General features: G+C 40.4%; 5 protein-coding genes across 10 annotated transcripts; 3 read left to right on the forward strand and 2 right to left on the reverse strand.

The window, feature by feature from the left end:
- Window positions 1–12,818: 12,818 nt before the first annotated feature.
- On the reverse strand, window positions 12,819–17,270 carry LOC125705811 (titin homolog). 2 transcript variants are annotated; one of them, XM_048972088.1, is made up of 2 exons: window positions 17,119–17,270; window positions 12,819–14,716 (listed from the first exon to the last, which is right to left on the reverse strand). In XM_048972088.1, the coding sequence occupies exon 2, from the start codon at window positions 14,706–14,708 to the stop codon at window positions 13,206–13,208; it is 1,503 nt and encodes a 500-aa protein (XP_048828045.1). In that variant the 5' UTR covers window positions 14,709–14,716; window positions 17,119–17,270; the 3' UTR covers window positions 12,819–13,205. The 2 variants fall into 2 exon arrangements, with proteins under 2 accessions (XP_048828045.1, XP_048828046.1); XM_048972089.1 differs by having other exon boundaries at window positions 17,101–17,270.
- Window positions 17,271–19,797: 2,527 nt separating this feature from the next.
- LOC125705812 (cytoplasmic dynein 1 light intermediate chain 2-like) lies at window positions 19,798–32,197 on the forward strand. Of its 2 annotated transcripts, none has more exons than XM_048972090.1 (13): window positions 19,798–19,947; window positions 20,817–20,890; window positions 21,514–21,630; window positions 22,141–22,371; window positions 25,988–26,151; window positions 26,941–27,034; window positions 27,149–27,284; window positions 27,491–27,602; window positions 28,152–28,211; window positions 28,606–28,647; window positions 28,876–28,993; window positions 29,226–29,348; window positions 29,874–32,197. In XM_048972090.1, the coding sequence occupies exons 1-13, from the start codon at window positions 19,856–19,858 to the stop codon at window positions 29,975–29,977; spliced, it is 1,467 nt and encodes a 488-aa protein (XP_048828047.1). In that variant the 5' UTR covers window positions 19,798–19,855; the 3' UTR covers window positions 29,978–32,197. The 2 variants fall into 2 exon arrangements, with proteins under 2 accessions (XP_048828047.1, XP_048828049.1); XM_048972092.1 differs by having other exon boundaries at window positions 29,879–32,197.
- Window positions 32,198–34,647: 2,450 nt separating this feature from the next.
- On the forward strand, window positions 34,648–51,977 carry LOC125705824 (CKLF-like MARVEL transmembrane domain-containing protein 4). The gene is made up of 4 exons (XM_048972117.1): window positions 34,648–35,464; window positions 43,472–43,648; window positions 47,624–47,722; window positions 49,525–51,977. The coding sequence occupies exons 1-4, from the start codon at window positions 35,279–35,281 to the stop codon at window positions 49,678–49,680; spliced, it is 618 nt and encodes a 205-aa protein (XP_048828074.1). The 5' UTR covers window positions 34,648–35,278; the 3' UTR covers window positions 49,681–51,977.
- Window positions 51,978–53,457: 1,480 nt separating this feature from the next.
- LOC125705822 (protein BEAN1-like) lies at window positions 53,458–79,133 on the reverse strand. Of its 2 annotated transcripts, XM_048972114.1 has the most exons (6): window positions 77,063–79,133; window positions 76,704–76,825; window positions 76,174–76,212; window positions 65,619–65,819; window positions 64,927–65,068; window positions 53,458–58,451 (listed from the first exon to the last, which is right to left on the reverse strand). In XM_048972114.1, exons 2-6 carry the CDS (start codon window positions 76,804–76,806, stop codon window positions 58,106–58,108), a joined length of 831 nt encoding a protein of 276 aa, XP_048828071.1. In that variant the 5' UTR covers window positions 76,807–76,825; window positions 77,063–79,133; the 3' UTR covers window positions 53,458–58,105. The 2 variants fall into 2 exon arrangements, with proteins under 2 accessions (XP_048828071.1, XP_048828072.1); XM_048972115.1 differs by lacking the exon at window positions 76,174–76,212 and having other exon boundaries at window positions 78,676–79,133.
- A 6,195-nt stretch (window positions 79,134–85,328) lies between these two features.
- Window positions 85,329–94,798, forward strand: LOC125705809 (uncharacterized). Of its 3 annotated transcripts, XM_048972085.1 has the most exons (6): window positions 85,329–85,401; window positions 86,356–86,412; window positions 91,319–92,345; window positions 92,982–93,137; window positions 93,253–93,345; window positions 94,178–94,798. In XM_048972085.1, exons 3-6 carry the CDS (start codon window positions 91,326–91,328, stop codon window positions 94,499–94,501), a joined length of 1,593 nt encoding a protein of 530 aa, XP_048828042.1. In that variant the 5' UTR covers window positions 85,329–85,401; window positions 86,356–86,412; window positions 91,319–91,325; the 3' UTR covers window positions 94,502–94,798. The 3 variants fall into 3 exon arrangements, with proteins under 3 accessions (XP_048828042.1, XP_048828043.1, XP_048828044.1); XM_048972086.1 differs by lacking the exon at window positions 85,329–85,401 and having other exon boundaries at window positions 86,254–86,412; XM_048972087.1 differs by lacking the exons at window positions 85,329–85,401; window positions 86,356–86,412 and adding an exon at window positions 90,569–90,697.
- Window positions 94,799–144,179: the final 49,381 nt, after the last annotated feature.

The raw sequence follows: 144,179 nt of genomic DNA on the forward strand, positions 1-144,179 counted from the left end.
GTTATCGTTTGCAGTTTTAGAGGTGAGACATTTAGTAAATGAGCTGTCACGCTATTGCTTTATGGGTTCCGGTTTGTGTATTATATTACGGGATTATTTTATTGATATATTTTTGGCAGGATGAACACAGGCAGAAACTTTTTGGGAAACTCTACCAGCAACAAAAAAGCAGGCAGAGTCTATAGTGTTTGTCTCAGTAAACTAGGGGACTAACATTAACTCTTCATTAACTCTTCCCCCTAGGTTTAATTTCCAGGAATGTTCCAGAGAATGCAATCTTCCCCATTTCTCCGTTGATCATTCTGCATACAGTCATCAGTGCATTTTACAGATGACATTTGCCAATGACACATGCATTGTTCACAAGATGACTCACAAGCAGGGATCAGTGCACTGTTTTCTCTGGTCCTCTGATTCTACATACTTATTTTAATGTAAATGCTGAACTCCATCACAAAGGAACACACAGACAGACAGACACGCACACACACACACACACACACACATACACACACGCACATGTAGGGTATACCTATCCTTACGGGGCCCGCTCATTCACTTCTATGGGAAAAATGCAAACTCAAACTGAAAAATGCTAACTAATGACAACCTTAACCCCCACCCTGCCCTAACCATAACCATAAGTAACCAAGCAAAATACAAGAGTTTTTGCACTTTTTAGTTTTTTCATAGCAGTCACTGATTGTTATAAAATAGAGTTTTCCCATATGGGGACCAGGAAACCAGTCCCCATAAGGGAAAAAAATGGATATTTATCACGTTATGGGGACATTGTGTCCCCATAAGGATAGGTATACCCGCTCGTACACACACACACACACACACATGCATGGACAGCAATACCAAATGATCTATCCTTATAAAATGCATACCTGTTGCATTTAGTGCTATCAGGTGGTTGGTCAAAACGTACAGTAGAATTAAAAATAATTGGGTTTTTTTTTTCATTCAGATACAAGACTTAGCATTAGCTTTCCAATGACATTGCACAGTTTTTTTCATACCAGAATGCACACATATCCATCCATTCATCCATCCATCCATCCATCCATTCATCATTCATCTTTCCACTGCTTATCCAGGACAGGGTTGAAGGTAGACTTGAGTCTATCACAGGTAGCACAGAGTACAAAGCTGTGTATTCTTCTCACTATACAAGTCATTTATGTGGATTAGAGAGACTCTGCACGACGTTTATGCTCCTAGTTTTCATGTTTTGTTTTTTTTGTTTGTTTGTTTCTTTTCATCTGTTTTTCATATATCAAGCTTTCGTTTTGACCATGACATTTTACCCATGGATCGGGGACCACTTTGCACTCCAAGACAGGTTGAACGTGATAATGAAACCTCTCCATGAAGTATTCTAGTGGATCACAAGTCTGTAAATGCATTGAGCTGGGACCTGCAGGGTCCTGGATAATCTTCACGTTCGACAGCTGTGTGACTGGGAACAGACTGTGAAAACAACAGACTTTCTTTACCTAGAAACCGCGTAAACTCTTGTAGCCAAAGGCGCATGTCTGCGACAAGTCTGTGAATAAATAAAACATTTCAAATATATACACATGGGCAAGTGTTCCTGGTAACATACATAAGATCCTCAAAACAAGTGTGACGGATTTTTTTCCCGTTACTGGCTGTAGGCTATATAGTCTCCCTCGGTAAGAACATCAGCAAATTGTAAATTGTAAATATAAGGCAGATTTGCTCCTAGTCCCAGTCACCCACAGCGTCTTCTTGAGCAATAAACTATAGTTTGTTTTACGTCTGTGTTCCAGGTAAGCTGTGAACAACGTCAGACTAATTATTATTACGAAGTTTTCCTGTAAGACGCGCACTCCATTGAGCTGGTGGGCAGTAATTTCTGGTAATGCAAGATTTTATTTGGAATGATTTAAAATACAAAAATAGCCTGTCTATGTTGATCAATTCATTACAGAGCCTGTGCATGAAGTCACATTTCGAACTGTGATTTATACCACTGTTTACTACTTGATCAGTTATTTTTCCTCCCTTATATTTTCAAAGCTGAATTTCTCCTGCAAGCCTTATAGTTTATATTGGGATAGTAGTTTATATTGGGATGCTGCTCTAATGTGGACATTTCAATACAGGTATTTTACCAATGGCTTTATATTTTTAAAAAATCTCATCTTGTACCATTGTTATAATTATGGATATTTCCTCGTCATTTGATGTTGTAGGAGGTTTTCCAATTAAAAAAAATAAATAAATAAGAAATGAATCATCGCTGTCTCGCTATTGACGTTAGTGTGGTATCTAAAGTGCAGGTAGGACAACTGTGCCCCTTGGTGGCCAGATACGCAAATACTTTTCATCCACGCTGTCTCAGAATTCAGTTTAATAATTGCAGTCACAGCTTGTATAGAAAGAAATGTCCCCGAGGTCTTCAGTTATATTCGACAGCCTGAAAAGCCATGCATCAGTAACACACTCATCTGCAACTACCAGGGGATACAGTTTATTTCTAAATGATAATTGAATACGCAGTGTTCAGGAATACAAATGAATGAACAAAATGAATCTTACAGGCTGTTCTGCCCTCGATGCTTCTACTCTAATGACTTGGTTCTGTACACAAATCATTACTTAAGACTTTCATTTGGAACAATTTTGCAAATGTATCCAGCAACTATTTCCCCCCTCCCCCTATAAGTGATGTAAAGAATATGAAAATGAAAAGTCTTGCACATGATGAACAGTCAGCCAGTTACAGTAGCTTTTATAGTTTTTTTTCCAAACTTTGGGTGGTAACCATTTATCAAATATTGTGTAAGAATCTGTCACAGAATGCTTAAATTCAATGAGAACCGTTCTACTAGTCAGTCCAGTTAAATTTCCCATTCTTACTGTAATTATTCAGATTGTTACACTGATTTCATATAGAAACATTGATTGCGGGCCTCACCTAGACAGTGAGAACAAGTCAGGTCATTTGTTATCATATAGATCATATGGTGAAATGAATTACAGGTAAGATATAGACCTTAGGATGTGTTTTGTTGATCTGAGGGGGAACTTCTGTTGCATGCTGACTGAAAGTAAGACCTGGACAGAATGATTACAGCCAATATGTGGGCGCTTACAGAACAGCCCTTACCAAATACCCACTCTGGGACGAGTGTCGTTAAGGGGGGATCTGCGGGGGATATGGAAGAATCCAAGGGCCCCTGAGTGACACGGGCTCTAAAAATTTAATTTGGTCAGTGTTGCAGACCCAATGTGATATGCTTTCGTGTGGCTCAAGGTCTTTAGCAGTGCCCTTGCATCGAGTACAACATAAATTGCGCTTGGTATTAACACTATATGCTACATATATGATTATTATCAAGCCTATTTCCTTAAAAAAAGTTATAAAAAGCGCTTTTGTACTGATTCCACAGCAGGTGGCGCTGTGTCTCGTGTTTTCATGAGAACAATTGTTGTAGTTCTCACTGGTAAGATTTAAATAAAAGCTTACGAATTCTGTTTGTTGACAGGCTTTAAAGCTGACGCTTAACATCGAAGGGTAACTATGCTGAGGATGTCAAGCTGGAATATTGTACTTCTTTTTCCAAATGCAAGCATTTCAATAATTGCGAAATTGATTATAGCATTTAAAAATGGAAAGCAGTATACTATATCAACCAGTGTAAATATTTTTGTATTATTGCGAATTACACAATATTTTTTTTCTCTCTCTCTCTGTCACACACACACACACACACACACACAAAACATTTACATTTATAAGAAGAACTGAAAATTAACAAAAGGACATTGAGCTGCGTTGTAACTGAAAGCCTCCATTCCAGGTGTCTGGGACCACAGTATTCTAGCTGCAGTGACCCTCTGTTGTATTTAACTGCGATTCTTTTATACAGTTGCCATTTTACTTCAGGAGTTAATACGAAAGAAAAGATTAACAACAGGGTTCTTAAGGATACTTAGCAACAGGGTCCTGTATTCTGGGTCTCTAACAAAATCTGTCCATAACTGACACGTAGTGTTTTGAGTTCATGTTAACCAATCTTATAAAAGTGATACAATGAATCTTTTTTGCTCGTATGTATGTATTTGTTTATTTCTTCCCATGTTATGGTCACGTACAAACTTAATGAAAATTTAACCTAGTGTTCATTAGATCTAACAAATTATTAAATGTTACTTTAATAGGACATTTTGTTAATAGAAGTGACACATAATAATCATTAAAATCCTCGTTTCTTTCTCTCACTGGGCTCCGTCTTTTTCAGATAAGGGGCCGTATTACTGTCTTCCATGGGAAAAATTTAATTCCAGGCATCCAGTATGAGAAGGGAAATGATTCCCTGGCATGTGCTGCTAGGACCATCATGCCAGAGTGCTGCAACAAAATTGGAACCCTACTTCTTGGCCACCAAAATCTGGGAATATATTTTTTTTAAACAGTGGAATGGCATTTTAGAAAATAAATACGAACTTTGCTGGCTGAATGATTTATAGGCAGGGTAAAAATATCTTAAAGCGTTTAAAGATTTAAAGAGACATGCCACCCAAACATGATGATGTGATACGTCTCTCTGTCTTGAGTCAGATCATGTTCTTACTCTTAAATGAAGTCTGTAATAGGCAGCAGAAACACATTTTCCTAAAGTTCAAATCAGGCTGACATCAGCATTTTGACAGCAATGGTCAGTGTGCAAACTGGACAGATATATATACTTGAATCTTTATTACTATCTCTAAATTACTTAATACTTCTTCATACTATAAATACCAATAGTGCACATCAAACACACTACAGTTTGATTAGTTATACACGCATGTGCACACACACACAAACACATATATATATATGTACATATGTACATATATATTCATTATGTTCATTATGTATTATATATCTATAGATCTGACTTCTTTCTAATGTATTTCATTCTCATTTTTATTATTACTTTGCCACATTTCTAAGAATCCACTTGGGGGGGGGGGGGGGGGGGGGGGGGCAAGTATCACGAAGCTGTCTTCCTTTCATTCAGCCTTTATCTGAACCTCAGGAACTAGACAATGTACTGAATAAATGGCAAACCGACCAGGTTTGTGTGATCAAAACCACATAGTAAAATCAATCTATGAATGCAAACTTCCCCCTCAGCAGAATTTCACAGCAGGGAGTGAGTGCACTTGGCTGATATTTGATAAAGCATATCGCATGCATATGGACTGTATCTTTGCTGATGTTTGGGTATTTCCATTGTTTCCAGGGTAAAGCTTCATGGACATAAAGCTCTTCACCTTAATGGTTGCTATTATAGTGAGTCATGGAATTTTTAAATATCTTCTTTTTTTCTAAGTTTAAGTGCTGGGTGTCTTCTATTTTAGGTGTGGGTTTTCACATTACTGAAATTCGGTCAATGTTATTGTTTAGTTTCAGATCAGTCTTTCAAGGCTGGAGCAGCTATTAACATTCCATATCCTAGCTACTTGATTGAAGTACCTTATCCTGGAAGTAAGCCAGATCACTGAGACATCTAGATTTAATAAAGGTCCAAATGATGAATACCTTTGATAAAAGTGTGGCTCTAGGCTGCCAGCACATACTGTAGGCTGTAGTTTGGGCTCTTGTGCATGTGTTCCTGTTTTTCTGGAATGTTCCACCACAACAATCTACGAATGACAAGGATCATGTCTGACACAGGGCAGTTGATAGCTCATGCACTATTGTTCCCAATGTTGAATGTAAATATTTAATTTTGAAGATAATATTGTTTTAAACCCAGGATATAATTCTGTTTAGGTATATGGAGTTTCTACGAAGTCTTTTTATAATTAAAACAAAAAAATCAAGAATTTCCTAACAGAGACTGTTTAATGAAATGTGCAACCAGATAAAATCTTTATGTTCATTGTGGTCTTCCTGGAAACAATTTACATTATTGCTAGAAAATAGTATATCCAGTTAGAGTTAGCACAAACAGCCACAATAAAGGTGACACAATGATACAGTGTGTAGCTAACTATGCAAGTTACTGCAGACTGGATAATATTTTTCTTATGATGCACTTCTGATATTTTCAGTGCTAGGCAGTTGCAGTTAAATGTCACACTGTGTAAGGGGCAGTGAGGACCCGTAGAGTGCATTCGACTTGAAGGAAAGCACTGTGTATGGACCCAGTGTGCAAAGCGCCATTCAGAGGTCTTTTGATCATACTATTTGCATCAGCTTTTTTACAACAGTGAGACCATTCAAGAGAGTCATTCAAGGTGGGACATGTGCACTGCTTTCTCTCTACTTTACATACACACACAAACACGTTTGTATGCATATCTTTATGAGGACCATATATTCATTTCTATGGGAAAAACCCTATACTCAACAATGGCAACTTTAATCCCTACCCAGCCCAGAATCATAAGTAACTAAACAAAATACAAGTCTTTTGGCATTTTTAGTTCTTTGGTCTCAGTCACAGATTTTTATAAAATTGAGTTTCCTCTTGTTGGGACCAAAAAAAAATGACTCCCACAATGTCAGGATAACATATTTTAATCAAATTTATCACATGAACACGTTTTTATCCCCACAACGTAATCAATACATGCCCCCCCCATCCCCCCCCCCCCCCCACACACACAGCGCTTTTCTTGTTTTACTTCCACACCATATCCTTGTCACATTCCTGTTACTTACCTGTCACTTCTTAATAACTTCATGAATGTCATTGACAATAACTGTAATTATGTAGATAATGATATATTAATATTTTGATGGGTAAGTAAACTAATTAATTAGACTTCAGAACTACATTCGGGGGAAAGCAGATAAAGAGACATTGAAAGAAACTCGGGGCTGGACAAAAACAGGCTGTTCGACATCAAATCCGAGGAATTGCCATGGAAGTGTATATATTCTTGAAAGGGACTTATTCCCTAATAAGGTCATAGATTTTAGAAGGGAATGATATGTATTAGGAAAGGACATATTGTGATCCCAAAACTAACTTTTTGAATGAAATTCTGTTAAGAATTCCAGATGAAGAGTGGAACAAATGCTGCTTTTCTACTGGCATAGAGGAACCGAGAAGAGAGACTAGTTACTGTGTGGCTCCAGATCGTTTCAGTTTCAGTGCAAAGGGGTCTGCTTGGAAAAGGCGTCGCCAGGTTTGGAGAGCAACAATGACATAAAATCGAAGAGACACTTATTTGCTGTTCACACGGTGTACATCATGTTATACTATGTGCGATTATTAGGGGTCCAAACACAATTGTTTTTGTAACTGTGTGCTAATTTCCGTCTGTGAGAATCATTATGTTATGCAAGTATCAAATGCTAGCTGAATTAGTATTCACTTCTGTAAATTTGCATTACGAATCCATTACGTTCAGCTGTTCTATAGTATTTTTTTAAGTAGGATGTTAGATATTCCGATGTGCGATGCTACTTATAATGAATAATAGATAGAATATACCCTTTACCCTTCAGATAATATATGCACAGAACACCAGTATCTCTGCGTACTTCAACCAATCAGATGGCTGTGACACAACCAGCTCAGTCTGGTCATGCATATTTTGCAACGGAAAGGCACCAGTTTGCGGTATGGGTCAGGTACAGCTCGGTTCTTGGTCGCAGTGGACAAGCGCCAAAAGGCTACCATGCATAAATATGGATTGTGTTACCGCTGCCAGTTAGAGGTGTTTGAAAAGCAGACAAATGTTGATGATATTTAATATCACATTAAAATGAGTGTGAAAACTGGAAAAACACATTTTTGTTCTAAAAGATCCATTTCTCTCTACTAAAAATGCCTTGCATCTTGGCCTGTCTCCCCCAGTGATTTTAAATTTTCTCTTAAACGAATTAGGACTTTCCTGCTCTGAAGAGAATGGCACAGAGAGTGGCTGACCCAGATACCCTACAGGCACCCTAAATGTACCAGACTGTCGGTTCCCATCAATGTGATTGCTAGCTGGCCAACCAAGGACGAAGGAAGGATTGGAACATCCCTCTGCCTGCTCCAGCAGAAATATACGCTCTCAGTCCTCTCCCACAGTGCTGCACTGACTTTTAACCTACAGACACGCTGAACACACCATCATTATATCTCTGAGGCTCATCTTAAGTCTATATATAGCTGGCTATTTACACTGGACAATATGGTCTGTGTCTCATGAATCCTGGATGCCAGACTGTCCCTCTCCAATGCAGGTAACTGTTCATAATTAAAATGTCTCCTTATTTTAAGAGGCCTTAAGGCTTGGGACTAGGTCAGTCATGCGTAAGTTTGTATTGTATTTCCTCTGGAGCTGCAAGCGATGTTTGAAAAATGCGGGTGTCAAGTCTTGAGGCCATTAACACCACATACAAATGTGTGGGGAATTTTTAAAACAAGCTGCTTGTATAAGTCTTTGACCCTGGTGGAGAGCACCTACACTGAATACAGTTCCATCCATCCAAGAAGGACCTCGTAATCTCATTTTAAGATGAGGCCGTCTTGAGCAGAGAGAGAGAGACTTCCGAAACATTCATCCTTTTGATTTAGTCACATGGGAAATATATGTAAAGTTTACTGCTTGAATACATTAAAATGCACAAGGCTTACTTAACATTGCAAAGATTACTTTGCATTAGGCATTTATCTGACACACATCACGAACGCTGGAATATTGGTGACTCAGAGCGGCCGCATATGAAACATATGAAGGTGGGAAAAAAACGATAATGGCTGATGTGATTTGCTTATATATTTTATTTTACATTCAGCTGCCTCTTGTCTAATTTCTCCTTTAGCTAGGAGAATGGCGAGCAGACTGACAAGCAGCAAGAAGCTTGCCTACCTCTCCTGCCTCTGTCAGTGAAGAGCATGACAGATACACTGATCCAAAGGAGGTTACGAGCAATGATCAAGGCCACGGTAGTGGGGCGGGAGTCACAACTTTGGGCCTCTTGGTTCATCCAGCCAGTGGTCTTTGAAATTCTTATCCCCCCCCCCAACTCCCACATCTCCCTCAGCCATGCTTCTCTGGATGTCTCTCAGATCTGGCTTTGATGAGCAGCACAGCGCTGCCAGCTCCTCAGCTTGGCTCCTCCGCTCACGCTGAGGGCCCTGATTATTGGCACTGGCGTGGTTTAAGATCAACGTGCTAATCTGTGTTAACACAGTATCCTAGGGAGAGCTTCAAGCAGGAGTCATGGAGGCTGTTTTACAGCCAGCGGCTCCCTCGGATCGCCGGTTCCCTACAATCACAGCTAGTGCCACAATCTCTTCTTATACAAACAAGTCTTATGAAATAATAATATTGTGGTATTATAAGAAAAACAGAAGCATTGTTATCTGTAAGATGTACTTTGTGCCTTTGAGTTTATAAATATGCCTGAAATGTCCTGAATCTTGAATGAAATTGGAACAAGACAAAAAAATCTATGAAAGATTTTTAAATAATGCTGCATTCCTTTATTTTAGTTCTTAAACTATAGAATTTAATTAAACTTTTATGTGTGTGTATTTAAAAGGAAACGGAGTGATTATACTTTAACCTGGTGACATGACACTAACTTCAGCCAGAAATGTAAAAATAAAATTGGATTGCTGAATGCTTTTTCTTCTAAGCTATGTATTTAACATATACAGCCACAGGAAAAAATTAAGAGACCACAGCATCATTTCTGAATTTAAGGGTGTGAGTCTGTGAATAATGTAGTTTTATTTTTTGGAAACTGCAACCTGATTATTCTCTGTTGCTCATTAATGAAGAGCTTCTTCCTTGCTTTATGGGACTTCATTCCTGGTTCTAGGAGCCTGATACGCACTGTCCTAGCACTTAACCTGCACTTAATTTCCCATTCCTTTTGAAGGTCACTTAATGTCATCCTGCGATTCATGACAAATTCTGCGATAAGTTAACGGTCATCTCTGGCATTAGAAAGTCGCTTCCGCCCTTTAGCTGGCTGGTTTCGGGTCGTTCTCAGTGTCTACTGCTGCAACTTGCGTTTGTGTACTGCTGTCTTAGAAATTGTGAGTCTGGAAGCAACCTGCTGCTCGGAGCAGTATTCTGACAGCAGAATCATGATTTAACTGGGACTTAAAAATTTAGATTTGTTTAAAAATATAGAGTGGTCTCTTCATTTTTCCCATGGCTGTAGTTAATTTAGTTGATTAAAATTAGATAAATGGTAAATTTCTTTAATCTTCAAGGCTTCTGTTTTTTTGTGTTAATGTAGATTTTTCAAAATCTTGTTTTCTGCATGGTTGGCTGTTGTAATGAATGTTGTCAGTATGCCTGGTTGTAAAATCTGTAAGGACTGAAATTCTTTGAGAACTCAGTGAGGATACTTCAGCTGACTACCTCAGGGAAATTTTATAACATTCAGTATTGCTGAATGCATTCCTTTTGTGGACAGAGCCACATACAGAACATCCATCGTGTGAAAGGTCCTTTTGATCTGTTTGTAGACTTTTTATTATAACTCTGACACTTTAATCAGCATCAGAGGCATCCTGAAATAGCATACTCCTGAATAAATATTAGCTGTTAATAGAAAATGGTAGCTTTATAATTTTAGCTGTTGTATTGTGTTGTGTTGTGTTATATTGTAACTTTTTTTGTTGTTCTTTTCTGATGCTCTGGTATGAGGACAATTGGATCCATAAACATAGTTTTTTTAAACAAGATGGCAGTTGAAAACCTGATTTTTCCCCAAAGCCTTCTTTCTCTGCTTAAAAACGGCTTTTATGTTTCTGCAGTGAGAGCAAAGGTGAATTCCTTGATTATCACAAAGATTTGTCTGGGGCTCTATCATTGGAAAGCTGGCAACTGTTATTATATATATATATTATAACTCAAGATGAGGGACAGCTAAGCCATCATCTAGTGCATGATCCCACAACTGCCTGTATTTTTGCCTGCTGTGTTAGGACAGCTTCTGGCGTCTGTGTGACAGTCTGTGAATGGACTGTCGTACAGTACATTACCATCAAGCAACCTGGGGGGGGGGGGGGATCCACCCCAGAGGATAGCCTCTCATTCTCTCTGTCCCTCTACCTTTTATGTGATTTATAAATAATTCACCGCAACAGCTTCTCCGTACTTTTATGTAACCCCAAGCAGTGACATAGGTATGTGATCATGGCCATCTTGTAAGCCAAGGTCATCGCAGACAGAGTTAAATACCCACAAAGGGAGATTTGATTTTTGGAGTTTTCATTCTCTCCAGACTTGTAAATGGCCTCCAGCATCTGTTTCCATAATTAGGAAAGATCCATTTCATTTTCTGTCATGTATAAATGGCTTAAAAAGGCAACAATAACCATCACGACATATTAATTTCTTGGAAACATTGTACATTTTGGCATTCATTGGACATTTAAGTCACCACCGACTTTCGGGCAGTGCCAAGACTCCAAAAATCCGATTGTGAAGAATATATCTTCACTGATGCTTTATAATACCATTATTATCAGTGCTATGAAATTCTTCTTAATTTGGGCCACTCACGCCGTTTAGGTGTTGGGGGATAAGGGGGGAGGTGTTGAGCGATTTCCATAAGTGGGCATTTTTTTGGGTATCTTACGCATCCCAGAGTACAACTCCCACACCCAATTTATGAAAAAATATAGCAATCAGTCAAGGACAACTTATTTAAAATGTGTCTCTTCAATGCTGCAAATTTTAAGGAGCACATCTGTTGCTTGGCTGTTAAGCAAAGAAATCAATATGGTTTTACCATTAATTTTGGTCTAATAATCTGCAGTGTTTGCTAGTATTGCAGCTATTAAAATGTCTGACATGGATTATTAAGACTGCAGGCTTAATAAAATTTATTGTGTGCATAGATAATATATTCAAAACACATCCAAGGGAAAATAGTAAATTATACAGTGTTTTATTTAGGGGGAAAATTCATTTTAAACAGCTAAATAAGGAAAGGTATTACTTTTATCCATTCCTAATTAAATATTGAAGGCCCACCTATTTGTAGAACACAACAGGTACACAAGTAGGGAGCCAGGACAACAAGGGACAAGTGACACCGTGGGGCAGCAACGGGAACATTTTCAGTACAAACTGCACTCTACAGTCTGCGCATGAACATACATCTGTGTAGTGTACATTTAGGTGAACAAGCACACACTGTTGTCCTTTCGCCAGATAAAATTTTAAACGTTTCAATGTCATACTTATGATAAATGCTTTATCATGTGGTATCATTATTATGCTCTAGTGCTCTTTTCGTTTAGACATTGGCATCATTTAAGGACTGACACATTCCCCTGCATTGTCTGTCATTCAAGCGCTGTGCGTCAGTCTCTGTCTGTGTGGATGGGGAGCAGAAGATGACTCACTGGGACAGGGAGCACGGAATGGTAGCTATGCAGCATCCTTGACATCACTGGAAAACTGGGCCCCATGTTCTGGCCGGTTGCTGCGTTCTGGCAGGTTTCCGTGATCCGGCTAATCACTACCTCCAAATTTCTCATTGTAAGTATGTGCCCTGTGGTGGACTGGCATCCCATCTGATCTGTACCCCAACACATTTCTCATGTCATCGCAATGTTGGTAGTTGTCACACATGATAGCGGCTGATCAAAAATACAAAGTAGTCCACAGAAGCACTGCTTTTAGCCCTGAACGTTTTCCCTGTTGTGAATAGGCTGAGCGCATTCTTGTTAAAAGGTTACAATGTAGTTTAGAAATAGGGGTATTGCACTGTGTCCTCATGCTTTTTTAGGACTGAATGGTAGATGCTGGGTAACTTGATAATCATTCCAGTTACATACTTCATTGCATTTAAGAAGATAACCCAAGGAGTCAAATTTAAACTGTAGTAAAGCTTTATTTCAAAACAATGCCATTGTGATTTTGTTTTGTCTTGTTTATGGAAAGACACACAAAGTTTAAAGACCAGACTATTGTTACTACCATTACTATTAATGTTGTATGTGATGCTAAGCCAGTTTAAGCACACAAAGCACAAAACCTTTTCTTGAATATAAACTGTCCATCATCATCATTCTATTTCGACATTTCTGATTATGAATTACCGTGTAGGTAAAGGATACAGGAGCAAGTACTTATTTTCCAGCTGTTAATCCATGTTTTTCTTTAACATCTTTCTCTTGACTGAACCACTATAACAGACTTCTAAATTTTCTTAAGTCTGAATTAAAATTAGCAAATTATCAGGTGGATCTGCTACTCTTTTAAAAAAGCTCAAGGGCCTGAGAAGCATCGGCAACTCCCAGTGTCTCCCGCAGGAATTCACCATCCTCTGCCTCATTTGGGTTTTTGAGGGACTCGCTGATGCTGCCGACACACTCCTGCTGTATTTTGGTGGGTTTGTCTGCAGCTGGCTTGTCGGCCTGCTCCAGACACGGGCTGCTTAGCTCAGGTGTTGAGCATATGACGTCCTCTACCTCACCGTTCTCATGCTTCACCTTCTCACCCAGAGCAACGTCCTCAGAAGGACTAGCTGTGATTATGGCCTCTGTGCTAACCCCTTCTGAGCGGTCGTACAGGTGGTTTTCACCCGCTTCAGAGCTCCCCTCTGTAGGACTATTCACCACTTTTTCAAGCAAACCTATTTCCTCCATCTTTTCATCAACAGAGGTAAATGATTCAGAAACAGTGGTCTGAGGAATACCATTGGCTTCTGTCTCAGTGTCTTTAGTGCTTTCACTAGGACCTTCAGCCTTGTCAAGTGTTGGGCTGGCTTGGAAAATGGGAGCCTCCTGTATATTCTCTGCTTCCTCTGGTACTGGGTTTCCTTCAGCCTCTACCACCTCACTTACTTTGGAATCAACAGTAGCATCTTCGGGATCATGCAAAACTTGGGGAGTGCTTTCCAATTCTGGAACACAGGGTTTGTGGTGCACTGACGTATCCGTGACCATTGCTGAAATCTCGGAGGGATCGTCAAGGACAGATGAACAACATTCTCCCAGACTAATTTCTGGAGCTACAGCCAATGCAGTGGGATCTTTGCGTGATTCTAAATCTGGCTTGGAATTCAAGCTGATCGCAGTGCTGAATGTTCCAGGCTGTTCCAGTTCAGCAGAATCTCCTTGTACCTGATTAACAGACCCTGGGTCTGGGTCCTGTGCTGTTGTCTCAGTGAATGATAACTTTTTTTCTGTGGCTTTTGCAATAATTTCATTCTCAGAATCCTTGGATTCTTCGATTGTCACGTCCGTTGGTGATGTGACAGAGCCTTCTGCTGCCTCAGGTCTGCTTTGGACGTCTTGACTTTCTGGTGGAGATGACTTACTTGATTGTTGGGGTTCAGAAAAAACTTCTTTCTCTGTTGTCCCGGAGACCTCTGGTCCTGGATCCCTGACCTGAGAGCTCAGTTCAGGTGTTGCAGATGCTTCTGCAGCCTTCAGCTCTTCATTTGCCATGAGGGGTGCAGCTTCTCCTCCTGCTGAAGCTTCCTGTACTTCCTTTGGAGATGCTTCAGGAGCTGCCTCTTCTGGTGGATTTGTTTCCTGTGGTGTTCTGTTAGCCTCCACTGCAGCTTTCTCCACTGCTGTAGTATCCACAATGGTACTAGAAGCACCTGAAGCTTCAGACTCTGACTTTAGTTTAAATGTCATTGAAGTATCTTCCTCATTCTGCTTCCCGGCATGTCTCCCTGCAGCCTCCTCCTTCTGGTCTTTTGGGTCATTCACATTGTAGCCCTTCTTCCTCTTGGTTAGCTTACCTCCCATATTGCCTCCTAAATTAAATCACAGTTGATTAATTGCATGATATATATGCAGCAACCAATGCTAAGCATATACCTAATGAAAGCAACACCCTCGAATTTATTGTGTCATGTTGTAAAAGTTCATCTTTACACTGCTTATTTAATGTGCCCTGTGATCATAAATGCCATATTCCCAGTGTCCTCTGCCTCTTTCCTGCAACAGAGTTCAAACTGCACAAGAAGTTAGGGAAGATACATATTACTGAAGAAAATTCTGCTTAACTGCCAAAGGGAAGTATTACCACTGGAATCGTAATGTATGTTGTATGTGCAATATGAAAACATTGCAAAAACACTGTAGGTTCAGTGATAAGATAAAAAATACATTTAAGCAGAAAACTATGAAGCACTGTGACAGCAACATAATTAAATCACCATGTTGCTTTGCATTTGTGTAATGACATACTTAGCTAGACTTAAATGTATCAGTACATTTATAAAATGTCATACAGTTTAGAGTAAATGAGACTAATAGAAGGTCAAGAAAAAATGTTAAATCGACAAAGAATTAAATGAGATGTTGGTTGAATTTCGTTTTACACATCATATTTTACACTTTTAAACACGCCAACAAAAACACATTAAACCTCATACACAGAATACTCTATCTTACTTTTTTCTTGGCAAATGTCAACCCAGGATCCAATACTATTTTATTATTAATAATAATTAATAATAGCCTAATAATAATGAGTTGAACTTAAGAAAGAAGGCATCTAGTGTTTCTATGTTCAGTTTAGCTAGGTTAATAGGAACTTTTTAGATTAGGCAACGTGGATTTTAATATTTAGCATATTAATATTCAGTATTTTAATAAAATTATCCAGTCAATTAAATTAATGAGCCTATTTTCCCTTTAGGCAAATAGATCGCATAATTATTTTAGGCAAAATCATTAAACCTGCAATTCCCCGTAATTACCAAAGGAACTGTCCTTAGTACTGCAGTCAAGAGGAAGCGGTGAGCCGTTGTAACAGGATTACCTCAGACACTAGGTTTAAACTACCACGGTTCTTTTGGAAGCGATCAGCCACAGCGTTGCTTCATAGTCATAAATTATTTCTAATAAATGTTTGTAAAGTTTGAAAAATGAGATACATAACACGTGTTTAAAATGCATATATGAAGGGAATTTAAGAGAGTTCTAAAAAAGAATGTGGCATAAAGGTGCCAGGAGAGTAACTATAGGCCCACGTATTTGTGAAGAGAAATGCCAATCACGCCTAGGAAATGAACACGAAGTACATTCCTGCAAGGCTACTTTAATGTACTTAACTCTTACTACAACAGTAGGCTGCTAGTGCCTATAGGCTACCTGATAACAAAGAAAAGAGAATGAAATAGGTAGATCCGAATTATTTTTAACACTGTGGTAATACAAATTAAATAAATAAAATAATCGATTTCTTAAATCCAAACGGAAGCACGGGAAATTCCATCACGTTATATTTCGCCGCCTGCGGTAGGGCAGGTAGTTCAGAAAGTAAAGTCAGCGTGATATCTCAAACACATTTCAACAATAATTAACTCTTAAACTAGACCTCTGGATAATGAGGGTATGGTGTTGTGATCACTGATTTTAATTAAGCGCTAGATCTTAAGGTTGAAAATAATGAATACATTCACAGGTCCACAATAAGCTCCCTGTCACCATCCCGGCCCCTCCCCGCTCCATCCAAAACCGTCTTTAGAGCCACCTGCAAATGCTTTCCAAATTTGCAACTTTGTTTAAGATGTTGACGATCGAGTGAACAAACATACTGAACAGAAATATCAGGTATGAGCTCGTTGATAATAACAGACCCAAATTTAACGACGCTAATGGTTTACAAAAAAATGGCATGATGTCATTTAACGATAAATTACATTGAAATCCTCTTAAAATAACCTGCAGTGACCAGACTTTTTAGTTTAAAGCCTATAAATAAAGTCTATTAAAAGCCACTAAACAAAAAACATTTCCCATTTAACTTCTTTGTCGTTATTCCTCAATATATTCTGACTTCATGTTCTGTCAAAGAACCACACCTTCGGTTTGCTCCATCAAACAGACACCAGAAAGCTGATCTTTTTTTCAGATTTTTTTTCGCAGAAATGTCCGAGAGACACCCGTTATATTGTATAAACTTATTACTGAAGAGAACATTTGTGATGAATTCCTGGATGGTTACATTTGCACTTTTCTTTAAAAAAGAGCACATGTACAGCACGAGAACAAAGGAGCGATGCGATCCTCTCCTTTCATTATCTGATCATTTTTTTCTCTCTTTACTAGCACCGCTATCACACCACGCGGTGCAAAAAATTCTCAATATAGGCCTACTCCCCGATAAATGTAATCTGAAAAAGCACACCTTGTAAAGCAGACCAACCTGTTTTCCTTCTTAAGTGAGACTTTAAAATCCAGACTGGCACAGAAAAGTCGGCGGTCCTGTCTACCTCCCTGCAGGACTGAGCAAGGAGCAAGCTGGCGACTCACAGCTGCACTCATTCCTATTCACTCCCAGAGGTACACTCTTCCAGGGCTATGCGGATTTTGTTATAGGCAACTCCCACCCCTTGGCCCCTCCCTGGACAAATTCACCATTAGAAACCCATCAGTCATTATCCTTGTCCTCACCGATTCCATGCCTTTCTACAGCAAGCATTTTCCCTTTTTGAATTATTATCCAAATGCGCAACTTTATTCTGACTCCTTTACTCAAGAGTCTAGCCTATTGTAATATAATAGTTCTCATTCTATATCCAAGTTAGTGACTATTATCCAAAAATGTGTGGTAATTGTTCTAGAATGGTGGCAAAATTAAACGTACAAAGGGTCTAAAAACTTTAAAGTGACTGTTCGTAAATTATTCATCTAAACCATCCGGAGTGGTAAAATTAGTGGTGCTGCCATTGCAGTTGTGGCTTCACGATAAATTTTTTAGTGCCCGCTGCTTTGAACATTTCTCTCACAGACGTGTAAAACATGACCCAATTATAGACCATACTCAATGAATTTTATATTTATTGCTATTTATTGACAGCTGTCAGAGTGAGGTTAACTGACTCTACCTCAAATTACATGCTATTTAAATCAATAATATATCAATATAAATATAGACAGTCGGAGATATCAAGAACGTTGCGTGTGTAATTTAATATGGATAGAGTGGCCTCTAGTGTTAAAACTGTGAAACTGTGATTTTACAGAAGGTCGACCCTATAGGAGTGTCCTCTCCACAATACATACTGAAGCACTCAAAGTCTCTCTTTTTTAACAATACAGTTAGTTAATATCGCTTTTGATGCATATATATATATATATATATATATATATATATATATATATATATATATATATATATATATATATATATATATATATAGGGCTGGCCCCCCATCCTGGGTTCTTCCCACCTCCACACTGCACCACCATGCTGCCCCTGCAGAGTAAAATATGTTACATATTTTTAAAATATATTACTTGCTTATTATGTGAAATATTTTTGCAAGTACTTTTGTAGCTGACAAATTACTTCAATTTAATCAAACTGCCAAACACACAAATACTTTTTGATAATATATTAAATGTGCTACACAGTTAAAGGGGCAGGGCAGCTAGAATTCATTAGAAAATACCATTCTGATTCACATTTTGGAGCAAGAAACTCATCTAGGTATACATCTGAAAATCTAACCATAACACCATTTTCTGAAAGCTAGCTCAGAAAGTCTGTAGCTCTTTGTTTGCTGTATTGCTTGTGTTTCAGTGTAGCAAATAGCTTGCAGTGCTTATGAATAGATACTAACTCTATTGATAAATGAGGCCCATCGTGATACATTTCATAGCTAGAACTTAGTGGCCCTGTGGCTAAGTTGGTTTCACTTACATGTGATAGCTGCAGGGCTTTGAATTTGAGTTATGATTCAAAAACACATTAAACGTTGGGTTTTGCCTGACAAAGTCTGTTAATTACAGTATACCTCTGCACAATCGAACGGTGCGCCGTTGAGCTGAACTGCTGGAATCAGTGATGCGTTTGGTCTGTGAATGTGAAAAACATGACTAAACATTTAGATTGGATATATCATTTAGTTTTTTCTTAGCTACTGTTTAGTTACTGCCTGTTTAATAAATATAACATATGTAATTGTTTTGTATTGTATTTGATCTAAATTGATTGCTGAATTCCTTTTGCAAAGAACTATATTAGTGTTTTTATCATTTACTGTACTAAGACTGGGGTGGCATGGTAGTGCAGTGGTTAGCACTGTTGCTTCACACCTCTGAGACCCAGGTTTGAGTCTCCGCCTGGGTCACATGCGGAGTTTGTTGTCGTGGGGTTTCCTCCGGGTACTCCGGTTTCCCGCCACAGTCCAAAGACATGCTGAGGATAATTGGACTTGCTAAATTGCCCGTAGGAGTGAATGGTGTGTGAGTGTGCCCTGCGATGGGCTGTATCCCCATCCTGGGTTGTTCCCTGCCTTATGCCCATTGCTTCCAAGATAGGCTCCGGACCCCCCGCAACCCAGTAGGATAAGTGGTTTGGAAAATGGATGGATGTACTAAGACTTTTAGTATCAGTAGATTACATGCAATATCTTTACTGTTTTTAAAGCTGTCACACTTTTTCATAGAAACACAGGACAATAAACCCACTTTGTTTTATTTAATTTCTTTGTATTTGTTTACAAGTGTGTATTATTGTTATATATTTTAGTTTTTCATTATATCTGATATGGTAAATTATTGTGATAAAACAAAACTGAAACATTTAATGCGCTCAGCTGACACACTGACACTGATTTATTGCCAGGTTTGCCAATAAACTGGACCATAAATGATCTTTTAGTAGTTATACTGTCCTTTCAGAGTGATGACATCATTCTCGGTTATGCGATACAGGTAGGGCTGTCTAGTTTATTTCCTGATCAAAAAATGAAGTCTGAATTCAACGGTTGTATGCTTCGGTAGATTTTCCAAATCAGTGCAAGTGCAGACACGTTAGATATCAAGTCAGAATGTGATGCGGCGGCTGGGAGGAGCCTGACAGAAATGCTGAAGTGCACATTGCCGGGGTCCTTGGGCGCCCAGTTGCCGCCTCTCTTTGTGGATGCAGAAACAAGATGGCGCCCGTAATAACGAAGAAACCGCTCTGCACGTCTGGGGCTACAGATACGAAAGAAAATAACGAAGACGAGGAAGGGCAGAACCTATGGCACGTACAAGTCTGATTTACCGTTGTTCGTTTTATTGTTTGTGCATTATGTAATTTACCTTCTGTGCTTGTCCTGCTTTAAAATTCTGATGCATCTTGGCCGTGGGGCCGGCCGCACTCCCTTCAAAACAGTGTCTAATTCGGCTAGTTTATGTTAGTTGACTGGATTTAGCAACCCATGACCAACATGGTGTTCTGTTTTAATGTCTCAACACCAGTGTCTCCACAGCTTCATAAATGTACGTGATAGCTGACGGGCCCCATTTCGCAGCGTTCGCTGCCTGCGTGAGTCTGTTTTGGGCTGTAACCTGCTGTCAGTGCACCCTTCTATGTAAAGCGGCAGTTCAACCAAAAATTGTGGACACTTCCCACAGAAATAGATGGCAGAAGTGACTACAAAGGGGTTTTTAGCGCTTGTTAATAATCAGTGCGATCTCCTCTATGGGAATTTTAAAAGCATAATTCTGAGAATGGTTTACCGGCATGTGGTGATTCCTGGCCTGTCGATATCATGATGCTAACGCTATTGACAGTTAGCACGCTGAGCCAGAACAAAGCCTGTGTTGAATAGATGGACGATAGACAAGGATATAAATGTAGATGAAGAACTAGATGGAAAGAGAGACGTATAGATAGATAAACAGATATAACCTTTATTGATCGAGAGGGAAATTGGGGGCGTTACAGCAACAAATACATAGATCTCGGTCGAAATTGACACAATATAAAAAGATGCAAATAAGATATGTCATTTCGGTAGAACTGACTTCAGAGTTTGGTTTCTAAACGGAGGTAAATTATTTTAGCCTCTGTAGCTGATGCTTTTTTTTGTAGAAGGCTGTGTGACAATAACAGTGTTCCCGCTGTAGGCACTCCATTCTCAGCGACGTTTCTACCCGCTCCAGCTCGAAATTACCGTCTGGGAAAAATATTTTAGTTTTCGGTGAGTAACGCTGTAACACTGCATGTAAATTCGTGTACTGTGTCTACCTGTGCAGTGTTATTGCCAGTTTTTCTTGGAGCCCTACATTCACAGGAAATGTCATTGTAATATGTAGAAAAATGCATTGTTTTGCTATTGCCTCGATTAATATATTTGCCATATATTAATGAGACGTGATTCTGTAATTAGTAGTTTGCAGAGTTCTTAGTTGAGTGATATTAAATATTTTTTAAATTCCATAAATAATATTGGACAAAGGTAGGATAATATTATTGAAAACTACTGGTTATCAATCATGTGCCGAAACGGGACTCATTGGAGGTACCTGATCACCAAATTATTTTATGTGATTTTGTGCATAAGCTTTAACGGTACAGAGTGCCCCCCTTTTTAAACTTCTCAAAAAGTCTTTGCATGGCCATGTTGGTTATTTTATTATGTTACTGTTTGGCCTTTTTGTAAGGTTCTTAACCCCAAACACTGCTTGGGGGCCCATGCTGACTGCACAGTCTCCAAACTTCACTCTCACGCCAGTATGTGTCTTTCTCATAAGAAAGCAAGAAGCAGGTCATGAAAGCCTTTTCCAGTCTTAAAATTACTGGTGTTCTGTACTTGGTTTTCAGGAGAAGATGGTTCCGGAAAGACGACCCTTATGGCAAAGCTCCAGGGTGCTGAGCACAATAAAAAAGGAAGAGGGCTTGAGTACTTGTACCTGAATGTCCACGATGAAGATAGAGATGGTAGGTTTAAGCGTCTGCCTGCCTTGGGGGTGTGTGCTTTTACTGCCAGAATAGAATAATATGCAGGATGCTTTGACTTTGCAATGAGCATTTTACTTGTGGAAGCAATCTAATGTATTTATGATTTTTAGTGATGTTCCAGTTCATTCTGTAATGTAAATTATTTCTTTTATAATCGATTACACTGCTACATATTCTTAATGCCTTTTTAAAGAATTCTTTTCATTATAAATCTTTAATTCTGAAAGTACATATGAACTATTTGCTGGTTTAAAAACCATCCCGATGAGTCATATGCAGTAGTGCAGAATTATTTTTGTGTTAATTTTTGGAGATTTTCTTTTTTTTTTTTTTGGAAAGTAAAGTGTGGTCATTGGCATCCACTCAATGGTGTTATCTAAATGATGGATACTTATTTGGTATTGAGCAGTGTGGTGCAAAGACACAGTTTAGCACATTGAATGTTACTTTCTGAGATTGAGTGTGTGTTTGAATTTCTGTGATTTACAGATCTGACACGTTGTAATGTGTGGATCTTGGATGGTGACCTCTATCACAAAGGTCTGTTGAAATTTGCTGCGTCAGGGGAGTCCTTGAGGGACACTCTGGCCATGTTTGTGGTGGATATGTCACGCCCATGGAACATCATGGAGTCCCTTCAGAAGTGGGCCAGTGTCCTCCGTGACCAGGTGGACAAGCTCAGGATCCCACCAGAGGAACTAAAGGAGCTGGAACTGAAGTGTGAGTCTTCCATTGCTGTTTTGGTTATGAACCTGGTGAATGAGAACATTAGGTTTGTGCAAATGAAGCCAAGGTACTTAAATAACACCCACAAAATAAATGGAATTACTTGTGTAATTACCCAGAGTTGAAGATTTGATTACTGCACTTTAGTACTTGATTACTGCACTACAGTGTCAGTGTTTTACTGTATTTAATGCTGAAAAACAACCCTTAGGATTTGTTTTGACATTTGTTTTTACATCCTATGTAATATGTGGTGTTCTTAATATTAGACTGTGGTTTGGAATGCTATATATACACTGAAATGCATATAGCAGAAATATTCAGGATGTTTCTCATATTTGTTTTTTTCCTTCTTCCGAAAAAGAAGCCAGGGTTTAACACAAACATTTTCCTGTTAAATTCATCACAGAAAGCTGAAAGTCACCAAGGGCCATTTGAACTCAAAATGAGTGACTAGAACAGCTGCGGAAGTACGTGTCAGCTGTTTTGAATAATTACACAGAACCATGGTTTTAAAAAAAACAAAAGGGGTTTTACTCTCATTTTGTTGGAAAATACCATCAGTGTGTGAAGATAGAAAGAGGAAATGTGGTGGTGAAGTGTTCGTTGTTCGGTTTAAATCGGTTCCTTGTTTTAAAATGCCGAATATTGAGATCAGACAGTTTAAGAAGGACCATGGAAAATGTCTGCTGGAGCCACTACCTTCCTCTTACTAATGTGTCTCTGGGGTCTGTAGGAAAGCACCACTCCTGCTTTTTGGCTGATAGGCCAAACACCCTTGGCTTCCTGCAGTAACAGACGTGTGTAAGGATTTAAAATGGGGTCAAGTTCGTAAGTGACATTGTAACTGCAGCAACTTGGCGCCCTCCTCTGGAGAAGGGGGTTGGTGTGGGGGAGCGGGGGATGGAGAGAGACGTCATTGTACGGGGAGATGGCGAGACAAAGGGACTGGATCCAGTTTACTGCTCTTGCAGGGAGTTGCATCATGTTTCTTGACACCAGGGTCACAGTGTGGAGGAGGATATGGGGGGGGGAGGTCATTCTAGCACTGTCCAAAACCAAGTAGGGAGGAGAAAACTGTCTTTAAGGCCCTTTAATCTCAGACCAGACTCATGTATTGTGTGTAAGTTGTGACATCGTTAAAATTCTGGAGATCGTGTGCTTTTTTGAACTGACACTGACTCATACCTGTGTGTAAATCAAATCTTCAACTCTACACGTAACATGTGAGTGTCATTTATGTTTGTTTTGTAACTATATGAAGTTTCTGGCTTCCATTTCAACATGTAATAAAGGTTATATTTAGTAAGGTTAAGTTTATGCACTTCCATCCATCCATTTTCCAAACCGCTTATCCTATTGGGTCGCGGGGGGTCCGGAGCCTATCCCGGAATCAATGGGCACGAGGCAGGGAACAACCCAGGATGGGGGGCCAGCCCATCGCAGGGCACACTCACACACCATTCACTCACACATGCACACCTACGGGCAATTCAGCAACTCCAATTAGCCTCAGCATGTTTTTGGACTGTGGGGGGAAACCGGAGTACCCGGAGGAAACCCCACGACAACATGGGGAGAACATGCAAACTCCGCACACATGTGACCCAGGCGGAGACTCGAACCCGGGTCCCAGAGGTGTGAGGCGACAGTGCTAACCACTGCACCACCATGCCGCCCCAAGTTTATGCACTTGATACTTAGAATTATAAAACTTTACTGTCGGAATGTTCTGTTGTACTTGTAGTAACCTATCATTACTTTGCAAATTCCCTCTGTATAGAGAAAAATGGAGAAACTGTAAAAGATGAATTGCAATCTGCTTTGTTTCCAACCTACTCAGGCTGTGATTGACTTGGAGCTCATAGATACTTTGCCTTCTTTTGCTTTACTTTCAACGCAAAAGTCATGGGTTTTAAAACAGTGTTTTTGCTGGGCAGTCAGCCAGGAACCATGTGATCTAACTTTGATTTTAAGAACCAGTCAAGTGATTTGTCATGTTTTAACCCAAGAAGTTTTATTTGGTTTATTTGTGTAATAATCACTTTAGTATTATGGAAACCAAAGACCTTGACAGTTTTTCTCTCAGGATATCAGTTCCCAGTTTTTCATTTGATTGAATAAAAATACAACACACTGTAAGTGCATGGAGAATGTAGGAAGTGGCCCTGTGAAGCAGCCTTGTGAAAGCCATTCCACCAGGTTCTCCACTCCCATGCTGATTTGGTTCTAGCAGAAAGCCTATTGTAGTCCTAATTGCAGTGTCCCTTATGTGAAGCAGTCCCTGTGGATGCCATTCCACCAGGCTCTCAGCTGTCATGCTAAGGTTCTGTTTGATATGTGCTTAGCACTCTGCTTAGCACTGGAAGCGATGTCCCAGCAGCTGGAGCCTCCATCAAAGGCCCTGGTTTCCTTGGGACCAGTGTCCTTTTACAATTCTGGGTCAGCCATCACTCTATTCTCAGACTGACTCTGGCAACCACAAATTATGAGTTGGAAACTGAGAAGCCATTGGCATATTCCGGACCTTTTCAGTGTTGTAAGAGACCTAAGGAAAATATAATCTTCCCTGGTTGTTTCAGATGTGGGGCTGTGATCTCAAACTCCAGGATCAGCTATGTGAATGTTAGTAGGGAGTTTTGGAAGCTCCTGGACATGTTTTTTTTAAATACCCTGTATTGTCAGATGTCTGAGCTTATTACCACACAGCTGTCACACAGATTCAGCGTTCTCCCCACGTTAAAATAGTAAGACTATGAGTTCCCTTGCGTAGCATGTCACGTTTCATGCATTTCTTGCGCTAAAAAGGTGCTTCCTGGTAAGTTATGTGTTATGTGGGCCCCCGAGCAGATAATGTTCTGTTTCTGTGTTGAGCACAGAACAGTGTTTTTCCTCCTGTGAGAGACATGACAGGCAGTAGAGAAGTAGCATCCAGTCCTGTTGTTCTGAAAAAAAGCCTAGTGATCTGTCCTGAAAGTGCTTACCTGCTGCGTGGAATGTACTGGCAGAGAAGCGAGGGCTAGTTTTCAACAGCAAAGAGGTGTAATCATCCTCCAGTTGCCGGCTGTTCTCCATGGAGAAGTATGAAATCATTTCAGAAAAGGAGCTTGGGACTGATGTGTAGGCTAAGCAAGATAGCTTTTGCTTCATTGTTGAGGTGCATCACAGGAGTATTTGAGTGTCTGTGGGGTAGGTGTCTGACAGGTTAGCTCTGCATTGGGCTGTGAATTGAGCTGTGTGCTTGACTGTGCGTGTTTGAATAAGCAGTGCATTCTGTGAATGATGTCTAGTTTCTACTAGAATTATACTGCAGCACAGAAAATTTAAGATGTTTTAATGTCTAAAAGATTTTCTTTATGAAACTGGCTGTTGCCCATGATAAACACAATTATCATGGCTCAAGTAATTGTTCAGCCATTTATTTAGCTGATTCTCTTGTCCACAAGTATGGCAAATAGTACTTCACAAACATGCTGTTGACTTTACTTTGCTGCATTCATACTGTGGTTAAGACTACTAAGTACTATAAACAGCATTTCATAGCTTTGCAGTGGTGGGTGCCATCAGTATCTTTGATCAGTGAAAGTCATTCCTGTCTGTATGTTTCCAGTGGTGAAAGACTTTCAGGAGTACACAGGACCTGAGGAGGCCCCCCTAGGCTCACCACAGAGACGGATCCCTTCCAGCGGCACAGACGAGACGGTGGTGTTGCCACTAGGGGAGAATGTATTAACGCACAATCTGGGTGTTCCTGTGTTAGTAGTTTGCACAAAGGTGAGTCAAGAAGCCTTCCGATCTTAAAATTTGGGGATTCACTTCTTATCAGGACATTCCATATATCTTTTGAACCTGTAGTTAGAAATAGGTTTGCTGTGTCCCAATGACTCTTGGGCTGTAATATTTTTTTGCTTAAAATTACAAAAGACTCTTTGTGTCCTCTGGTCTGTGGCTTTCATGATTTGTTGCCTGATCATCCCTCTTTTCTGAGGTCTGCTACCAGTTGTGCCTGAAAGGCAACAGTTTTCGTGATGAATATTATCCTTTATTCAGTTTCCATAGTAGCTGCTTCAAGCAAAGAAATATTCCACTAGATATTCTGACCTCTCATATGCTTTTTTGCATACACGATATGTCCTGTACAAGTGTGTTGGAATGGTTTCCACTGCTTGGAGGATATCCATTCTTGACTTTCAAAGTTTCTGAATTCTGTTGTGTTTGCAGTAACTACTTTTATAAGGCAAGGGTGATTAAAAAAGGATAAGAAATACTCCGGTCTTCAGGGTAAGGCCTTGTACAAATCCAGACCAAAGGTTTTGTTTCAACCCACCAGTTGAGGCTAAAGGTCACAGCCACAGGGTATTCTACTGGCTGGTTGAAATAAAACCTTGGTCTGGATTTGTACTTTCTGGACCTGAACTTTCTGCCTCTGGTGCTTATTAAATTCAGGAAGTGTCAGTTGCTCTTGTATCGTTGTATAGGGAGGAACTTCTGAGCTCTTTGTTAGAAAGGTATGGCCTGAATCTGAGTGAAAGTTTTCTGTTGTATTGTGCTCCTTGTTCTCAGTGTGACACAGTGAGTGTTTTGGAGAAGGAGCATGACTACAGAGAGGAGCACTTTGACTTCATTCAATCCCACATTCGACATTTCTGCCTTCGATGTATCCTTTCATAGTCAGCTGCACTGGCTTTCCCATCTCTTAATAAACCACTTCCCCTTCACCCTCACGCTTTTGAAATTCCATTGTGAATCTGCCCTTAATCAAGCCCTGTAGATGGAGCTGCCTTGATTTATACTTCTGTCAAAGAAGAGAAGAACCTAGACCTTCTCTATAAATATATTGTCCATAGACTGTATGGTTTCCAGTTCTCCACACCTGCTTTGGTGGTGGAGAAGGACGCTGTCTTCATGTGAGTGACTTATCTTTCCTTCTGGGTTTCAAGTGCCCCTGCTTTTAAATGTAACACTTGGTTTAAGTCATGGTAAATGTGACCAAGTAATATTTTATCAATTTATCCATTAACACTGCAAGCAATTGGAAGCACAGAGCTATGGACCACTAGCTATAGGGATTTTATTCTGTTTCTAATTAATTTAATTCTCCCATCTTCCATAGTCCAACTGGTTGGGATAATGAGAAGAAAATCGGTATTTTGCATGAAAACTTCAACATGGTTAAAGTGGATGATCCCTTTGAAGATTTTATTGTGAAACCTCCAGTGAGAAAGGTAATGAGCTTTATGAAGTTTCCCACTCATTTTTAAAAAAAAAAAAAAAAACACCATAAAAGCTATTAGCTAGTCTACAGTTTTTTTTTTTTTTTTTTTCCCCCACGTACTGCATATAAGGAAGTCCTCCAACTTACAGGGAAATTTGGGGGTTGATGGCAGGATTGGCACTCCAGTCATCGGAAAAAACAAACACTGTTCCATTTGGACTAGTGTGGTGCTGAGGTATTACCCACTGCGGGGCTGCACTCAGGTTCTCATCCCTGAGATGGTTTGTTGTGTGGCAGGTGTGTGCTATAATCAGTGCGTGCTCCTTACCTTACCTTATGTGTTTGTGCAAATGCAACACCTGCAAATAGTTCAGATTTTCATAACTAGTGTTTTAATGGCTGTTTTTGACTGTTTCGATGCCATAATGAAATGCCTTGCGTGGTCAGTCGATATTCATGGTTTTCAAATTCTACATATTCAGGATCATGATTTATGATACTTTCTTACTGTGTTAACTGCCTCCGTCCTTCTCCCTCCTTCCATCCTGTATCAATTCAGTTGGTTCATGATAAAGAGGTGAATGCAGAAGATGACCAGGTATTCCTCATGAAGCAGCAGGTGAGTAGAGGCCTGAGAGTATCACTAATGATGATATCTTATTCACCATTGTACATATAGAAATACTTAAGAATTCCTTCTTTTTCGCATGCCCCTCTTGCTCTCCTAAGGGAGAGACAAACATAGGTGAGAGAGTGAAGCTTGGGCTCAATGTAGGGTCAGCCATTTTTCCGTTGCTCTTAAAACAGTTTTTGGGGCCCAGCAGTAATATTGTTATGCTTCCAGATGTAAGATTTGAACCCACAACCTTCCAGACTTGGCACATGCCCTGCCCCACAGAGCCCCCGTCTTAGCAGTAGAGAATCCATAATTTTTTGTGTGTCTTGGATTTCATTAGAGGAATGTTTATACATTTCATGAATTTGTTGTGTTTTTATCACCTCTCCTGTTGCAGTCGCTGTTGGCGAAACAGCCGGCCACACTAACAAGAGGAACGGTGAGTGATACCAGCACAGATGCTGCTCTTGCATCGTATACAGTTCATTGTATTATTACATTTTTGGTCCCTTCTGGTGCATTTGGTGGTCATCACTCTTCAGATAGTATGATTTTTATTTTTTTTGTGAAACCGATGTCATTTAATGAATGTCATTTAATGAATGCTGTCAGCAGGTCAATGTACTGGCAGATGTTTAAAGAGGGCAGTTCACTCTTTCTGTAACAGGAATCGCCCTCTCGACCTGTGTCAACGTCACCCCGGCCCGCCGGTTGGGTAGGACCTGCCAACGTTGCCAGTGTTTCGCCCATGACGACCGTCAAAAAACCCGACCCAAATATGAAAGGTAGGGCCTATTTTAAGTGCGACTGTAGAAATGTGTGTTGTAGTGGAACTCCTGCGAATGCCTGGTGTACAGGTAATCTGTGAGTGGGTGGTGGGGTTTCTGGTGATTCGTATGCACTAGATTTACAGAATGTAGATAATGTCTACATAACATCAAGATGAATCATATTTGTTTTCTATGAATGGTAGTCCTTTATAATCTGTTGAACGTCCCCTCCCCCCAATCTTCCAAGGTGCTGCTGCAAATGAGGGTGTCCTGGCCAACTTCTTCAATAGCCTGCTGAGTAAAAAGACTGGGTCCCCTGGAAGCCCTGGTGCTGGTGGGGGAGCCGTCCAGAGCTCAGTCAAGAAAACCGGTGAGATACTCTTCTCAACCATGTGCTCTGCCTACTGGTCTCTACCTCCTGCTCTCCCTGTTGTTCTCTGCCTCTTGATCTTTATCCTGCTCATCTGTGCCTATTGGTCTCCTCCTCCTCTCCCTGTTCTTCTTTGCCTGTTGATCTTCCCCCTGCTCTCCCATGCCTACTGGTCTCTTCCTCCTGCTCATTTCTGGTATTTTATCTTCTGCTTCCTCATTAACCTGGGCTTATACCATGATAAATGGTGTTTCTCCTGCCGCCTTTTGACTCGGTGGTTGTTACTTATTTACAGAGCTTGGGATGAACTGTTGGGACAAACTGATGCAGAAATTGTCAGGGGGAAATGGACATTTTTTCATCAGTATAGAACAGGGATATGTTCTGGGTATTTTAATAATGTGGATAAGTGAAGAGTGTGATTTAAATGTGAATTTACATTTAAACATGATTTGCTTTGTTTGTGATGCAGGCCTTCATGGCACCCCCAAATAAAATTACTGTTCTTTTAATGTTTCTTTTAAGGGCAGAAGCCAGTTTTGACTGATGTTCAGGCAGAGTTGGACAGAATGACTCGCAAACCGGACTCCATGGTAACGGCTAACACGACAGCGGAGAATGAGGCATGATCTCACCCACAGGGTCACCCATTGAAAATGCTACAATACACGCTGAAACAAAAAAATGCAAATGACCAAATTCCCAATGCGTATCAATGAACAGTAGATGATGATGGTCTAATGATGAGATGCCACGGTCAGGTCTGATTTTGTTGAGAGAGGAAGGTGAAAGTGGAAGATGTGGAGTATAAAGGTAGGACTACGGATGTACAAGGCTCGTTTCAAAATGTGCCTCGGCCCGAGGAGATGGCTGAACTTCAGTGTTTGAGCGCATACCAACAGACCCGAAATGTACTCTCTAATTGGGAATGAAGAGCTTTCATTTGTAATTTGACAGTTTCATTCGATGCATACAGAAATCGTATTAAAAATAAATCCTGTTGACAGCACCAAATGTTTTAAGGAGAAACCTTGGGGCTATTCGAGACGTTAAACTAGCCTGACATCATAACACTAATGTGATGAACATATTGGCTGGTATGATTTTGAGGGTTATGCTGTTTAAATCAAGACAACTGCTAGACAGTGATGGCACCATTTTTGTTTTGAATTCTGTAAATATAAGCAATTTATTACATCAGTCACTGTATAAAATGTGGTTACTTATAATTATGGATACAAATTTCAGATATTTAAAAAAATCTGTCAGGTTTGGTAAGTCAGGTTGTATTTAAAGAGGATCTTTTGGCTACAGAGTTGGGTGGGTAGGGGCCCTTACTTGCTATAACTCCAAGTGCCTGATTTATTGAACATTTTTCATTGTAGAGGTGCTTGCCTAATGAGAACATTTATTACAGTACACTTTTTTGCCAGTTTTCCAAATTTATATTTATGGTTTTGTACTACAGACTTTTAGCCTTTTGATTATTGTTTATAATGAATTTCTCATTACCAGTGCCTGGATGAAAAGGTCTGAATATCTGAGCAATAGGCAGAATGCCCTTTTTTAAAAAAAAAATTAAAAAAGAATGAATTTAAATGAAGTGACTGTTTCTACAGGCTTCCAGAATGATAGCAGTACGTTCCTCGGTGAGAACAGCCCTCCCTCGCATCAGTGAACACTGTGGCCAAATTGATCAGTCTGTGGCATAATTGTAGTCAATCACGTGATAGCTTTTTGTCATTGTTAGATGCTAAAACATTCCCTTAGCCTACACAAAGCACTTCATGGGGATTTTCTTAAGTTTGACCTCTTTGCAATGGTTGATGGTGAGTTGGTATAGCAGTTAGAAATTTCTGATGTATAATTTTGATGGTGATGTCTGCAGTAGGTGAGCTCTGGGCTGGGAACCACCTTCTCATAACTGCCTTGGTATGAATATTTAAGATATCAGCTTTACAGGAAATCTGAGGTATATTGACTTTTTTTTTTTTGCTTTTCAACTATTAACATTACATCAGTTTCACCACTGTAATGAACCAACATGCAAGACTTATAAGCCTGAATACAAGACATGAAATGCACTGGTGCTTTTAAAGAAAAGAATTGGATCATGGAACCAAAGATTACTTTTTTCAGTATTTGGTAATTTCCCATCTGTTTAGCTAGTAAAGGTAAAATAAGTATGCGAGTACCTAGTATTGGTGGTTAATGAATAGCAGTGAATAATTTTTACTTCAAGGTTAAAAAAAAAAAAAAAACCCACACGCCACAGCTTTGATCATCTGAGGTAGACACATCAGCCTTAAGACACTGGCCATTTTTGCTGAGTTAGTGGGCTTTACTTGCTGTAAACAGCACAGTAAACTTATGTTTGACCTAAAGTTGTATTCATAACGATTAAACACAGCCTTTGTATTAAAAACAAATTTTAGAAAACTGGGTTTTGTAAAATATTACTGTTTCAACCTTTGAATTCCTAGGGTAATGGGTTTTGGTAAAGAATTTTTGTAAAATGTCTGCCATCCCTTCATTGTCATTGTCTTATTTCATTGACTGTTCACATAGGCTTTCCACTTCTCCGTATGTCGTCTTGCAATAATGTTGTCTGAACCACTGTGTAGTAAAGAGTCTGTCTGCAGGAATTAGGCAGCAGTCTTGTGCTCGGACTCAAACCCTGCTTCCCTATATTTCTAAGAGGCTATAGCTGGTGCTTCCCCCACCAAAAATTTTCATATTGAATGTTAAATTGCATTTAATTTCCAGTGAAAGTTTAATATTACTTGGAAAGAAGTCTGCTTGCCATAAATATGTATGTTTGGCTCCAATAAACTAAATCTTACATCCTGCTTGAATGAAAATTTGCATTTTTTAAGTATTAGAAAAGTTTTTGACATTTTAAAATGGAAAATGACACTGATTTCTACAGTGCCTGATAAAAGTCTTGTCACTTAACCAAGTTGTAAGAACAACAAATAATAACTTGATATGTAGTTAATCAGTTGGAATCAGAAATGGCTTATAAGAAAGACAAAACCCTCTAGATTACGCTTATTATACCAAAATAAAGTTTTGCATCATTCATTGAGTTTTATCATTGAATTAGTACAGAAAGGTCAACTTTTGCCTGGACAAAAGTCTTGTCATATACAAAAAATAATGTAGAAATTATAAATATACTTCATGTAGAATACACAAACATGCTACAATAACATCAGAACATAAAGTCATGGTGCCTTGGAAAAAAGAATAACATGTATGACTTCTATGAGCTTGGAGGACTGCATCCATACATCTTGGCAATGACTGAAATAACTTGTTGATGAAGTCATCTGGAATGGCAAAGAAAGCAGTCTTGCAGGACTCCCAAAGTTCGTCGAGATTCTTTGGTTTCGTCTTCTAAGCCGCCTCCTTCATCTTATCCCAGACATGCTCAATAATGTTCATGTCTGGTGACTGGGCTGGCCAATCCTGCAGCACCTTGATCCTCTTCAGTTTCAGGAATTTGTGGAGGCTGAAGTATGAGAATGAGCGCCATCCTGCTGCAGAATTTGCTCTCTCTTATGGTTTGGAATGTAATGGGCAGCAAGAATGTCTAGAAACTTCAGGCTGTTGATGTTGCCATTCACTCTGCAGATCTCTCGAACACCCCTATACTAGATGTAGCCCCAAACCATGATTTTTCCTCCACCAAAATTGACTATTTTCTGGGTGAATCGTGGGTCCATGCGGGTTCCAACGGTATTTGCAACATTTAGTATGCAGTTCAATGGATGATTCATCAGAAAAATCAACCTTCTGCCACTTCGCCACTGTCCATCCTTGCTGCAAGCTGTGGGCCTTGGCAAATTCAACACGCTTTTTTTGTTGTGTCCTTGTTAATGCTGGTTTCTGAGCACTAATTCGGCCATGGAGACCACTGCATGCGAGAATTCGAGAAACTGTTCTTGTAGACACAGCGGTTTCTGGTGACCAGTTCTGATGTAGCACTGCTGCAGTTGAAAAAGGGTTGGCCCTGGACTGACTTACAGGGTCTGCCTGACCTGGGCTTGTCATGAACATCACCAGTTTCTTCATGTTTTTTTTTATCCTCGACACTAGATGTTTGGATACATTAACGATGTCTGCCACCTCAGCCACAGACTTGGTCTTCAAGTGTTTGATGATCAGCACTTTGGTCTGGGGTTGAATCTTTGGCATGTTGCACAGAAGTCAGGTTGCACTTCAAATGATGGTCTGGTGTGCTGGGGCTCTTTTTATACACACCTGGGATTATGTTCATTACAGTATTTGTCACAGGTGAACTTCTAATCTGTGATTGGTTGAATCATTAAAAGACACGACAAGACTTTCGCCCTTGCAAAAACAGGTGTTATGGACTTTAACAAGCTGTGAACATCAGGAAATTTTTTTGACGGTTTCATTTTGCACCCAGTTATTAATCTGAAAGCCCTTGGCATTAAATTGATCCATTTATTGTAACAATTGATTGGTTAGGTATAAAGTTATATGCTTTTTTATGTTACTATGTCCTTATGTGACAAGACTTTTGTCAATGACTGTATCCTCGTGTAATACTGAGGTGGATTTTTTAAATATACTTTTATAGATTAGTTTTTGTGTACATGTAGAAGTTGATATCTACTAGTGTTACTGACCACGTTTTTTTAACTTAATACCCCGTGCAGATTTGTAACCTGGCAAAGGCAAGGAGTATTTCAAGTATGAGCATAATTCCCGGTTCCAATAAAACTGAATCCGCACTACATGTATTTCTTTTTATTTTATTTTTGGTGATGTCCTATGTATATAGTCTTACTGAACGGCATGTGTCAAACAACGTGCAAACGTATGTGAGTTGAGATTTCACCAAGGACATAACTTTGGGTTGAGCGTTGGGGGATTTGAGATGTCCACCCATTCAGGAGGGTCCGGGGGGGGGGTGGTTTTGATTGTTGGTAGGTGACCCCCTCCCCCCGATAATTAATGCCCATTCTTTTCTCAAACCAATAGGATAATCAATCGGGAGACAATTACAGTTAATTCTTTCAGCGTCTTTCAATCCATGTTACGATCCCAAAACGCCAAGTTACCGTGGACAACTTGTAACGCCTGCTGTCGAAGTGAATTAGTTTCCTACATCCTACAAACCTGTATTTATGTAATTATAATTGCGGATTCCCATTGCCTTCACTCTTCCAGGTCCTTCAATTTCGGTTTCAGGACGCTCCAGTGGCGGTACTTCCGGTTTGGTATGTCTCTTATGTTCTAAGCATCCCGTTAAGAGGAAGGGGGGTTTGGAGGAGCATGCGGAAGTGTGACGCCTCTGGATTTAGCGGACCGAGACGTTTTCAACTGGTTTGGATTCCTGCCTTGGTGCGCATTTCCTCCTTGGCGGAAGCTGGAAGCGAGTGACCGACGGGGCGGGGACTGACGCCTGGAGCGACATCAGCGGAGCAAGATCGGCATTTCGGCCATGGCCTCTAGAGTGTAATACTCTGGAGCTAATGTCTCGTTTTTCCACCTATGGTGTAGGCTAAGGAAAGGGCAGGCGTCTATAAGCGAAAGTGTAACGATGAGAGGAGCATGCTTTCCTTTCCAGCTCGAAAATGAATCGATGGGGTGTGCTGAGTGAAAGTAAGCCAATGAATCAATTATCACCAGGCTGCGAGTTTCTGTTTGATTACTACATAATTAATACACCGGTTTCGAGCACTTCGGGCAGATGTGCGGGAATGAACAAGACGGGATTGGATCGTTCTGGCTCAAAATAACATTAAAATTGCTCCGACGCGGTTTACTAAAGTAGTTATTCTTAGTCGTGCAGTTTTCATTTTTAGTTTGTGTATAACGTAACGTTTGTAATAATTAGTTATATACTGAAGCAGTATCCGCGTTATTGCTTATAATACTACATACGAATTGTCAAGATGAGAAATGCCGAGGGGATGAGTGGAACTGGGGGCGAGGCCTCGAACACTTCAATGATCTCCGGGGCAAACAGCCCCTATCAGCCCACTACGGAGCCTGTGCAGTCCAGAAGCCGACTGGGCGGTATCAGGTGGGACACTGACTATCTGAGATCCAGCGTCGGCATCCTCAAAATCCTCCAGCTGGTAAGTAGCGCACCTCTCTGCTTGTCAGGTCAGCTTGTAAATACAGACACTCACTTTTACTTCTAACAAAATTTCTCAGTATATTCTTGACCTAGTTTCCTTCGCGGCGTTTAGAATAAATTTCAAGAAATACTTCAGTGAGAGAAAAAAATATTGCATGCGTTATTATTAAGTGACTCAGCGAGTGTGGTTCAGTCTCGCGCACTGAAGCCATATTGTTATTTGTGGTGAAGTTTTACGTAATGAGTACTATAGCGTGTGAGGACTTATAAAGCAGGTGCTGTGTTTGCAGCGTGTACATGCAGCGATTTTTATAGCTTTCGTGAATTATTGTACAAATGGAAATGATCAAAACCGTCTTCTCTTTTTCAGTGGTAGATATTTATCTGGGTAGAATTGCAGACTTGGAAAAACAAGGATGTCGTTCCGGTGCTTGATAAAAAGAAGATGAATTACAGAACAGTGTCTCTGTGTTTAGATCGGTTTTGTATTTTTCTAGAATTTTCCAGTTCCTTGTTTGTTATCCGATTCAATGGATACACTGTTTATGTAAAGCGCCCCGGCTCATTTATGCATGAATGTGCACATTTTTATTTCTGCTTCGCTATTTAATAATAATTAAGGCTGTGTTGTTCTGCTAATTTAATGTAGAAATGTTATAAACGAGCCTGAGAGCCTAGAGGTGGCATGTTCGTTTTAGGCTACCAGCTTGGATTAAAAGTAGCTTGTTACTCTGTTTAGATCTTCACTATTTACTTTAAGCACTGCGTACAGTGTACATAGGGACCAGGATATAAATTATCACAAGGATTATAAAGTCAGATTGGTACTTATTTGCATTCAGTTTTACATGTTTCTGAAATGATTTCTTTGTAAATGAAACCTGAACGGCATATGTACTGATATTTTTGGTAATATCATAAGCTGGAAACATGGGTGTTGCTAGAGTGTTTGGGCCCCATGAAAACATTTTATAGGGCCTTCAACCCAGACCAATCCAATTACGTTCAAATTTTTTAGGGCCCCTGTCACTCAGGGACCCTTGGAATCACCTGCCCCTTGATGAAAATCATCTTTTGACTTGTACGTATCATCCTGTAGTTTTGCCTAATCAGTATATGTATGATAAATGTATATTAATGATGGTGATGTTTTATGCAGAGGTGTCAATTTCAGGTCCAGAAAGTAAAAATCCAGACCAGGACTTTGTTTCAACCAACCAGTTGAGCATAAAGAGTCAGTCACATAGTATTCAACTGGTTGGTTGAAACAAAATCCTGGTCTGGATTTTTACTTTCTGGACCTGAAATTGCCACCTCTGGTTTTATGCAACAGCGGATGATCTCTCTTGTTGTGCAAAGTAGATAGAATAGCTTTTGTATATGCTGTGATATTCCTGGTCGCAGCACCTATTCCTTTTGAAAGGTAGTCATGTCAGGGCTACAGGTGTTCATTACAGGCAGAAAACTTGATCCCGCATTCCCAAGATGGGCCTGCGACCTCCTTCCTTTGTATCCACTGGAGGAAGTCTTTGTCTTGGCATCATCTTCCTGTGGCTTGTCTGGTTTGTTAAAGCACTATTGACTGGCGGCAGACTGGGTAATCATTTACCCATGAAACATTTATTTTCCTGAATATTTCTTTCAGTAGATTGTATAGGTCTATGTGGTTATTTGAAAGGAAGATACTGTATTGATAGGTGAGAGCAAGCTTGGCAGCAAAGGGCAACCACCTGTACTGGTGCCCCAGGAGCAGAGGGTTAAGGGCCTTGCTCAAGGGCCCACAGATATGATTAATCTGCTGAGGCTTGAACTGCTGACCCCTTCAATATAAACTCCCAGCGTCAAATATGACATTTTCAGGTGTTTCCGTTTAGCTGCCAAGAGGTCATTTTTGAGAATACACCTCTTGAAATGTGAATCAAATGAGAAGGACCACTGTCAGTCAGAGATACTTAAATCAGATCTTAAATTTGAAAAACCTACTAGTAGCATCATTGAATTAATGAGAAGCCATGTTCACAGTTCTTAGATATTCTTTGGTCAATCCATCCGGACTAACTTGAAAATGTCATATTTGACCCTGGGAGTTTATATTGAAGGGGTTGAGTTGAGATAGTTTTATTTTCAGCATTTATAGTTCAGATATGCTTCTTTCAACTGTATGAGTTTCATTCCCATCACTAACTATCTACACAGTCAACCACACCCCTGAAGTAGAGGGTCCTGTGGGGGGTTTCTCACCTGTGACCATTTTCAGATGGCAATATATCAGAAGAATAAATGGTTATTTAGAATGAATTTGCATCTGCTTACAATATCTTCCTCAAATAACAAAAATATAGAAGAATACTGGATGTAGCTGTGGTGGTGACCCCACAGCTTGGGGTCAGAGTCCGAAAAAAGTGTCTGGGGTTGAACCAAAAACTGATGTTTGCAGGTCCATAACTTTGAAGTGCTTCCCTTTTTAATGCCAGATTCTGAAAGAGCAGGGAAAAGTAGGCCAGGAGAGCAATTGTCAGCTCTCTAGCATGCTTAGAAATGAAGATATGGTCTCCTGAAAACACTTACAAGTTGTATGTGCAATTCGCGAGTGCAAAAAAGGGGCGTGGCACCCAGATTTGAAAGGGCCATAACTGTGGACTGCTTCAGAATTTTTCAATAAAACTTGGGGAATTTTCAGTGTTCTCTATAAGGATCAAAATACCAAGCTTTCATCAAAATCAGGAATGATGCCCATGGAACTTTTCTGGACATTGGTTGATTTGGCACGGACTGACCCTTTGGCCTTGGAAACAGCAGCACGGCGTCTCAGCATCAAGGATCTCATCTCGCATTACCCTGTCTCAATCTCGTTTCCGCAGTCACTCAGTATTCATTAAGCTAGCGTTCAGTCTCTAACATTCATATATATATATATATATATATATATATATATATATATATATATATATATATATATATATATATATATATATATATATATATATACACACACACACATACATACATACATACATTTGTACATATATACATATATTACTCTATACATTTGTACTTCATTATTTTAATTACAGTATACAGTACCCTGGGTCACATGCGTGCGGAGTTTGCATGTTCTCCCCATGTCGTCGTGGGGTTTCCTCCGGGTACTCTGGTTTCCCCCCACAGTCCATAGACATGCTGAGGCTAATTGGAGTTGCTAAATTGCCCGTAGGAGTGCATGTGTGAGTGAATGGTGTGTGAGTGTGCCCTGCGATGAGCTGGCCCCCCATCCTGGGTTGTTCCCTGCCTCGTGCCCATTACTTCCGGGATAGGCTCCGGACCCCCCGCAACCCAGTAGGATAAGCGGTTTGGAAAATGGATGGATGGATGGATGGATACAGTACACTACAGTATAAACTTGTTTGAATATGTGAGGAGTATCTTCTGGTGTTTCATTAGCTCCTCTTTATTCCTGGATGAAGCTGTCGGATACTTTTGTCTCACCTCCTTCAAATGAGTGTCTTAACAATGTTATGAATGAGAAACATTTGCTTCTCGGAGTTAAAACTTACTGGCAAGTTTAATTGGTGTTGGTCTCAAAATACAGGCAGCCAGAGAGCTTAGCAAGTACAGTTGACCCTTCAAAATTGTAGGGGTTAGGGTGCAGGCCCTCTGCGATCTGGAAAAACTGCATGGTCCCTTTGGTAAGCGTAGTGAAGCATTTAGTACAGTTGAAGACACTAAAACAACACAGAAAGATAAGAGAAATGTGAGATCACTGTGAGGTGACTGAGATCGTGTGAGAGGCCTCCTCCAAGCCAGCACTGTACATAATATTTTATGTATGTTTGAGTTACTAAAGATCTTGTCATCTGCTGGCCTTTTCGTTTCATCTGCAGCTTTCGCAAAACTCCCAAAAACTCCCACAATGTCCCCATTTAATGTCCTATGCCAACCTCACGATACATGAAAACTGTAATGAGGAAAGTCGCAATGCAGAAATGTCAACTGTAACCGTTTGAGTCTCTCCTGGAACTTCACAGAGGGGTGAGGACCTGTATTTATCATCAATTGGAAGGACATGGCTAGTCAAAGAAGCAGCTCAGTGGGGTTGGCTTGATAAATGGTACCAAGAGTTTCCCTGTAGAGTTTGGCTTTTCTTCTCTGCCAGTGCTACTCAGCAGGATTCCTCCTGCAAAACACAGCTTGGTCGACGGATTTAAATAACTTAGGATTTATGCCCTTTTTTCCTAGTGAACATCAACATTAAAGATTTGTTTTGGTGGATTTCTTTCACTTGAGCTTGTGCTAGATTTCCGTTCTGCTCTCGATTTCAACATTAAAATCATTTTAAGACCAAGAAACTTACCTGGATTTTTTTGTTGGAGCTTCTTCTGACAGATTCAACAAGCTAGATGAAATGCAAATGACCAGCAGGCAATAACCGTGTGTGGAATGGCGGTGGAAAGCGATGCCTTTTATCTGGCCCAGGCAACTCTGATGCACGTCGGCTTGATCCTGCTCAGCAGCCAGGCCACTCCAACAGCACAATGTTGGTTCCCCCAGGACCCACTGACGTCTAACACAGAAAGGTTAGGGAAGAGGGAGCATGTTTTGATTGGTGCACTTTTTAAAAGTATCGCTGAATAACCAAAATTCAATGTTTCTCCTGCGCTTGCGATTAACATCAGCATCCATGTTTTTGGGAGATACCATGCAGTACTGTGGGTTTGCAAAGGTGTTTTTGTTTTGTTTTTCAACGGCACTTCTCAGGAAATGAAGTGGTGTAGGTTACAAGGGAATTCACCTGGTTTTATGTTTCCTAATGGGGTATGACGGGATTATCGGTTTTACAAAAGGAAGAAAAATTATTGTGAATGTTATTGGCCTGAGTGACGATACATGAACAGTTAAACTTCTAACATTTTCTTTTTCAGATTGTTTCAGATTAGATTGTAAGACTGTAGAATGTTATGAGGAGTTAATTATCCAGTTTTACTTTAGCAAATTTGCAACTTTCTTCCAATTTCCAACACGGTATTATGTCAAATGGCTTCTCCTTCTGCTTGGATGTTTAGAGTGTAAAAATGTAAGATTTCTGAAATTGGGTCACAACCCAAGCAGTCACACTTTTTTTGAGGGGTGCAGTGCTGAGAGGGTGTAGGACAGTGGTTCACAGGAGAGCTGGATCTCAGCTAGGTCTATTTGATTTATGGTAAAAATCATAATGACGATTGTTTTGATCAGTATTGAAATCACAATTATTTTACATGATTATTCACTGACTTTGGAAATAATATGCATTTATTGAATTTTTCAAAAAATATTCACTTTTTAGCAGTGAATTTCCTTGAACTCTAAATATAATGCAATTGAGAAGCAAAAAAAACAGGGCTGTGCTGGATTTGTAATACAAGTCAAAATGTTATTGTGAAACAAAATGCAGCACGATAATCATGTAATATGTTATTTTGTTTTGATACTCATTGGAAGTAATTGAAATTTAATTGCCCTGCCCTTATGTCAGCTTTTAATACTCCTCAGCTCTGAAACAAGGCATATAGCCCCTCACCTCTGGAGACCCTAGAAGGGAAGCTGATAGGGAGGAATGATGGTCCATATGGCTTCTGGGTGAGGGGGGGGGGCTCTCCTCTCCTCATCCTTTACTGTGGCAGGTGTATGGGCCTGTAGGGGGGGCTCACATGACCTAACAGTGGCTCCTTTCTGTCTGTATTCTTTAACTTTGGATCAAACCAAATGCATTAATCCACTGTACAGCAGTAATTAGATGTAACACTACATGCTCATCAGATGTGAGACAGACCCACCTGTAATTAAAACCTCCATTTGTCATGGTTTAACTTCTTCACTCAAAAATGATAAACTTAGATTATCCAAGAAAAAATGAATTGCTGCAATTTTAAAAATTTTTTGACTTGGTATATTTTGGACCAGAAGTGGTGGAGTAGTTTTACTTTTGAAAGTTTGGTCGCTTGTTAAAGTTTTGAAGCACATACACCTGTAAATAACTCTTTAAGCTCAAAATAAATAAATCGCAGGGCCCTGATGGCATCTTACCTATAGTTTTAAAAGAGATGAGGGATATTCTTAGCCAACCTGTAACTTTAATATTCCAGAAATCGTTATCTGCAGGTGTGGTAATATCTTATTGGAAGCATGCTAAAATAACACCCATATTCAAAAAAGGGGATAGAAGTAACCCAGCAAACTATAGGCCAATTAGTTTAACTAGCATTACTGGAAAAATAATGGAAGGTATAATCCAAGTGGAAATGGTAGATTACCAGGATGCAAGTAACATTCTGAGGGATAGCCAACATGGATTTAGGAGGGGTAGATTCTTTGACTTGAGTACTTTGAGGAAGCTACAAGAGAAATTGATTACAAAAAGACCTAGGATGTAATCTACTTAGATTTCCAGAAGGCCTTTGATGTCATCCCCCACAAATGGCTCTTGCTTAAACTCAATATAAAGTACAGATATTTTATGGGTTCCACTGAAATAAAGGTAGCTGATTATGAGAAAGATCTCGGTATGTATGTTGATGTTTCCATGTCCCACTCTCAACAGTGTGGGAAGCAATAAAAAAGGCCAGTAGAATGTTGGGTTACATCTCTAGGTGTGTGGAGTTTAAGACAAGGGAAGTGATGCTACGATTTTATAGTTCCTTGGTAAGATCCCACCTAGATTATTGTGTGCAGGTCTTAGAGGAATGTCTTATGAGGAGAGGTTAGCTGAACTGAATCTGTTTAGCCTCGAGCAAAGGAGACTAAGGTGGGACATGATCCAGGTATATAAGATTCTAACAGGTCTGGATGCTGTTCAGCCAAATGGCTATTTCAATCAATCCATCCATCCATCCATTTTCCAAACCGCTTATCCTACTGGGTCGCGGGGGTCTGGAGCCTATCCCAGAAGCAGTGGGCACGAGGCAGCTATTTCAATATTAGTTTAAATACTAGAACTCCATAGGCCATAAGTGGAAATTAGCAGGAGACCATTTTAAACTGAATTCGAGAAAACACTTCTTTACGCAGCGTGTAGTTAGAGTATGGAATAGTCTTCCTACTAGTGCAGCACAAACTAAAACCCTTGGTTCCTTTAAATCAGAGCTAGATAAGATTAAACAGCTCTGAGCTATTAGTTAAGTTCTCCCCAAACGAGCTTGATGGGTCGAATGGCCTCCTCTCGTTTGTAAATTTCTTATGTTTCTTATGGGACAGTATGCGTACTTGTTTTTCATTTGTTTAATAAACAATGTGGTTTTTGAAGGAAAAATTATTGTTGTCCACTGATTATTCTCTACTGAGTGTTCCTTTCCCAGCACCTCTATATGCCTCACGTGTTCTTTTTGCTTTTATCGTACTACTAATGCCTGTACCTCCACAAAGTAATGATGAATTCTGTTACTGAAAATAACAATGTATCTCTGGAGAACAAAGAAAATCCAGAAATATTTTGTAATGAGTCTGTACCTGTCACGCCCAGCTCGTCCGATCCTCGTGTGTGCCACGCCCCCCTGATTATCCACGTGTGCTTCCCTGATTGTACCCAGCTGTACCCTGTTGTCTGGTCTATCTCAGTCCTCGTCTTGCCTCAGTTCAGTGTCTGTCATTGATGTTCGTTGACGGTAGTCTTCGTCCGATGTTTCCTGTTCCCCGTTACCGGAATAAATCCCTGTTACTCCGTATTCCGCCTGTCTGCCTGCTCCTTGCCCGCCTGCCCGAGCGATCACCCGTTCTCGCATCCGACGGATCTCAACAGTACCCAAGTACAAATTTTGATTAATCCAATGTCCACCAACAGAAGAGCAAATCAGATTAGCCTTGTTATTTGTAGGGCATATAAGACTTGTTTCCCTTTTGATGTCATGTGACTTTGATTTTGACATATTAGCTACCATGGGATACGCTCCATGGTGTTGGGTGTTGGGTTGGTCATCTTTCCTTGGATGTTTCCTGTGACGCTATTATTTTTATGTGGTCCTGCTTCCCTCCACAGCTCTTCTCCCTCATCGCGTTCATCGGCATCGAGGCCGTCATGACGTGTCTCCCCTGCAGCAGCATCTACTTCTTCGAATTCATCAGCTGCAGCGCCTTCCTCAGCACCTGTGCCCTGCTGCTAATCTTCAGCCTCAACCTCAACACTAAAATCTCCCACATCAACTGGATCCTTATGGTGAGAATCAGGATGACCTATCCCACCCAAGTGACTTGTACAATTGGCTTTCTTTCTCTTTCCTTTCCTGGTTGCAGCTTTCTTTGTCCGGACTTCACGAACTACAAGATCACTTTTTAGAGATGACTAATCATAATTTAAAGGGAGTCCTGGATGAAATGAGGCTTTGAAACTGATTGGTTGATGTTTGTATTCATTGCATTATTTAATTTAGCAGCAGGCAGTGAAATCCCCAGCGATGAATTAAAGCAGCCTGTGGTAATATTAGTCTTACAACAGTGAGCCTTGTGGTTTTGACAGTGTTGTGTGCTGTTTCTATTTAATGTGTCTCATAAGCAGGAAGGTCTGCTCTATAGGCCGTGGTTGGGCTCAGTGCCACCTTTTCTCCAGGCTAGTGGACCAATCAGTGTGAACTTCCTTTTGTTGGCTGAGGTCACTCATGCAGCGTGTTGTAGCTGGGTCACTCATGCAGCTCCTCTCTGTTAATATCTTGGACGTCGCAGCTGATTTCCACATGACACAGCATTCAGCGTGAAAACCGAGAGCCTCTTGTTTGCTGAAATTACCCTGTTGCTGAGGGTAATTGTCTTGGGGCAGCTGCAGAGGGGGGTTTTACTGTTATTTGTACTCTCAGATAGTAGGCCCTGCAGCTGATGTTCTTTTTGGCCAGGCTTTTAAAGAATAAATGACAGTGATTTTCTGACTTGAAGGATGTATGAATCACCCATTTCACGGATCAAGATTGAGCCTTTATGGATTTCAACAGTCGTTTTGGTGGGGACAGAGGAATGAAGTCTTTCTTTCTCGCATGGTTCCATCCCCTTTCTGATCTATGGTGTGATGGTGGCACCTGAAGCTTGTAGCATAGTTTACCACACTCTGGCATATGGATGCAGGACAAAGGCAGCAGGTCCTGCTCGCTTCATTGTGTGACTGGACAAAACATCCCAAGAAAAACACCACTCTCTGCTCTGCTAAACGCTGCTGGCTTCCTTCGCTCTCAGATATGTGTAGATAAGGAAGAGGGTGTTTGCATGCTCGATCCTTCATGAATTTGCGTGCATGGTGCACAGTTTTGGTTAAATAAAAAGTGACATCAGTCGGCTGTTTGTTCCATAACCATGCTACATGCAAAAGTGGGATGTGTGGATTTTGGATGTTTTTGGTCACGGTTCATCCCATATATAGTAGCAGCTGAATAATTTAAACCACAGGTGCTTATTTTTGACAGGCAGAAACATCCACCTTGACCATTTGGCTGAATCTTGATTATCTTTTTTAAAGGTGTGCCAAAGCTATTTCTAAGAAAGCATCGAGGCAATCTGAGAGCAACATCTGGTTCTTCAGGCTCGTAAAGCTGGAAGGTCACCTCCTGAAACTCAAGTGCTGATGTTGGCCAATGGCTCAGTGCATACAGCCAGGAAATGGGTTTCTGTTGTTTTGGCCCCTGCCCTGCGGAATTGTGGGAAACTTCTACAAAACCTGCCCTCCTGATAGCTCTGCATGCCAATGGGAGGAGAAGTCATGTGTTCCAGCTGTGCTCTAAACAAAGTGCATGATTACAGTGTGTGGTTTGTGTAGCTCAATGTGCCCTTAAGAAATGGACACCCCCTCGGCAGCTCTGCACTTCTGGCCCTGACTGTTTTCTTGTTTTTTGTTTTAAATAGCAAGTCTGTGCCTGTTGCCGAATGCCCCTTTTCATGCTTTGTTGTTAATGGAGCACAAACCTACATTTAAACGCAGTTTCAGAGGTACAAAGGAATGGACACTTTGCTGGGCCATAGAGATCATAAATGTGACTCCTTGCTTTTTGAGCCACTTTGCTAAGGCTTATTCTTACGCATAAACATACTCTAGGTCTGAAGTGCCAGGATGAATAATACAAGAGCATCAGGCCTCACTGCACAGATTAATGAAGAATATTAATTTTCCCTGCTGGAGTCACCACTTTCATTAGTGCTCAAAACATTTTTGCTATTAACACTTAATGAGGTAAATACTTAAGCTATCCGGCCCAAGGATCTATTGTTTATTTGTTTTTGTTTTTTATTTGAGTTGCATTTAGTAAAGTAGGTGCATGCATGCATTCATGTTGATGTACCACCTCTCTCCATGCAAGCAAGGCAGAGAGACTCCCATGGGTAGCAGGTACGCAAGAGTGGTGGCTGGGGTACGTGCTCTTGTGTTTACTGAGGAGTTGCTGGGATGCGCCCAAAGCATCCGGGTCATACACAATGGTCTGCTTGCTGTCCCACATAAGCTACCCAACAGGATGATGCCAGTTCTGCTTTGTGTGGATGTTTTCTGATACTGGTAGTCAGATTTTCTGGAATTCATTTGGACTGGTTTCCCTTATGTGTTCTTTTGTAAGAACAGTATTGTTACTGTTCATAGGCCGATTAATTGTCCCAGGAATTGTTGCGATAAACAATAATATTGCCGTTGTGAGACCATTTTCAACTGATGTAGTAATAATGGCATATTAATGCAAGTACACCCTTTCAATGATCAATAAACTTTAATTTCTAAAGAACATTTAACACTGGGACTGGAAGAGATTTTTAATATCCAAAATAAACAGAACAACCAAAAACAATAACTAAAATTGACTCATCTCAGTCTCTGTTAACAAAAATGTAGTTGAATAAAAACCAAACACAGCCAAAAACAATAAATAAAATGGAGTATGAAGTCTCTGTAAACAAAACCGCCCTTAAAATACAGTCGAACCTCGTTACTACGTACAAGACGGGATATCAAAAACATGTACGTTATAAGCATAGAACGTTGTAACCACTTAGTGCAAGATGGATGAAAGAACTCACGAAATATCCATGTAAATGATAAAACTTTAATAGAACAGACCCTTAAATTGACTACAAAACAAGTGAACACATTATTACTTGTTAAATAATTCAACAAAGCTCATTTGGATCCTTTAAATTTTCCTTAAATTACTCACGATTACTTAGTTCCGGCAGGCGATAAACGGCAATGAAAATACACAACGGCTGGTCAAAATGGATTTTTAAAATAAACATTCGCATCCAAATTGGTGCATTGTCGAGCGAAGATGAGGTAGATACAGGTAGATGTAGCGACACAAGTTGTGGTGGGCGGGGAGAGCGCTGTACGTTGTAACGATGGTTAGTTTTCGTATTTTCTCCAGAAATTTGGATGTTGTATCGAAGTTTACGCTGTAAGGGTGTACGCTGTAAACAATGGCTGCTATTGGAATAATACATAGGCTAAAAACGGGAATTTGTGAATTTTGGGAATTGGTGAAAACGTTGTATCCAGGGTACGTAGTAACGAGGTTCGACTGTATTATACATTAGGCTCAGACAGGGAAAACAGGCAAAACTGCCAGTTAACACTATTTACAAAGGTCCTAACTAACAACAAAACACTCCATATGAATAAAAGCAGGTGTCTCAACAGGCCGTATGCAAATCTGTAGCTACTTTAGTCCGGCAAATTCCGAGCAAGAAATGTAATTTATTGCATATAATCATATTCATATAATTTATTGCCACATTTTACTTTACCGCTTATAGTGAACACGTCTGCCGGGGCGAAATTGATAATTATAATCGGATGATCATCATAATCGATTTTTTTTCTTCTTCATGTCTTAGTCTAACACCAGCCACAAAGTTGAACAAATAAGACTCCCCTTCATATCCGTGGATGTAAGACAAGGCAAACATCTTAAAGCCTTTCTCTACTTTACTCGTTGGTACTTTGGAGAAGGATTTACAAACGCGATGTACGACGTTGATCATAAGTTTGGGCAAGTTGGGAACAGGGCACAGTAATTTTAATTTATTAAAATGCCTCCTTTCTCTCTCTCTCCCTCCCCCGCTCTAATTCTCTCTGTATTGTACAGTTTAGCTCATGTCTGTTACAGCAGTGTTCAGTTAGACTTGCTAGTCAGTGCTAGCATATGCTAATCAGCTGTGCCTCCATCCACAGGACCTTATCTGTGTGTCTGCCTGCACCTTGTTATTCTTCCTGGCCTCCGCGATCATGGCTGCGCTGAACCACAAGTCTGGTGCTGAGATCACGGCTATGGTGAGTAACTCCTTCTGTGCCTGACCGTGCCACATCGAGCGGATTCCTGTCCCACCCTGGGGTAGATTTTTACAAAACTATGCTAGCAGCTCCTGGGATTTGTAAAAAGCTTTATCACCAGGGCTTGTTCTATGAACTTTCACAGTTCCATTTGGGGAATTGATCTGCTAAAAGGGAAGCACCTTTGATTTTAAACTGTAGTCCCCAAACATGCCTTTTCTTTATTTTACCAAAAAGGCTTGTAATCTTAAACACCCCATTTAAATCGTTTTGCCTGTTTGTGATCATTTCCAATTTATGATGTTTTAACCTTTTTATTTGTTCAATCTGTTTTACTGTTCTTTTCTTCACCATGAATAGGTTTGCTGGCACGGTGTTAAAATTTTAAAGTAACTAACCAAAAAGCCTTGAGAGAAAATTAAATTTCTGATTTGATGTCCAAATATTGAAGGAAGCCTTACTGATTTCCACATACTAGCTGGCGTTAGTCTAACATTCTAACGTTAGACTAATGTCAGATTTCTTTTTTTAATACAAGCTTTTGGGTGGCTCAGTGCTTCCGTGGATAGCACTGTTGCCTCACACCCCGCCTGTTGTCTGGGTTCCCTCTGGCAACTCTGTTACCTTCTGTAGTCCAAAGGCATGCAGTTAGGGCAGCTGGAATCTTTAATCATGCTTTTGCACTTCTACCAAATGAGTCTCACCTGAGCTGTACCCACGCTGACGTGGCTCTGCTTACTAGCAGGGCCAAAAGCGTGACCAAAATGAGCTGCTTGTGTCAGCACCATCTGATTGGTTGAAATGCAAAGGGATACCGGTGTTCTGCAAATGGAGTATATGAAGGGAAAAATGGGTATATTTCATATTTTATTCATTATCAGTAGCATGGCACATCACAATGTATTAACTCAGGCCTGTTAACTTGAAACTTAAAAATTTCTAACCTCTAGCTTAAAAAAGTACTATAGAACAGTTGAATGGAATGTGCTTGTAATGCAAATCTACACAAGTGAAAGCTAATCCCACAGGCATTTTATGCTAACATAAAACACGCATTCTCATAGATGTACTAGAAAATTACAAAATTAACACATAGTAAATCATGATGTTCACCAAACAGTAAAGCATCTCCTTGGTTTTATGTCACTGTCGCTTTACCAAGCCGACCGTTCTACAATGGAGAACCAAAGCGAGCTGGAACCGCGCTGTAATTAGTCTCTCTTTGCAGTAGAGCTCGTGTTCAGAGTGTAACTGGGTATGTATATGGCCTAGGAAGGCCGGGTATTCACTCATGTGAGTTTTATTTACACAAAAATGTTCTGAGGACAGAATGAAAAATGATAGAGAGCTAACCAGCCAGATTGTCGACAATCAGATCTGTGTAGGTAAAACTGCCATGAGTGGGCATTCTCTCCAAGGTGTACCCTGGCTTTATGCTCTGTGCTGCCCAAGTCTCCAACCCAGTCTCCCTGACCTGAATAATGAGTTTGGTACAAAATTCTGTGCTCCTTTTTAAACTAACTGCTGCACCCTCTGCGAGTCGAATATGAATTACAAGCAGTCAGAAGAAAGGACATTGTGTAAATGTGTGTGTGTTTTCATGTACAGTGGGAAACTAATTGCTCTCCTGGTCAGCACACTGATTTTTGAAGTGTCTAATAACATGCAGAACAAAAAATGAAACCAGTTAATATCAGATTTTATATTAATTAATCATTTTGGTGCTTGCTCTGGTGTTAATGTTGCCATCCACCATGCAATGTCCAGTTTGATTGCATTACTTTGCATAATTTCCTTTGCAGGTATTTGGCTTTCTGGCGACTGTTGCCTTCGGACTTAATACAGCCCTGGTCGTAGGGGACTGGCGGCGGCATCGTGAGCTGCAACCTGGCACAGGACCGAGTGCTGAGTACACACGTGCCCCCACCACATCTAGAGTTGAATCTGAAGTACAGTGATATGCTTTTGCTCACTGATAGGGTGATGCGTTAGAGCTCGGGGCTGCTGGGCATGTTCCTATCAATGGCAACCATGCCCTTTTCAGCTCCAGAAGTCAGAGTGAAACATGCAATGTGACACACTCTCTGTTCTGTACTCAAAAGCTGCTCCTCTCCTTCAGTGAAGTTGTCCCAGCATATAGGAGGATACTGTTTTGAGCAAACTGATTAGAATAGACTGGGTCCTGTTATTTAATTTTATGAAGGTTTCTGGTTCTGTACTAACGTTGGTTTGTCTCATTTATTGGTTTTAATTTCTAAGACTTTAATAGCTGAAAGTAAGTACACAGTGTGTCGCTCAGTGGGTTATGGATCTGCGTCCATGTGTGGGAAGTCATGGGTTCTAAATGCATAGCCAGCAGCATACTTTATAAAGATTCTAAGCTTTTCTAGGGGTGCTAGTTACTGGCTGACCCTGTGCTCTGACCTGAAAGCTTGCTCTCACATGTGAGACACACTGTGTCTCTCATAGAAAGATGGGATATGCGAAAAATACTCTGCTTCCCCATTGGGATAAATAAAGAACCTCTTTTGTATTCTGTTCTGCACATGAACAGAAGTGTGTATGTAGAGTGACGGCTCTGCGGGCAGCACTAAAATGATAAGATATGTGAACTGGTTTGGATTTGGGCCTGTTTCATCTCTCAGGAATCTAACCAGAGGTGGAAAGTTCAGGTCCAGTAAGTACAAATCCAGACCAAGGTTTTGTTTCAACCAACCAGCTGAATACTTTCCACCTTTGAATCTAACACTCTGGGCTTTGCTTTCGTTTTTGTTTCAGCTAATGACAATCATAACCATGTGTTTTTATATGAATAACATTGCATAGAAGCAGTTGACTTTAAATGACCTGAATGCAGGAGAAGGTGTTTGTAAATAAGAATATATGTGGAATAAAATGTTTAGGTTTAACTACTTGAAAAGTCTTGTACTATTTGAGTCCTTGTAAATGAAGGCACTGTACTAATTTTTAAATAATTTGTTTTCCTGCATTCTCACATCTTGGGGCATTTTCACCTTGCTTTGTTCTTTGTTTTGTTAAATTAATCTCCTCATTTCAAGTAATGTCAAGTCAAATTTATTATCCCACTGGGTGGAATTTCAGTTGCAGCCTTAAAGAATCCATTATAAATAGGACATAGACGGCATACCAGACAACAGAAGAACAGCAATACGGTACGGTACAGTGCAAGATCACTTGATATGGACATAAACAATGACCTAAGCTGCAAAGTTCAGAAAACAGTTGGTGCTGTAATTTGTGTGAAGTTTGCCGACTGTTTGCAATACAAAGAAAAGGGTCTGAGGTTTTTTTTCCCTCATTGACTGTGGATTTGGAGATGGGTACTGACTTCCCCAAATCAATGATTATCTTCTTTTTTGATACACATTCGGTTCAAGGAAGAACTTCTTACACGGTGTTTCCAAACCTGGATCTTGGGTACCCACAAACGGTCCACATTTTTGCTCTCGGTAAGGAGCAAAAACGGAACCGGATTGGGAAACACTGTCTTACACTGACACAAAGCAGTCACTCATGACCAGACCATGATCAAGCCCCCCCCCCACCCCCCCCCCCCCTTTGAGCAGGCTGTCCATTTCAAGTTTCAAGTCATCAACCAGGAAAAGAGTGTAATTGTCGAAGTGCGAATGATTGGTGCCTCCTTTAACTAGTTCACATTGTAATACAAAGATTAACAGTTGATACAAGTGTAACACATTGCTATCTGCACTAGGCACCATGGTCAGTGTTGACCTGGGTTATGTGCAGGTAGATGGGTGTATTTCATAATCTGCAGAGTGTGACAAGGTGTCCGTGCTCTGCCTGTGTTCTGCAGCTTTGCATCTTGACACAGTTTGGCCTGTCATGCTTAGGGCCATGGCTCATTTCGGTCTTGTGTATTGACCCTGTTCCTTTTGCAGTATGCTGATGCACAACAAATGACCCAGTTCTGTCTCTCGTCGTCTCTTGTGGCCAATCTTGTATTTGTACTTGCATTAGAATTTGCATTAAATTCCATTTTTTTATACCAAATTTATTTCAGTCTAACCAAAAAGGAAACGTCAGTTAATGTTGTAATTAAGGATTCTATAGTCTTTCAATGTAATTGTTTATCTCACTGTTAGTTTTGGTCATCTTATATGTATTTAATTTTTGTGAAATTGCTATAATTGATATATCAAGCATACTTTTTGAAGAAAACTGCACTGCTTTCCTTTTGTGTTGTCAAATGTAATAAAAGTCACACTTTGTGTAAGTTTCCAGTTAATGCAGTTCTTTGGAATTTGGGAAACGGGTGGTTGGATGATGGGATAGATGGCTATGTAAACCAGTACACAAAGCATTCTTTAAATTTCCCTTTGATCTTAGGGAAACTACAATCAAAGGGTATGCAGAGGTGGAAATTTCAGGTCCATAAAGTAAAAAAAATCCAGACCAAGATTTTGTTTCAGTATAAAGAGTCAACGCCACAGAGTACTCAAGTAATTGGTTGGTGTGGATTTTTACTTTCTGGATCTTAAATGGCCACCTGAGTGTATGACATAATGTATAAATAGCTTCTTGACAAAACCAAAGGTGATAAGACCTAATATTTTCTACATGAGTACACTGCTTAAAATATGGATTTTTATCTTCCTTGTGGGAAATATTTTATGTGTAGTGTTGAAAGAACACTTGTGTACACTAGATGGCAGCAATTATCCATTTTGTTTGCTTTATGCAGGCTCTTTAGTTTGCAGATAATGGTGTAAGCTTCGGGGATATCTAATTTTTCATACTGTAGGACTTTCCAGGCATTACACCCTGGTATACAGTATTTTGATGGTATTTTCAAAAAAGTTATTTTGGTATTTTGCGATCTTGCTGATAAAATTTCCAAAACCCCATCACATCTTAGAATAATAAATGAATAAATACATGTAAAAGGTGTAAAAGGTGATTTTCATAACATTATCCATTAATTTCCATAAATAAAACTCATTCAGAGCACCACGTGATAACATGGTCGGTACATAATCTCTACCAGCCATCTAATCATCCATAAATATTTTGATTCTCACAAAAGCACTGCTTCAGCAATACATGAAATGTAGCTGTTTTTTCCCCATTTACTTTTCAGTCTTGCTTGCCAGTACTCCAGTTTTCTTTAGACTTTCCATCTCCAGAGCAGGATTAGCCTTCTCTCAAACCAGTTTGAGAAGAATTGCTTTCTAGGTAACAAAATCCTTTCTTGTGCTATTGTTCCACTGGAGTATCAAAGTTAACCCATGCAGTAATGCAAAGAAACACGTTATGACGTTAAAATAGACACTAACACAATTAACTTTGACAGCCCTACATGCATTTTTTGTTAACCAGCAAGCATTTACTCACCTTCGTCTTAATTTCCAGCCCTCCTCCTACAGGTTTAATTTGCTGTCAGTCACTCTCTCTTTACACAAGAAGGCCAGTTGATAAGCAGAAGTCTGATATTGGTGATTGCTGCCGCCTTATCGCTGCACCACCTGTGAGTTGTAGATCATCCCACACATAAGGCAGGCCGGACTAACTGATGATCTCATCTGTTTAGAAACATGTATCTATGTCTGTGGTCTGTTCTGGCCATATTGGAAAGGAAGGGGATGGTAATGAGTGCCTCCAGAACAGGGGTAGTCTTCTGTTTCATATCAGTTTGAGAATAACTGCTTTCTAGGTAACAGAATCATTGTAAACTTTGTTTGGAACATGTACTTCACTTTATTTATAAATGGTGTGGCAAAGAAAGGTCATTATTATTCAATTTAAGAACAAAAACACCATATAAAGCACTAAGATAAACAGGCAATTGGCATACAGTCAACCCTGCGCATTCGCAAAGTTAGGAATAAACTTGGTCTCCCCTCAATCCATGACAGCCTGTTGGCCTGAATGGTAACTGTCACGCCCGGCTCATCCGATCCTCGTGTGTGCCACGCCCCCTGATCATCCACGTGTTCTTCCCCGATCGTGCCCATCTGTTTCCTATTATTTTCGGCTTGGCTTTTGTATTTAGTCTGAGTCTTCCCGAGATTAATGTTAGTGTGTCCCCGTCTGCCCTGTCTCCCCGTTATGCATCACCAATATTTATATATCATATGATTTCATGTGATCCAAATCATTTTCAGTATTGATTTTGACTTTAGAGTAGGTTGCGAGTTTCTGCAATCTTTCATCAGGCTCCAAAAATAGTCCCATGTAATTGTTCACGGCGAATGTGAAATTGCTGCATAAACATGGAAAATTAATAGAAAGTCTCTAAAAAAAACTACAGTTTTGCATCATTTATGAAAATCTAAGCTACAATTATAATGGATCCCTCCAAATATAGACCAATCAGCCATAACATTACAACAACCTACCTAATATTGTGTAAGTCTCCCTCACCAAAGCAGCTCTGACCCATCAAGCCATAGACTCCACAAGACCTCTGAAGGTGTCCTGTGGTATCTGGCAACCAGATGTTAGCAGCAGATCTTTAAATCCCGTAAGTTGTGAGGTGGGACCTCCATGGAGCGGAATATTTGTCCAGCACAGATGCTCAATCAGATTAAGATCTGGGGAATTTGCAGGCCGAGTTAACACGTTGAACTCTTTTTCTAGTTCCTCAAACTATTCCAGAACAATTTTTGCAGTGTGGGAGGGCACATTATCCAGCTGAAAGAGGCCGTTGCTTTTGGGGAGTCCCATTGCCATGAAGGTGTACTTGGTCTGCAACAATGTTTAAGTAGGTGGTACATGTCAGGTAAGTATCATCCACATGAATGCCAGGAACTAAGGTTTCTCAGCAGAACATTGCCTCTGCCGGCTTGCCTTCTTCCCATAGTGCATCCTGGTGCCATCTCTACCTCAGCTAAACAATGCACACACACTGTCCATGAGATGTAACAGAAAATGTGACTCATTAGACCTGGCCACTTTCTTCCATTGCTCCATGGTCCAGTTCTGATGCTCACAGACTCATTGTAGGGGCTTTCAGCAGTGGACAGGGGTCAGCATGGGCATTCTGACTGGTCTGCGGCTACGCAGCAAGCTACAATGCACTGTATGTTCTGGCACTTTTCTACCAGAGCCAGCATTAGCATTTTTAGCAGTTTGTGCTACAGTAGCTCTCCGGTGATATTGGAACAGATGGGCTAGCATTCTCTCCCGACACGCATCAATGAACCTAGGGTGCTCATGACCCCATCACCACTGAGTCTTCCTTGGATCACTTTTGGTAGGTACTGACCACTGCAGACCAGGAAGACCCCACCAGACGTACTGTTCTGGAGATGCTCTGACCCAATCGTCTAGCCCTCACAATTTGGCCCTTGTCAGTGTGGCCCATTTTTCCTGCTTCCAGCACAACATCAAAAACAGACTGTTCACTTTGCTAATACATTATATGGACAAAAGTATTAGAAAAAACCTCTTACTCATTTAATTCAGGTGTTTTGTTCAGAGCTATTGCCACTGGTATATAATATTAAGCACCTCACCATACAGAGAGATTTACAAATATTTGTGAAAGAATGGGTCATTCTGAAGTGCTTAGTGAATTCAAGTATGGATACTGTCATAGGATACCACCGTTGCAATAAGCAATTTCATGTTAGATATTCCACGATCAACTGTAAGGTATTATTGCGAAGTGGAAGCATTTAGAAACAATAGAAGCTCAAACATGAAATGGCAGACCATGCAAACTAACAGAGTCAGGTCACAGAGTGCTGAGGCACATAGTGTGTAAAAATTGCCAAAGTTCTGTTGACTCAATAACTAGTTCCAAATTTCCTCTGGCATTAACCCCAGTACAAAACCTGTGGGCTGGGACCTTCATGGAATGGGTTTCCATGGCTAAACAGCTGCAAGCAAGCCTCAAATCACCAAACACGATGCCAGGTGTTGGAAGGAGAGGTGTAAAGCACGCTGCCATTGGACTCTGGAGCAGTGTAAACAAGTTTTGTAGAGTGACAAATCACACTTCTCTGTCTGGCAGTCTAATGGACAAGTCTGGGTCTGGGTCAGATGAACGAGATTCCAGGAGAACGTTATTTTCTTGACTGCATTGTGCCAACTGTAAAGTTTGGTTGAGAAGGGATAATGGTTTCGACTTGTTTTTGCATGAGTTGGGCAAGGCCCTTTGTTTCACTGAAGGGAATTCATTTCAGACAATTATATGCTTCCAACTTTTTGGGAAGAGATTGGGGAAGCCCTTTTCTGTTCCAGCATGACTTTGCCTCAGTGCACAAAGCAAGGTTTATAAAGATATGGTTGGGTGAGTTTGGTGTTGAAAACTTGTCTGGCCCACACAAAGCCCTGATCTCAACCCCATCAAACACCTTTGCGAGGCCTTCACATCCAACTTCACAAATGTTCATCTGGATGAATGGGCAAAAGATTCCACAGAAACACTTCAAAAACTTGTGGAAAGCCTTCCCAGAAGAGTGGCAGCTGTTATGGCCGCAAAGGAGGGACCAACTCCATATTTATGCCTATGGATTTAGAATGGGGTGTCATAAAAGTTCCAGTAGATGAAATGGCCAGGTGTCCCAATGTTTTTGTCCATACAGTATAGTGTATAATGGCACCCTTGACAGGTGCCATTGTAATAAAACAATCAATGTTATTCACTTCAGCTGGAGAGGCAACGTTTTTGCATTAATGTTGCATTTCACAAATATAATTCAGGTTTTTGAATAATACAAGGCCATGAAGACATTTTTATACACAATAAACTCTGAAGCTGGACCAGTGAATGTACACATTTGTATAGCCTCAATGTAGGAAAGACATAATGTGCAACATGGTTATAACTGTATGTTACAAAAAGAATATTTCACATTACCTGGTATTTTTCTAAAATATCTCTCAGGGTTCCTGGCCACTAGAACAGTTGAGGAAAGTAACACTGGTGAGAGCTTGGCAATATGGTAATTTTCCAATTTTACCATCTTGCATATGTATTTCCAGAGAGGTATGTAGTTATGAACATAAACAATATCTGAAATACACAAAACTATTACAAACCATACAATACTCAACTCCACTTGGTTCACGGTTTTCTTTTTTTCTTTTAACACTGCCACCAATGCAATCATGCTTCTAAATCACTGAAACAACACCATTCAGCGTGGGGGGGACTAATGCCTTTGATAGTTATTTACATCAGTGTTTTCCAACCCATTCCATGGGCATCCCCAGACAGTCCACATTTCTGCTCCCTTGCAGGTCCCAGTAGAGGAGCAAAAATGTGGACTGTCTGGCCAGGAGCTGGACGGTAGCAAAAACATGGACTGTTGTGAAGCACTGATTTACATTATATAGGAAGGAAAAGGAAAGGCAGCTGAAACAGGGAATCAAGGTTATAAGTTGGCAGGCATTTCCAGATATTACACTTTGGTAAGTATTCCTTCAGGGAATTCCTTTTATGGGACGTTGACAATCTGATCATCCAGCAAAATGGACACTCAAAATTGAACACTCTCTACTCTAACAATGTGTATTACGTTAAACTGTGGATAAAAGGCATTTTAAATGTAAATTTGAGGTTGTTTTTGAAAAGATGTTTAAAGGGTATGCTTACATTAATGTTCAATTTTAAAAGTGTCAATTTTGTGTGCTTTAAAAAAAACAACAAATAAAAATCATCATCATCATGCCTTTTATAAGAAACCCAGTCTTACGAGATGTAAAAACTTGCCTGAGGCATCATTCTACAGTAGATTGAACCAGATACTGTAAATGTTAGCATTACTAAAAAAGAGAGGCTGTTGGTAAATTCACATTACACACAAATCGTGTGTGATATTTTAAGGGAGTACAAAACATAGGAAGGTCTTCCTTTATGCAAACTACATTACATTGCAGAAATTAACAGATAAGGTAAGATGAAGGTGGTAGGAATTATATGAACACACTTTCTGTGGAAGATGGTATTCATATATAGGTAATTATTTGTAGAAAGTGCCATTTGGTCATTAATAATACGAAAATAAGGAAGAATAGTTTCCATTTCATTTCCTTTACGGTGTTATAGCACAAAGTACGCTCTTTCTCCTGTGACAATACCTAACTGATCTCAATTAACGATACAATTCTCACTTGTAATATACTGGGTGGCACCCTTATAGGCAAACCAAGTTCCATCTCTACAGTGGGTCCCTTAGATTAGACGTATTGAATAAAGAGGCAGATATTGGTATCAGCCACTGGAGGGCAGCAATAAGTCCTTGAGAAGTTTCAGATTCGGTTCAACTGCTCTGCTTACCGTATTCTCTGGATTATTCACACAGAAACAGTGGGAAGGATCTGCACAAAATGAAAGGTCTTTACATCAAGAATGCAGAGCGTTATATGCCTGCAACAAGCTCTCGGTGACTTGGGCTACAGGATTCTGTCCGAGGTGGGGCCCCCGGGTCTGCTGTCCGCCACCGTGTGCTTGAGCAGGTCTGTAGGTATCAGAGGGATGTGTTGGTTCCAGCTTCTCACTACGGCTTCGTAAGGGGGAACGTCCTCCAGGGGTAGGCCTGAGAGGGAAACAGAGGCCAGCGGACGTCCAGGCACGTATGGCACCCCGGTGCTTCCCATCAACCAGGAGGCACCTCCCCACTGTTCCCCCAGGTCGTCCAGCAGGGCTCCCCCCAGACAGGGGTCAGTGAGAGAGTACGGTGGAGGGTCGTCCGTGGGCATGTAGATCTCTGTAGCACCGGGTCCAACACATTCTTCATAGCTGAGATAAGAGAAAAATCATGTTACTTACAGTTCAGAAGCACCAACTGCAGTTAATCCGTGGAATTTAATAGTCAGGATATATTTAATCAGGCTGACATTTCCATGGCTTCATTTGGACCTCTGGGGATTTTGGCAGGGTGAGTTAAACACTGGAAGGCTAAGTAGTGTCCCAAACCTTAGACTTCTGACAGAGGTCTTTAAAAAGGGAATGCATCTACCATAGAGAAAAGCAATTTTCCATGGGGGGATGATATTTATTTACATGTACTTTAGATATTAGACATTCCTTATGATAAAATTTATTTAACACAAAGAGTTTTGTAGCTTTACACAGTTGGTTTAAACAGTAACTATAAATGGCAGTGAGACGCCGAGTGCTGACAGACTGGTTAGCGCAAGCGTGTGTGAGCTACACGGCAGTGGGTCATACATCCAAACTGCTCCAGTCACCCACAAGTGACCTGAGTGTTGATCTGAAAGGAGGAAATAACCGGTGGATAATAGAATCTGTGACATTTGATACAATCTGCCCAAGTATTGGTGTATAGAGGCAAGCTCAGCCCTAGAGCAATAGTACTGAGCCATCCTGGGCTGATGCAGGAACTGGCTTTATTATGCAAAGGGACATCTTTAACCACGATGAATTTGATAATACTTTGATATTAATAATTTAATAATTTAATTTAAATTTTTTCTAGTTTCACTGGCTCAGTCTACCGTAACAAAAATATATGTAAAGCTCCAAAAAATTCTGAAAACTTTTAAAATTTATTCTTAATGCACCAGTTTGAGATTTTATTTATTCATATCTACTAAAATAACTAGTCGTTTCTTTTGCGTATTTCGTATTTCAGCGAACATTATAGACAAGAAACTACGCTCAGTGACAAATGAAGTGCAGCGCCCGGTCAGCCGAGTCTCCATCGTCATGCTGAACTGATTATTTCATGCAGCCTGTAGCTACTTAAAATACCACTCCAGCATCTTCTGTCAGCTCTGCTCAGTCTGCACCTTTTAAGTGGCATTTAAAATTCTATATTTAAATTTAAAAGGTACAAAATATGGGCCCCATGGGAATACAGCGCATGTGTGCATCAGTGGAAAATTACCTGAACACCAATAACCTTGGCAATGTTAGACACCTAACATATCACATACACAGAGAAAATGTCTGTGAACCCTTTGGTAATATCCGATTTCTGCCCTGAATCATGCCTCCTCTCTGCGTGTGTGGAGATTGCATGCTCGCCCTGTTCTGCGCAGATGGAACACAGATGGATGGGATGGTTTAAACATTCATTGATATGTGAACCTTCAGAATAACAACCTCTTGAAACAAGGGTAATTCTAATCAAGCTGCCCCACCTACAGTATAAATAACACACAATTTTAATCACTTTTCCTTTACCACATAATTCTGTTCAAGTGAAATATGGCAGAATGAATGGAGATTTTAGACAACCTCATATTTGAATTGTTGAAGCTCACAAACGTGGAAAAGGTTACAAAAGGATTTCGAAAGACTTAATCCTCCATCACTGCATAGTTGGGGAAACGGGAGAAATTCAACACTGCTGGTACTCTCTGAAACAGTGGGGCTCAAATAACGATGAGTGAATGGGTACAGTGTAGAATCCCCATAGGTGTAATGAAGAACCTAGGGGGGGGGGGGAATTAAGGATCTGGAAGCATCTCTGAATATTAATGCCTGTGTTCATTGCAATGAGAAAAACACTGGAGGTTTGCTATAGACCACTGAGATGTTCTATACTGTACCACCACTGGAACAATGTTCTCTCAACAGATATAACAATGGTTGAAATGTAGTGAATGTTTGGAGAAAATAAACACTAAATATGAGCAGTAAAAACTCATCCCAGCTGTTAAGCACTATGGAGTATAATGCTGTGAAGTTATTTCACTTGAACAGGGTTTGGATTTATTATTTAATTATACCACGGCTTTGATAACTTCTCTTTTCTTATTGGTCCAGAGATTTCATGTGGGTGATAATTATTTTTGTCTAACCACACAGGTAGGTCCAGCAGCCTAATTACAGTTCTATAGTAAAGCATTGTAATGTTATATTAAACATAAATATAAAAACCTGTGTGACTTTTTCAGCATAATTTTCTTTGGTTTTCAAAATGCGAGTGTCTGTCTGTTGATGGTTTCTAAGGTAAGTTAATGGATTTGCCTCTTCTAGTCAGTAGCCTGACCGGACGTTCTATCCTTATAAGGACTATGTTTTTAGGAGCACATTGAAACATTAAATGCTACTTGAAATAATTATTTTCTGCAAAATTAACCAAGATTATTCTGTTATCATTTTGTGGTCAGTAGTCATGATGAACCACTTTGAAGTATATTATATATTATATAACTTCATATAATATTCATATAATCTTGTCATGGTTTATCCCTTACTTATTATTGAGGACCAATAGGCTATGTTGGAGAAGGAAATTGTACAGCACGATGTCAGGGTCTCGAATGTGATCTAATTCAATATCAGAGCAGCTCAGGCAGAATAAATTCCGTATTTGAGAACATCAGATTCCTGACCTCAATCCCACTGAAATGCTGTGGCACGATCTGAAGCAGGCCATTCAAGCAAAAAATGTCAACAGTATACATGACCTGAAATAGTTTTCTACAGAGGAATGGACCCAAAACATATCCTAACTGCTGCACAGGTATTATCAGAAACTACAGTTTAGTGGAAATATTTGCCAATACTACACATAAGGGCCCATATACCTTTCCCATCAATGGTTTGTTGTTTTTAAACAACCTTCTCAATAAAGATATGGCAATGTAAAATGTTGGTTGTCTTTATTACTCAAAAACCATTGCATAATTGTAACTTCTTGATTAAATAAAGTCTTCTGTATATTAGAAGAATGTAGCATCATTACAGTAAAGCTAATCCTAATGAATGAAATGCTGGCCTCCGGTCTCACAATCCCACAAAAACCTGTAAACTTATACCTATTTTATGACCAGGTTTTACTGGACATAAATATATCTGTGGGAACCCAGTATTTTTCTGTAATTCTCCCATAAATGACATTATCCTATAAATCTCACAAAGAAATAGAATTGAGTATTTGCCTACCCCACCTTGCTCTCTATGAGAGACAGACACATACAGATGAGCATAAAATGGGGGTGGGGGGGGGGGGGGGGGTCACAGCACAGGATCAGCCAGCACCCTATGCACTGTCAGAAAAAATACCAATTTGTACCCTTTAGGGTACAATTACTTGTCACTAGGCCTATATCCTCAGGGATCTCGCATCATAGCTGTAGGTAAATGTACCTTTTAAGGTACAGAAATGGAGGTACACTAGTCTTGTTTGTACCTTGGGGAATAAAATCACAGCCAGAGCAAACGGGCTATACCCGTTTTTTGGACACTGTAGCACAATTGGGGTTAAGAGCCTCGCTCAAGGGCCCAATAGTGACATCATTCTGTTAGCCACAGGATTTGAACTGGCGACCTTCCGATCACAGGCATGACTCCTAACCCACAGAGCATAAACAAATACCCATAAATAACCCTATTCAGTTTAGGCTTTGTAGTGTTTGTGAGCTGCTTGTCTGGAGTAGCGTCAGTATAAGTCCGAACCTCAGTTCATGCAGCAGTATGTGCTGCTTTCCAACACAATGGGCCATTAATCAATGGGAGCTGAGTGCGTACCTGCGTCACGAGCTGAAACGCTGACAGCAACATATGGCCCAATCTACCTTCACCATGGTACATTTGGCCGTTTCCTCCCATTCCCTGTGCCTGTTGCCCTGCTGCATGTGTCACTTGGATGGCCATGCTCTCTCCGTCTCTCCATTTGGGCTCCACAGGTGAGCGCTAGGCCGAGCTCTGAGAGCCCCCGTGCCATCTGTGGCCACGCTGCCCTGCGGTACATCACGTGCTCGCCCTCCCTGCCCCTTCCCAGAGCCAAAGCCTTCCATCTGCCCCCGCACATTCATAGCCAGAGCTTCACCACAGGTCCGGGCAACTCTGCGGCGTCCGGCTGCGGACGATCCAGTCGTGCGCTGCTGAAACCTGGCCACGATCGGTAAAGATATGTGACGATTATCCAGCAGACCATTGTCTCAATGAACCACAGAGGAGATTTCCTTCAGTCCATGTTTCGCTGACAATCAGCTTCTAAGTATTGTGTTTTCTAAAAGCGTAAGACAATCATAGTAAATGTACACATACCCAGAGCACAGATCTACCGCAGCTCCTCTGGACTCTGTATGTTTGATTTCCCACATACTCACGCTGGGCCAACAGTCATTTTGTTTTCATTCCTCCCCATCATTTTTGTGGCATCAATCTCTACTGCAATCCTTCAATAAAACCTGCATCCCCGCCCCCTCCCGCATCCTCCGTGTCACGAAGCTCTGTCTGCCACCGGGAGTAAGTGTTATGGATAGATTTTGGTTATTTTTGGAAAACGAAGTGAGTGTACAATGCTTTTGTTTTAATATACGCATATTTTAATGTGACAGAACTCTCGGGTCCCACAGATTTGGAAAACAATTTTCTGTTCTTTACAGTTCCATAGACCAAGATGGGGTGTCTAAGGGGGCCCAAATACATGGCCTGTTTCCCTCTCCCCCTGTAGTAAGACCCAGAGCTCCAGAAAAGATAAAGGACCTGAGCCCAATATGTACGGATATGCCCTCCATCCCTCCCCCACATCTCAAATCAAAGCTTGCATGACAGTCACAGAGAAAGCTTACTATCACCTAAGAAACTGGTCCAAACAGGATTCAGAGGCATTCGGCAGCATTCTGCATCCTAGCATATGGAAGTAATGTTCCATATTCATCATAATTTACCGCTTGACAGGACTGTTTACAGTTGGAAAGGCAAACGAGCTCCTGCACCAAAGGAGATGCAAGAACATCTTCCAATATGTCCAAAAACCAGCTGGCTCCAGCAAAATGCTCAATGCTATCTTTCAGGATGATTTCATACCTACTCAATGTCAAATTCTACAGTTAAAATATTTCTCCATCAACAGACAAGTTGAACATAAACTCACTATATTTTTCTGCATGTAACAGCCACTTTTTTCAGTAGAGTCTCCACCCCATTGTCTCCTCATCGATCAACCTCTCAATTCCCCATTCATGTTACTACAGATGTGAATCATTATCACATTAAACGTTTTCTCAAGTTGCTAAGGGGCCTGTTAGGCAGCACTGGTCCCTTCCTGCCAGTTCCTGCACTGTAAGTGTTTCTCCGTCAGTGAATTTGCTCACTCTGGGCTTGGTGCCGCAGACAGCAGGTTCAGGAAGGAGTGCTGAGTATGAACACTCTTCATAAGGAAAAGCCCAGTAAATACATTATATTTAAACAGGGTAAGAAAAGTCTGAAATCTGAATTAATGGCAGACCATTAGTCTGAGTGACAGGGGTCCTAAAAAATCTGGAACATAATTGAATTAGTCTGGTTTGTGATCCCAATACGATATGCTTTTGTGGGACCCAAAATCTCTAACAGTAGCCCTGCCCCTCACCAACCCCTACAATTTTTTTTGTTTAATTACATTGATGTAAAGGTAAATATACCGACTATGTCAGAGGAACTAAACAGGCGGACTCTGATTTGTATAAGACGATTTAACCTTAACCTCAAGTCAGTAATTCACCCAGGAAATTTTATTGTGAGCCCTCCACCATGCTTTTACATTACTGATTATAAATGTACATGGACATTTATATTTTTGATTAAGCAGTGTGACGCCCAGATCTATGGTTTCAGTCACCACAGTTTCAGTTATCCGCACTTTACCATGATCTGGAAAAAAAGACCAGAAATATTTCCTATGTTCTTAACGAATATACATTTTTTCTCATTACAGGTTATGTACTGGTAGATGATACAATATTTTTCACTGTGAAATGTATAACAGTAGCCTGTGTTTTTTCATTTTTCCTTTGTCCTTTGAGGGGTTATAAAAAACATTGTTTTCATTGCTCATCCCTTGGTACATGATATTTTTTCATTGATATATCATCTCTTGAGAATTAGGGTAAAACATCAGGATCCCCTTCATATGAGAGGAAGAGAGAGATTGAGATAGAGTGAGAGACCGTACAGTCTATATGCAAATCACAATACTAACTGTCCGTTTATTTAAAGACAATATGGGCTGATTTCAGGGCTGGAACATTTGTCTCAAATCTAGTTCTTAACTCACTGAAGCAATAAGAAAGCCAGCAGTAAGAAGATGGACCCCTTGATATTAACCCTGACTATGTCCTGAATTTCAGCACATCTATATATACCAATGTTTCTCTACCTGATCCTCAGGGACCCCCAGCCTCTGGCCAGTCCACATGATTGGTCCCTCCCAGTTCCCATAAACGTGGACTGTCTGCAGGTCCCAGAGGACCAGGTTGGGAAACAGTGATATATACATTATGCGGGCATGTGGAATCAATAGGTCACTCACTGAGGTGGCGCATCAGGGTACATCATGGTGCCGTGAGATGGACTCTCTGCATGAGAGCTGAAATCAAAGGCTGGGGGGAATTCCTCGATGCACGTCCACCTCAGCTCCCCGAAGGAGCCACCGTGGGACAGGCCATCCGAGACTGTGAATGTACACCAAGGTTTAAGCAACACATCGTTATTCCTTCACAAAAATTATTAGGCTGAAAAACATTCAGAAAAACAAAAGGTTAAAATTCTTAATATTCTGCCTTGTAGCTAGAGTGCCTTTCTTAATTACACGAGTGTAAACAGTGTAGTGTATTTCTGTGGTGTCTGTGATTAATGGACTGCAGCGAAGCTTGTTGCTTTTTCCCTACATAATTAGCTAAGGGCAGTGGCGCTGCTGATGCTCTCAGTGACTAATCCTCGAATCCTGTGATATAGCTGAGATTAGCTCTGCTCCCTAAAAAGCTGCAGCAAGCCCACATTAATCTCTTCAAAAAATTAACAGTGATAATGCGTTGCTCACTGGAGAGAGTACCTACATGATATTTCTTAAGAAAAATAAAAGCACGTAAGTAGCTTTATGAAGTTCATAATGGGGCTGATAAGTTAAAAGGGAAACATCACAACTCTGGCATTTAGAGTAACTTTATATTGAGAATTAAGCGTGTGTGATCTGCATGTTTCGGGGCTAGTCCTGGGCCGTACCATCTCTAGGGCGCAGGTGGGGGTTATGTAGCCGGCCGTCTTTGCGCAAACTGCCCACGATGATGGTAACACAGGACAGGAAGAGCACCAGGCCGATAACAATCCCTGCCACCACTAGCGGGGACACCATGAGGCTGGCCTCTGCTCCGCCCTCCCGGCAGTCGGTGTAGTCATGGGCCTGGCTGCTCAGGTTAGAGCTCACTTGTTACCGCAGAGGTAGGGCATGTCGTCCAGGAAGCAAAGAAAAGGGATGGAAGAAAGGGAGTAAGTTTATATATATATATATATATATATATATATATATATATATATATATATATATATATATATATATATATATATATATATATTCTTTTTCCTTTTATTTTCCTTTATCTTAAAAGATAGATGTAAACTGTACATACATGAGAAAAGAATTGACAGAAGTGAGGAGTATATTTACTTACTCTTAATTATTGCATCAAAACCTTCGAGATAAAGCTAATCAGGAGACCTCAGTCTAATCTATTAATTTTTATGAAATACATGCACAAAATGCAAATGGAACCTGGCTTGGTTGGTTCTTTCTTGGCTGAAGAATTTTCATCATAATGAACCTTATAAATGTGCACAGATGTAGGTGATTGATCTTACAATTTTAATTGAATATTGTGGGGTACTTCAAATCCTGACACTGAACAATTTTTTTTTTCCTTTAATAACTTGTTATCAAGGCCTTTCTTTGAGTTTTTTCGACATCTCTCATGGGGCCCTTCTTGCAGTGCAATAAAAACAGAGGATAAGGTGCTCATTGTTGGAGTAATTCATTTTTTTTCTACATGGAACTATTTGTACCATGCAAAAGCAATTGTGCTTTATATTGCTTTGATAGACTAGCTCAATTGTATCCCTGGCTAAAAGTGTTCTAACCCAATGAGAAGCCACCCCTACCACAAACTAGCACAGAGACTAGGTTCCTTGAAGGCTCAATTTCTTGTTCACAGACACTATATATTATACAGATCAACATATAGACAGAATGACAGTCAGACACAGGAAGACAGTTAGACTGATAGATATAACTGACAAAATAAAGCACAATTATATAATAAATATAATACACTTTGATTAAAGTAGTAGAGTTACGTTGCACAAGTAAGATGCATTAACTAATTTATTTTTGTTTTAGATACTTTTGGGATGTTGCAATGCAATGCTGCCATTTTAAAAGAAAGAATTAATAACCAGGTTGTCTATGCAGTATTATGTGATAATGAATTACAGGACTCAGCTCTAGCAGTAACGCAGGGTTTTGTTCATTTACTCATCATTTCAGATGCATATGGGGAATGTGTACAAACAACCCATTTATTTATTTTATAAAACAGCCATTGTTACTATGCATACAAAATATTCCTTTTGAGATTGTTAGTCATTCATTGCAACAACCCTCTTGTGTTAATACAAAGCCTTCAATCATCTACTTCATATACATATTCCAGTCATATCTCTGAGGGAATATTGCATGCTCTTATGTCAGCCTCATGGTAGAAATCTTCCTTCAGAAGTTGCCGCCTATACTGTTGCAGTTAGACCATATTTACTCACCTTCAGAGCCATTAAGTAACAAAACACCAGCAAGTTCACAAGTCAAAATTCTGCTGTTTAAAATCATTATTTTTCACTAATTACTTACTTATTGTTCACTAATATAACCTTATTGTTCTGCTAAAAGGGCACCACATTGTTGCCTCACACTTCTAGGACCAGGGTTTGAATGTCCACCATGGCTCCATGTGTGTAGGGTTAGGGTTAGGGTTGTGTTGTGTTGTGTTGTGTTGTCCCCCTGTTGTTGTGGAGTTTCTTCTGGTTACTCCGGTCCCCCCAGCCCCGATACACAGTCCAAAAACATGCTGAGGTTAATTGGAGTTACCACATTGCCCATCAGTGTGAATGATGTGTGAGTGCCCTCTGATGGTTTGGTGCCCCATCCTGCGTTGTTCCCTGCCACGTAGGAGCTTACCCGCAACCCGGAGTAGGATACGTGGTTACAGAAGAGTAATGGATGGATATTATGTAAAACCCAGGCAGAAAACTAAAATTTCTGTAAACCTTCAATCTATACATTCCCCCACCTTATCTGACAAAAGCCCTGAAGAAAATATACGAGTCTTAGTATCTCAAAGTGACCTCAAGTCATTTTAAATATAACATGCCCATATCCTGATCTTTTCTAAATCTGCCCGCTTACCATGTTTTGTTTAAAGTGAAATACATACACTTTCACTATAATGTTTCTGTTTACTTTGGGTATTTTTCATTAATTCTGCAGCTCCTTCTGTAATCCAGGTGTAGGCGTAATTGAAAAAAAAAACCCTTCTCTGTCTTCTCCCCTCACTCTATTTCTGGATGAATATTACATTATGTACAGCATTAGATTAAATGTTCTGCTTCTTCGTTTTGTAAATCAGCTAAAACCATACTTTGCCATGAAAAAAAAACATCCAACCATGTTTAATTTTTCATCCAATTTATACTTCTTAGTCTTCATTTCTACCTTTCATTGAAAATAAAAAGCAAAAGCTAGCAACATTACTTTTGCAATTCAATTAAATATATAAAACGCAATTTCAGGGATGTTTACTTCTTCATAAAAGGACAGGTAATTGCTTGTCTATGTATATGTGTGCATTTAGCCCAAAATAATTATATTCTTTCCTTTCAGACCTATAGCGTTCTCCTCCACCATTGAGCAAATTCTGCCTTTCTTCTGATTAGAGGGAACCTCTTCTTTGTTAGTGAGCAGGCTGTGAGAGGAGGGAGTTCTAATAAAGCGTGTAATCCCTCTCTCCCTGCCGAGAAGCAGGCCTGGGCCTAGCCGCGGCGGAGAGCGTCCTCACATGTTTAGCTGGCAGAGTCATACAGGAAGCAGGACTCTCTGGAGAAGAGCAATATGACTGTGAATGTGAAATCCTGATAAATTAAATTTCCATGTCACCTCTCATCCCTGCTCTCAGGGGGATGTGAAAAAAGAAATATGTATATATAATGTAATTTATATATAATTTTTTTTTTACATATATATTCAAAACATCAATGTTCCAGTAAGGAGAAATGAACAGAGCTACAAAGGAACATGGTGGCATAGGTGCAATGAATATTTAATAATATTTATTCCAGCAATAAAACTAAAAAATACTTACAAAGTATATAGCAGTTGAGAGTGTTGCATATAAAGCTTTGATAACTGATATTTTCCTGCTCATTTGTGTTATTTGGACAAAGAAAACATTATAATTAAGGTAAAAACCTTGTATTTCGAAATCTACTGTGGCATGCTAGTTTTCCAGAAGGCTGATGTCAGTTTTTAAGTTAATGTCTTCCTATTTGTATGTGGATTAGTGGTGAAGAATGGAACATGTGATCTTTGTGCGAGTGCCAGCACTTCTCTGTAAACACATTCAGGTCACAGTCATCAGGCCAGGCGAGTTCAGCACAGAGCAACAAGGCCTGCTGGGTATCGCTGACCCAGGATTCTGTAGGTGTGAAGTCATCAGCACCTTCTGTTGATCTACAACTGTTTTGCATGGAAAATATTTCAGGAAATGGGGTTCTAAATGTTGTTCTGATTGCTATTTTTGTGTAGATGTATCACAGTCTATCTGTTCCAGAATGCACCTGGCTCTTAGTTTTACTCTGTCACTAAATGTTTCCACTAAAATAATAAAAATGTGAAGGTTTAGTACCTGCTTCAAACCAGGAATCATTAGTGTCTGCAAATGCCTGTAATCAAGCTGTTAGTGAGGTCACTTTCTTTGACTGTAAAACTGTATGTTGTCAAACAGTCAATAAGGGTTTAGGGGAATGCTTTCACAGCAGCACCAGATATTACCCAGATAAATAGCCTTAAACACTTTCTTTGACTGCCTTTTGCACAGTACGGTGCAATTCAGTTGCTTCCATCAATGCCTAAATTCTGAACATTCTAACATAGCTCACATTTACATTGTGTGTTAATGTTTTCATACCTTGAATTTTTTTGCACTTGTCCTGTCTGTCTCTGCACTTTAAGAATATATGTAGCACTGCAGCCTTGTGGAATGTTAGATCATGCCACTGTATGCTGTGTTACTGGATGGTTGGTGAGATAATAAAACTCCACTTGACTTGTCTTGACTTCTTACTTGATAAAATAGTGGTGCTGGACACCATGGACCGAGGGAGGATGAAATGTCATCTCTGAGTAGCTGATACTCTTGTCCACATGTTCAGTCCAGTATGACTGAAGTATCATCACAGCTCACGCTCTTATGCACTCTAGAAAAGTTACTGTTCCCCAAACGAGGCCCAAGAGAAAGACACTCGCCACCATGATCTCTTTGAAAGAGTGACTCTACTCCCTCAGCTTTTCGCTTTGCGACAGCAGGACTGCAGCTGTGTTACTGGGAGGCAAAAATGGTACAAGCCAAAGAAATGTTTGGACCAAATTTTGACAGACAATCAAGACATTTCAGTGTAGTAGGAGGTGCTGAAGTCTATGATCATCTGATGAGGCGGCTGTGCTTTGTGAGAATGAAAACAAATGAAATGGACCCTATTATGCTCATTTTCAGTGTTCATAATTTTATTATAATGCTATAAAATTTTACTAGAATAGATTTACATGCTTCAATGTTTCAAAAACACATTACTATTCTCACACTGTACATCTCTATTCTCTTTGTCAATAACTCTGAAATGCGAAGAAATGCCCTGTCAGTGCTTTAAATCTTACCCCCAATGAGCCCAGTGTTCCCTGATTGGTCACTTTGCCCCCTTTTGGCCAGCTTGCACTACAAATTCTGCCCCTGCCTTACAGTCTGCAGAAAGATCCTTGCAGGTAGGTGGACAATAAGGATTGCACTATCCGATGACCACACCATGTCACAGAAGTAAGGGATGGAATTCCAATGAGGCGTTATAGGCATATTAGAGAAGAGTGTTAAAGAAAACATGGGTTTTTGGAGTGACCATGATATGTCATGGATGATATGACAAATCTGTGTTTTTTTTTCTTACATCTGGATAGTTTCCATGATTTGATTTGATATTTGGCAATACTTAAGGCATTAAGACACATTCAAATTCTCCTTTGGTCTTTCTGGTAACAGTCCATAAAGCAGAAAAGACAAAAGTGATTGCTTAGAATTTTGTAAATACAGTCATTCCTCTGGAGGAACTTAATGAAAAAAATCTTCTTTCTAGCCAATCAAAATGAATTATTATTGTTTATCTGTTTCTGTCTACATAATAAAAAAATTCTTTTCAATTTATAATTTAAATCTTACTGATTTTCTATCCAAAATGAATTAAATGTGAAACTGCATTTAGCTCCTTTTCAGTTTCAACAAAAATCAGTCCAGATAGATAACAACAGCAGTTAAAATTATCACAATAGACTGGAGTCAGAGGAAAGTCTCAATACTTACAAAAGTGTTTTGGGAAAGTTGGTTTTCTCTAGATTTAGAAGTAGATGATTCTGAGTGGTTCATAATCCGGATCACGGATCATCTGGAAATTATTTTTAAGGGCACGCCAATCATGATATCCCTCCAACATTCAGCACCATTTTTCTTTATAAAGTGGATTCTGGTCATAAATGATCAGATTTAGGAGCTAAGCTCAGTAACTGCCTGGGGTATTGAACAAATGGCAGGCTTTGGTCAGTGATGTTGGATAACAGCCTGTTCAGGTTCTGGGTACTACTTAAATAGCTCTCTCTGTAACAAAACTCTGGAGGAAAGGCACAAGAAGCTTTCTTGACACTAGTGCTGACATTGCAGTGTAGAAGGCGGGATGGGACAATGTGTTCCTTTTCAAGCAACTTATGCTGACAACAGTCGAATGAATAAATGATGATTGAGCAGGCAAGAAGTATATAAGTAGCGACAGACTGGAACTTCTAATTAATCCTTGCTGTAGACTCTGCCACCTTAGATTTAGAGAAAAGTTGTACTGCTCAACATTTCCTACTTTCCTATTGTGGGTGGAGATTACAAGGAAGGAGAATTTACTTTCATCAGCAAAGCAGTCTGGATGTGATAGACTTCTGGTTGTGTTACATCAACAATTCCTCAAAATCATCCCATCTTGAGAATGGTTCAGTAAACACATGGTTCTTCCACTAGACAACACAGAACACGATCCATAACACATTAAAGTGTAATGTACAGGCACCCTAACCAGACTGCTTTTTTTTACACTTAGCCCACATTCTAATTTGTGCTACTCTGGTTCTTCCTAATAGTCATATAAATCTTTAAATGGACATTTCCTCCCTATTCAATGCATATTCACAGTAAAGATTCAGGTAAAATGAAAACAACCAATATTAGAATTTAAAGCTTAAACCATGGCTCTGTAACCATCCAAAAAAATCTACAAAATGTATAAATTCTTACAATATTATCATTGCAATTACTACAGTATGTTTTAGGTGCAATGCACTGTAAGGGTTAATGGACACTATAACGATAGAGCCAACTAAATAACCAATATCTGTAAGAATATCATTTTATATGATTGTACTAGAAAGACAAAACCTGCGATAAAGGTATTGTTGCAAGTAGCTTAATATCTGGGTCATTGAACGCATTTGTAAGACAGAGCTGCACACATACTGTAATACAAAAAAGAGCAATGGGTCTGATGTCATCGAGCCTTCAGTTGTGTTAGTTTTAACATTCTTGGTAAATGTTTAGGTATTTTGTTAATCTTTCTTTTCAATCATTGAAGGATGTATTATTTTAAAATTCATCATGAAAATTTATCATTTCAGTAATAATAAAATGCTAATTAATTAAAAGCATGTACTCTGTCAACATAAAATATTTCTTCAGAACCATCACTAAAAGATCTGTAATTATGAAATTCATACAATTCACCAAAATTGAGACATACATCATTTATATTTATTTCACTATTGTTAATATTAAATTTTCATTTCATTCTATTAACTTCCTCTGCAGTCTTGAAGGAAGGGGGCACAGTCCCTGTGTACCAGGTCTCTTGCTGTCTTTACATGCTGCATATCTCCTTTAGGATATATCATTACCGACACCCTACAAACTGCAAATGACTATAGGGAGTCCTGATATTTGTTTGCAGGCAGCTAAAAGCCTCTGATCAATTTACAGTCCCCCCCTCCAGTCATTCAAACACAGAGAAAAAAATAATTATGTTCCACTTCTTGGCAATTGGCAGATATCATCATACTTTAGTCTCAAAGCAGGGCTGTGCTGTAGAAGTACGCTATTACCTTTATTGCCAGACCCTTTCTTGGAAATGCACAGAAAAATAAAATAATTTTTAAATGTAAAGATATGCTAGTTTGGGAATGGCTTTAAAGCAATGTTTGCATCTTAACGAAACCTCTGAAAATATTTATCCAGCCCAAAACTGAAAAATAAAAAAACCTGCTGAATTACTGTAATGACTCTCCCACAAAATAAATATTTTAAGAGAATTAGAGAGACTGTGTTTTATAGGTCAGAAAAAGCAATAAGAGGTCCAGTCTCCCCAGCACATACAGGAGCTGTGTAGCAGCGCAAGGCGAATTAATCTGTTTAAGACTGCTAGCTATGTCTCCCCATCTGACCTGCTGACTGCGCTCCAGCCACTTCAGTCTTGGCTGCAGTTTTACTCAACAAAGGAAATGAAATCTACCAGGGTGAACGTGACAGGAAAGATTGCGTCATGTGACCAGGGTCTCAAGGTACCAGTGAGCAGGGAGCAGACGCTGTTTGTACTGCTGACCGTAAGGTGCATCTGCAGCTGGGAACAGGAAGTGACATACGGGGAAAAATTTGATTTTTTATGTAACTGATACCAACCCATCTAATAAACATTTACTTGACAAAAAAAAAATCAATGTATTTAGTTCATCAGTGTCCATCGGCAATTCTGAATTAGTGCAATCAGACTCACAGATACTATCAATACTGATAAACCCATCAAGAATTATCCAGATGCATCTGGAAGATTCTCAAATGTGCATTTACAGTCGTGCATTTGCATTTACAGCCTCATCGAATCACGTCTGATAACATTTATGTCTGAGGTCTATTGTAAATAATACAGGCTGATTCAGAGACATCTGGAAGTGGTGGCAGTAGGACGTTATAGCTGGTGTATGGCTGAGTGTAACAGGGGCAGGTGAATGGACAGCTCTGTCAGCCGCATGATGCATCTTTGTCTATATCTAACGTGTAATACAGTACGATGGGTATATGATGGACCATTACAATAGCAATATATGCCTATATTGACTGACGCCCGGTGGTCCTGGTCCCAAATGCAGATGCAAATCCATGCAAAGCTGTATATGAAAACATGACATGAGACCAGTACGAAGAGAAGTGCACAGAGAGATGGAATTAAGTGTAATACCTATTATTATATACCTATTACCACATTTTTAAATATATTGAAAATGTTCTAATGTTTTTTTAAGCATTTTAATGTTCAAACGGCAGAGGAAACCATGAACTTTTCAGGCATAAAATGCAAAACAACCCCTCCCCCCCCCCCATGCAGTCACGGCAATAAAAATTATTGTTAAGAAAACTTTTATATAAAAATGGCCTTAAAATTCCATTTTAAGATTGAAAAAATGACGTGTCATTTTATTCACTATGGACATAGGCATTTTGTTGTATCGTCACAATCACATGCTGCAAAAAAAAATCACAAGGGAAAACAACAGCACATACCCTAGAACAGCATGTTCAATGTCTTTTTCTGCTCTAAGTTGCTTTGGATTGGATCACCTGAATACTAAAAAGGTACCTCTTGTGTGCTGTGGCCCAACCCACATGTCAGGAAGAAAGAGTATGTTATTTTTGCTTAACAGTAAAAGCGAATTCACCGTCCAGTTTTACGTAGGAACACAAGGTTCTGCCCCAGCGTTTGTACCGACAGATATTCAGAACGCAAATTTTGAGCTTCACAGACTGGGAGCCACATCATTCAGGGAGTCACAATCATGACACTGAGGCATAGGTGTTAAGCTACATGTTAGTGCAGGGCAGCTATGTGCACACCATTTCAACACAGTATGCATGTGATTTACCTATCTAATATCTCCTTTTGTTTTCATGCTATATTCTAGTAAGAATTAAATTATAAAAGACTGAATTCAGCTAAGGGGTGGCATGGTGGTGCAGTGGTTAGCACTGTTACCTCACCTCTGGGACCCGAGTTCGACTCTCCGCCTGGGTCACATGTGTGTGGAGTTTGCATGTTCTTCCCATGTCGTCATGGGGTTTCCTCCGGGTACTCCGGTTTCTCCCCACAGTCCAAAAACATGCTGAGGCTAATTGGAGTTACTGAATTGCCTGTAGGAGTGCATGTGTAAGTGAATGGTATATGAGTGTGCCCTGCGATGGGCTGGCCCCCCATCTTTCTGGGATAGGCCATTGCTTCCGGGATAGGCTCCGGACCCCCCGCGACTCAGTAGGATAAGCGGTTTGGAAAATGTATGGATGGATGAATTCAGCTACATCATTCCAACTTTAATTTGTGCTTTACGATTCCCTTTATTAGTAAGGGTGACATTAAAACATTTCTTAGACCAAGTTAAAGTAAGGTAAAATGCGCATTTAACTTGGAAAAGGCAAAATGACTCAGCAGAACAGACAGTCTGGGAGCTTGTTCCAAAGGTGGGAGATTATGCCAGACAAAGAGCTGGAACAGATAGATTAAATCTTTTTTTTCTTCATTACAAGACAGGTGAAAAGTAATCCAAAGCACAGGTTCTTGATGTCAAGGTGTTTGGTTTGCTAAAACCCTGGCCAAGGCTCAGCCTTTATTGAATAATATAATAGCAATGTGCTATTAGTTCTTATAAAAATGCTTTTGTAGGTGTCAGGTGTGTGTGAACTAGCTGTGCATCTTGACCCCCATCTTTTGAGGGCTTTCATAGAGCCTTCTCACAGCGCTCTGAAGGAGGGCAATCTACTGTAACAGCGCTTTGAGGGTGAGCAATCTGACAGTTAAACTCAGAAGGACTTGTGCTGTATATGCATGTGTGAAGCTCATTGATGATCACTTAAAAAAAACACCTAGCTGGTGCGACTTCCTTAGTTTTTGCATGTCCTGATGGTTCTCTGAACATTTATTACTGCAATCCTTCATATTTTCCTTTCCCAAACAACCATACAAATTGCAAGCACCTGTCTACCTCCAGCTTACAACAACTAGCCATCAGCGGTACTGAAACCTCTGAAAAGTTGCAACTTCCCTCATCTGCTTGAACCTCCTACTACTATCTGATCTACCAATGCTTCGCTCCAAAAACTTGTTTACTTTTTTATTGGCTACTGAGGTCTTGGATCAGATGATGCGAAGGAGAGGCTGACAGCATGCAAAATCCACTCAGATCCTCACACCCCTAAGCTGAGAGAGTAAAAGAATATCAATAACACATCCTGTCTCTGTCAAACTGGAATAAGTGCACCTAGAGAGGTCTCCCTTTAACATCCATTGTGCAATGTCCTCTCCTGCCCTAAATGCAGCCCACATGCTTTAATGACAAAACCTGGAATGGACTGTTCCAAAATACACAAGCAGCTGCTGCCTGAATCAAGCATGACATTTTCAGCATCAGGAAGGTGAGTGATGTATACAGTAGGGTTTCATTTGAAAAAAAAAATTAAAAGAGAAGAAAAAACCATTAGATGGACAGAGCATTGCTGCCTGAGACTGAGCTGTACTTTCAATTATTAAATCCTTGTGAGATGCATTTTCAAAGGTATGAAAGATAAAATCGGGCTTGTCATTTAGTTCAGACAGCTTTGTTCTCACATTTGAAAATCAAGCTTATCAGAACATGATAAAATCACAATGGAGAGATAAATCATAATGGATTTACACTGTACAGAAAATTGCATTTTATTGGGTCTAATTATCTGAAAGAGGTACAGTAGTTTAACATTAGAAAAGTTCAAGAAATGCGTAACAGGAGAACTTGGGCTAACAGAACTTCTAGGCCGATGCATCTTTGTGCAAACCCTTCTTCTCCCAGAATAATAAATAACTAAGAAGGAAACAGAATGTAGCTTCGCTTACCTGAACAGACGATCTTCATCAACATGTAATCCCTTCTACAGTTCTTCATATAAGGACATTTCAGACACTTGAACAGTTGTTTGCCAAGCTCTGCTTTTGACATAGGAGGACGAATCTCTTATCTGTAAGTCAGCAGGTAAATGACCGAGAAGAAGATGAGAGTACTGAGTTGCATTCCTCTTCTATTTGATGAAAACCTTGACTCTTTGCAGCCCAGTGAACGGCCACATGGTTTAGTGCTTATTGGTCCACACATTACAGTATTTAAAAAGACCTTCCATGTATGCTGACCGAAAAACACGGGGGGAGCCTATTCCCTAACAAAAATAAAACCCCAGACTGAGAAATCTTACACTTACTCCACATAATAAGCAGATACCACACCTACAGAACCTAGAGAGAGGGGTCCCTGTCAGCTTCAGTTTAATTTGAGTAGCCTGACACCCGATGGGGGGGGGGTGTCTGCTGAAAAAGAAAAACAGGAATCAGATGCAATGCCCCTGCCACTGGTGATTTATCGAGAACCTGGACGTTCTCTACCCAGCAGATAGTGATGGCCCAGCGGGTGTATGTCCTGTCCTCACAGGTGCGATCAGCCCAGGGCTGCTGTTTCCTGAGTGACTCCCGTTGGCACTGCTGATAGTGGGCATTTTCAGAACAGGTGGTGGTGTTCCAGAAAAACAACATGCGGGTGATGGTAGCATGTTCCCCGGAACAGCAAGCACAGGTGTCTGGCCTGAGACTTCATCGATCATAATCGATACTGCCTGGCCAGCAGCTACCAAGAAGCTCAGAAGGGCCCACGGCACTAGGAATAACTTAAAATGGTGGGGTTTTTTCAACACTGCAATTAGAAACCAGATGAATGATGCACATGATACTGTCTCTCCACACAGTCCTGTATCATAACCAACTATCTGTTGAGTTCATTATTTATTTTATGGAACTGCTCTGACATAGATCAGGGTGATGGTGACCCAGAAGAGATGATGGTAGCTCAGCACAGGGCACAGGTACACACAAAGGGCACCAGTTCACCTACACAGCATGAGCTCTGGGATCCAACCCACAGAAACACAAGCGACATGAAATGCCGACACGTTTGGGAACTGAACCCTCCACCCTAGAGATGTGATGCTATACATTGAGCTACAAACCCAGCCATTTACTTGCCTCAGCTATGTCATTTAGGTTTCATTCTTCAGTTTACTTTATTTTCCTCTCAAATAACATTTAATTCCAGTTACAACGATTTGTAACCATTTCTAAACCTCAGTGACTTTGCTAGAAATTTAGGCAGACTGGTTATAATATATTTTAAGTACTACAGAGGTCCCCGAATGTCATATGTTAATGTTAAGTTTAAAACTTCTGACAAATTCGCTTCCTTTCCACTGTCTGAGTGTGATGTACTCACAATGACACTAAGCGCATGACCTGCTTTCAACTCTGGTGCTTTGCTGGTTCACCTCAGGATGTTTCACTGTCTGAGGTGCAGGAACAATTAGCAGGGATTACCACTTATTTTTTGCTAAACACTGAAAAATTAGACTCACAGGTGTAACACCAGATGAGAAGCTGTAGTGAGGGACACATACAGAATCAGTAGTGAGTGCTCATTTAGTGTACTGATAATATCAGCTTCCTTACGTTGTATCAGTTTAGGTCAGTTATCTGCTTTTTAGTCATTATCAATAAATACAGGATAAAGATACACAATAATAAAACAATAAATGCATGCACACATCTATTTAAATATAAAACTTTTAAATATGTCTTGATCAATATATATTAACAAATTGAAAACAAAACAAAATGAAAATATTCGGTAAACAAAGGAAGACATTTTAAAATACTCAGAACAAAGTAGGAATGAAAAACTTTTAAACACCTACGTTTTAACGTACACTCCAGTTTTCTCGGATACGCAATAACTCATAAAAACAGCACCAAGTAGCCTAGATATACCCACCGGCTGGGAGAGGAAAACACACCAATGCGACTCGGCTTCAATGTTGTCATGCAGCTTTAAAACTACCAGGCAAAAAATGTTTCATTCTATTACTCGAACTAATTTATACAAAAGTACTTTGCAAATAAAGCAGTTTATAAAAAAAGAAACACGGACGCTTTCGTCAGCTGGTGTCCAAAGATCATCGTGGGAATTTGTATTCGCTTAAAATAACTGATGATATCTCGCACGTTCAGGTCCCGTTTACATGAGCATTTTCTTGCATTGCTTCTGGTAGACGGACGGATCTTTAGAGCCCACGTTTAGTCCCGTGACAGCACAGCGCGCAGCTTTCGCTCCTTCAAGCGTTCAGGCCGGCCGGCCGCTCGGATCTATCACAGCACCTCCATCGTACCAATGAGAAGGGCGCAGATCTGCGGCGGGCGGCGGACGCTACTGTACTTTCCGGCCCGATAGCCTCACACTCCATGTTATTTGGGGTCCAAGTGGCGTTAGCTTCTGTTTCCCTATTGTTTTTCTCCTGATGATGATGATGATGATGATGATGATGATGATGATGATGCTTATTATTATTATTATTATTATTATTATTATTGTCTTTGTTTATTATTATTGCTATTATTATTATTATTATTATTATTATTATTATTATTATTATTATTATTATTATTATTATTATTATACTGTATTCAAAAATTTTCAGCAGTGTCATTAGTATTGTTTATTGCTATTAGTATTGTTACTTCTGATGAGCACTGTTTCCTTACACCAGCAGCGTTGGGGGTTTGCATCCCAGCCCTGCTGTGTGTCTGGACTTTGCAAGTACTAACTCCCCATGTATCCTGCTTTTTCTCTGGATGCGTTTCTTTGCTCCTGTGGTCCCAAGACATGCAGTTAGCATCTCTAAACTGTCGGAAATGCATGCATGTCCCTTGTGATGGACTGGCATGCTGTCCAAGGTACACCCAAGACTTCTGCTCTTTGCATTCTGGGATAGACTCCAGGCTTCCCTCTGAGGTCCTCAGTGGGGTAAGAGATTAGAAGATGGGTGGATTATTATCATTATTATCAACACCTGCTGTCCAGCAATGTGCAAATTGTGCCTGTTAATTGGGAGATTTTTATTATTATTACAATTTGCACTGTTTTCAAAGATAAACATATGAAGGAGGCTTAAAATACTGCAGCATCAAAGTAAATCTTTTGATCAACTTAAGTGTAACTTCAAATAAATAAGGTAACCATATGACGTTTTAAACTGAAATTTTAGATATTAGATATCAAAATATTAGATATAAATATTAATTGTAAGAGTGCATTACTTTCTATTTCATATGCAATACAACATGCTAAAGACATTTGTGAAGTTTGTAGATTTGTTAAATGATTTTAAACTAGGAAAAGTCAGTGGTATGGTGCCTAGGATGTTGATGCTGTTTCTTTGCTCTGTAACTCTGCGTTTGTGTGTGTGTTTGTGGGAGCTCATCTCACATACGATACTCTAATAAATCAAAGAAACACAGTTCAGAGGAATTCTTCAGGTCAAACTCGAGGGCTCTCTCGTGTATCATGAGCGGTTGTGAAGATCTGTGTCCTGTCTCCCCTCTGTCCATGTTTTCCTGATAATTGCTACCCTGACAAGATGTTATAATGTTATAGTGCAGAGTTTCCCAATCCGGTCCTCCAGGACCTGCAGACAGTTCACATTTTTGCTCCCTCCCAGCTCCTAGCAGGAACAAAAATCTGGACTGTTTAGCAGGGAGCTGTGAGGGAGCAGAAATGTGGACCATATGTGGGTCCCCGAGGATCGGATCCCCAAGGATCCCCAAGTGATGCGCGTTGCATCAGGAGCATGGTTAAGTGTCACATTTAAGTATTCTGAACCTGAACATGGAGCAATAGCACTTTCTTGAACTTGTAACATTTATACTGCAGTGCAGTACAATGTAAAATTTTAAGATGGATGTGATGCTTAAACACAGGACCATTTAATATTCCTCCACTGTTTTTTGTGAAATAATGCTGCTTTCCATTTCCATCAGCGGTCAGAACTCGAAAACCGCTGGAAAGCCATTTACTGTAGCAATACCAGGGACCTGTTTCAAAAGCAAGATTTCTTGCTTGGTGGACAACTTATTAGATTTAATTTACCCCAGTTTATATATGTTTTATGTTTGTTCACTGACATTTAGCCAAGACTACCTTAAATCCGACCAATTATTCGGCTCAGCAAGAAATCGTGCTTTCTGAAACAGGCCTCAGTTCTAGCCCGGTTAATTGTTAGCATAATAAGAAATTTACAAACGAGAGGAGGCCATTCAGCCCATCAAGCTTGTTTGGGGAGAACTTAACTAATAGCTTGAAGTTGTTAAAATCTTATCTAACTGGGATTTAAAGGAACCCAGGGTTTTAGTTTACACTACACTAGCAGGAAGACTATTCCATACTCTAACTACACGCTGCGTTAAGAAGTGCTTTCTCAAATTCAGTTTAAAATGTTCTTCCGCTAATTTCCACCTACTGTATGGCCATGAGTTCTAGTATTTAAACTAATATTAAAGTAGCTATTTGGCTGAACAGCATCGAGGCCAGTTAGAATCATATACAGTATACCTGGATCATGTCCCCCCTTAATCTCCTTTACGAGACGCTGAACAGATTCAGCTCAGCTAACCTCTCCTCATAAGACATTCATCTAAGACCAGGAATCATTCTTGTAGGCAGCAATGTCCATCTTAAGGTATGGTGACCAAACCTGCACACAATATTCTAGGTGGGGTCTTACCAAGGAATTGTATAATCGAGGCATCACCTCCCTTGACTTAGACACCAAAAACCGAGGTCTTTCTCATAATCAGCTACCTTTATTTCAGTGGAACCCATAAAATATCTGTACTTCATATTTCTGCTCCCTGCATGGAATACCTTACATTTATCAATGTTAAATTTCATCTGCCAGGTATCAGCCCAGTCGCTAATTAAATCAAGATCCTGTTGTAGCCTCAGTGCTGCTAATTTAGTATCTGCTACACCACCCACCTTGGTATCGTCTGCAAATTAACCAGTTTACTGTATGTATTGGTGTCAATATCATTAATGTAAATTAATGTAAATCATTAGCAATATCAGTTTATAACAGCATGTTATGTGGTAATTTTCACATAAAAACACTGTTCTTGATAAAAGGCACAGCCATGTTTAATTCTGAGGTTGGAGTCATATAAATTTCTCTGACTTAAGGAGTTGGAATTCTGAATTCAGGGAATGTTCCAGTTGAAATTTCCTACTAGGAACTTGGAATTTCCAACTTACGAATTCAGATGGAATGCAGTATAAATCTGGTTAAAAATTTTTTAAATTTCAGTCATAACTTAATGACCAAGAAAGAGCGCGAGTCTTTAGGCTAAACCAGCTGAGAACCACTGCTATAATCTCAATTGTTAGTTGCTTTTTCTGCCTATTTCCATAGAGAATCAGTGACAAAATGTCAGTTAGAAGAGCTTTAATCAGAGTAATCACTGTAGGCACAAGGTGTCACGTCCCTCCGACCAGCCCTGTCGTGGACCACGCTTACCTCGTTAACCCCGTGTGGAACCCGTCCATTTGCCAGCTGTTCTACATTTCCTGCCGTGTAGTCTTGTGCATTTCAGTCTGCGTTCAAGTCTGTTTTCCCAGGTCTGTCATTAACATTGAATGTTTACCCTGAATAAACCCTGTTTTCTAGTTTTCATGGCTCCCTTCGCCTGCTTCACTGCACTGAACGTAACACAAGGGTGCTTACTCACCATTGAAAGGGGATCTAGTCATCTGGTTACTAAACAGCTGGTTACCTGCCCGCAATCTCATAATGATTGCGCTGCACTTTTGCAATCTTACATAACTACCTCATCCCCATTCTGCACTACTTATTATTTATCATAAATATGATATCATGTTTATCATATTTCATGAATGATACGCAATCATTTTCTGGCTATTCTGGCATTTTGTAAATTAAAGACGAATTCACGAAACGCGTTTTGTCAGCAAAATTGCTTTCTTTCATTCACCAATTGCATTTTGTTGATAAAATGACTTACTTTCATTCATGAAATGCATTCTGACCATGAAATGCAAAGTGCTGATATCAGGTCTGTGCACAAATTGAAAGAATCCTTTAGATTTCTCTGCACAAAAGAAAGTGAAGTCTAATTGCTTTTGTGGATGGAATGCAGCAAGGAATTACTTGATTTTGTCATTAAAAATGCTTTTTGTGGCACAGAGTGTATTATGTACACGAAAATGAGTGCTTGACACTTAGGTCCCATACTTTTACAGTATTATCATATTGTATATGTAGCCTAGTTTGTCAACTACAGTACGCTTAGTTATCGGTTGTGTTTGTGTTATGGATGTACAGAAAACTGTACTGTACTGAAAAATTCACAACGAACCGTAATCTATCACAGTTGATTATAATGTTGCAGCGCCTCTCTGTTTTTCAGATGTCCAGATCACAGGTTCATAATCCTTGTCCTCCAATCCCTTGTCCTGCACAGGTATTTCCACATTGATAATAGTTGGATCAGGTTTGTTGAGGTAGGAAATACATGCGTAGGGTAGGGGATCGCGACGACCAGGAACGAGTACTGCTGGTCCAGATGTACCACATTCGCTATCTAAAACAGACATACTAACGGCTTCAGTAGTAGCAGTATCGTAATGCAAACAATATCCAACCAAGTTAAACAGTAGTAACAGCATCGTGAGACAGTGAAATATTTATATTTGGTTTTAATACATACAAGCAAAGTACAAAGCCTCTGGCAAAATTTGTTTTCTGGAGTGGACATTCATGTTAAATGTAATGTCGTAAGAACTAATGAAAACGATGAGGGGCGTTCTTGTCGAGGGCGTTCCTATTTTTATGCAAATACCCCTCACTGCATTCTCTGTTTGAGCAGAGGCCCCTGGGCATTAACCCGTCCATTAAAGCACCCCTGAATGTGTGTCAAAAAATAAAATCAAATACAAAAAACATGAAAATGTCTGGGAACTTTACAGAATAATGCTGAGAAGCTGTACTTGAGAATTTAACACTCTATACATTCATTCACAGTTTGTGACACAGGGGGCTGGATGGGTCTTTCTGAGAAAATAACCAACCCCCCTACAGACATCCTGTATTGCACTCTCCTGTGTTTTGCACTTTAATTATTGTGAAACTCCTTCCCCTATAACTGCTGTTGTGTATTACATTGTGATCTTGGGGCAACGGTATTTCATGCCACTCTATAACTGTACTGTATATGGACAATAAAGTTCACTGGAATTGACTTGACTTTCTGAACACTCACAATACCAATGTACAGTAAAGGCCGGCTATGACGTCTTGCAACTTCTACTTTCTGCAAAGAACCTCTGCCGATATTCGTGCTTGCGTTCAATGAGAACCCTCAATGCCAGAATGCATTCGAAGGTAGACTTCGTAGGTGTAAAACCAGACTGCTCCAGTCGCTGATGGGTGAGTAAGTGACCATGGACCCTCTTAAGGATGACCCTAGCAAGGACCTTACCCTGCAATGAAAGCAGTATTATCCCCTGAATTATATCATAAACATCTCCTATGAGTCGTATGAGTCTCGCCAGAATTTCCGAGTAACCGCTTCAACTGAACATGCGAAACTTGTTAACTTGTTGATTGTGATTTTGGCTAGATGGTGCTCTGGGTTAACTTTGGGACATGCTTTCAGCCCTTTTTTGAACAGAGAGCGCCATCTAATGGGGTCAGAAAATACAGCAAATGGTTCATGAACCCTTGTTTTAGTCATCATTAGTTGGTAGGGAGCCTCATCCGCCATGCAGCCAAGCACCCACACAGCAAAAATACAACGGATTACGCTATGTGGAGGGGTATCGAAGGCAACATGTTTACAGACAGTTGGCTTAAAGCAAATGTAAGTGAATTAAACAAGGTTGCCGAGTGTTTTTTTTCTGATCATTTGTCGAATATTTTTAGATTTTTAGACTGCGTTAATGTACAATAAATTTGATTCTTTTAGATTTGAAAACATATTTCACTGAAAAGAACTGGTTCAAAAGATCAATTCATTCATGAATCAGACATCACTATCATTCACTTGGATAGCTGTTTTTGCATGCAATTAGCGTTTCTCACTAAGACCATATTGCGTAGTTAGCATAGTGCTTTTCTCTCCAACTGAAAATCACGCAAATACAGATGAGATTCCGCTTTGTATTGGGCTTGGGTACTAATATATCATGCGTATTCTAACAGATGAACAGTGCGATATATTATATTGGAACTGACTGTCCAACACTATCATGCCTGAACTTCTGCATTTAGCAAAATATACATACAGTAGACACGCTTACACTGAAAAAAGCGATGCTGAACATTTGTATATATGACATAAATTAACTCTGTGACATTAACAATAACAATCCTTGTTTGTATCTGTACATAAAAAATAATCATTTGAAATTGATATGCATTTGTTCAAACTACAATATATTGTATGATTTTTCATTTACAAGCGTTTTTAGGTTATCCCAGTCGATCTTCGCAAGTTCAAACACTCAACAAACAATAAGCTTGTTTATTTAATTTCATATTTTACGTTGTTCCGTAATTGCGCCAAGTGATGCATTCTGGGTCTTGCCTGGGAAACACGAGTGCCACATTCCCGCAGGCTGGACGTGTGCTTGAGTTCACGGATGTTTAAGGTAAGAATAAAGTTTTCCAATGATGTGAGATAGTGCTATCTTTTTCAGCTTTAATAATGTTTTATGTAGTTTTTTTTTCATGCTCTGGCTCGGGACGCCCGCCAACAGAACTTCCAAAAATGACACGCAGCCCGATATTAATGCATTGAATTTCATGAAGAGCGTAACTATTTTTGAAAAAAGGAAGGTGTAGGTTGTCTTTTTTTTAACGTGTTTTCATGTAACTAGGGACATTTTTCCTCTATTAACAAGCTAATTTCTTCGAACAACCGTCAGTTAAGTAACAGCTGAATGCCGGAGATTTCCCGAACAGAAGATCCGGGGGCCTTTTACTTTTTGTAGCCCATAAAACCTGTACGTTAACAGTCTCCCGCATGACTGAAAAAAAAACATCCACAAATAATTTAAAACAAGAGAAAGAAATCTACCACAACTTTTAAGTAGAGACCAGATGTGCGCTGGTCCTGTTTTTTTCCAAGTTCAAGCATAGAGATCACCTGTCTTTCTCATTTAGCTATATTGAGAAACAAATATGTCTTCCTGCATGAATGAAAAAAAGTTTTCTTTTAAAGTAATGCTGCTTGTGCACCACTGTTATGCGTGTTTTTTTAATTTAAACTTTATAGTTAAGTCTTTTTTTAAATTTCATTTCAAGTATCATAGACCTGCTGCTGCTGTTTGTAATCTACTGCAGTCTACATCTAGGCCTCTGAATTCCTCATAGCCTGGTCTGTAAATCCTTAATTTATTCCAACCTGATAGTTTGCTTCTGAATGTTCTGCAGAAAATATAGAAGTAAAACTACAGAAATGATGAATGTGGAAGACGTTTAATGATGATATTTAGGTCAAATCTGTAAAGTTGAGTCGCTAGTTGTCATGGATTTTGGATGTTTTATTATAGTGTGGTTTTGGTTAATTGCCATGGTCAGTAACTATGACTTTTCTTTATCAGCTGTCTCTAAACTGGATGAAGATATTCTACCAGGTGACTTTATAACTACGGATTAAGGTTTGTATACAAACACTTGGTTAGTTGTAGTATTGAATGTGAGGCAAAAATTACTTTGTTTACTCTTGGGCCTGACAAAAAGTTGCGCATATATATATATATTTTTTTTTTTTACAACTCATACATTTGTGTTGCATTCTACTGAACAGAAATGTGTGTATTTTTGTCCAACCCATTAACATATTTAATGGGGATAAAATATAAAAACTAATATAACATATATTGCACTCGAGTACACCAGCTCCACACAGCCACCTAGTACAACAATAAACATATAGTATAATTATTACATATCTGACAATGTTAACACAAACTAAGAATGTAAAAGCTTAACAAAAATGTAATGAATTTTTAGAGCTATTGTGTTGGATGTTATTTGATTGCACAGGTGTTCTTAATGAAGTGTGCGAGGAGTAGGGGTGTAACGGTACACAAAAATCACGGTTCGGTACGTAGCTCGGTTTTGAGGTCACGGTTTAGTTCATTTTCGGTACAGTAGCCTAAATGGGGAAAAAAACTATTGCTTTTTGTTTAATTTTCAACTTTTGCAAACAACGGTTTTATATATTTTCTTATAAAAATGAAACATTAAGATAGAGAAAACATATAAAAATAGAAATGAGAAATAGAATACTGCTTAACTTACCAAACAGGAGAGTTTAAGTAGGGTGTTCAAGCTCCAGCTTCCTATTTACATCAGCCATGACGTCTGCTAGAGGAAAAATTAAACCTCACATGGGAGTCCGGTGCTGACAACAAACTTCCAGTCCGCCACTGAAGATGCTTCGTGCGCAAAACAAGCCTGTTAACTAGTTGTAATCGGATCAGTAAACATTCGCACCACACCAACAGCCCAGTACCGAAACAGTTCGTATGAATGCGTGTTCTATTACACCCCTTGGCTCATGTATTCACTTCAAAGTGTGCGCGGCTCCGCTGTGCATCACGCAATACAGCGTCCGTGCGGAAACCTGCCTGGAAACTTACTTCTGTGGCGCAAATATCACACTAATAATACATTTAGGGAAAAAAATGCACCGAAACGGTACACAGGTTGACCGAACCGAATGGGCTGGACCGAACCGAACGGGCTGAACCGAACGGTTCAACACATTCCCGGGAACCGTTACACCCCTACAGAGGAGTGAGTACACTTTTGTACAATTTGTGCATAAAAGCCGCTCCAAGAATGTTCTGTCTGTTGTTGGGAATCTGTGTAATGCAAAGGTTCTATACACTTTTGTATAAAAATTACACACTATTAAAACTGCAGTTTCATAAAGATGAAATCTAAGAGTTATCCACAGTGGAGAAAGAACTGCTAATGAGAAACATATGACTTCTAGTGTTGACTTATTAGTTTAATATTTCCTTGATTTGTTTAAATTTATCAAGTTAACAGCAGAAATTTACTGTGGTCTTTTTTTAAAAAACTTTTGTGGAAGGACAGGCAACCAGACGGAAACATTGCAAAACTGAAGACGAGCACCTGACTGTAGCCCAGCATCATGCAGAATCTTGCAGTTGTGTCCCATCCTAGTCTACTCCAGACAGACCAACCCATTTGCTCCTCTGGTCTCGACGTACTTGGATTTAGCATCTGACTTTTACATTTTATGGGATGGATTGCAAGATCTGTGCCTTTGTTGCACCTGAAACAAATGCACTTTGGAGGCACTACAGGTTGAGGCACAACCACAGCAAATTTCTTCCCTGTCTATATGCTGATTGCCCCTGCTCCTTCAAAACCTGGAATACCCTCAAGTCACATTTGTCAAGGAAACATTCAGCTAAAAAGTCAACACCAGAAGTAATTCCTTTCCACTGTGAACTTTGCAGTTCTTGTTTCTCCACTCAGAAGGATTACTTCCAACATCTTGGAGTTCATCTTCAGAAAAATGAAACTGTCCACTGTGTCTTCAAAGAGTGTGATTTCTACACAAACGTGTATGGAACCTTTGCATCACATAGATCCAGAAAACACGCCATTCATTCCTTGGGAGACTTTCGGCCACAAATTGCACATATAGCTCAGACAAATATCACAGATATTGCTAAAGCTCATTGTTCAAATGAGCTCAGTGATGCAAATGAGGAACCTTCAGGAACAGGTGACTTTCTAGGAGAGTATAATACAGAAGAATTGAAAGGGGAAGAAATTGAACTGAACTTGGGCCACCTTTTATTAAAATTGGAGAGCATTTATAATGTACCAAGTAAGTGCATTTCTGAAGTAGTGGCAGAGCTCCAGTTTATATCCTCCTTGGTGTCAGGTACTGATATAAGAAATACTGTAAACTTGTGTTTAAGAAAACATGGCTGTGTACTTGATGACCTAGTCATCTCTGATTTAGTCAAACAGTTGGGTGAGTCAAACCCAATTAGCACAGCTTTTAGAAGTGACGGTCCTCTTGCCACATCTTACAAAAGAAAGGAGTTTTATAAGAAGACTTTTAATGTGGTTGAGCCAATTGAATACATTCTGGACAAAAAGGAAGGTAAAACATTACAGTATGTTCCCATTCTTCAGTCATTATCACAGATTTTGAGCTTGAAAGACATACAGGAGAAAGCTTTCAATTCTTCATCAACTACTTCTGAGGGTAGATATGAATCATTTCGTGATGGAACACATTTTAAAGAAAATGCATTTTTATCCACTGAAAGCGTAACAATCTCTCTTCTTCTGTACATTGACGATTTTGAGGTTTGCAACCCCCTTGGAACATCTAGAAGGAAACACAAGATTACTGCAGTGTATTGGGTATTGGCAAATGTTCCACCACAGTTTCGCGCAACACTGAAGTCAATTTATTTAGCACTGCTTTGCAAGGCTGTTGATGTAAAGAAGTATGGTTATGAGGCAGTACTTCTGCCACTGTTAAAAGACCTTGTCCAGCTGGAAGAGGAAGGACTCTTTATTCCTGTGTTTGCAAGGAAAATCAAGGGAACAGTAGTTAGTGTAATAGCTGACAATTTAGGTGCCCATTCAATTTGTGGCTTTGTAGAAAGCTTTTCTGGATCTTATATCTGCAGATTTTGTTTGGGGCAGCTCCCTGAGTTTCAGGAAAAAGAAGTGAGAACTGGATCTTTCAAAGCCAGGACAAAGGAGGAACATTCGCTTCATCTGCAAGCAGTTTTGGAAAGTCCCCGTTTGACTCACTGCTTTGGTGTGAAAAGGCAGTGTGCCTTAACTGACAAATTGAAACATTTTCATGTTTTGTCAGGGTATCCACCAGATTTGCTACACGACTTGTTCGAGGGAATAGTACCTCTGGAGTTGGCTTTGTGCCTTAATGTTCTAATCAAGAAGAAATACTTCACATTAATTCAACTCAATGACTTAATCAGGCAGTTCACCTATAAGTGGACTGACAAAACTGACAGCCCACAGCCTGTACCGCTGAATTTTGCCAGCCGGCACAGCATAGGTGGAAACGCTCATGAAAATTGGAGCCTGTTGCGTTTGCTCCCTCTTATCATTGGTTTCAAAGTTCCAGAGAGTGAACCAGCATGGCATCTTATAATGGATCTAAAAGACATTGTGGAACTAGTGGTCTCTCCTATTCACACAGATGACACAATTAGATTCTTGGACACCAAGATATCAGAACACAGGCATAGATACTTGCAAGTTTTCCCTGAAGCAAGACTTCTGCCAAAGCACCATTTCTTGGAGCACTATCCTCAACTGATCAGAGCATTTGGACCTCTTGTAGCTCTGTGGACAATGCGATTTGAGGCGAAACATAGCTTTTTTAAGCGAGCCATTCGACATACCAACTGTTTCCGTAACATTTTGTTGTCTCTTGCTCTGAAGCATCAGTTGATGTTGGCTTATTATCTGAATGGCACAGATATAATGAACCCTGCCCTCAGTGTCTCAAATATGTCTACAGTGCCTTTGGATGTTCTCAAGGAAAACTTACAGAAAGCAGTGCAAAAAAAGTTCCCAGGAGAGACATGTCTTCAGGTGGCCAATTCAGTGACTTGCTATGGCACAGGTTACTCAGTGGGAATGATCTTGCCCTATGGATCCACTGGAGGGCTTCCAGATTTTGTTGAACTACTTCTAATCCTCATTGTGCAAGGCCAGCCTGCATTTGCTGTTAAATGTCTGCATTCTTGGTACAGTGAGCACCTTAGGTCTTTCGAACTGGAGTCCACAAGACATGTGATGGTCCTCAACCAACAGGAATTAACAGATTCCTATCCACTAGCAGCATACACTGTTGAGCAAAAGAGATTTGTCACCTTGAAGCGTCACATTCCCCTTCAGGATTAGGTAAATACATAATACATTGACATGTTTAAAAAAATAATTCTTGATTCTTCAATACCGTCAGTGTTACAAATAGTTTTCACATTTCCCAGGATCATAGTTTAATTTCACTCGTGGTCAGATTAATGTGTGCATGCGTCAAACTGTCATTGGTTTGTATGAGATGAAACTGTAGAAAATACAGCAAAATTTACAGCAACAATGGCAAATGTAAACAGCAATCAAAGCCAAGCTATTCTCAAGTGGATGGTGCTGATTTTTCAAGCAGATTTCATGGTGTCAAAAAAGGAAGAAAACCAGTGGTATTTTGTAAACTAAAGAAACAATCTTAAAAAACATACAGTATACTTAAAAAAATTTATATTTTATTGAGATATAATAGAAAAGAATTGTTAAAGTAATATCACATGTTAACCCTCCAAACACCTTTGTTTTAATGACAAAACCTGGCATTAAAGGGGTTAAATCTTTACTTGCATTAAAATACTACTAATTCTGCATATACTGATTATACTCAACATAAATTTAAAAAATGCTTTTAAGTTATCCCTTTGTAACAAGATGTAAATTTGTTTTCATGTCTGAATTCAACATAACCTTTTGGGGTTTTTTTTCCTACTACAGATTCAACATGTCTGTCAGACTTCGGGTCATGCTGCAGGAAGAAATTCGCAAGCTTCTCTTGCCCTTGGGAATCCCTCAGACTGTGGGGGAATTGAAGACTATTTTACAAGAGACATTTGAAATTAAACAAGATTTTACTGTTCAGTTTCAGGACCAAGATTTTGATGGTCAGTTTTTTACTTTACTTGAAACTAAGGATATAAAGGACAAAGACACTATCAAGGTGGTTCTTATTGAACCAGTGATCACACTAACATTTGAGGATTCTTTGACTGCAAAAGGAGTCCATCAGAGTGTTGATTCTAGTTTCGTAGAGTCATCAGAGGATAGCTGTTCCACAGCATCAACAATAAATCTGTCTTCTCCAGAGAGCGCCTCCTCCCTTCGTTCAGAGTCTTGGCCTGCTCAGTTTGAGATACCTACTTTCTCCTTTGATACTGAACTCATTCTGCAAGCTGCAAATGAAGCTTACAGTAAGGACGGAACCTTACTCAGCAATCCTGCAGTAAAATCCAACATTCTGGACAAACTAGCAGATAGCATCTTTGTTTACACTGCCTATCCTTCCCAAGCACAAAGGGAGCAGGTTGCCGAGGCCCTGGTTGCAAAGCACCCATGCTTGAGGGACCCAGTATCCTTCAATGGTTTATACAGTTGGCACAACAGCTTGAAGTATAAGCTTGGCAATTACAGAGCAAAAGTGAGACACCTTGGACTACCAGAGCTGAATGTAAACTCTAGAAAGAAAAAATGGACCGAAGACTCCAGCTCTCCATGTAGAAACTTGAAAAAGGCAAAGAAATCTGAGGTAAACTACCTCCCACCTCACCCTCAAGGTGAAACCGATGCAACACTTGAGAAGGAGCGAGTGGACCTTCTCTATGAGTGCAAGAAGCGAGACAATAACAAAGTCATAAATGAAAAGATGGCAAAAACCTTCTCACTGCGTCGAAGTGATGTAATCCTCAACAAACCACCTGTGATTGACTTCAAAGCTCGATGGCCCGCCTTGTTTGAATTTTCCCAGGTATATTGAACATTTTAATTATGTCTTCACTAGCACAAAGTGAAGATCACCTTTTGGAATTGTATCAGTGACATTGCCTTGTAACCTGGGTGACACTTTCTGAAGTGAACGTTAGACAACTTCCAGTTTTAAGATTCAACAGTGTTTTGGGTGCACAAGTACAACATTGAAATATGAAAGGGATAGTTGTAGACAGCTGCTAAGTTTTAATGTAGCTGGCTAAACAGTGAGGGCTTCCTTTTGTGTCGGAGGAAACAAGTGACCTTTCGCCGAGTCCCGCCCCCCTTAGTTACTGTTGTTACGTCCGACAAACACAACCTGTTTAATAAGCTCAATGCTTAGCTCATGAAGCTCTGAGAATAAAGGCTAAACTTATCTGATTAACACTGGTGGGGAAATGAACAATATATTTACCAGATGAGGCTTTTAGAATGAATGCTATTCTCACCTAATTACCTGTGGATAATTTTGCAGTATTCTTACATCACTTATCAAGTAAATGTTGCTTTCAGAACACTCAGGATACCATGTTTCTGTGTCTCATTCTGTTTCTCTTGCCCATGTTTGTCTGTAATTCTTTTTTTTTGTGTGTATCTCATGTTTCTACATCTCCATGTTTCTCTCCTGGTCTCTCAGATAGAGGAGGAATTCCGCAGGATCACACTGAAGCCACTGCAATCCACATTCTTGGGCAAGTTGGACCAATACACACCCAAGCTGTTGAGCCTGTACAGGAGGAAGGGTGGAGCCGTGGGGAAAAAACTTGATGAGACCCTTGACATGTTAAATGAGGCATGTATTAGTAGTTAGTTTTATGTAGTGGCTTTCTAGTGTCTAATAGTAGTATAATATTGTATTTTAAATTTATCTCATATTAATGAGTAATCTCATTGGCATATTTTTGTAGGACAGCAACATCGAGTCCCGAAGAGAAGTTGTGATAAGGGGCCTCATTGTCTACCTTGGTGAAAACTTAGGGGAGTTAATCAAGGACTTCAAGGTAAGGAAGATATGGTAAATGGTCTGCACTTATATAGCGCTTTTCTACCTATGGTACTCAAAGCGCTTTACACTGCTTCTCATTCACCCATTCACACACACAAGCACACACACACTCACACACCGATAGCAGAGCTGCTATGCAGCTTGACCTGACACACCGGGGGTGATTTGGGGTTCAGTATCTTGCCCAAGGACACTTCGACATATGACAGGAGCAGCGGGGAAATCGAACCATCGATCCCACGATTGGCAAGCGACTGCTCTACCTCCTGAATATATAACTGATTCAAAGACCTGTCAATGAGATACAAGTTCATCAAAGCTGTTTGATGATGATAATTTGACCAGATTTTCTAGTAGATTTTAAATAACATGCCTATGTCAAAATTAATGGGATTTGATTTATTTGATTGTATCAACATGCCCTACACAAAAAGGAAAAATGTACAATCAAGGATAAAAAAAGAACACTATATCTAGGACTTATTTCCATTGTGGTGTTCATAAGATTTTAGTGTCTTAATTAAAAATGACAGTGAAACATGTAAAATCATCACAGATGCCTGGAGACTACTTCTACGCTATGTAAAAGAACATCCTGGGGTTTTCTGAGAACTGCTACTGACAGTTGGATTTGATTACTTTATGACATTTAGATTAGATTCTATTGACGTATGATTTTGCTTTGTTATATGGTTAAACGCTGTAGTGAAATAACAAAAAAGTAATATCTGATGTATAACCATTTGTAGAATTGTAAATGACAGACCCAAATATGTGATATTTTTATATATACAATAATACATTTTATTCCCTGTTGTATTTCATAGGTTTTCGATGACAGCGATGCTGCAGCTGTCCAAGAAGCCATTACTACATTTGTCCTCGGCATCTTTGTGGTCAGCAAAGCCAGAGAAGATCTCCCCAAGCTAGCTGGAATAGCCATCGAAGGAGCAGAAATCCTTTTTGGTATCCCAGATGTGGCTCATGCTTGCACCTATCTGATGGGCCTTCTCTATGCCTTGGACCTAAGGTACCCTAATAAACTGAAGTATACATTTGAGGTCTTTCAGAAGATCTTTCTGGAGCTGGAGGATGCAAACAAAAAAATGTCTTCCAAAGTCCACGATCTCAAGGTCTGTTTGCATGCTTAAAAGCCATACAGATGACGTTGAAGGTGTAGATTTTGACTGAACTCACTCGTACCAAGTTGTGCTAATAGGTTTACACTGCATATTCTGAGGTTCCCCTAATGCTCTCAGGTTACACTTTTCATTTTCGTATCTCTAATATGCAGAAAAATATTAAATTTAATTTAAAAAGAGTATGCTGGCACATGCCTTTTTTTGTTATGTATCAAAACTTTTATTTTGTTTGAGCTAACTGACAAGTTTTGTTTTGGGTTTAGATGCATAAATAAACCTGAGATTGACTCTTGTGGGTCTCGTTAATAGTATGTGTGATAAATCAATTTGTAAGAAAATGGTGAAAATCAATCACTGGTTTGCCAAAGCCAAAGATGCAACCCAGTATCTCTTGTTTGGTGTTAACAGTCCACAATTTAAAACTTTCACATCAGATAATTTGATTTTTGTTCTTCAAAATATGACTCAGAGAAAATTATACAAATTGTTGATAGCAACTAATTCATTAATCAACTAATAGTTGCAGCTCTTGGTTATTTATCATTATGGTCAAGTCTTGGCTCCATGCACATTGATTTGTGATGGGGAATGTTACAGATAGAGGACATATACTTTTTGAGTATAGACTAAACATGATTTGAGTTGTTGTGTCTGATCTACTTAAAAAAGGTAAGGCAACTTTTTGCATCACTTTATTATGTAGATAAAGTAAAACTAGTCTTTGTGTAGACTACTTGATTTTTTGTATGTAAGAAATGAGTTTTGGTAGTAATTGCAACTTAATTTTACAAGTAAAGAAAACTTGGCTTTATTAAATAGATGTTACTCATAAAATTAAGTTAACTGATTTGATAAACTAAGTTGGCTTTACTTGAAAAATAACGTTGATTTTACTTACTAAATTAAAGTTGGATTTACTTTAAAACCATAGGTTTTACACACAATAAATTAATTATCTTATACAAAGATTAGTCTTGCTTTATTTACACAATAATCTGATGCAAAAAGTTGCCTTACCTTTTTTAAGTAGATTAAGGTCAATATTTTTATCAGTGTACTGTAATGCCAAGTTAAATAGTTGCATCTAGTATTACAAGTTAAGTACTTTTACTTAAGTAGAAAAGCAAAGGAGGTGCTTTAGCTTTTCATAGAGAACATTTTTGCCTGTTTATTTCTACTTTTACTCAAGTAAAGGTTACTTTAAATCAGAGCTAGATAAGATTTTAACAACTCTGAGCTATTAATTAAGTTCTCCCCAAATGAGCTTGATGGGCCGAATGGCCTCCTCTCGTTTGTAAATTTCTTATGTTCTTAAGTAAATTGAATACTTCCTTCACCACTGGTATTTCTGTTACTTATTTGGTTAAATTTAAATCCATGTACTGTAGGATGTAATCTGCAAAGAGAAATAGCTTTCTTTCCTGTCCACAGGTAACTTGAACGGTAGCTTGAACAGATGCTTTCTTAATGGGAGAACTAGATAAATCTAAGCACAACAAGTTGCAAGATGGTGGCATTGAGCTGTGGTGGGTGGTAGGAGGAAGCTCTTGGGTCGCAGGGTTAAGCTAGTGAAGTCATTTATTTTCAGTCACCTAGAAAAAGACACCACACAATGCCAAAGAGTTTCATTATGATACCTTTGAGATAAAAATGATGACATGGGCCACTGAAGTTAATCCTCAGAGATTTCCCCAGTACAGTGCTCCTTTTTGCAGGATAAATGACAGCACATCAGATTAATAAATCTTGTCTGGGCTGGTAAATGAGACAAGAAGGTTTCCCATGACCCCACCTCATTCTCTTACAGCAGCCAATCCCCCCATAAATGAAAGCTTATAGGGCTGAAGCTTGCGGAGCTCTTCCGGGGCTTTTGAACAATGTTCAGTCACTGCCTGTCACAGCGTTTCTCTGAAAGCCTGAAAATTGACTTTACACAAACTGCATACAAGAAAGAATTTGTTCCTATTATGCCTACATTTAACTTAAATATCAGTGAGTTCAACAAACAAACAAAGCATCTATTTTGATAAAAAGGTGAAAGACCTTTCTCTTTCAAGCCCATTGCATTGTTTTTTTTTTTCGCTTCCTGTACCTAATGTTGTTTGACACCTAACAGAAGTGCTGTTGATACTTGCTAGTGTCAGAAACAATAGCAACCCTTTTACATGTTACATAATTGTTTGTTTCATTTAAGAGAACATTTTCTTGGTCTAAACAGTCAGTTCAGAGGGATACACATTTAGTAGTCATACTTTATATCTCCTATTGATATAAGATGCTGCATTAGATACTGGTGTAGTAAATGAATTATATAAGGTTTACATTTATATATATATATATATATATATATATATATATATATATACAACTTAAATATAGGTCATTAACTTTCATAACAAGTTATTCTAATGAAGAAATTAAGGCTACATTCACAGAAGCTGCGCTTGGAGCTTTGAATCTGAGCTATTTCAAGCTAGTTAATGTACTGACTAAAACACAAAACTGACAGAGCTGGAATGCCTCATACAGTCTGATATTAAAGCATCTCCTTTTAAAGGGATAATTATTTCTTTGTCATTTGGGAAATGTATTAATCTGGAAATATATTCATTGAATCTAGGAAATTTTCTAGTCATCAATTTCCCCTGAATGAAAAAAGGTGAATGCTGTGGTAAAAACTTTCAATGTAGCATATCGTACCTCTTTGTGCATTGGTGAATACAACTATGATAAATACTAATGACCTTGGAGGAGAAAAAACATGAAATAAAACATTTAAAAATCCGAACCGAGTGAGATTTAGAGCATGAAATCTTGGATTCTATTGGCATACGGTTCTTTTTCAATTTCCATGAAAGGTGGGTAGAGTCATTTTCACAGTTTCAGAAGATCACATACTGTGCCAGGTTTCTGGCACAAAGGCTTTTTCCAATACCGAGACCTCTGATTCAAAGGTAGAAATTCCATTTCAGCCATGGAACAAGGGAGAAGGTTCCTGCATTCTGAATATGTAAAGTGTTATAAGACAATGATAAAGTGTTTTGTAGAGCTGTGGTGTGGCAGAGACATCTGCCATTTCGTCTGTGTTTTCTTAGAGAAAGCTACGTGTTCAGTCACAGTTATTCTTCTGGTGTCTTTTCTCAACTTTGTTCTTGACGGATTTACAAAAGAGAGATTCTGACAATGCTAGAGATGAGAGACTGCCCACAGTGTTTTCAATTTGCAGGTACTGTAGGGTAACAGTGAGTGTGGCATTACTTAATGCAGCTGTATTCATTTGAGGTCCTCGGGTAAAACATTCACAGATTTGCAGCTTTGGATAATGACGAAAATAATGAGCTCTCAGATTCACAGGGGTCAACAATTTTCGTTCAACCGCAGCCAAGTAGTCCACCATATCAAAAGGAAGCAAGTGAGGCTGTCTGGATACCTATTAAGGATGCATTCAGGAGACTACCCTTGGAGGTATGTCAAGCACATCACACTGGACATAAACAAAGAGTGACCCAAGACCTATCACACAGACCATCTCTCAGCTTGAGGGATTTCCAAAGAGGAGTTGGAATCTAGGGTTGAGATGGGGAGACATATCCCCTGCCAGTGCTATACTGCCCCCTCCTCAGAGGTCTACTTCACTTGATACAGGAGGGTTGAAAAAAGAATGGCTAGATAGGGGAAAAGATTTGTTCTTTGGAATCAGAAATTGAAATTGACTGACTATTTATGAACAATTATAACAAAACATGTTATATAATCCAGGTCCTCTTCTTATTGCAAATTCAACATCTTTAACCAATCATACTGTTACATGTATCTGGTGTTTGTCATTTCACTAGGAGGAAGAAATCAATTTATTATTAATTATATATGGCGATGATTATGGCTAATGGAAGGTCATATAGTGAAGTGCTGCATTTATGAAGCTCTGTGTAGCCATCTAGTGATTATGTGTGTAATTGCGACTCGTTGAAGGTTTAATATTTGAGTTTGAGAATAAAAAATATTCTCAGTAATGCTAACCAATATATATTGTGGAAAAAAACACTTTACAATTTTGTGAACAGTATGTTTTTTGAACCACAGGACTGCCCACTAGGGTGCCACCTAATCCAAGTAGAGGGGGACACTATGAGCTACTTCAGGTTTTGCATGCCACTTTAAAACTGAAAGGCTCCTGTACTTTGCTAATTAGTTAAATTCTTCTTGTGCTCTTACTGTTTTGTTTCATTGATTGAAAGACTCATCCAGCTGTTTCACATCAATATTAGTGACACGTGCATGATTACAGGAGACTAACCAATCGCCATACAGCAAGAACTTGGTGCTAAAGTGAAATCCAGGTCTTTTAATTGATGTGGTAGTTTGCGAGTCCTGTCCTTATATTGAGAAACCCAAATTTTATAATCAGTTAATATAATATAATATAATAATAATTATTACCTTATAGCATGTTTGGAACTGAATTCTAAATACCAGGTATATTCAGAGCCAGAAAAAAACAGAAGTTATGTAGGTTTGTAAGTTCCTTGCCCATCTCTGCGAACCTTTCACGCTTTGCACTTCTGTGAATAATTCGAATGCTTGGCTACTGGACTCCTGTTTAAAACTATGAGCCATGTCTATGAATGGTTGGTGAGACCAGCGCTGCTTGTGTTCTGAAGAGCTAAAAATCTGTGTGACCTTGTGTTTCATGTCAAGCCGAGTTCACAAAGCATTCTGCTACAACAGGATTGGTTCCATGCTGGCCAGGCTGCGGTATTGTGCTGTTCAGTCTGGGACAGCACACTGCGATGATGGACACCTCAGTGAAGGAAGCGGAGAAGCTAAACAAATGTGGGTATTCAGCTATTACAATCTCAACCATGTGTTCCATGAATCCAATCAAAAATGAGACGTCAAGTTGTTTAACCACATAGACAAATATACGTCTTATATGATAATAGTGTCTTAACTACTTATATAAGTTATAGTTGCCAAATATAATATTGAACTTATTTACATTGAGACAGAAGAGAAATCTCAGCATTTTTCACAGACTGGAGTAAGACTGACTTTTATAGCTGTAGCTTACAGTAAAAGAAATATAAGGCACTACATTATGGTTTATTTTTTGCTGCTTGAGACTGGGGTACAACTATAACAACAAGTAATGTAACAACAATGTAGCAATATAACAACTCTAACGCCTAGTGAAAAGAAATCATTGAGCAATACAGAGTGAACAATTACATTGATCCATCTTGCCACATCGATCGAGCCTAGCTAGACTGCAAATAACACTGCCCATTATAATTTGTTTATAATGACCTGGATGATGCATTATTTTTTGCATTTTATGATTGTAAAATGGCGAGTATAGTAAAAACTATATGCGAGTATAGTTTTGAGATTAATTACATTAAATTTTCAATGCATAAAGAATATCAGTGCTACGATTTGATATTAAACATATCAGTGGAGGACAGGCTTGACATTTTATGAACTCAGCATTGTCTGGTGTGGACTGGGGTATTTTTGTGTTCTATAGATTTTGAGGCATAGAGTACTAAAAGTCACTGACATCATTCATTTACTCTGGTGTGTTAATATAAAACCTGCTATCTGAATTGTCAAACGAAATACTGTTCATATGACATTTTCATTAGAGGGCATGAAGTTAAATTAGCATGAAGCAAAACGTGACTAGGCAGGTAATGCTATTAACAGACAAAGGACATGCCCAGGGAGAAGACAGACAAGGCATTCTGCAACATCACTTCAACCTGAATAAGAATAATTAGCAGTAGAATCTTTAATGTCACTGCACAGAGCAGCAAAATGTCATTTAGCAGCACTCTTGCCAGAAGTACTGCATATTCAGTTCTCATAAATATAGAAGTACACAGTATACAGGAAAATATGATTCTCTCTGTATATACACCCCCTCCCCCCCACACACACAACATTTGTGTAGATAGATAGATACTAATCCAAAGGGAAAATTAAAATGTGAACGTGCAAAAAGGTAACTGCAAAGTACCAAAGGTGTAAACTACAAAGTGAACACATGGATCCAATTGCACAATTGTTTCAAGTAGGTATATCATACACCTCACACCAGTCACATATCTCACACCAATGGACAATAAGTTTCATGGAACTGGTTAAACAGAAAATATTTTAATTTTTGCGACACAGTATTGACTTTATATATTTTCATTTTTACTATAGGAACAAGTCTATGACAGAACTATGACATGGAAGGAATCTTCCATCCATCCTTTTTCCAAACTGCTTATCCTATTGGGTTGTGGGGGGTTCCGAGCCTATCCCGGAAGCAATGGGCACGAGGCAGAAAACAGCCCAGAATGGGGGGCCAGCCCATCGCAGGGCACACTTACACACCATTCAGTCACACATGCACTCCTATGGGCAATTTAGTAACTCCAATTAGCCTCAGCATGTTTTTGGACTGTGGGGGGAAACCTGGAGTACCTGGAGGAAACCCCACGATGACATGGGGAGAACATGCAAACTCCTCACACATGTAACCCAAGTGGAGACTCGAACCTGGGTCCCAGAGGTATGATGCAACAGTGCTACTTTCAGACACATGTCAGTGGGTCTGAAAGAAACACCTAAATTCAATGATTAAGATTTGTGTCCCAATATTTTTGTCCGTAAAGTATATGTATGAAAAAGAAAAACTTAAAACACAACAGAGTCAACCCAAGGTGCTTCGCAAGGGTATGTTGTGATACACCATCATTAAGGCAGAATATTAGAAAAAACAGGGGAAAAGGAAGACAAATGTAACCGGGTGATCTACGGATTGTGACCATAAGCAGTTAAACGGCATCTGGGAACGATGAGGAATAGGTGTTTGCGCCTTTAAGTAAGATGATGACATCATCGCCTAATGGAGAGCGCGAAAAGCAACCGTCTGGAAGCGCCATTTTGAGCTGTATGAGCTGGGTAGTCAGTTGTCTGAGTTTTGCGAGAGTTTCCCAAAGTACCAGGTTTGTTTTCCCTGTTAATTTGCTGTGTGGAATAAGTGGAGAACGATTTAATAAATTGTATGTATTTTTCTTTCCACATATTGGTAAAGCGTGTAAACTGGAGCGTATCTGTCTTCATTTTAGAGAGCGGTGTTTCAGAGCGGTTTACTGCCCACGCCTTAAAGTTTACAACATACTGTTCATGTTGGATATCTGTTCAGTTGTTAGCGGTGTGCTAATAATGCTATATTTGTGTTTTTAGTGTGCCACTGCCGTATTATTACAAGTGTAAAACTGCCATTTTCCCTTTTATTACTGCATACTCGCTTATATGAGATTAGTCTCATGTGTTTTTGTGTATTTTATTTCGCGTTTACACTGTACCAGTCTTACCCGAGCTTGGAGTTTTATTTTCCCCGTTTGAGAATCACCTGTAAGGGAAGATTGTAAAGTGAAAGAAACTGTTTATGTAAATCTTCTCATTTTCCAACAAAAACATCTCTTCAATTAGGTCTATGGAATAAGTTATACCCAAAACAGTGTTTGTGTTCCTGAGTGTTATTTCTCGGGCCACACAAAGGAAAGGAAGGCCAGATGACAAGGAGGAGAAGAACCAAAAACTCCCAAGCAAGGAGGAGGAAAACCTCTGGGGGTCCAAGGTCGACTGGCTGCCCACCCTCCTGTGCTTGCTGAAATTATTGAAAAAGAAAGAGTGGGCTTGCTTGCTGAAAGAACAAGAGAACTTTGAAGTCAGTCCTGAACCTAACAGGAATCCAATGCAGAGAACTAAGAACAGGAGTTATATGTTCAAACTTCCTGCTCCTGGTGGCAATCCGGGCTGCTGCATTTTAAATATGCTGCAAGGTGTTTAATGTGCAGTGTTCTCTCCCAGGTAACAGGGCATTATAGTAGTCTAACCTACTGTATACAAAAGCATGTCAATTTCTCAGTGTCTCGAATAGTAAGGAATCATCATAGTTTGGCAATGTTACGTAGCTGTAGGAAGCACGCCTTCGATACAACATCCACACGCCATTTGAATGAGAAGCTTACGCCTAATACAATTTTATCTTTAATCATCAGAGAAAGTCAAAAGGAAAGGGGAAGAACAGACACCAGAAAAACAGGACTGATCTCACATGCATCCCCATCAGTGGTAGGATCCCACTGCAACAGTGAAAGGGGGGAAAATCCAAATGATCCAATGGCAACAGCAATTCAACAATTCCAGTAATCCAGAACAAAGGAAACCTCCTCGTGTTTATAGCCTGTTCTTCTCAAGCCTTTTACTGTAGCATTTAACTAATTGAGTTAGAAAGTAAAACTAGGCGTCATCTCAGTCACCAGCTACATGGCTTCCCTTTTTCCTCAGAGAATACCTCTTTGTCACAATCTAATTCCAAAATATTGTCTCCTTCCCTTCCTCCACCTGTCACCTCTGATTGATTAATTAGATAACTCAAGTCAAGGCCTACGATTGACTGAAGGTGAGTAAGGGTGAGAGTTTATCCACAAAGAGACAAAACCTTCAAATTAGGAAACCCTATGAGTTATAACCTTTGGTTGGCAGAACAATCCTTGTATTGGTTAGCAGTACTGATTACTGAGACTTGGAAAGCATTAAAATGTCTCTCAAACACATTCAACAAAACATTTTTTCATCCACAAAATTGCATATCTTGCGTATCATGCATGACTCAAAGGCTTCATTCAATCCTGCGTAAAATGGATTCTTTATTTCTTCAGACCTGCTCACCTGGGACTAAACTATTCTTTGCACATTTAGTTTATGTTGTGTCTGAATTATTCTATTTTTATAACTTGGCAGTGTAATTACCTGCATCATTGGCCTAAATTTAATTTGAATAATTCTAGGTGGCTGCACCCTTAAAATACACTCTCATAGCTGCTGCAACGGCACATTAAATATTCCTTAAATAACCTAAAAAATAGAATAGTAAGGTAATTGGTGATGTTAGGTCAATGTTTATGAAGCAAAAATGGAAGAAAACTCTAAGTTAGAATGGCTTTTTAAGGTGCTATTCTAATGATCAATAGTAGACAAATTCTTGGACATCAATGATGATCCATCCCCAGCAAAGTGAATATGGTTGGGTATGATTCAATACTGGACTGCTCTTGAGTTTAAGCCATGAAAGCACTCAGTCACTTTAGCACAGCTATATGCTGACCATTGTGAATCTCTGCAGCTGCTCTCCCAGGAGCTGGAGACAGCCTAGAATGAAAGGAAGGAGAGTCACTCAGTGATTTTAGCCTTTAATCATGGTTGGTATTTGTAAACACACGAGCAGTGCAAAGCTCAGAAGGCATGAGGGACCTGCATGACGATTAAATGCCATGTGATTTTGATGAATTCTGGAATAAAAGTGAGCTACCAAATGTAGATGCAGAGCCATTAAAGTGTTACCTGACAGTCAACAGCACTCTTAGTCTCACTCACGTTTTCTACAATAATTCAACCCCTCCCCCCCCAAAAAAATGCCATGTAAATGGCTGAGAGGTTTTGCCATAAATGTTCCGAGATATTCCAAAACAGCAATAGAACTATTATTCATATATGAATATGTTCTGCCTAGTTCAGACTGATTGTTTCAGTAACATTCAATTTTTACCATTACAGTAAATAAAATATGTTGGAATTTAGAATGTAATTCTGAAAGATGTTTCTGAAAGATTATAAATATTGCTAATTAATAATCACTTTGGATAAGTTGTTGGTGGTAATACTATAATGACAGCATACATGTGTAACAGATTTTCTTATTTGGAGGTTAATATGCATATGCCATGTATATCGTCATAAAAAGAATATTAATAGTATAATTATGATTGTGGAAAATAAGGTCTCAGCAAGATTACATCATCAGTGAGACCTTTGTGGAACCAGGTATGTAATCTGTACATATGCAAAAATGAAATGACGGGGTAATCAGTTCCCTATAGACCAAACTGAGGATTGGTTAGCTTAGAGGGAACTATGAGCTGCGGATCTCTTCTTGACCACAAAATTTTGTGGATGGGTGCAGTGTCATTGGGGGGTTTTCTCCAGATTCCCCCGCATTCAAAAAACATACTATGGTGAATTGGGGTCTCCAAATTCTCCATAGGTGTGAACCCTGTGATGGGTTGGCACAAGTGGTGGTTGGTGATTTTTAAAGTAGGGGAAGCACAGTGTTGTCAGTTTATAGGATGACAAAAAATGTTTTTTTTTTTTCATTTTAGAAGGTCATCTACTTGTATGTAAATTCTGCTCTCCTTCATCAAAGGACTTCTTTAGGATGCAACGTCTGCCATGTTGCTTCAAAGTCTGTCACTCAGCTTACTTAGTTAATCAATGGGTGTCTATATGTTCTATTTATCCTGGTTTAAACAGGAAAGTGTACGTATATGTTGTCGAAAGCAACGTCTGCAAAATGATTAGTCTTGTGGTTCAATTAGCAAGATAGATTACAATTTTAATCGCAAAGAAAACGAATTTCCATTGACTAATTCTATTTATTTGGCAGTTTTATGGGGGAAGTCGGTCGTAGAGCCATTGCTTGTGGTTGGCGGCCTGTCCTGAGTTAATGGGACCTCTGCGACCCTGAAAATGGATGGATGACTGGATGAATGTTGTTGACCACCTTTCACCACAGACCACTGCTAGCATTGTGGGGGTAGATTGGTCTGGCAGATGGAGGTCATTTTTTTTTGATTGATTTCTTTCGTCAGATTTTTTTTTTCCACTGACGCATTTTTCACAGTGCTTAGGAGACAGGTCCCAAGGTTCTTGTTTAACTAAGACATGGTTACTACCCACCATTCTGTCACTCACATGGTAAGCATTCAGAGCTCAGTAAGGCATAACTATGCTGGAAAAGCTAGACTGAAGATGAAAATGGACGTAGCCTGTCACGTGGATTTATTGCACTTGCATTTATTTTTACTAATTTACTAAGTTACTAATTGCCCCTCAATGAGCTATACAGGATGAACACAGACTGTGTCCATGATTGTACCTGCCTTGCCTCGTTGACAGTGCCCGGCCTTACAGTAAACCAATTTTTGTCTCCACTGACAATGACAGAAGACACCTGATCTCCAGCATCAATAATTCATGTCTAGGGATGAAAGCAAACACACAATTTCCTCCCTAACAACCAGAAGATTTGTGTGACTCCTGGGCCTTATTTGTTTGAACACTCCTTGTTATTAATAATTTAAAGAGAAATGATACCTAACAAAAAATAATTCTGGGGTCTTAATTGTTCACTCTGAAATCCATTTCTGTTCAAACTAGAAATAATTTACAATTCAATGGCTTATGAAGAAAAAGGAAGAATTTATCATGCATGATGCAAATGGATGCAATGTCCTCTATGGAAGAAAAAAATATTTGTTTTTAAATAGTTTTTATTCTCCATTATCAGCTACAGTAGTGTCAGTACACAGCACAGGTATGTCCTTGACATTGCTAGACACAAAACATACTCACTGTAAAAGTTTTACTGTTCTCCAACCTTACACTTGCTTTTCCTAATCCTTGTTAACTATTTCTCAGTCTAAGTATGTTGTCAAAATACTACTTACTGCTCTTTTTTAGTGATTTGCGTATTCCACTATTTCATGATTCAGATTTTTTATTATGTTTGATCTACATTTTTACTTGATCATTAACTACCTTCCCACTGGATGGGATGATAACTGAAGCATGGATCAACCCAGTTTCAAACCTCCTTTCCATTACTGTAGAGTAAAACCATAGGGGAGAAGAGGGCAACAAGTCAGACCAAACTGGTGTCTCTCCAGCTCATTATCCAGATTGCTTAAGCCGCTTATCCACCCTAGATTCTCTGTAGCTACCTGCGGAGAGAGACCAGCCAGATGACCCCGGTCTAGAATCAACGTCAAAAGTAAAGACGGGAAGCCTTTCGTCCTATTTTACAAGGTTCTTACTTGTCACTGAAATGAGGAGGGACACAATAAATTAAAAAAGGCAGCCGAGTGTGACTGCCGCTCCCCCTCTCTAGTGTGTGTGTGACGGAGCTTTGCTCCCCAGTGGAGGCCACAGGTGAAAAGATGCAGTGCAGACAAGATGTTGTCCCCCCTCCGCACAGCCCCCAGACCCTCCAAATTGATTAGCCCAAAACTGATTAAGTAGTTCAAATTAAATGAGTGCATGTAGCTAGACTGATCTCCCTTATTAAACTGTCCCACTATCCCATCCTAATCACTGAGCTGAAGGTGAGCTGTTGCAGAGGGCTGTCAATGTTAATTTCATTATATATTTAACCCTATTTCTGTCAGGATGGACTCTAAAGCTCAGAGAAAATGCTAAAGCTAAAATGAAAAAACAAAGGATATCCTTGAAAATGGAGAGTTCTGGGATTTCTTCTTTAGTCTCATTTGTAATTCTCTCCATGAAAGACTTGCAAAAGAAAAGATTAATTTGAAGATTTGGATAAACAGCAATCCACATAATAAACCATAACAAGTATAAATAATGCTACCAGAGATTAGATTAACAGCCTGTTATACAAATTGTGTTTATTTATTTAAATAAATATTTCATTTAATTTTATTTCATTATTTTGTAGACATATGGTCATTTGAAGTGATCATCAGATAGTAAGAGGTCAGTACCGTCTTAGAAAAATCTTGATTGATGACCTTCACAAGATAAATTCTCCCAGCACTTCTTTTCTCACTACTACCGGAAACCATCTGAAGTGGCTACAATAAACCAGCATAAACAAACAGCCTGTGCCATTTACATCTACATAAACATAGCAAGAATGGAGAATCCAAATGTACCTGCTGCAATTAACACTGAGTTTACCTTCTATGGTCTTTCAAGTTCCTATGAATAGCAACTGTTAAGTTGGTCTCATCGAGGGCACTAACAGGAGGAAGGAGATGGTGTTTATAGATAAAAGCCCCTGGTTGCAAACATTACATGCAAACACAGATTTCTTTCAATAGGTTGGTATCCTCACTAAATTGGACACACCATTTGATGGACAGTCTGATTGCAGTTTAGATTCTGCTCGGTTCTGTGAGCTGAATGGGCTGATTGTGGGAGCATTGTTGGCAATTTAGTTGGCATTATTATGTGTTTATTGACGATCCCTGGGATGCGAATTGTTCCACTACAGAGCTTTGTCAGTTTTCTTGCTTATGAATACATTTTCTGTTGATCACAATGCATCTGTGAAGTGTGACATTTAGAAGCAGGCAGAGGTGTCAAAATGATTCTAAAGGGCCTTGGTTGTCAAGTAGTTTGAACGCACCACCTTAATGAGAAATCCTATAATGTAGTGTTCTTAAGATCTCCAGAAGGGGGCAGTGAACCTCTATGCCTGATCAAAGCAGCCCTATTTTTGTTCTATGTTTGATTGAGAGGGAAGGAATAAAGTGTGACTACTACAATTAATATTGCTAATGTAATCTAATAATACATATTCCTTTGTGTAGATTGAAAAGAAGGACATTAAAAACTTATGTTCAGATCCTGGTGTGAGTCTGTATGCTGTGTTTCATGGAAGCTGTGACGGGGTTTGGGTGCCATGATATATTGTGTTTGACTGGCCGTTCAGCTTGGTATGATTCTTACAACAGTGGTTCTTATGGTCATGTAAGTTATGATTGACTGAAGAAAACATTTTCATTGTCAAGTAGCTGGCCATCTGAGTGCAGGGTCAATTGCGCTCCAACACAATGGAAATAAATACAAATCACAATAAAATCTTGCATGCTAAATTGTGATTGAAAAATAAACAAACAAGGACAGATAACAATTATGCAATAAGAAGTACAGGTAAGGCATGAATTACCAGTTTCATTTGGAAGGAAACTTGTACCTGGATGATGGTACAATATGCAGGTGTCTCAGCAGGGGAGGTACCTTGATATGAGTTTCCTCAAACACTGCATTTTGGACAGGAAGGTAACTATCTGCGCCTGGTTAATATTTGTTATTTCATAAGTGCTGCCTACCTGCTTGTCTATCATGGTACAATAAAGCTGACTGTAAATTTTAAATGGCACCTTCTCCTGATATATTAATGAATATAGCTAATAAAACATGCTCTATTAGTGCTGTTTAGGCATAAATAATTTCAGCACATAAATGGCATCCAATAAAATCTAAAGTGACTAGATTAAAAGGACAAAGAGTTAATATGCAGCATAACTCTATCGGTATCATTTTCTGATTTTGTCCACCCATCCATCCATCCATCCATCCATCCATCTCTTACTGCTTCTTCCTTCAGTCACTACCCACAGCTCATGACCATAGATGAGGGTAGGAATGTAGATCAACTGGTAAATCAAGAGCTTTGCCTTTTCACCATGACAGACCGATGCAGTGTCTGTATCACTGCTGACGCCGCACCAATCCGCCTGTCAATCTCCCGTTCCATCCTTCCCTCACTCGTGAACAAGACCCCGAGATACTTAAATTCCCTCCTCGAAAGTCACCTGGAAGTCATTCTCCATGGCCTCACTAAACTCCTCCCACACCCAAGTTTTTGCTTCAGCGACCACTGAAGCCATGTTCAAGCCACGCTTGGCCTGCCAGTACTCATCAGCTGCCTCTGGAGTCCCACAGGCCAAAAAGGCCCAGTAGGACTCCTTCTTCAGCTTGACGGCATCCCTCACCGCCGGTGTCCACCAGCAGCTTCGGGGATCGCTGCTGCGACAGGCACCAGCCACCTTATGGCCACAGCTCCGGTCAGCTGCCTCCACAATGGAGACGTGGAACATTGCCCATTCAGACTCAATGTCCCCCGACTCCCCTGGGACATGGGCAAAGTTCTGTTGGAGGTATCCTTATGACAGGATTCCACCAGACATTCCCAGCAGACCCTCACTATTCGCTTGGGCCTGCCAGGCCTGACTGGCTTCCTCCCCCACCAGCGGAGCCAACCCACCAGCAGGTGGTGATTGGTTGACAGCTCCACTCCTCTCCTCACCTGAGTGTCCAATACATGTGGCCGCAAGTCCATTGACACGACCACAAAGTTGATCATCGAACTTCGGTCTAGGGTGTTCTGGTGTCAGCACCCCTCCCAAGGACTACCAAAAGGGTGGGTATTCTGAACTGCCATTATGCACATAAGCACAAATAACAGTGAGGACCCGTCCCCCCACCCGTAGGTGAAGGGGAGCTACCCTCTCATCCACCGCAGTAAACCCCAATATACAGGCACCCAGACAGAGGGCAATAAGTATGCCCATCCCTGCTCAGCGCCTCTCCCTGTGAGCAATTCCAGAGTGGAAGAGGGTCCAACCCCCCTTCAAGAGACTGGTTCCAGAGACCAAGCTGTGCGTTGAAATGAGCCCAACTATATCTAGTTGGAACCTCACAACCTCACGCACCAGCTCAGGCTCCATCCCCGCCAGAGAGGTGACATTCCATATCCCTAGAGCTGGCTTCTGCAACCGAGGATCAGACCGCCAAGGTCCCTGCCTTCGGCCACTGCCCAACTCGCACTGCACCCGACCTCTTTGGCCCCTCCTACCGGTGATGATGGCTTGTGCCCATGTGCCTTCTTTGGGCTTTGCCCGACCAGGCCCCATGGGTTCAGGCCTGACCACCAGGCACTCGCCATCGAGTATCACCCTCAGACCTGGCTTCAGGGGAGGGCCCCGGTGACCCGCATCCGGGCGAGGCAAACCGTGAATCCCTGTTTCTACTCATTATAAGGGCTCTGCTGAGCCGCACTTTGTCTGGTTCCTCACCCAGAACCTGTTTGCCTTGGGTGACCATAACTTAGCTCCTGGGATCATTGGAACACGCAAACCCCTTGACCAAGATAAGGTGTTGGCTCCAGGAGAGGCTGATTTAGCTTTCGCATGAAATAACAACAACAACAAATAATAACTTTTTGTATAGTGCGTTATCACAACATTGCATTGTCTCCAAGCGTCACAGCATCCCCACCCAAAGCCCCCAGTGAGTAAGCCATAGGCGAGGAAGAACAACAGTGGCAAGGAAAAACTCCCTAGAAAGAAGAAACCTTGGGAGGGACCAGACTCAAAGGGGAAACCCAACCTCCAGAGAGAGAGTCAAATAGGAGAGATGGCTAAGTGCCAAGTCACACTGTCCAAATCACAAGATTTGAGACACAACTGGGGAGCAGGGAGGTGATGACAAGTCAGTGCCGACTCTCCTTCCAATCGTCACACAACCAGAAGTAAGACAGCGGGTCATACATGGAAGATGACACAGGCAGAACAACAAGCTGTATGCAAGGATGTCATGGGTAGAGGCGACGTCACATGTAGCAGGATGTGCTGGATATCTTGATAGATTGAGGTCTCCAGGCATCAGACCCCAGGAGGAGTAAAGTAAATAAAATGTGCAATTAGTCAAAGTAGGGGAGATTACAGACAGTGCTGACAGTTAGGTGAGTGCAATATGAAGTGCAAGCTCCGGCAGATATGGCTATGGCAGCATAAGTACAGTAGGAGGGAGAGGCAAGTGGAAATGCAAGCATGGGGAGTCCCTGAAATATCAGCATTCCATTTCCACAAGGGATTGTGAAGTTAGAGTGACAGCACTGAGAATTCAGCCAAAGCCAATGGCACCAATCACCACCCAGCTCTACACCTCACACTATAGGTCTAACTCGGAGTGAGGAGTTAGCTAGAGCTAGAACTAGTGTCCCTATAAGCTAAACTAAACAGGTGTGTTTTCAGTCTAGACTTCAATACTGAGAGTGAGTCTGAAACCCGCAGGAGGAAGATCATTCCACAGCTGAGGAGCTCTGTAGGAGAAAGCTTTGCAGCCTGCCGTAGCTCTTTCTGCCCTAGGTATTCTGCGCCTTGCGAATGAAACAAGCGCGGAGGGTTGTACATATGAGGTCAGCAGGTAACTAAGGTATTCTAATGCAAGGCCATTCAGTGCTTTATAGGTTAACAGCAGTATTTTATAGTCAATCCGAGACTTAACTGATAGCCAATGAAGGGAGGATAAGACCAGTGTCATGCCATCATTTGTTTTTGTGTTTGTGAGAACACTGGCTGTTTCATTCTGTACCATCTGAAGTTTACGTAAGGATCCAGATGGGCAAGCAGAAAGGATGGCATTACAGTAGTCCAGTCTGGAAGTTACAAAAGCAAATATTAATTTTTTTGCATCATGAAGTGATAACATCTTCCGAAGCTTGGCTAAATTCTGTAGATGATAAAACGCAGTTCTAGTAATACTTCTTACGTGAGCATCAAAACATAGATCTGAATCGACTACTAGACCAAGATTTCTAACCACCGTGTTAGGTTGTGTAGGAAGGCCACCAATGCTGAGGTAGTGAAACTTATTTCTTGCAGCCTTGGGACCAATTACCAATACTTCTGTTTTTTCTGTGTTTAACATAAGAATTTTTTTTGCCATCCAGCAAAAAATATCTAGTAGACAGTCTTCTAACCGAGATAGCAGTGATGTATCATCAGGGTTAACAGATATATACAACTGTGTATCATCTGCATAACAATGAAACCCAATACCATGATTTCTAATAATGTTACCAAGAGGTAGCATGTATAAGGTAAACAGTAGAGGGCCCAGTACTGATCCCTGTGGGACACCATATTTGACTATGGTGGCCTTGGAAGATTCATTGTTCACATGGGCACACTGATAGCAATCAGTTAAATATGAGTGGAACCAAGAGAGCGCTGTCCCCTTAATGCCAACCACACCTTCTAACCAGTCCAAGAGGACATTATGCTCTACAGTATCGAATTCTGCAGTTAAATCAAGTAATACCAACAGAAATATACAGCCACGGTCAGAAGCCACAAGTAAATCATTCATTACTTTGACTAGAGCGATTACTGTGCTATAGTTTGGTCTAAGGCCAGACTGATAAAATTCATTAGTATTATTTTTCTGTATGAAAGAAGACAGCTGACGGACTACAACTTTTTCTATGATCTTTGAAATGACAGGAAGATTTGAAATAGGTCTATAATTTCCTAAAAGACTAGGTTCAAGATTTGGTTTCTTTTTTGGTTTCTTCCAAAACCTTTTAAAAATGGCTGTTATTAGACCAATAACAGCCATTTTAAAAGGTTTTGGAACATATCCAAGCCTAAGAGATGAGATTAACACATTTAACAGGGTAGTGCTAATCTGCGGTGCAATTTCCTTGAAGAATTTTGTAGAAATTGGGACTACGAAGCTAGTAGAGGATTTACAGGAGGAAACTAAGTTCAAAAGTTCTTTTGTGCTTCTGTTTTATAGAAATGAAAGATTCAGTGGTCTTATTATTGGTAGGCATAAGACTAGCCAGAGGCTGGCAGCCGTAAGTAGTTCAGGTCATGCACTGGATGGTCTGTCTAATCTTAGTTATTTAAAGTCATCACTCTTAAGAGCTTGCGGGACTTGCGAGTTTAATGAAGAATTCTGTGTTAACCTAGCCACAGATTCAAATAGGAATTTAGGATTGGTTTTGTTCACATCTATTAATCTGGAGAGATTCAGAGACCTAGCAGTCACTAGTGCTTGTCTGTATTTACAGAGACTCTATTTCTAGGCAGATTTGAAAACTTCTAGTTTAGTTGAGCGCCATTTGTGCTCTAGCTTGTGTGATACCTGTTTGAGTTCACGTGTATGATCAGAGTTTACTATCTTCTTAAGTGGAGCTACAAGATCTAGAGTGCTACGAAGGGATTTTTCCATGTTTGCAGTTGCCTGTTCAAATTCATTTACACACGATGCTTCAGATATAAGGTTGAAGGACTGTGGAAGTTGTTTCACAAATGTTTTTGTAGTTAGTGAGGCAATGGAATGTCTGATTCTGTACTTTGGAGCTGTTGTCGACTAGGCTATACTGGATTTCACAAGTAATGATCTGAGAGCTGAGGACTCTGAGGCCAATAGATACATGTTCCACCAGGATGCCATGATTAATAATCAAATTAAGGGTATGGTTACAGGCATGAGTAGGCCCGACTACATTCTGACATTCACCTACAGAGTAAAGAATAGCTGCAAATGCTATTTTTAAAGGATCACTATCTTTCTCCATGTGAATTTTAAAATTACCAACAATAACAGCTTTGTTAGTACTGACCACCAGCTTTGTTAGCAAACTCCTGTACAAATTACTGTACGGCCCAGGCAAAACACAGTAACAATGGTTATTTGAGGTGAAGAGCTACAAAGAGATGAGCCAGCAAGGCTAAGAACAAGAATTTCAAATGTGCTGAAGCTCAAACTACATTTCTCAGACACTCCTAGGTTGGACTGAAAAGTTGCAGCAACACCACCACCTTTGCGATTTGGTTGAGGGTTATACTTATAATGGTATTCAGCTGGAGTAGATTCATTTAGTCCTTACAAATAAGGACTACCCAGAATGCCATAGCAATGAGTCTCTTGAATAATTTACATGTGATTGAAGAGGAGATAAATCCAGATGAAGAAGAAAAAGAAAAGGAAAAAGAAGAGTAACATGCCAACGTTTAGCCCCAGGGAAGACATACCTTACTGTGACAAATCTGACAAAGGGAAGATTCTGACAATATAGGGAGTCCACAACCATAATGTTTTTAAGACATTTATAGTAGTAAAAAATCGTGAATATACAGCCACAGAAAAAATTAAGAGACCACAACACAATTTTTTGTTTCACTCATTTCTAAATTTATGGCTGTGCGTCTGTGAATAATATATATTTTTTTTCAAACTGCAGCCTGATTATTCCCTGTTTCTTATTAATGAAGGACTTCTTCCTTGCTTTATGGGACTTCAGTCTTGCTTCTAGAAGCCTGATACAAACTATCCTAGCAGTGCACCTCACACCTGCACTTCACATGTCCCATTCCTTTTGAATGTTATTGCATGTCATCCTCTGATTCATGAGAAACTGTCAGATAAGTTAACGGTCATCTCTGGCATTAGTAAGTCGCTTTCTAAGAGAAATCTTGAGCCTGGAAGCAACCTGCTGCCTTCTGACAGCAGAACCATGATTAAACCAGAGATTAAAAATGCATATTTGTTTAAAGACATAGAGTAGTCTGCTGTTTTATTTCCATGGTGGTACAGTGTGGCGCTTTAAATAAATATTTAAAAATGAGAAACATTAAAGGGCTTTGACAAGTTAAAGAAATCTCTACCTTCCATTAATTCACACTAATCTACACATGGACCAATAAATCCCAAATATTGTATAAGCACAGATGGGCTGGCCCCCCATCCTGGGTTGTTCCCTGCCTTGTGCCCATTGATTCCGGGTTAGGCTCCGGACCCGCCGCGACCCAGTAGGATAAGCGGTTTGGAAAATGGATGGATGTATAAGCACACGTGGATGATCAGGGGGTGTGGCACACACGAGGATCAGACGAGCTGGGCATGACAGTTTGTTAATCCAAATTTCAATCCCTAGTTATTTCTATCATATCTATAAAAATCATTTAGATATCTTTCATCAGTTCCAAATATGACTTAAGCTATATTGTGCTGGAACATCTTCATCATTTATTATATTCGTGTTTCTTTATTTGATTTACACACTAATTTCCTTTCATAGTCGTTCAAAAACACTAAATCCCAGCTACCACTATAAAATACTTAATTTCTTAAAAAACCATGTGTGTTTCCCTGTACCATTTAACACAGGTGTATGTATAGGAATTGTTTGTACTGACTGATTTATAATACTTACGGGGAGTACCGTAAGGGAGCAGTAGCATGCAGAACACCATCCAAGACTAAGTGAAATTGCGTGGTGTCTCTTGAAGCCTGTACTGAAGCTTGCCTATGGCACACATGGTCTTCATCTGGCACTGCTTATGAGTTATGTATAATCATCAGAGGTACAAGAGAAAGTACAAATCCAGACCAAGATTTTGAGTATAAAGAGTCACAAAACAAACATGCAACAAACATGCTTTATTTGCCATTTGCCCAAGTACAGAGACAGGTACATTGGATTGTTTTCTCTTTGCCGGCCCCATCTTGATCGCCATAGCTTGGGAGGGTCACAATGCAGGGTCTGCTAACGTGCAGCACCTGTGGAGCTGGGGATTAAGGGCCTTGCTCAAGGGCCCACGGATATGTAACTGTTCTGTTGAGGTTGGGGCTCAAACCAGTGATCTTCAGACCACAGGCACAGAGACTTAGCCTGAATTCATAGAGTACTCACCTGTTTGGTTGAAACAAAATCTTGATCTGGATTTATTCTTCCTAGACCCAAACTTATCACATCTGGTAAACATTTCTTACTAATAAAAAATCTGCTGCTTTTTCCCAGGGACAGTGGAAGGGCATGGATACCCAGACATATTCAGGTGGCCTGGCACTTTCCCTACCATTGAGAGCCTACTCAGCAAAATATACTTTGGAGGAACCCCCCTAATCTACCAAGGCAAATTATATATACGCGGTAGAAATCAAATTTTTTAAGATTTCTAGCTACGCCCTTTGCACACATTGTTCTTATGGATGACTATGTAGAGAACAGGTTGCTCTTCTGTGCTTACTCTACATTCATGGTGTCCATTTAGCTTGTTATTTTTGTTTGTTTGCTGTTGTCTCACACCTCCAGGATTGTGGGTACAGTAGTAGTAGTAGTAGTAGTAGTAGTAGGTCTCTAGTTTGCCTGTAGCATGTGTGCATGCCCTTTGATGGACCACCATTCTTGTCAGGGTGCGTCTGCCCTGAAGATGAGACTCTGTGAGTCTTCAACATTCTTAAACTTTGCAGGGAATAAAAGTAGCACAAAAAGGAAATTAAACATGTACTTGTATATGGTGTTATGTGTTACCAGTTGCAGATAGGTAATCATTCTTATATTCACACATTATTTATTTATTTATGGCCTGAAATGACAATACACATCCCATAACTCTGGGCCAGATAAGTGGTTGACGATGGATGTATTGAACTATATATATGGGACTAGAACATTCAGAACATAACACTAGTACATTTTAAATGACATGTTTATTAATCATTTGGTGGGAGGCCCACAGACATTTATTTGTTTGTTTGCTTGTTTGTTTGTATGCTTGTTTATTTATTTGTTTGTTTATTGTTAATAAATGCAGTTACATCAGCCCAGGACTCACATTGTGCATCGGTGCACAAACCAGGTTCACATTATGGTGAGCCACTGTGCACTGTATCTCTGTGTTTAATGTCCCAGGCGTTGTCAGGATGTTACTGGGCTCTGTGTATTCCCATTATAGCTCGAGAGTTAGTACATTTTTCTTCTGACAATACCATGGACCCATCCCGTTCTTCAAAATAATATCTAGGAGAAGAGATGTCTCTCTCACGCTCCCTAATTCTGATCTGCTCATCAGTTTTGTGATTCAACTCATCTGATTCCTGTTTAGTCCTGTTTATAATTATTCTGCAGCTGGGCAGAGGTGAGTTATTCCCATGAATGTCCCCTGCACTCAGTGATGGAAGCCGTGTTGTCACATGTGGTAGTGTTTTTTAAGCACTGTCTCTTTAACATCCAGGGTCAGCCCACTGGTCACAGTGGATGTCATAGCTTCATCGGTGCCTGATCCTTGACGTTCATGCAATCTTCTCTCCCTCCCTCTGGGGCCAGGTGTCAGACATATCTCAGGGGGCATAGCAGTCGGCCATTTGCTCTGGCTAAACACTCAGATCAAAGGGCACAGCTGTGTCCCCTACAGGAGTCATATTTTAGCAGCAGTCGAAATTCAGTCTACTTCAGATGTTTCTGATGTCCGCATTGAGCGTGTTCATGCAGTGTTGCTTCTAGAATAATGAGAATTTCCTTTCTTTTTGCCACATAGGGCAGTTTGGTCGCTGCCATTCAACATGTTTCAGCCCTGAAATACTCATTGCAGTCAGAGCTAGGTTCTCCTGGTCCACATATGGGGGATATTGAGTTTGGCTGTAAACACAGGAGCTCAGACTGTGTAGTGAGGCTGCCAATCATGGTAGAAGGAATCCCTGGAACAGAAATCGGATCTGAACTTTACCTTGTTGGCAATTCTGATTTATAAACTGATGCATCCTGAATAATTCTGTGTATTGCGTAAATTCATCCAACTGCCTATCTTGGTCAGGGTCATGAGGGAGCCTAACCAAGGCAGCATGAGGCACAAGGCAGCAGAACCCACCAGACAGGATACCAGGTCATCACAGGGCACCACAGCTTATGGCCAATTTAGAGATACCAATTAGTTTAACTGTATGTCTTTGAAAGGAAATAGGATTACCTGGAGGAAACCTGTCCAGCACTGGGAGAACATGCAGATTCCACACAAAGAGTACAGAGGTGGGATTTGAATCCACAACCTTGGAGTTGTGAGATCACCATGTTCTTCCCTTTCAGATATATAGAAATAGAGTTCTTTATTTATAGACACCCAACAATGAAATGCAATGGAATGTAATATAAAGCACATCCACAATTTATTAAATGAAAACTTTTTTGTGTTTTTTTTCCTTCAAAGTCGAAGAATATGTTAAGAGGCTGACAGAACCTGATCTTCATGGCAGATTCATACAAAAGCATCCCCAAGATGCAGGATCTGCTGCAGGAAATAAGTCAGACATAAACCACCAAGGAGCGAATCCTCAGAAAAGGAACCAAGACATGGAGCTTCTGTAACAAACACAAAATGAGGGGGTTCTTTGTTGGGGAGAAAAAAAAGGAAACAGTAGGCCCCACTGCACGATGTCTCCCTTATGAAGCAAGCTTGTCCTTGAATGTGATGCCGTTTGTTCTCCTGTGGCAGGTCCCTACTGATTAAGTCAGCGATAGCTATAGAGTGAGAGCGTGCTACTGCGTCATGCACCAAAAGGATTAATATCCTGTATAAAACAAGTGGCTGTGGCAATTAAACAGGGGTCACATGGAAATATAATGGGCAAGATGCATTAAATTCAGCTCCAAATTAACGAAACACAAATAGCTAACTGAAAACTCAGTGTATGAGATAACATTGCTTTGCTCTATTTCCACAATCTGGTTTATTCTATCCACTCACAGGTTAAACGTGAATTATTCAGTAGACTCAATGCTTTAGCATTGCGGGTAACAGGGAAAACAAAAATCTGAAAATTTCACCCAAAAAGGTGTGTTGCATACCAACAGTAGGGGTTTTAAAGGATTTTTCATAAATACAAGCATTAATACGGTATATGTCATGGGAAAGGTGCCATTTATAATTTACAGTTAGCTTTACTGTACCATGACCTTAGCTGTCAGATATATTAAAATTATTTATACTTAATAATGCAGCACATTTATAGCTCACTTCAGAATTTGGAGTCCGGATCAGGCCTCTCTGGAGCTTGCATGTCCTCTGTGTATAGTGTGGTTTCGCATATGGTAAAGTCATGTCAAATCCATCTAGGAAAGAAGCCACATGTCAGATAATAGGTACTCTGAGCTTACATCTCCACTATATTTTTGCCCTCAGCTGTTTCCAGTGTAACAACACTGGGATTTGGATCAGACTCCGTCAACAAGCAGTAAGGACGCGTAAAAATGGCCTGCAGTACAGGCAGCTCACCTGCCACTACTGTTTAAAAATCACCTTATTTTCTCAAGGACCTACATTTCAGTGGTTCAGCATATAGCCACTTAACTGACACTCAAGTGCAACCGGAAAAGTAAAAAAAAAAAATCCATCAATTGCGACATGGCCTTCATTTTGTTGCTATTCACAGGGGTTACGAAATGGATTGCAGGGCAATTGCGGTTGGCTTTTTGGATTAGTGAAAATTCTTGGGTAATATTTATAAGAAGATTTTGTTGTTGTTGGGTCTGTGGTGTGAGGACTCCTTTTACAGGTGAAGGACAACTGTGTAGCAGCCTGTGTTTACTAGCAGGAGTCCTGTGAGTTCTGTTACACCTCACAGCAGCATAGCACAGATCACAGCGAGGGCTGCCCTGCTAGGAATAGACTGGATACATACATATCAATGACTTTGCATACCCCGGGAATAACAGAATATGAAAAGGAATAAATCCCAGAGTGAAAAGTGAGCAGAAAGAGTGGGGATTCATAGTGTCCTTGGAATTGTCTGCCAATGGTTGCCTGCTCTTAATCTCTGTTGAAAGCAGATGTGGCGCAAAGATTAATACATATTTTTGGAGAATTGGGTACTGGCAAGAGTGGTAATGTCACTTCAATGAATAACACTCATCAAAGCTGTGTTTTATCTCAGCTGCCGGGTTACCACGGCAATGCTGCTGTCCCCTCCCCCCCATCCAAATCTGAGGTTTTCATTACCTACTCTATCACAGGTACAGAGGAAGCACACCAGGCCCGTTAGTAGTCTATGTATGGTAACTGATGTGTTGCTTTAACTGTTTCTTTCAAGTATGTGAGTTAAGGATGAGCGAAGAGTCTTTGAAAGCCTGTCATGATTAAAATTATGTGATCTTCCCTTATGAATGACTAAAACATCAAGACCTTAGTAGTAGTTAATAAATGATCATTTTCTTGCTCAGAAAGACAAAGACACCGTCCATCTATCTCTATCCATCTATCTCTCAGCCACTTTTCTTGAAGAAAGTCATGGGATGGGGGGTCTGGATCCTACTCTCTCACGTGGCCATGGGATTGAGGTCGCTCACCTCCACTATAGGTGGTGTGACTAGCTGAGATTCTTGGTTCTTTGCTTTGAAAAAGGCCTTTGGAGGGCCCGTCCGACACCTTAATTCATAAATATTTTGTTTTAAACGTAGCGACCCCTGTACCATAAGCATTGCGATATGCAATATAACGATAACCATGAACAATATTAACATCTAATGCTTATGCCTTATTATCTTGCATCGTCTGCAAGGCGGGAAAAATGGAAAAAAAGTGTCTGCTATAGAGTACATGTTAGAACTAAGTAAAACTTCAACAGTTAGATATGCAAATACAGCGAGTATGGAGTTTGGCAGCTTGTCTCAGAGCATAAAAGAGCTGTCAGACTGAACTGCCTCTTCCAGGGCCTACCTCCATCCTTTGAGAAACAGCGTCTGGCTTATCACTCTTCATGTTATATCTGACAGATACCCTCTAGGCTACGTGTAGAATAGATGTGCAGTGACAAGACAAGGTAATGAGTCTGAGCCATCTGCATGCTTATTCACAGTGCAGTCATGTTCATGTCTAAGTGTTCATACTGCCAGCAAACTAGTTTTGTTTTTATATATGGATATATCTATGGGATATTTCCATACATTTTCCAATCAGTTACGCAGTATAATGTGAAAGGTATATACAAACATCTATAATGTAGATGCATTTACGCACACATACATTATTTAGTAATATGGATGCTGAAGTTTGTGCCGATTGCTCCTGTTTCTGTACATCTATTGCTTTATACAACATTTTTTGCTGCTTTTTATTAACAGACATGGTGTCCCAGTACGAACCATCTGGAGGTTGTGAGAGATACCACTGGTAAACCTGCTACTTCTATAACCCATGTAACCTGTGCAATTACATTTATGTTTAGCCGTGTGGCTAATGCTTGTACCCAAAGTAACTAAAGCCACAGAGGCTGCATGTCACAGAATATTGTGTAATGCAGTAGAACTGGAAGCAAAATGTTTTTAAATATTAAAACGTGAACACAAATAGCACGCAATGGATTGCATTTAATGGGACTTGTTTGCATGAATTTTTCATTATGCACATGAATGCTTTGTATTTTAATGAATGAAGGTAAAAAAAATCTGCTTTTCAAGGCAGAAGGTAGTAACCTCATAAGTTTTTTTTAATGAATGAAACTTTGTGATGCTGTTTGCTTATTGATAATCAATTTGTGTTATCCTGATGCAAACAGGCATGACTTGATTTAATAAAGAAAAAAATACTTTGAAATGTGTAAACCTAATGGCCCATTGGGAATTTTATTGGCCCTGGCTGTTTTTATTAGTAATTCAGGCTGTGAACTTGTGAAAACTATTCTGCTTACTTTTTTTAATAGACCAGGTTTTATAAGGAGAGTGGATTTTGATTCAGTTGATTTTTTAGGTGGACCCTGAGGGATCCAAATGATTTCTCTGCCATGTGTTTCAAGCGCTGCATATCCAGATATGAGTCGACACCTTGCATCACCTTCTTGGAGAAATGTGTTCCATCTTACACTCTGCCTAGATGATGCATTTGCACATGAATGGACTTGGGGTGGCGGCTGTACACCTTGATGCCTCCCTGTATTGCATCTGGACACTATAGATCTTTCACTATACACTATCTGCATCTGTAACTCATGACACAAAAATTTATGTAGACAATAGCACAACGTAGCTGTACTGCTACCTGAGTATATACACTAGAGGCCAAAATTGTAGAAACACCTAGCATTTTTGACATTCTGTTTTAAAAATTACTTCATAAATTGACGGTAATGTTTATAAAGTAAATGCAATCTTAAAAAATTGGTCGTGTTTTCACAATTTTGGCCAGTAGTGTATATGCATGTATGTACTTCCCTCGTATTTGCTCAGAATTGTTCATCAGATACTTTTGCCCAAACTGAAGTGCAAAGTTAGGATCACAGAGAGCAGGATCAACTAGCATCCTGGGAGCAATTGGGGTCAAGGACCTGCTCAAGGGCCTAACTGTGAAATCACTCTGCCAGCCATGGGATTTGAATAAGCAGCCTTCTGACTGATGCCCTAACCCGCAGAGCCATACACTGCTTTTATATCGTATTGTCATTAAATTCACCTTATAATTCATCATATAAAAAATATAATGTACTTCAGCATCAGGTATGAACAACAAGTACAAAAAACGTACATTACACTAGCATCATGATACCTACCATGTACAGGTTATATTGATAGTGATACCCTGACATTTCATTTATCCTTAAACTATATTTCTAGTAAAGAGATTTTTTCTACTAATCTGTAGCATGACCTAATTCTGTTTAACATTTAGCAAATATGACATGTGCACTGATTGAAATTATACTGAAATATTCTAAATTAACTTCAGCTGACATATTCAGCTACAGTGTTTTCAGCGTCAGTTTTTGAATACCAAATACAAAATGTTTAAGAGCGAGATACACAGTTCACAGTGATACAAATACTGAAGCCATGTCAGTTTGCTGATATCATGTATCATTCCAGATAAAGAAAATAGAACACTCCCTTTTGCGATTAGATGCAAATTCTTTAAGAGACAGAGAGAGTGACAGGTTGTCAGAACACTGCACACATAGCCCCATGATCAGTGTCCTTGATCATCTGTTTCCCAAAGACATACCTACTGTTCTGTGTGAAGAACTCTCTACCTCTCTGTATTATGGAATCGTGGAGCCTCTGCGAGGTGTGTGATATGAAGAGGATCTTTCACTCAAACATTTTGATTTATAATCAGTGTTCTAAATCACGAATGACTTTTGGGGGTTCCCCAAACATAGCATAGCATTTTCAGTAGCACTTTACTTGATTCTGTCATCTATAATGCTAGATGATAGATATCTTCATAATGCATTATAATGGTTGATATAAAAATTAATAAAGCATTACAGCATGTTCTACTGACAGTCATAAATCATTATAGTGTTGATTATAATACTTTATAAGCTTCAAAGAAGCTCTCATGTATAATGCACTGTAGACACCTTTATAATACATTATAGTGGTGAGTATAAGAATTACAGAAGGTTTGTACTGCATTATAAGGATATCTATAGTGCATTCTAGATGAGAGCTTAATAAAAATCCTTAATGTGTTATGCCTTTTTAGACATTTTTCTAGCCATTTTTGTAATGCTTTATGAATGTGTTAAAATGCATTATGAATGTGTTAATGTATTCTTTTAAACATAGCATTCATAGAAAGAGGTTCCTCCACCCCCTTAGATACCTTACATTTCAAACTAGGTTTGTGAATTTATGAAATCGGAGTTGTGAAGGTTACTAAACAAAATCAAACGCCACATTTCCCACTAGTTTTTGGTAAACAAAATATAAGGTTAGAGAACTTCTTTGTAAACAGATCATTTCTAAAGGAATTTGTTTCACACACCCCACAACCAAATATAATACAACATCTTTTACATTATGACTAGAACTCTCAAGAACCTTCTTTCCTCCTTTATTAAAAGAAAACTAACTTCCAAGTGAGATTGCAATAGCGAGTGCTTCTGGGAAATTTGGAAACTGTAATCTGTAAAATCTGTAATTCTTATAGATATAAGTCAGTAAGGTTACAGAGGGTAAGTATTCCCATTACAGCCTTTTTGGTATGTTTGGTATTTCCAGTTTTCTGTAGTAATATTGAAATATATATGAAAATGATAAATTTAAATTATCAGTGTCATGCCCGGCTCGTCCGCTCCTCGTGTGTGCCACGCCCCCTGATTACCCACGTGTGCTTCCCTGATCGTCTCCAGCTTTGTCCGCTTACGTTGATTAGTCTCTGTGTATTGGTCTGACCTATTCCCCTTGTCCGTCATTGATGTAAGTTAGCGTCCTATGTTTCCTGCACCCTGTCCTTCGATTAAACTCCCGTTTTGCCCCATATTCACCTGTTCGCTTGCTCTTTCCATGCCTGCCCGCACGATCGCCGCTTACCTCCGCGACGGATCGTGACAGTCAGTCAATGAAAGCCCTTAGAAACAACAAACATCTTGTTCAAGGCAGTTTTGTAAGTGGTCCTAGGAAACCCCCTAGATGAGAAAAAGGAGGGTGGGGGTAATATGGAGAAGAAAATCTCAAGCTGCACCTGCACCCGTTCCCCTATGTCTATGAAACACAAACCAAGCAAAAGATCTCTAATCTCCATCTTTAAGGCTATGGGAAATGTGTTTATGTCCCAGTCTAGACAGGAAATTAATTTCTGGATTGTATTAGCAGGGACATTATCTGCTTAAGGATGATTCACTTCCACATGAGGGCCACAGGATCCCACGTGCGTGCCCTCTGAAAAGCAAATAAAACACGTAGCATTTTTGCATCAGTGACTTTCAAAGGGACTTTTCACTTATTTCAGCAATGCTGAAATCTATGCGGAAACCTAAAAACAAAACGTATTCTGAGATTTGAGTGACCCAGCTGAGTTGGTGCTGAAGAGCAGGGGAGAGTGACACCCTCCCGAAGTTAAAGTGCTGCATAGAAAATTTAAAGCGACTCTATTGCTCAGTGCTTGCCACTGGATTTGAGGTCTTGTGATGTGTGGCATCAGATGTGTCAGACGATGAGTTGCCCTGAAACGGATGGTTTAGACTAACATGACAGCATGGGGGTGCTGAGATAAGTAGAGAATTGCTGCATCGTGTCACTTTTAACTGGAATGGGTCCTATGTTAGACGTACTGTACTATTCTCCAAAACAGGCCCAACATGAAGCTTTCTGATAAAGTGAACAAAAAATGCTACTTTAAATCTGAAATTTATACGTATGATTCATATGTGTCAATCAGATTACAAGTATACCTCTCTGCTGATTGCATGTGATATTTTACCATCCAGAGAAAATTTGTTAAACAATGCATATTGTAGCAAACAAAAAAGTTTAGAATGTCAGATAGTAAAAAAAAAATTGATTGTCGTCTGAAGAGATTATTTTCTATGACACACTTCCCTGTCGAGGTTGTAGGTGTCACGCGAAACGTTGGACGGGGCAATGCTCAGGCAGTGTGAGCGACCAAGCAACAGGCTCGCAGGCAAAAGTAGAGCGAACGGCGATTTATTCGACGAACAGGGAGTAGGAAACATCAGGTAACGTTAGTAATATTAATGACAGATATGGAAACTGGGGAGACCAGGACTTAAATACATTAAAGCTGGGCAACATAATCGGACAGGGCTGGAAACAATCGGGGAAGCACACGTGGGTAATTAGGGGGCGTGGCACACATGAGGAGCGGACGGGTCGGGCGTCACAGAACCCCCCCCAAAGGCACGCTACTCCGGGCGCGCCAGGGAGGAGGCGACGAAAGGGACACAGGAACCAGAACCAAGAAAACAAGAACCAAAACCATTAACGAGGGACAGGAAACAAGACCGAGGTACAAAACAGAGCAAGGGACAAGACGTAACACAAGAGCTGACCAAGGAAAGGGAAGGCAGAGAGACAAACCAGGAAAGGGGACACAGAGGGAACAGGCAGAACAAAAGGAGCAGGAGTGATGGGAGGGAACGACGGGAAACCAGGAGCAGAGAAAGGGGGAGCAAATGAAGGAGGGATAGAGGCAGGGAAGAAGGGAGAGAAGGCGGGGGAACAGGGGGAAGCCCGAGGGAGCCCCAGCAGGCGATGGGAGGCGGCCGGAGGGGCCTTCGTCTGTGTCCCCTCCCTTTATGGGACACAGACATGGCGACCCCCTTTCGGGGTCGAGTTCGCCGGGGTGAAGGCACAGAAGAGACTAGAAGGATCCCCGAGGGGTCCCATTCTAGCTCCTCTACTTCCGCAGAGGGAGGAGCTACGGTGGGGTCCTCTGGGACCTCCTCGGGGACGAAGGCAGGCAGGATTGAAGGAGGGTTAGGGACCGGAACAAGTCTGGAAACAGGGGCCCCGGGGGGCCTAGTCCTTGGAGGCATAAGGGACGCCTCGGGAGTGGGACCTGCAGCGGACACGGGGCGCACTTTGGGCGTGGGCACTGGAACCGCTGCTGGCAGCGAAGGCGGCTGCGCAGGCAGCGACGGTGGCTGCACGGGCGGCAGTAGCGGCTGAGCAGGTGTTTGCTCGAGCTCCGTCGCTGCAGGCAAAGGGAGCGCCCGCTCGGAAGCCGGATCTGACGGCTGAGGGGGTGCCTGCTTGGGAGCGGCAGGTAGCGCAGGTAGAGGAGTCTGCGCGGGCGGCAGCAGCTGAGCGGGCGGCTGCTGCGCGGGCGGCAGCAGCTGAGCGGGCGGCTGCTGCGCGGGCGGCAGCGGCTGAGCGGGCGGTTGCTCAAGCTCCTGGACCACAAGCGGCAGCAGAGGCGGTTGCTCGGGCTCTGAGGTCGTAGATAGCAACACCGGTGCTGGAGCCGCTGGTAGAGGAAGCTGCGCAGAACCGTCGGGCGGCGGAGATCGCTGCTCTGGCTGCGCAGGTTGCAGAGGTGGTTGTTGTGCGTGTTGCGCAGATGGCCGAGGTAGCTGCGCAGGACCGTCGGGCGGCGGAGATCGCTGCTCCGGCTGCGCAGGTTGCAGAGGTGGTTGCTATGTTTGTAGCGCAGGCGGCTGTGACGGCAGTTGGCTCGGGAGCGGGGTCCGCCAGCAGAGGCAGTTGCTCCGACGCAGGGTCCGCCGGCAGAGGCGTTAGTCCCGGCGTTGGCTCCAAAGCCCTTCGGAACCGGAGTAGCCTCTGTAAGTCCACAGCGAGGCACTCGAGGGAAGCTCGCCCGGAGGTAGGAGTGAACTCCCCGAGGCCACGGTGGTGTCGAGCGATGAGCCGCTTGGCCTCGGGTCCTCTGGGTGCCGTCGGGTCGCCCATCACCCTCACAAACAGTCCTTGGAGGGTGAAGAACTGGTTATAAAGCATCTCCCTCTCCTCGGGCAGAGGTGAGGGGGGTGACTCGGGGGAAACTACTGCTGGAGACAGGACACGCAAGTCATGTGAGGGGGAGACGGGCGTGGTCCTCTTCGGGACTCTGGGCACTCGGGGAATCGAGTCCCTCACAGCCCTAACACCTCCCCAATTGTTCAGTCTTTCCAGCCGGTATGGGTACCGGTCAAGGGGCGGTAGTTGCTCTGGCTGGCTGGGCTCCAGGTCCGGAGAAGTGTAGAGCTCCTCCTCCTCTTCCCGGGGATCCCAGAGTCGAGCCAGGGATCAGGCTCCCAGACTGATGGGCTCCGGCAGGGGCTTTCTTCTCCTCTGCTTCCTCTTTGTCTTTGTTGGGTCTGTCATTCTGTCATGCGAAACGCTGGACGGGGCAATGCTCAGGCAGTGTGAGCGACCAAGCAACAGGCTCGCAGGCAAAAGTAGAGCGAACGGGGATTTATTCGACGAACAGGGAGTAGGAAACATCAGGTAACGTTAGTAACATTAATGACAGACATGGAAACAGGGGAGACCAGGACTTAAATATATTAAAGCTGGGCAACATAATCGGACAGGGCTGGAAACAATTGGGGAAGCACACGTGGGTAATGAGGGGGCGTGGCACACATGAGGAGCGGACGGGTCGGGCGTCACAGTAGGCATGTAGACAGTTAGAAACAGCAGAATTTTTCTTGGAGGGTTTGGAACTCACCAGCTGGGACTACTGTGGAATAAATAAAACATTGTTAATTGTGTCATGCCAAACGTTTTCAAACCAAGCCATCCGAGAAAACAGTCAGAGGCCTGGGGCAAGTTGCATTTTTCTATCTGGAAGCGTCAAATGCTTGGAAAACCTTTACATTCTTTATTTTTATTTTATATTCGCATTGGCATGCAAACTGGATCTGTTTAGCATTCTTGAGGTCAATCGCTATCTGCTATTACGACACATGCATTGCTATGAATAGTTCTATAATTAGTAGTGTGTCATCAGTCATATTTCAGTAAAAATTTTGATATATTTTGTTCTAGTAAGTATTGTGTTCTTGCAACATTTTTATATTGCTACTGGATTTCTTGGAAATATCAATCCATTTCTCATAAATACAAATTCAGTACAGTAAGTGAGGCCAGAGCTTATGCCAAGAAGTTGAGGAAAAGAGAAGAGGATCTCCCTAGATGTGATGCCAGTATTCTGTGAAATACTGATATGATGTACAGTATATGTAATAAACTGCATTTCCGTAAGTGGCAAGCATCTTTTTTTCCTGGCAGAGTACCAGTTTAATTCTCAGTTCATTTGTGACTGAGAGAGCTAGATACAAGTAATCAAAAACAGCCAAAGACAAAAATAAGCACTTAAATATGTTATGCATATTACAGCTCTGCAATTATAGTGCCAAAACATCAAAAACTGAAAAGACAATGAACAAAAAAAATGACTGAGATCATTTAAAAAATTTACATATTTTTACCTTGGGCACCATTAATGTCACTATAGACAGACTGGGAAAAGACAGGTTCTTTTATTTGCAAAATTGATTCCCTTTAAGGTTCATGAAATGTAACTGACTATGCAGTCATTTATGATTGATGCCATCTGTTGACATGCTAATTACTGTCGTTCTATGCTTTATTTAAGGATTTATTTACTCCATTTTGTGCACTGGACAGGAAAACCTGCTCTTTCTGCAAGTGTTAAATGAATTTATAAGCATACAGTAGAACAATATGTTGCATATTGATGACCACAGTCATCTTTATGTATTGGGACCAAGTCTTCAGTTTGTCATCCAGCTCAGTGAAAATGTTCTTCAATTGTGTAAATACTGAAATTGCATATTACTAGTCCCAAATAAAAACAGACATTAAAATCCAAATTAATGGAACGTGATCGATTTGTATGAATAAAAATAAGGAACATATCCTAGATGATGGATGACTAATATGCATTAAACTGCATTCTTGTAATGGGTGTGCTCCTCTGGAACTGTTGCTTTTATAAAACCCATATCGTGAAGGTGGTGTTATGGGCTATAATTGCTCATAATATAGATACCTTCATAAAGTTTAACACAGCTATAGTTATTTATAAAAAGGTATAACACATTATAATCATAGTTATTATGCATTATGAATGTTCTATGAAGCTCTTATCTAAAATGCACTATAGATACCTTCATAATGCAGTATGATGTTCCCAGGTTCACATGCCTGAAATGTGGCTCTCTAGTGTTGCTTAACAAACATGTCTGAAAAACAGAAATGACACTTTTATTTACAAATAATACATTGGCAAAACAAATACAAAACAAGATAATGAACGACCCTGTGTACCCCCTCTACAAAAGGCACAGCTGCTGGAGTTTGTTGTGTCTGCAGAAGTCCAGTATGACTGGAGTAGGAATCATGTCAAGCACTTGAAAAACAAACAGTCCCATTTCTGCATTCAAATTAAGGTTAGCCAGGGCCATGACTATAATAGATATTGTGATGAGAGCCCTCATAGCACACACAGGCACGACCTTACACTCCGGAGGAAATATTGATTAACTGGATGGGATTCATAAGTTACATTTGACAGGTGGTTTTGGGGGGGGGGTCCACCTCTTGCCATTTTGTGCAGTGTCAGCCATGTCTCCTGCATATCTTTATACATATTTGTTGTCACATCATATATATATATATATGTGTGCCACGCCCCCTCATCATCCACGTGTGCTTCTCCGATTGTCCCCAGCTGTTTCCTGTTATTTTCAGCTTGTGTTTTGTATTTAGTCTGTGTCTGAGTCCGTCTTCCCCAGACTTGTCATTGATGTTAGTCAATGTCAGTGCTGTCATTTGGTCCCGAGATAAATCCCCGTTTTTCCCGACGTGCGGCTACCTGCGTTGTCTTTGCCCGCCAGCCTGCCCGTCACACACCTGCGAATCCGACTATATATATATATATATATATATATATATATATATATATATATGAGAGGGTGTGTGTTGGTGACCATGTTCATCCAACTGTATGTGTGTTTCCGTTCTGATGATACCTACTGTCTCAGCATGGTGAGAGTGAATCTTGGAGCCCAATCAGATCACTGCCTTATCTTGTTGTGGCTATGAATGCATTACCATAAAATAAACCTTGGGAAGGTATTAAGAGGATGCCAATTGGACTGAGTCTGCAAAGCATTTTTTTACATTTGAAATGTTGAAAATGTACCTTTAAATAATGAAAAATAGGAGGAAAAAAATACAAGATTGATGTGCTTCGATCTGAAACTGTTAGCTATTCGAATTGTTTGAGACTATGCTTGAGAATATATTTGAGCCCCTTTTTATATTTCAGTTTTGCTAATTATTATAGAAGCAAGGGGTTTTCATGTGAACATAAATTTTGTAAACAGGAATAAAATAACAGTGAAAATGCATTAATAAAATCCCTTAAATTATGTAACATTAAAGGGATTGAATGCTTTAACCTAGCAAACACAAGACATCATCCAGGAATAAATCTGTATGTCTGCAAGACGTGCAAATGAGGTTCAGCATTTCGACATCTGACTACAACCCCTCCTTGATGGAGATATGCAGATCAATATTTGAACCCCTTGCTAGGAGAGTTTTTGGGATATCTGTGAATGTACATGTGATTAGCTTATTCTCAGTTTAATTCAAAAATTGCCAATGACAGTTCCAGTTCATTCAGGGTTGCCTCTTGCAACATAATGTTCATATTGCTGTCATCGTGTACTGTCCAAATATTTGCCTCTGAAATGTTCAGAAGACGTCATAAAAAGACGTCATAAAAATGCTCATTCTGGGTCCTCAGGCAACAAAGACATTGAAAAGACATATTTGAGACATATCCTTACTCAGTGGAAAAACACCAACATTACTATTAAAATATCACTTTCTTCATCAATTTCTCATGTGTTTACTGTGCATAACAAATACAAAGATGAATTCCTCCTAATAAACACAAGTAATAAGCTTCCATTGCATTCGGTTTATTTACCCTGTTTGAAATAGTGAAAATGTATATTTAAAATCTGATTTAGTTTTGATCAACAAAACAAACAGCAATCAAAACAGTTTGTAATGACAGGTAATAACAAAAACATCCTCATAAAGCATATTAAATAATTGATAAGCATCTAACATTGTTTAAAACAAGAATTAATTATGGAGCATCTTTGATATCCTGGATACAATCTGACGTGTTACACAAACCTGCATGGACATGACATGGTCTCTTGAAGCTGCTGCCTGTTGAAATACGGGCTTCTGCATCCAGCGTGTAGACAGATGGCCTCTTACAGTGTAACGGTGATTACATTTATAAAGGCAATCACAGACACTGGGTAAGCTCAGCATTATTCCCACAGTACCCTTGAACCACCTGCGGAGTGTAATATGTGAAGCTGGTATTCCTTTGTCGTATATTTACCATTTTTTGGCAGCCAGACAATCTCACTTGACCTTACTGCTAATTGTTACAATGCTGGCTCCTCTGTATACTAGCATGCTCAATTTACTTTATGTCAAGAAAATATGTGACAGGGTGAAATCCATATCATCTATTTATTTATTTTTTTAATGTTAGCCGACAAATTCCGCAAATGAGCATGATTATCCCCAAATAACAGCTGGTAAATTTGCATAAACCTATGTTGAAATAATATAAATGAATCATTGAGGATAAAAATTATTTTCTCTTTTTTTTTTATTTAATGCAAATCACCTATACTGTACGTGTAATTCTGATTTTTAAAATCAGATATATCATTAAATGAAGAAAACACATATAAATGAAAAGCACCTCAAACTAAGATATTACGAATAAATGAAGTCATTCATTGCTTTGATTTGTGCGAACTTTCTCCTAATGACTACAGTACCTAATGCTGTTATGTTCTGTGTGCAGTACGTGTGTGTAATGCTCTAAAATGATTCCTGAAGCAGTAAAAAATATATTGGATACCAAATTTCTATATTGGGCAAAAAATAGGTTTTCCATTTGAATGTTTTTAGAATGGGTGAGGCTTAAACTTAACTTTACAAGTATCTGTAACTATTGGACACCATCTTTCCTAAGAAAACAAGACTTAGAGAGATGAAATATGCACCCTGTTACAGTGGTTATAGTGATGAATTTAGACAAGCATCACACAAACTACAGTGTAAGTCGTGTTCAACCAAGAAAGAAGTTTGCCCTTTAAAAAACCCTTTAAGTTACAGAAATTCCATAATCACAGCTTGGTCCATATATCCTCCCAGACTGATATAAAACAGCAAAACTGATTCCAGAGTCCAGTTTGAATCTGGGTCAAGGTTAACAAGGAGTCATGTCACATTAAATTATAACTGCTTTTTAAAACTTTATAACCAGGCATGCACATAAGTGGTACGCAAGCACGCATTCGCCTTTAAAAGCAATAGCAATCGATTGTTTTAACAGCGTAAATGCGTATGTATTTTATGTGCGTTTGCACTGCTATGACAAGAAATTACCGTGCATTTTAACCTTTATACTGTGAATGAAGTACGAATTAGCATATAAAGGTTAAAATGCAAGTAATTCTTTATTTTTTATGCTTCATTCTTTATATAGAAAATTATTTTTTGTCATAGCGCGAGCTTACGCTCATGAAGAGCAAGATGGGGGAGGCGTAAAGAGAATTTCCCATTGGGGATCAATACAGTATCTATTATCATTATTTTTATTATTATTATTATTATTAGGGGACGGCATGGTGGTGCAGTGTTTAGCACTGTTGCCTCACACCCCTGGGACCCGGATTCGAGTCTCCGCCTGTGTGGAGTTTGCATGTTCTCCCCATGTCATCATGGGGTTTCCTCCGGTTACTGCAGTTTCCCCCCACAGTTCAAAAACATGCTGAGGCTAATTGGAGTTGCTAAATTGCCCGTAGGAGTGCATGTGTGAGTGAATGGTGTGTGAGTGTGCCCTGTGATGGGCTGGCCCCCCATCCTGGGCTGTTCCCTGCCTCGTGCCCATTGCTTCCAGGATAGGCTCCGGACCCCCCACGACCCAGTAGGATAAGCGGTTTGGAAAATGGATGGATAGCTGGAATTTGACTGTAAGCTTTCGACCTATCCTAAAACCTCTTAACATTACTGCTATTAGACCCATCCTTAATAAACTAAATCTTGAACCTATTAACTTAGTAAATTACTTGAGCAACCACCAACCATTTATATCAAAGCACTTGGAAAAAGAAGTTGCTAATCAACTATCTGTCTTCCTTTCTTCAGGGAAATAATGGCAATGAATGGATTTCAGTCTGGGTTTATAGCACAGCATAGTACATTATACAAACTGCCTTAATGAAGGGAAAGAATGACTTATGGCCCTTGCTGGTGCTTTAAGATCTAAGTGCAACATTCGATATTATTGGCCACAACATTATATTGGGCTGGTTAGAATCCATAGTTGGTACTAAAGGGCAGGCCCTGCTCTGCTTTCGATCTTATTTAACTGATCTTTACCAAGTGTGGTGTCCCACAAGGATCAGTGTTGGGCCCATTACTGTTTATGTTACAGATGCTGTCACTTAGTAATATTGTTTGAAAACATGGTGCTAGTTTCCACTGCTATGCTGATGATACACAGCTACAGTATACATATCAGACAAACCAAGTGAGCTGTCATAGCTGTCAAAAAGTGAAGATGGTGTTTATGAGATGAGAGGAGCTGGACAGCCAGTACCTCCCCATGCCTGTGTCCCTACCTCCCTCCCCCTCCTACTCATGCTGCCATAACTAGGCTTGCTAGAGATTCTTTATTGCATTTCTGATACAAGGGAGTACTCTGCCAGCGTCTGCCCCTGCTTCTGTCTACCACTTGCCTGTGTAACCCTGCCTGCGAACCATATGCTTAAGCCATCTCAGTGCCTCCTCCACCTGCCACCCCGCCTGCCTGCTCCATAACCCACCTGCCTGACTCAGGTCCTGACTGTCTCAACATCTGACAGAATTTATCTTGCACTTCTTTATGTAAACTTGCACTACCCGATACCTGGCAGAGGAGGATCGGCTTCCCCCTTGAGTTTTGTACCTCTTAAGGGTTATTCCTCAATTTGTTCTTCACCATTGTCGCCTCAGGCATTCTCTCTAGGGACCTTGGGCCTGGGATTGTATAAAGTGATCCAGGGGGTACCCTGGCCTTCTGCCCTGCGCTTTCTGTGATAGGCTCCAGGCCTCTTCCAAGACCCTAACCAGGATAAACGGATAGAAAATAGATGAGCTGAATTATCATTTGAATCACATTCATAACTATTGTATTATGAGGAATTTGCGGACGACTACGTTGCCTAGAATTAATGATTGTCCTCCTGTTACAGACATACATATGAGGTGATTGAGGTGTGGATTGATTCTGATCCTGTATGGACTGATCATCCTGAGATTCAGATGCGTCGTTCATGATTCACATATAATATTTTTGTATTAAGGTTAAACTGCATAAGCATGTTTTTTCCCTCTCTGATCACTTATATAACTTTTTTTTCACAAATGACTGGTTTCAGAGTATCCTTATCTTATGTGAAAGAATCCTTATCTTATGTGAAAGAATCCTCATTCTGGGATGCTTACCCTATTCAATGACTCTTACCATGTTTCCCCCGGGTTTGGAGGGGCTTGCTGAAGACAGGGAAAGGTGTTTTGTACGACACTGGTCAATGTATGAGACACCTGCCTTATCTTCATGGGGAGGGAAAGCACTGCTCAAGGATACTTGTTTATTTTGGGAACTGCACCTAAGTTAGTCAGTGTGTGTAGAACGCTTACCCCCATCCTTAGGAGGAGGAGGGGGGACATTGATTATAGAAACTTTCCGATTGAAATTGCAGGCAGCATTGCTCAGACAAAACTGGAAATCTGAGGACGCATTGCGTGCATGCGGGGGGGGGGGGGGGGTGAGCCTGGCCAGGGTGATCTCAGTATTGGTTGGATTTCAGCCGTGGGAGAGAGCGCGCATCACCCGGCACTTTCTCGGGACTTACGTGTTGGTCTCCTTCGAGAACCGAAAAGGGCTCCTCAGTCTTAGAGTGAGGGTAGGTGATGATGGCACGTCCGAGTGTGAATAGCTTTGCAGTGTCAATGTGTTTCATTTAATTCATTTAATTCATTTAATTATGACAATAACTATAATATCAATTAGCACTTTCTATGTATGCATGTTTTTTATCACTTTATATATATATATATATATATATATATATATATATATATATATATATACCTATAATCTTTTGTATTGGCAGTTTTATTCTTGTTAATGATATATGTATATAACTATAATTATTAGCTTTGATCCAATGTTTTGGTATTGATTTTAATGCAAGATTATTTTGTTTTTAAAAGCGAACCTAAGTGTGCCTGTTTTTTCCTTCGAGAGCCCTATATCCCCCTCACATCATAAATGGAAGTATATGATGTCCACATTTTATAAATGAGGAGAGATGACAGTTGTTTTAAACTGTCATCTCTCCTCATTTATAAAATGTGGACATCAATATATTTCCATTTATTTTCTGCAAACAGGAATTTTCATATAATTTTGAATATATTCAGGATCTATAAGTGCGGAAATTAGAAATCTGGGGTAGACCTGAGGCAGCTAAACAGCATACAAGTGTCGAGATGCGATGGGTATCACTGAGGATGGGGTAGTGGAATTAAATTACCTAAATGACTGGCAAAGAGCAACTGAACCACATGGCGGAACCAGAAGCCAGAGAACGGAGTAAACATCCCGCCCTGAGCAAATTAAATGCATTCACCAGGCTGAGATGAAGTGCATTGATTGCAGGTTTGGGTCAATATGAATGGGTGTGGCCCTAGGGACTGACCAGCCCTGTGACATGTAACCAATGAACTGGATTATGGACTGGATATGACAATCTTAATGTAGATTTAAATGGATTTATACTATGTTCTAAATAATTGGAAGGTGGGGTGACCACGTGATGCTCAGTGGTGCATGGCGGCGTTTTAGTCTCGCTCCCCAAGTCCTACCACCGGTTTCCCGTTTCTTGAATGTCTATCAGGCACTTTTACTTTGGTTTACTTTGCTGAACTCGTCCACATAACTTTACTGGCATTATGGATCGCTCTGGGCGCAGAACACCTCCTCAATCTTCGACCGTCAGTCCGGCAAAGAAAGCACAACAAACTTCACGTGCTGGCAACATGGCAGACAGCGCTGATGCGCTGAGTTTGGATGTTTGCGGGTTAAAAGAGTTTGTTAAAGAGTAGATAGAGTCTCTCCATGCAAATCTGGCGTCCTCCTTCCAGTGGAATTTTTACCGAACTGAGGGCTGTTGTCAGCGATCTGAAGGTGGAGCAGCAAAAGCTCGATAAATCTTTTGAGTTGTTTCAAGGCCAAGTCCAGAAACATGAAATTGAACTGGGGTCACTTCGCAGCGAAGTTGGCCTTCTTAATAAGCTTGCCGAGCAAGAGGATAGGGAGCAGAGAAATAATATCAGGATCGTTGGGGTTCCGGAAGACGTGGAGAAGGGCAATTTACTGCGGTTTTTAGATCTTCAATGGCCGAAGTGGCTTCCGGGTCTTGCCAGCTTCAGTCCCGAAGTGACGAGGGCCCAATGTGTGTCTGCCGGCAGTGGCGATGGTTTGCGTCCCATTATTCTGAATCTCCGACGCTACACTGAGCGGCAGATTATACTGCAGGAGGTCGCCGGTTCGTTTCAACGGACGGAAAATCCTTTTTTTCACTGATTACAGCGCCCAGACGGCCTGAACTTGCAAGGCTATTTCCCCCGTTCTCAAGAAGGCTCAGGAAGCTGGTGTTCCTGCTTTTCTGATGTACCTGGCTAAGGTTCGCCTCTCTTTTGCGGGTAACCAGCGGTTTTTTACCGACCCGGAAGAAGCTCTTCAGGCAGTCGGTGCTTTCACCTCCACCGGGACCTGGCCAATTTAATGTGTTTATTCGGTCTGTTTTGTTGTTTGCATGTTATTATACTGCGGTCACACTGTGCATGTGGAGTATATAAATCGGGTGCTTTCCAGTTAATGACTTTGTGTCTATTCTATAGGAGGTTTTGCTTTGTAGGTCATGACGGCGGGACCAGGGGGTGGGCGGGACCGGGGGTGGGCGGGAGGCCTGAGTATTCACGCATGCCTTATCCCCTGCGTGTCACGTGCTGGCTTTTGGCCTCACGCTGTTCTGTGGGGAAGGCGGGGAGGGGGGTGCTGTGCGGTTGTTTTGCCTTAGGGCTCGCGCCCTTTGGCTCATTGGGTGATGGTGTTCTGTCTTATGGGGTCCTAGGGGTTTGTATTACCGGAGCTTATTTGTTTATGGGTTGTCTGTTTTCACTAATTCCTTCTCTAACGATGTGCTACTCTATTGGCATCTCCCTCTTGGTCTCTCTCTCCCCTATACTGTGCTGTGGATCTATGTCTTTTATCGCTGCTGATGGCTAACTTAGTTATGGCTACCTGGACCGTGAGGACGCTTTTGACCTTTCAGAAGTGCTCTAGTGTCACAGACCTTTTGTTTAGAAATAGGGTGGACATTGCTTTCTTGCAGGAGACACTAAGGATGTGCGGCGTGCTGCTTCCAGGCGTTACGCTGTGGTGGCTGCCTCCGACACGTCTTCCCGCAGGAGCGGCGTCATGATACTCATCCGCCGTTTGTTTAAAGTTAAGATCCTGGGCAGTGGGGGTGATGATGGGGGCAGGTATTGTTATGTGTTGTTTGAGCTGGCTGGGAGGACACTGGCCTGCTTTTCACTTTACGCACCTACGCCTTATAGTAACTCATTCTTCCAAACTATAATGAGTAAAATTATGTACTTTTCCAACTATGAATTGATAATCAGTATGGATGCTAATGCTTTTCTTGACCCTGTTTTAGATAAATCACCTCCTCTGGTTGGCCGGCGTGCTCCCCCATCATCTCGTGCCTTGTCCAATCTCGTAACTGACCTTAAATTACTGGACTCATTTCGCCACCTTAACCCCTCTGCTGGGGATTTTTCTTCCTGTTCCTCCCACCACAAGACACTGTCTAGAATTGATTACCTTTTTATATCTAAATCTTTAGCATCTTTCTGTCTCGACTCCTCTACGGCATCTTCCTCACTATCTGACCACAGGCATGTTCAGCTCAGATTTTACCTGCCATCTCTAATATCAAAGGCTCCTCGCTGGCGGTCGAACCTTTCCCTTTTGCAGAACACCACATTTGTGCAGCGGTTGGCAGCGAACCTAGAAGAGTTTATATCATGGAACGAAGAATCCGTGCAGAACCCTGGCTAAGACTGGATGGCTAAAAAAAGATTTCATTTGGGATTTCACTATTTCTTTTACTTCTCACCTTGCGCGTATGACGTGCTGGAGAATTACTGATTTGTAGGCACATTTGAATAGTTTGGAGTTCATTCGTTCTCAGCATTTGGACCAAGCGCATGAGGCTCACATCGCCAGGGTGTGGTCCGAACTCAATGGTTTACTTTTGCGTAAGGCTGTACATCGCACTAGGATACAGTATTACTCTGTGCTAGTGGAGCTAAGCCTGGTAAGTTGTTGGCGCTTAGGCTCTGCCAATGTGACACTTTTGCTACCATTTCACCTGTGAAAATCCAAGGATGGAGCTGTAACCACCAACCCTTCTGAAACGATTGATTGTTGTTGATTTTTATAAGAATCTCTACTCATCCGACACCCCTCTCAGGCAGCCCTGGACTCCATGGCTTCTCTCCACATACTTGCTCAGCAGGACGCCTTACTACTGGAGGCCCCCATTCCAGTCTAAGAGCTCACTGAGGCCCTTAAGTCATTTTCTAAGAATAAAGTTCCTGGGCAATCCAAAATAGCAGCTGGTCGACGTAATTGAGGTAATCCTCCTCAGCTATGGAAGCTGCTTTTCCCTTACAGTCTGTCATTCTGTCATGTTTCAGTGAGTGTGGGTAAAGCGCACAGGTAGGAACCAGGCAAGGCAGGCAGAAAACGGGGATTTATTTGGGTACGGGGACCCGGAAATATCAGACGTAGACTAACATCAATGACAGACGAGGAACTGAGGTAAGACACGGACTGAAATAGACCAAACAACAGGGTACAGCTGGGTACAATCAGGGAAGCACACGTGGAAAATCAGGGGGGCGTGGCACACACGAGGATCGTACAAGCCGTGACACCTATAACACCTCTCATAAAATATCAGTATATGCTGATGATGTTCTGCTGTATTTGGGGAATGTATCCTCTGACCTTCAATATGTGCTGGACGTGTTCCATGAGTATGAGTGTACTTCTAGGTAAAAAATTAATTGAGATAAGTCTGCTTTGCTCCCCTTAAAGTCAGCCTGCAGGTCCCTCACCCTTCCCTCATTTATTCTAGTCATTGACTCCTTTAAGTATCTGGGCATTACGATCACAGCCTCTATTGCTAGCATCACTACGCTGAATTTCAGCCGTGTGCTTGATGGTGTCAAGCATTCAATCCATAACTGGCAATCTCCATTATCATTTCAGTCGCGCTTGGCTACGATCAAGATGAACGTTTTGCCCTGCTTAAATTTCTTAAGTGCTATGCTTCCTTTGCCGCCCCCTTCCCACTTTTTGAAGGATATCTGGTGAACAGTAACTTGCTTTCTTTGGAATGCCTGCAAGCCTGGCATAAGGTACTCCATTCTTACTCTTTCTTGAGATGATGGGGGTCTCGCTGTACTGGAATATGAATGGTACCATTGGTCCTTTGTTCTTCATTTGGTCTGGCACTGCCCCCCCCCCATCGCCACCTTCCTGGTTTCCAATAGAAGATAATCTGGCACGTCCACATCAGATGCAGCATCTTCCTTTTCTCCCCCTGAAGCTAAGGTGACCCTGTGCTAGGTCCAATTCTCAGAAGCGCATTGGCTCTGTCCCTGGCTGGCATTCAAATACACCAGTATTTCTTAATAGAGCGCTTAATATTGGTGGTCAGCCCATCACGAACTCCCGGTGGATCTAGTCCCGAATCTGTGTTTTGGGTGATCTATTTGATGACTCTGACCTCCTCACGTTCCAGGCTCTCAGCTTTAAATTTCCTATCCCTCCTTCTGCCTTCTATTTCTTTCTACAACTGCGATCTGTCCTCAGAACGTAAGATTTCCTTCTCTGCTCCCTTGCCTACTCACCCCCTTTGCGAATTTGTGGCTTCCCTGTCCATATCTAATAGGCCAGTCTCTGCGCTGTACATGTTTTTCTGTGATGCTAGTCAGGTTATTCCACCTGTTGCCCGTAAATGGGTTGACATCTCTTCTCCTTCTCCATTGTGCTGGTGCACTATTTAAAAAATATTAAGTGTGGTTCTAGAAATCCCAATTAGCAGCATGTTCAGTTCAGTTTTGTGCACAGGATGTACTGTACTCCACGATTGCGCTTCGCTATGGCTCTCGATCCTGTTCCCTTTTGTAAACTGTGCCCACTTAGAGTCCTTGGTACTTTTCTGCACATGTTCTGGGAATGTCCACCTGTGGCTGCTCTCTGGCATGCAGTTTCTTCCTTTCTTTATGATTTGCTAGATGTGTCTGTCTCTCGTTCTCCTCAATCTCTGTTACTCTTGGATTTCTCTCTCCTTCCTTTATCCGCTTCTCAGCAGCAGATGACTTCTTTATCCTCTGTTGTTGCGAAGCTGCTTTTGGTCTCAAGGTGGAAAGACCCAAGCCGTATGCTTAAATGTTCTGATTTATTTGTATGAATTCAATATTTGGCTTGATGGCAACATCTGGTGGAAATTTTGTGTCAATAGCCCACTTAGAAATCCCCTAATCCCCTACAAAAACGCTGATGTGTCAAATACTTATTTTCCCCGCTGTATATGAGACTCTTATAACTGTGTTTATATACATTAATACACTGTGCATCCACAATATCGAAATACATACTGTACGAGTGCGAGAGGATCTTGTCCTGTGGTTTATTAAAATGGAATTACTCGTGATATGGGGCATACTCACTGATCTGTTCATCCTAGGGAGTAACTGTGTGATATGAAAAGTCCTGCAATTTTGGCAAAAGACAATGAAAACACAGTTGAAATGAAAAACCCTGCAGGGCAATTTGCCATTCTGCACTCCACAAGTTCCCGAGAGTGCAGATAGGCTACTTACTTGCGAGCTCTCTGGAGAGGTAGACCTTAGATCGTCTTGTGACTCATTCAGCTGACTGTCATGATTGGGCCCAGATGGTCTTTTTGAACCAACATTTCCTTCCCTCACTTCAAAAAGCTGCGCCCCTTAATAGGTCTCACCCCTCCATAATTATTCTACTTAATGCATTATTTGTTTCATTCTCAGTGTGCGTATCTACATCCTTACATATATATTTCCCATATGGATGAAAACAGGCATTTGAAAAGCTCTTGAAAAAAATGTTTTGAAAAGGAAAAAATGTTCATCGCATTTTAGCATCCAAGAATATAACATTCAAAGCGGCCCTAAAAGGATTTCATAGTGTTTTACTCCTTTTAAGCTTAAAAATCACCATGTCGGATTGAGTTTTGATTGCTGAGCAATGTGAGGTTTAATTAGGGAAGCTTATACAGTAGCTGAAAAGGCACAGAATTCCGGTACGGCAGAGTTGGGCATGACAAGGACTAAACACATGGCAAGAAGCCAAATAAAAGTGCATTATTACACACTAATGTATCCTTCAGAATTGCAAATATAGAAAGTATTCATGCACTAAGCCAGGCAAATTTGGAATATTTTGCAAGTTAAAACAGCTGAATGTATCCTACATCCTAAAGATTAGTTTTTGCTAAATGTTATTTACTTGCCCTTGAAAGTTTTATAAAAAGTTCATGAGATACTAGATTGAGACTACATTATGCCCACTCAAGCGGAACATTACTTCATATCTGTAACTTTCCTGCCATAGGATGCTGCAGTGATGCTTGTAAACGTTCATGTGATGATAAAATGATGGTGGAAGCTTCTGATAAACTCAAAGCAGAAACATCTGCAGTCATTATCACACTATGCAGTCTAAAATTCTGACTGGTTTAGTTATGAGATGCACAGCAACACATTAAAACACACACATGAACAAACACACACCCCCACACACAAATCCACATCATTCAAACTTAATTTGTACTGTACTATAATTTCACCATAGAATTCTGGGGCATATTCAGACTGTGGATTTCTTGTCATAAACCTTCAGAACATAATTCACTGGTGTGTTTTTTTTAAGATAAAACCATCTTCCTGAGTGTCTCAGTCCTTTGTTTCATCGCATATAATTAGAGAAAAGAGCAGTCAGTGGGAGTTGTCCATAGTAGTCATCATTCTTTGCCTTTCACTAACCTTTTTTGATCTCCACATCAAGCTGAGAACTACTCAACTTCAGGACAATAGGGTGGAACAGCAATTTTTAAGCTGAATGATCAACTACTCTGCTATTACTGCCTCAATTGCTTATAATTGGATCCTACACAATCATGAATTGGTGGTTAAAGAAATTTAATTAATGTAAGTGTTTTAAAATATATGCCGCACAGATATGTGTGTCACGATCGGCGTTGAAGCGGGTGATCGATGGGCAGGCGAGCGGACAAAGAGCAGGCAAGGCAAACGGAGTACGGGGATAAACTAGGGATTTATTAAAGAAACGGGAGGGGCAGGACGGAACAACAGCTCAAACCTTGACGAACATCAGTGACAGACAATGGACCCAGGCAAGACTTGGACTTAAAAAGACAGGATCAATCAAAATAACAAGACACAGCTGGGTACGATCGGGGAAGCACACGTGGATAATCAGGGGGCGTGGCACACACAAGGAGCGTACGAGCCGGGCATGACAATGTGACTCTTCTTAGTTGATTACACCTTATTGTTTATATTGTTATTTAAAGTTTGTGCAACAATGTGTATTTACTGTTATGTTGCAATGATAAAATCACCTTGACACCATATGTTGAGGACCCAACTATGGTATTCCTGCTGATAGCAGCAACCCTAACCTCATCACCAAATGACCTAGGCTTCTGGCATTGCAAGAATATTACATTGTGACAACACATAATGAATGAATTAATGTTACATATATATAGCACTTTTGAAGATACCCAAAGCGCTGCACAGAACCAAGGGAGAGCCACTTCAGCCACTACCACTGTGCAGTACCCACTTGGATGATGTGACGGGAGCCATTCTGCGCTAGAAAACACACCACACAGTAGCTAAGGTGGGAAAGGGTCAGGAGAGAATTCACTAATGAGATATAGGGGATAATTAGGAGGCCAGATGTGAACAGGGCCACAGGACATTGGGGCGCCGCCCCTATTCTTTTGTGGAATTGAACAATTTAAAGACTGGTAAAGAGCAACTGAAGCACTTGGCAAACATTAAAGGACAGAAGAGGAGTATTGAAATGAATCACGCAGCATGATTCACAAAGGTGTGTGGTAGGCATTGTACTTATTTATTTACCATTATTTAACAGCGCTGTCCTTTTTGGTAGATCAGCCACAGAACTGACCACTAGCGTTGGCGCTTTTTTTGGTTGCACCCTCATGCTAATTTGCTTTGCTTAGCAAATTTGGCCCCATGAGTGCAATTTTAATCTGGATGAGGCTCATGAATTGTGTAGGTAAATAAAGGGCACAGTTGAGCAGCACGGTGTCTTAGAACGTTCCTGGCTATGAGTCCATTTCAAGCCTCAGCAGTTTGAATGCTCACCCCATATTCATCTGAAAGTCTAAAGGCATGTGATTGTGATGGATTACAGTGATGGATTACATACACTGTTTGCAGTGTGTGTCCTCTATCTATGAATCATTTTTGTTAGACAAAATCAGTCGGGAATGAGGCCAGTGTGCCATAAATCAGACTGTGAGGGTCAAAGATCAACTTCCATATTGAACCTGACCAACTCAATTCGAGCCTATGGTGAGTCTTTCAAAAAACTAATAAATATCATACAGCTCTCCTGGAGCAGACACCTTATTGTGGTGGACGGGTTTGCATGTTCCAATGACCCCAAGAGCTAAGTTGCTCTCTTCCCCTCTTCCACTCTGGAGTTGCTCATGGGGAGAGGCACCAAGCGGAGGTGGGCATACTTATTGCCCCCTGGCTAGGCGCTTGTATGTTGGGGTTTACCGTGGTGGACAAGAGGGTAGCCTCCCTTCACTTCCGGGTGGAGGGACGGGTCCTGACAGTTGTTTGTGTTTAAGCACCAAATGGCAGTTCAGAATACCCACCCCTTTTGGAGTCCTTGGAAGGGGTACTGGAGAGCACTCCTCCTGGGAA

Source organism: Brienomyrus brachyistius, chromosome 13, assembly GCF_023856365.1.
Source record: "Brienomyrus brachyistius isolate T26 chromosome 13, BBRACH_0.4, whole genome shotgun sequence".
Lineage (NCBI taxonomy): Eukaryota > Metazoa > Chordata > Actinopteri > Osteoglossiformes > Mormyridae > Brienomyrus > Brienomyrus brachyistius.

Coding starts and splice junctions, on each gene's coding strand:
- LOC125705811 (XM_048972088.1), bottom strand. CDS start 14,708: ATGGGAGGTAAGCTAACCAAGAGGAAGAAGGGCTACAATGTGAATGAC.
- LOC125705812 (XM_048972090.1), top strand. CDS start 19,856: ATGGCGCCCGTAATAACGAAGAAACCGCTCTGCACGTCTGGGGCTACA. Junction 26,152..26,940: donor TGTTAGTAGTTTGCACAAAG/GTGAGTCAAGAA, acceptor CCTTGTTCTCAG/TGTGACACAGTGAGTGTTTT. Junction 29,349..29,873: donor GAGCTCAGTCAAGAAAACCG/GTGAGATACTCT, acceptor GTTTCTTTTAAG/GGCAGAAGCCAGTTTTGACT.
- LOC125705824 (XM_048972117.1), top strand. CDS start 35,279: ATGAGAAATGCCGAGGGGATGAGTGGAACTGGGGGCGAGGCCTCGAAC. Junction 35,465..43,471: donor TCCTCAAAATCCTCCAGCTG/GTAAGTAGCGCA, acceptor TTCCCTCCACAG/CTCTTCTCCCTCATCGCGTT. Junction 43,649..47,623: donor ACATCAACTGGATCCTTATG/GTGAGAATCAGG, acceptor CTCCATCCACAG/GACCTTATCTGTGTGTCTGC.
- LOC125705822 (XM_048972114.1), bottom strand. CDS start 76,806: ATGTCAAAAGCAGAGCTTGGCAAACAACTGTTCAAGTGTCTGAAATGT. Junction 76,213..76,703: donor GATGAAGATCGTCTGTTCAG/GTAAGCGAAGCT, acceptor TGCTTGATTCAG/GCAGCAGCTGCTTGTGTATT. Junction 58,452..64,926: donor TACCCTGATGCGCCACCTCA/GTGAGTGACCTA, acceptor CTCTTATCTCAG/CTATGAAGAATGTGTTGGAC.
- LOC125705809 (XM_048972085.1), top strand. CDS start 91,326: ATGTCTGTCAGACTTCGGGTCATGCTGCAGGAAGAAATTCGCAAGCTT. Junction 93,138..93,252: donor CCCTTGACATGTTAAATGAG/GCATGTATTAGT, acceptor ATATTTTTGTAG/GACAGCAACATCGAGTCCCG. Junction 93,346..94,177: donor AGTTAATCAAGGACTTCAAG/GTAAGGAAGATA, acceptor TGTATTTCATAG/GTTTTCGATGACAGCGATGC.